Raw genomic sequence first — 144,179 nt, 5'->3', positions numbered from 1 at the left:
ATATCCAAAATACTGCAACAAAACAAAATAAAGAGAAACCTCACTGCAGTTTGCCCCCCCCCCTCTTTTTATTGATTTTATTGGTCTTCTTTATCCAAAGCATTTCCATTAGACAATCATCTCATTAGTCATCCAGCAAACGCAGAGCAGCATTTGTTTGTACTCGTGCTTCCGACCACCTGGCGAATGTAAGTCCAACATTCGGTCTCATTTACCTTTGATTTGAGCTCCGCAAACTCCCGAGGGAAATATCCTGCTATTTAGCTGCTAAATACTTCCTCGTGTTCACCACCTAGTGTCTGTGTTCCTGTGCTGTTTGGCGCTGTTCCACATGGTTGTTTGATGCCTCGTTAAAATAAAAAACGTTGGTTAACTGCAGAATACCTTTACTGACTTTGCGGATTAATCCAAAGACTATTATCAGCTCTGCATTATGGGGAGCTTCATAAAGAGTCTAAGCTCATTGTTAAGTTTTATTACTTGTGTGTCAATGCAACTGAACAACACTGCCATACAGTTACTGGGTTGTGCTGACAACCGACACAAAATGTTAAAAAAAACCCGCTGTGTACCATCTTCTCAGCTGAAGATATTTCGCTCAGGACAGCAAAACAAAACGGTGGAGATCAAAAGATCACAGTCAAAAGAAATCAACTGTTCTGCCATCCACCATGTGACCAAAAACACGATTTAAATATACCACAGTGTTGCTCAGCCAATCACCAGATGTGTGAATTGTTTGACCCCAAGTTGACCAAACTAAAACTAAAAAATGAAGTTAGTCGCTGTCTTTTAATCTCTTGTTGCGAATACAATGCTATGTTTGTATTCTTGCAGATGGAGTTAACACTATTCCACAACCTCCAGTTGGACCTGATGAGGGAAAAAGCTGGAAGCCGGTTGCAAATTCCTACTGTGCAAATAATCACTACTACACTGGATTTATGAGGGTGCCTTGTCCTTTGATTCAATGTTCCCACATATGTGAGGCTTCATTTAGCCTTTTACAGGGGACAGTAGGACGCAGTCACTGACAGATATGCTCAGTGATTCATCAGATGAACACTTGACTGTGGAAACTAAGCGATCCACAGCAGTGGAGTGCAGTCTTCTGATTTTGTGTTTTCCTGACAAAACTAGGCACCTCAATGTTTGGCTTATTGTACAGTATTGAATGAATGAATTAATGAAAATTTATTTGAACACAGAATAAAAGAAGAAAAAAATAAATGACAGTAATCATAAGATGACAACGCAAAGTAAAACAACAACAAAACAAAAAAGGGAAGAAGCCAAAACTTATTAAACCCCACCCCTCTCTCTGATATATGAATATTATTAAGCATCGATTCATTGAAATCTCATGTGATCATAATAACTAAAAGTATGTCAGGTTTTATTGTCATACAAAAGCAGTATGATTTTTATGTTTGAGTCATAAACTAAACGCATCTTTTTTTTCCCAAATGTTGTTGCGCCGCGTGTACCGCTGTAATTTCATTTGAGTTGTCAGCCACTTTCTCTTAAGATCCGCAGATCACTTTACGCTAGCAGCACCAAGATCAACAAGTGGCACACCACTCCTCATTCAGTGGCATTATTCTAATTCCTGAGGTCTGTCGCTGCTCCCAAGAGGGTATTTCCTTAAACCACTTCCCACGAGCGCCTCTTGATACTGACAGGCCTCTCTTGGCTGGGGATCAGACTGTCTCATTAGAATGCCAATTAAATGCTAATTGTGTTACTGTAACACACTAAATGTATAAACATAGATTCAATGTCCGTCTTAATAATGTTTATAGATATTGGGCTTGAAGTCGGGAACTCTAAGAACTCTGTTGTGTTACATGCTTATTAAACATCATTGCGGGCCTATAGGGAATGGAATGTTACCTCATACTGAACAGTGTTATTAGTTCATGAGTGATTAGCCTGGAGCATTACTTGTGAAATTAACGTGCACACTTTGATTCTTGTGTTTTTACTGAGAAATGTTGATTGAGGAAGCAGAGGGTGACCGGCTGTTCTGTGCCGAAAAGGACAACAACTTCATCAGTGCTGCTGATAAATTCTTAACAGCCTTAAGCTTCAATTTATTCTTCACTATGTCAGTGATGACCCCTTCTTGGTTGTCTTGTCAGCACAAGGCAAAAGAGTGAGCCATACTGAATCACCGGCTTTAGAGACCCTGCAGCCAAACTCTTTAATACAACTGAAAACAAGTAATTTGACTTTGCTGCCAAGACTTTTACGGTGGTGTGAAAAAGCGTCGGCCCCCTTCCTGATTTTTTTTTTTTTTTTGTGTGTGTCACACTTAAATGTTTCAGGTCGTCAAACTGATTTAAATATTTAAATACATTACTGTGGTTTATCACACCTGAGTTCAGTTTCTCCAACCACACCCAGGCCTGACTACTGACACACCTGTTGTCAATCAAGAAATCGCTTAAATAGGACCTGCCTGACAAAGTAAAGTAGAGCAAACGATCTTCAAAAGCTAGACATCATACCGAGATCCAAAGAAATTCAGGAACAAATGAGAAAGAAAGTAAATGAGATCTATCAGTCTGGAAAAGGTTATAAAGACATTTATAAAGCTCTGGGACTCCAGTGAACCACCGTGAGAGCCATTATCCACAAATGGAGAAAACATGCAACAGTGGTGAACCTTCCCAGGACGAAAATTCCCCTAAGAGCGTAGCAACGACTCATCCAAGAAGTCACAAAAGACCCCACAACAACATCCAAAGACCTGCAGGCCTCACTTGCCTCAGTTAAGGTCAGTGTTCATGACTCCACCATAAGAAAGAGACTGGGAAGAAATGTCTTGCGTGGCAGCGTTCCAAGATGAAACCCCTGCTGCGCGAAAAGGACATAAAGATTCGTCCGAGTTTTACCAGGAGACATCTTGATGATTAAGACTCTGAGGACTATGAGTCAAAAGTTGAACTTTTTGGAAGGTGTTTGTCCTATTAAAACTGGTGTGAAAGTAACACCGGATTTCAGAAACAGCACATCATAACAACAGTAAAATCCGGTGGTGGTAGTGTGATGGTCTGGAGCTGTTTTGCTGCTTCAGGACCTGGAAGACTTGCTGTGATAAATGGACCCATGAATTCTCCTGTTTACCAAAAAGTTCTGAAGGAGAATGTCCGGCCATCTGTTCGTGACCTCAAGCTGAAGGGAACTTGGGCTCTGCAGCAGGACAATGATCCAAAACACACCAGTTATCAAGAAATCTGACATCTGAATGGATGAAGAAAAACTAAATGAAGACTTTGGAGTGGCCTGGTGACAGTCCTGGCCTGAATCGTATTGAGAAGCTGTGGCTTGACCTTAAAAAGGAGGTTCATGCTTGAAAAAATCCTCCAATGTGGCTGAATTACAACAATTCTGCAAAGATGATTGGACTAAAAGTCCTCCACAGCGCTGTAAAAGACTCTTCAAGATCAAGCACTTGATTGCAGTTGTTGCTGCAAAAGGTGGCCCAACCAGTTATTAGGTTTAGGGGTAAATCACTTTTTCATACAGGGTCATGTAGGTTTGGATTTTATTTCCCTCAGTAATGAAAACCTTCATTTAAAAACTGCATTTCATGTTTACTTGTGTCACCTTTGGCTAATATTTAAATTTGTTTGATGATCTGAAACAAGTGTGAAAAACATGCAAAAAAGGAAAAGTAGAAATCAGAAGGGGGCCAACACTTCTCACCACTGAATTATAATTCACTTTAACCTACGTGAATGTAGTTTACATGGCTATAGTTTGTCTGAGCTAACAGAGGCTAAATCACTAAGAAAGAATAGTGTCTCAGTTCCAATTAAAAATTCCTTTATTTAAATTTGTGTAATAGCAACACAACAAACAGAGAAGCTTCTTTTTTTTCTCACAAATTGCAAAAGTTTGCATATGACAGTATGGATAACTGACTCCCAGTGCATGACAATGAAACCTGAATAAAGCTCAGCAAACCGATTCTGACACCTATTTAATTTGGGTGTTTGGTGTAAAGTATCACGTTACATGTATAAGTGTTACAAAACTTTGACGTTGCAAAAAATGAAACCACATTTGGAGGGAGTGGTTGAAGCTGCAATATGGCCAAAAAAAAAAAGTAATAAGAATTTAGTCAGAGCGCTTGTTTTTTATCCATCATTTCTGTTCTGAAGTGTATTTTTAGTTCAGCGCAGTTCACATCTATTGTGAAGGCTCTTGTGCCTGAAATAGCAAATGATTTTGATGTGTTGGGACCAGTCTGACTGCAGCCACAGCCTCCTTGTAGCGGTGTTAAATGGTTATAAAGTTTCTGGTCACAAAACCTCTATTGTAGCTGACACTTCCTGCTAATTGTTCAACACAAGACAATCTTTGAGCGTCTGAACCGTTTCATGACTTTACTGACATTTTGTAAGTTACCGGCGACAATGAATGACGCAAAGACAATATCGAGTGCCCCTGACAAGGTAAGATCTTTGTTAAGACTCCTTTCCTTCATATTAACAAGGCTGCTTCAACATTTGGTCACATGGAGCAAGTACCTCAGACATCTGTTATTTCTGTTACAATGGCAGCAAAAGCAAGTGACTCGTGTTTACACCACCCATTAGTGTTGAAACGCCATTTACTTCCAGCTAAACGGAAAAGGCTGGGTTTTAAATTAAGCTTTTCCATTACAGCCATTAACCTACAATGAGGATAGCGTCTCTGTGACACAACAGGAGGTCAGACTGAATGAGTCATGCACACTAATTAATTGGACCCACTGGCACTCTGTGTGTGTGTGTGTGAGGGGCATAGGGTGCGTGGATGCGCTAAAAAGCCCATTTAATCCATCAATACTTAAGTGATCACTTAGAACAGGTTTGTGTTAATCATTATCTCTTTAACACCATCAGTTTGATGTGATGCACACACGCGCACTTTCAACCGAGACGTATCGATCATGAGAGTGGGTGCAGGAAAAGCAGCGCGATCATATTTTAGGAGCTGACCCACGTAATGATCCAACCAAGCCCTGGGCTGTGTGTGTGTGTGTGCATGTGATTGCGCATTTGTCATCTTGTTTTCATTAAATTTTTCTTGGTGTACAAACATTGTTGGTGCCTTTTGTTCCACAATGACAAGTTTTGAAGATAACACAATGGACGTAAAGACTTTGTGGTTTACACATGTTCAAAAAATTTACTTTTTCCAGAATCATACCCCATTTTCCATTGAAACATGACTCATTTTATGTCAAACAAAATATCCCGCTCAAAACAGGACAGGTCCACGCAAACTGCAACCAACATTAACTTAACAGCATGACATTGTGGCCGACCAAACATATGACATAAACAATAGTAATTACCTTATTGCATATTCTCTGGAACGACTCTTATTAGTTTCACCTGCGTCTTTTCTGCTTCTGATCAGATCAGTTGTTGTTGGAAAAGCTTCACAGAGATAAGCGATGTGGGAATGTCTGAATACTTGGATGATAGCAAGACAAAATTCAGGTTATTGAGTTAAGTAGCTATTTAGAAAAGAAACCCAACATGTGAAATACAACACGCGGAGATGTTTCACAGAAAGACGAAGAAGAAAAAGCAGTAAAGAAACTATTGGACTTTCAAGCCAGTTGTGACTGTATTGTGAGCACCTTAGCAAGCTGATGTTAGCATTTAACTCAGTTGTACAGCTGCGAGCGTGGCTTTAGACTTGTTGTATTATCAGGCAAATGTTTAGTGTTTCGAGCACCACAAACAAACTTCTGTTCATCTCCACTTTTCTTAAGGTGAACGCATAAAACCCCAGTCTCCAAAGCTTGGTCAATAAAACCGAACAGAACCTTTGTTTTATAGTAATTGGAGAGCAACGGTCTTTATTTATGAAGGAATTTCATTGCCAGCTTTAACCACTTTATTTGGACTTGAACATTAACTCACACCTTTAAAATTGGCTCCTTTCAGACGAGGACCAACATTTGAATTATTACTATTTTTTTAATCTGTTTTCTACATTTTTTCTGCATATGCTCCTTTTTGCTTGAACCCTTGCAGACGACACACACACACAGCTCGTTGCACTGTTCCTGGGCTGTGGCAGGCTGCAGGAAGCTCATGCTGATGTGACAGCGGGGGGATGTCTGATGTTTAAGCTTCCTTCCCGACTCAGTCCGGCTATTTAACACTCATGTGGTTTGATGTGATTTAATTTGGTTTCAGTTTGGATGAGCTCAAACTATTCAGGCTGAGACTGATATGCTCTATTTCAAACTCCTTAAGGTTTTGGAAAGGGGATACAGCGGTAGGTGGTCTTCTTCTCCTGCTGCTTTGCCTCTCCTTGACTTGCACACATCCAGCTGGCAGGTCCAGCCGCATTAGCTTTGGTGACTTTAGTGTGTGTGCAGCGCCTTGCTGTAATTCCATACGTGCAGATGTCTGTGGAATTCCTGTCTCCGTAAGGGCCATATCATTTCCATAAGCTTCACATGTTTTCACAGGCTCTCCACATCGCTCTGAATGACTGTAATTTGGAGTATGTTTGATTTTATGTTCATTTCAGAGCTGTTTATATGCGGTGGATGAAAGCAGAAAATGCTGGTGGGGAATAGAGAGCCTGTAGCATCAAAGAAAAATGTAAACAGTCCAGAGATGAGGGAAGGTCTGCAGGGATATCTGCAGTTGCAGTCTGTTTTTTTTCTCTGCTGACTTATTGTACAAATTAGATCTATTGTAATGTCATTGCGTTGCTGGTTCCTAATTTCATTTTGGATTTTGAATAATCACCTACCATAACATCAGTCCAACTTTGCACCCTTCAGCCCTTCCATGACAGAATTTGTTCTGCCAATGTTTCTTCTTGGTTTAATTTTTTATTTTTATTTTTTGGCATATAAACATTGAAAGCAAACGGCAGCCTATGGGCCAACACAGAAGGGCCAAAAAGTTTCTTGAAAGGCCACCTGAGGCCGGCTCCATGAGCGAGTCGGTCGCCATGGATTCCCACGTTAATATGTCCAACTTAACAACAGAAAGTAACTTTCCATTCATATTTAGAAAAGCACTGACAGTTTTACAGAGCTGTTTCCATGGATGTAGCTTCATATTCCCATTTTATTGAACTGAATATTTCAGATAACTGCGGGCTTTGTGTGCAAAGCGTTCGTCCGTCCATCAACCGCATCATATTTGGATCCTGTCTGATTTTGTCCACAGCAAATGTTTTTGCCTTGGTTTTTAGAAATACACATATTTCACCTGACGCAGATTAAACTAAGGTCATCTCAGGCCAAGAGGGACGACTTATTGTATTTGGTCGTTTAGTGTTGTAACAACATCCAAAATGATTCCGTAAAATATGTGGCCTGAGTTCTCCTCAACGGGAATGTCTGGTTTTGCGTTTCCCACTAACAGTTTGGCCAGAAAGTACAATATTATGAATTATCTCTGGATGATATGCCCCAAGGGTCGGTGGTTGGAGTATGTGGACGTAGTGGAGGTATGGACCTGAAGGAGAACTCTACTGTGCTTATTTAACGTTATCCTTACCACCATGTCATCAATAACGCCAGGTGTGGCTGTCAGGCCCACGACTGAAACGCTCCGTTAATAAATCCCTCCGAGCACAGGTTCCCTTTTCAGAGTAGCAGTGTGAAGTTATTTATTTCAGCTTGGAACAAAGTCCTCATTTCCCTCCCAGTAACTCATGACGTGAGGCTAACAAACAGTGAGCGTCCTCGTCCTGTTCACATGGCTGATCCCCTCAGATCACCCAGCCTACTTAAGAGACACTATATACGTTTTTAGGATTTAATTCGTAGTTGTATAGTGAAGTACCAACTGTAAATGTGGGTTCCAGAGGGTGCAGGAATGTGTAAAGAATTGAGCACAGGCTGATGAAAGCCCCTAATGTATTGCATATGTTTGGCACATATGGAGAAAATCCTGAAAGTTTCTAGTCACCTCTTTTGGCTTCGGCCCTGGGGGCCGGTTTGTTGTGGAATTTAATCATTTCCTCTTGAGTCAGGGAAAAGGTCAGCCTTTTAATGAGGTACCATGTCAAATGACAGTGGTGCCACGACCTGGAATGAACCTGATAGTACAAGTGACTGGATGGTGCAGCGTTGGTATGTGTTACCAGTCAAATGTGTTCGCAGTCCCCCTCTGAACTGGAGCATTTAGATTCATGGGATACTTCCGGCTCAGGTGTAAATGAACCATTAACAGCACAGCACTTCCTGAAATACTGGTACCAAGAACCATACCACGTTCAAAGTCACTTAAATCCACTTTCATCCCCATTCTGATGCTCAGTTTGAACTCAGCAAGTTGTCTTGATCACCTCTACATGCATTGAACTGCAGCCATGTGGTTGGCTGATTAGCTATTTGTTTTAACAAGCAATTGAATAGGTGTACCCAATAAAGTGGGAAGTGAGTGTACATTATTTATTTATTATTATTTTTTAATTTCCTTTAGCGGGACAATAAACACACAATTGATGTTAATTGATGTGATGCAGCACTAGACAGTAACTCCCTGGAGTCTCCTCTGGTTGCCTGGCAACCTCACAATGATGACAGGACCTAAATAAGCAAGACACGGCATGTTAACTGGTGGATTCAGAGCTTTTTGTGGTTGAATGTTGCTACATTTGGCCAGAGCTGCGCTCATTCCAGTCTTTATGCCACCACAAGAAAGCAAACTTGATGAAGCCTAAAATCCCAAATCCGGAGAATTTCATCGCTGAAATGCCTTGTTGAAAAATGAGTGGTTTCAAAAAGAATAATTGTTGGGATTAGACCACGTATTAAATGTGCAATGACTTTAACTTCTTTAATTGCTTCAGCGTTGCTTCTTTGCGTGTTTTTACTTTGTAGTGCAGCTGTATACGAGTCGAAATTTATATGGTGCTAAAAACATTCAGATGTTGTAGCTTTAGGCCTTATGTTGCTCTAAGACCCAAATGATGGAGGAACAATAAACAAAGTGGGGAGCCAGAGAATTAATGAACAATGAAAGTGCAACCTTTTTATTGAAGGAAACCACAGTTAAATATGCACATTTTAAAATGGGCAGCACATGATGTAAGCTATAAGATGAAAGGAAGAGACAGATGCTTCCTCGAGCTGTTACTGTTAGCGAGATCAATTTCTTATTATGGCGTATGACAATGCGATGACAAGTCGCAAATGTGAAAGAAAGCATCTGCTCCTCGGCGAAAAGGCACAAGGAGGCCACATCAAACGCAAAGGCTTAGCTGACCACACAAAACAAAACAATGCGGATCTGTCCTGCGTGACGTGGTTTGGTGGCACGGAACGTGTCACTGGTTCGACTCAAGAGGGACTCATTGAAACGGGAAGCTGAATCCACGCGATCCAATACAATACTTTCCCTGTTTGCAGGAAACAGGACCTGGAAACATTTGGCACCGAACACGAGTTTAAGGCGTAAATTAGTTGCTGATCCGAAGGTCCCGGTGCAGTATTCACACACACACACACACACACACACACACACACACACATATACGCGTACACACATCAGGGTTTGTGTTGAGTCAGGAGAATCAGTTGCAGCACCAGCATCGCCTTTGATCACTCAAATTAGATTTTTTCCTGCTTCTCTGTTCAAAAGCACACAACCCTGGAGAAGAGTGAGAGGTTGGTGAGGTGAAGGACAAACGGGTTCGCTCTCTCTCGGCTTTCATTATCATTTCCTTTACTTTGCGGCTTTGCTAAGTGGGAGTGAGCTGCACGCTTGGTTGCTTGAAGTAGACTCATTGTGACAATACACCTATTTTTATAAAGAGAGCATTTCTGGGAAAAAAAAAAAAAAGACAAGGAAGCATTTTTATTCCGTCTCATATTTTGGAGTTGAGGTTAACCTCACTTACATGTCTCTACCATTAAAAGTTTCTCCACTGTCGTGTTGTTTTAAGATAATCTGCTGCCCGGAGCTCCATAAACCAAGGTGGTCCTCTTCATACCTGGCATTAACAAGCATCTCCACATGCGTCTCAAGTGACCACTTGTGATCAGGTGTCAGGTCTGTGCTGTGTATGCAAACAAACAAACACATACATCATGTGGGAGGCATTCATTAGCGCAGTTCTGTTAGTGCTGCAAACAAACAACAGTGGTTAACACCTTGTGATTTGATCACCCCAGACCCACGTTACTGCCAGACTCAAAGTTAAACACAAAGAAATTATGATTTGATTAAAAGAAAAAGAAAAAAAGTAAAATGTGTGTGTAGTGGGAAAATAAAGACGCAAATGAGACTAATTGGTGTGATGCTCCTCTCACTGCCCTGGACAGTGACTCCCTGGGGTGTCCTCCGGTTGCCATGCAACGTCACAGTCATGACTAGACATGTCATAGTCAGTTCCCAATAGAGCAACTCCTGACCATGTTTCCCCCATAAAATTTTTATGGGTGCAGGAAATTTGGATCAGCTTCCGGATTAATGAAATTGTGTTTTGAGATTCTGTTGTCTCTGTTAAAGTTAAAGATAAACGTTGTACGGAAGAGGTCAAGCAACGGTGAAGGTTTCCTCCGGTACTCGATGTGTGTTTTATTGCAGCCTGCGTTCATGTATTTTACAGCCAGGTCGCTGACGTTATGTGTTTATGAAATCTGTTCCCTTTCAGCTGCTTGTTTTCAACATTTAAAACACATTTAGGTGCCTACAGCTTTAGGACAGCTAATAAATCATTAGCGTCCCCAGTGAGGAAACATTAGGCTCACACTGCACAAGCCCTCGGAGTTTTTATTTTTTTAATATACTGTCATCAGTAGGATATTAACGGGGCGCATATTTCTGCGTGCATGTGCCGCTCGAGAGTCTGTTTTGCGTCACTCTGCGGCGCTGATACTTAATACTTACAGCTTATCTGTAAACACATATACAAACTATACATTACGTCGCACCGTATTTTCCAGCTGTCCTGGCCTTATCTTTGTAAAACACGCACCTCAGTGTGATATACTTTTTAAAAAATGGCAACTCATTCACTCTTTTCATTTTTCCCGTTTGCGTTCTTGTATTTGAGTTTATATCACTGAATTATTTTCATATATAGTATGTTTTTTTAACAGTGCATAGAGGAACGACTACACCGCTCCTCTGTGGGACTGTAATCGTATTGTCGCCATGCTAAAGTTCTCCCAGATGCTAACTGATACAGTGATCGTCACGTTCACCATCTTGGTTGAGTAAGCTAACATGCTAGTATGGTTGACCATAAACAAGTTTAGCTTTGATACGAGGGAAATATGACGGTGTATATCAAAGTGTATTTTGATCCAGAGGAATCTCCTTTGGAGTGAACATTAAAGATTATACCTGAACTTAACATCTTCACATAAATAAACCAATCAGGCATAACATTATGACCACTTTCCTAATATCGTGTAGGTCTCCCTCCAAAACAGTTGTGACTCATCAGAGAATGGACGTGTGCCTCCTGAGGGTGTCCTGTGGCGTCTGGCAAATGAACGTTGTTAGTGGGGGGACTTTGAGTCCTGTGGGTTGTCAGGATGCACCTCTGTGGATCAGGCTTGTTCCAATGCATCCCACTAAGAACTCATGTATTTGGAGGCCAGGTCACCACCTTGTGCCGTTTTTCATGTCTTTATAGTTGTTCCCAAACCATTTTGCCTGACTGTGGCTGTGTCAGGCTGCATCCTGCTGGGGACGGCCGCTGACATCAAAGAGTGTCATTGCTATGGGGCTGGGAGGGGGGTGGGGGGGTGCCTGGTCTGGTCTAGGTGGGTGGTACATGTCAACATCCACACGAATGCCAACTTCAAAGGTTTCCCAGCAGAACATTGCATTGTCACAAGATGGTCAAGGTTATTTACTTTGAATGTAAATTAATTAAATGTGCAGTGCAAATTTGTTACAAACCTTTGCCAATAATGCACATTCTTTAATGTTAGAGAAAAACATTTAAGGATTTGACACGCAATTCTGTTAACTTTTACTGGTTGCTTCTCCCTGTTTCTAGTCTTCTAGTCTGAAATTAGGCTTCCTAGCAGCTGACAAGTGGTATCAGTCTCAGAGAGGACAACTCTTATGACGTTCACACTTTGCATTAGAAGTCATCAGGTGTCTTTAATGACCACTGTTCTTCTCGTGTTTGTAGTAGCCTTGCCTTGTTTTGCGCTCAGAATCACAGTCCCCGACGACTTCAAAGTGATGTTTTAATGGAGCTGTTTGTGGCTCGAACAGGTCAGCAAGCTTATTTGACCTGACTCTAATTGTGGGAATTATGTCAGAGGCTGGGTCTGAACAGCAGCGGGTTTCCTATTGACCACATTGGTTTGTGAGTCTGGTAAACAGGAGGTCTGACAGTCAAAACCTGGAGCTGGACCTAAAGATAGAACAACCCAAGTAGAATCCATAATAACCATACATTTCCAAGAACAGGTGTTTATGTAGCTAGTTCCCTGTTAAATGTTGCCTTCCAATTCAAAGGACAGATGACATCTACATGACATCTGTCATAAGGTGGAGGCCCCTGTGGGTGCACTGTGGAGCATTGTCAATGAACTGTGGGGCCTTTACCGTTTACAGAGATTTCTGGGTTTATTGCAAAAAGTCAAAAAGGTCTGCCTGCTGTCAATATTTCTTCAGTTGTCCGCTTTCTATGTAGCAACCTGCCTTTACACCACGAGGGTAAAGGTTTTCTGAGGTTCTCCTTGGAGCCAACATTAATGAAATGATGTACTTGGAAAATGAATGTTTGCTTTTAAGCGTGACATTGAAAATGGGGTTGAAATACAACCACAACACTGAAGCATCCAAAAACCAATTTGACGCGTATCGAACAAATTTAGCCTTTCCAGATATCGTGAGAATTCAATGCTAAATGGTTTTTAATGACGAAGAAAGGGGCTCTGTTAAAGCTGTTCACATGGAGGTTCTACCCAACGGCCGGTCCCTGTAATGTATTCTACAGAACGCGACAGAATAGCAGCCAAAATGCTGCGCGGTCGGAAAGATGCTTGAATTATGACAATCTGAAAACCTCCCGAACATTTTTCACAGCAGAATGAGCAGGGTAAACTCGGCTCATCTGTTTTATTCATGAAGCGATGCTCCATAATTCAGCATTTATTAGATGATGCTGAAAACATCTATAAAAGCTTGAAATGTTGCTTCTCAGTTGTTTATTGCTAGAGTTTGCGATAATTGCGAGTTAATCATGTCTGCGCCTGAGAATCCGGTGCTTCATACAGGTTGATTTGTGAAACCACTTTTCTGTTACAGTGGAGACTTACGGATGGGTCTCTCGTCGGGCATAAACACAGCACTTACGCAGAACTCACCAGTATCTGCGTCACCTCGGTCTCTCAGTATGCCTGAGCTCTTTTATTATATTACTGCCGTATGCCAGCCTGCAGTCTGCTTTATGTTTGGCACGCTGTGTTCTGGCCCCTATTCGGGCCCCTCACATCAGTTAGACACAGAATCTCTGACTGAGCAATTGGACTGGATGACATTTCTGAGGCCTGTGTTTCTTCCCTGATTCCGATGCCTGCTGCTACTCAGCATCAGAAATGGAAAGGTCATTTTTCTTTTCTTTTTTTTTTTTTTGTTTTTAATAATATTTAAAAACCTGAACAGACCCCTACGCAGCAATTTCACAGAGGAAGCCACTCTGTTTAAACTGGCCAGGATCCAGTTGGGAATCCATAATGCTTTGTGGATGATTCTCAAATAGCACTGTGGAGGGTTGACATTATCATGCAGAATGAGGAGATTTCACTATATTTGCCATCATCTGTTATAAAATATCTGTGTGAATCATTCGGCGTTTGAATTTTCAGATAAGCCCTAGGCTATTTTTTAAAATTGCCACCTGAGAAAACATCTCCAAATATAGTCGGTAGCAGCTGCGAAACTGTGAGGCCAAGATGAACAATACTGACTATGGATAAGAGACACTGGGGAAATTTTTCTTATCCTTGTCATCAGGCCGGAATGAGATGAGTTTTTTTTTTACTTGTAGCAAATCAAACTTAATAACTAAATAACCTACCTTAACTGAATGACAATGATTGTCGTCAATCTTGATCTTGCAGTCAGATGTCAGTTAAATTTCACAACGGGCACCTCCAGGCTGGAAGTGGTTTTAACAACAGGAGTATCTTGCATTGTCACATTAGGCAAACATTAAGACGGCTGCAGGGAGCCTTGTAGCTGTAGTCAAAGATTTCTTTCTTTTTTTTTTTTTTTTAACAAGCTCCACTACATTGTTTTTATAGTTTATTGTATCATAATGAGATGATAAATTATATCTCTGAGCTAAAATACAATTTTCTTTTGAACACAGAAATGGGCTAGATAATAGAGTTATATATTATGAGACATAATATAAACTTAATGTTAACTTTTTCCTATTACTGATTCATCTGTTGAATAAAAAATTAAAATGTGAAAACTGTCCGTCACAATAAACCTTTTTCACGGAACATTTTTCGGGAACTGTGGTTCACATGTAATCGCAAACTCACTATAAACTCTAATGCTTTGTAATTAACCCTCCCATGCTAAATGATGGATTACTTTACACTGTTCACAACAGTGCCAAGACTGGATTCTGTAGTATCGAGTAACCACAGAGACATGTGCAGAGATTAACATCTGGCAGGATGGAAGCCAGGAATATGTCCTGAAATTCTAGGCTTATACAGTATTTACACGTCTTTTATCTGATCCAAACAAAAAGACCATTCATGAGCTTCTGACTCATCAATCATTATGAATTTCTTCCACGGAAAGATATTTTTCCCGCTCAGACTACTTGAAATATTTGAGAACAATATCACACGCTGAGGTCTAAAATCTCAATTTCTTTCCTCCAGAGGCTGTGGTCAGTGTGATTAGCCAGAAGCAACATGGAGAGAGACTAGATCTCTGTCCCGGATTTGACCATAAATAAACACTGAGATACCCTCAAATGATTTTCTGCCTATATGATTTGTCCCGGCTTCACTGAAAAACTAATGGTTTGAGACTGAGAACATAAACAATTTTTGAACTTTCTCTGCAAGGCGGCGAAAAGTCCAGGTCAGACCTGGTTAGCTAAGCAGACTGAGGCAGCATGGCTTCTCTACTGTAAATGCCCCACTAGAGCACCTCAGCTGACAGATTATTTTTTGGTGTAAATTTTCCCATCAAAATGTGTTGATCCAAGGAAAAAAAAAAAAAAAAAAAAAAACACGATGGGCAACTTGACTTCTACTGTTTCTAGCTTCTTCAGCTCCATCTCCCCAGTTCGAATACCGCACCGAGCGTCCTTCCCTGCCTGTCGTTTTTCCCCCTTCTATGCATCCCCATTTCCTGTTTTTCCTACATTGTCACTTTCAATAAAGGCTAAAAAGCCCAAAAATATACTTATAAAAAAAATAGGACCATGTGTGGGTGTTTGTCCATCTGAAACTTGCATGACAACCAGTTACCTACTTGTAACTGGAGAAAACGGTTTTGATCCAGCTTTCCTTCCTTATCGACTGTGTTTAAATAGATGACAGATTCTATCTCGATCCATCTCCTCTGTTCAGAGAGGAGGTTTACAATTTGAAATAGATGGGTTCCTGTACTCCTCTCTTAAGCCATCTGTCTACTCAGGCAAAGAATGTGTGCTCTTCTGTGCTGTAACTTATATTTAATAACCTATATTTATACTGATATTGTGCAATAACTTATGTTCTTTTTGTTTTCATGTACTTGTACATAATTCTTTAAATATTTATTGGACTATGCACTCACCATGTGCAATAAATTTCCCGCTGTGCAATATCCCTCATGTTTAATGTTATTATAGAGCAAGAACTCTGAACACTGGTTCACTTACTATTTATATTTTTTACACTGGTGAAAAAGTAATGAAAAGTAATTTCCCCTTGGGATCAACAAAGTACCTCTGATTCTGATCCTGATCTTTGTTGTCCTCAAAGGAGTGTCCTTCATCGTCCAGATGTAGCTGAGTCTCAGTTTGTAGAGCTAGCTTTCTTGCGGTGAGCCATGCGTTTGTGACTGGGTTGTGTTTTTCCCCAGAATACAAGTCTGTACATTCCTCAATGCGCTGGTTTACGCACAAAAATACATTGCTCTGTTTCTGTCTGGCTGTTTTGTCTTTGGGATGAACGAGTTTCTGCCACGGTGTCTTTCTGGGTTTGAAGTGAAAAGGATGTTTTTTTTTTATTTATTATTTATATCCTTTTATATATATTAATATAAAGGATCACAGTGTTTCTCCACCTGTTGCTCTTTTCTCTCTGTCTCTTCTGGTTTATCTATATATGATTTTAATCAAAGGCCAGTTTGGATATCCACATGTTCTGAGTATTTTTTTTCTTTCTTCTCAATACCCTCTGCCCATATGGGTACAGTCGAGAAAAAAAGCCTAGATATTTTCTTCAATGTTGTTTGATGAAAGGCATTCACATGCTCCTTGGACGGTTGGCTTTGGCAAGGTGGGAAGTTGGTTCTTTGACCTCTGAGGTTTTTATTAGGAAAGTTGAAGCAAGATGGACGCTATACAAATAACATGTGTCGTAAGTGTTTGCTTCAAGTGTTTAAACAACACATTGAAAACATTTTCCAGTAGTGGAGGCGGGCATTTGTGTGAATTTTTTTTTTTTTTTACATTTTTGCAATTATTCTGATTCTGATTCACAGTGAAAATATGGAAAGTCCGCTAGTTTAGCTCAAAACAAGACAGATATAGGTAGTTTCAATGAGCTAAGGTGTTAAAGTCGAGCTACGAGCACTTCCAAAAGTCATTAGTGAAAATGTTTAATAAATGTAGTAGAAGTCAAAGGGTTAAAGCGGTTCACTAATTAGCACGGTTAATAGCTAGCTGCTAACTCTCTGCTTTCAGTCTTTATGCTAATACCAGGTTCCTGACATTTAGGAGGGCATAGCTTCCGTCAGCTGGAATTTGTGAACTCATAATTACACCATGGGAAGTTGTGTACACAAAATGTTTGGCAATCAAGTGGGAAAAGCAGCCGTACGTCGCTACAACACTGCTCATTGGAAACTGTCTGTACCTTAAAGCCGCCAAGGCTAACAGTTTAGCATGCTAACTTGCAGGTAACAGCAATATGGTACTGAAAGTCCAAAGTTATGACAAAAAGATGAAGCGTTGATACTATTAATGTTTCCCCGAGACATACTATAAAAGTATAAAGTAAATCTCAACACGACCAAAACCCACAGTTGATGTATTAATCAATTAAACAGTGTATTAATAAGGAAGTTAACTTCCATAGCCTTCACCATTTCTGAAAATAGTGAATAGTACAAGAACTGGACCAGTAAATCCCATTTGAAGGCAAATGAAGGGAAGGAGTCCCATGTTTTCGACTGTTAATAACGTACAAATCACGACGCCTGCTGCTAAAATCCATATCCAACCTCCATAAACACTAACTAGGCTTCTCATTAAAAACTTTTTTCGTGTAACTTCTTCAATGTGTCACTGAAGTTTTCTAAGTTTTTTTATTATATTTTATTTTAAAAATTCTAAATATATTTCAAGCTTTTCATAACAAAGAAGTTTGATAGCGGTTTTGACAGCGCTGCATTTAAGTCACATGTGTAGTACAGTATATAGGAGCGTTTAGAGTCAACATGAGCTAAGTTAACTAGCTGCTTGCTCAAACTTCATGTTTAACGCTCAGATGTTAAAGTAAATTAAATCTCACATTTAAAACTCAGCAACAAAGAGCATAAGGAAAATGTCTAACTTCCTTCAGGGCGAACTTTCCAGACACTTAAAAGGGCCAGTGTACTCACTGTCACTTTGATGTGTTCCGTAATTTCTCTTCTGGCTTCAGAGCTCTCCGTAAAAATGTCTCCAGGCTCCACACAAAATCTTCCTTTGTTCCTCTGTGCTCTCACATCATCTCTTGATTTGCTTCCACATGTCACCTCTTTATCTGGGTCTGAGCTCTGTGGTCTTTGGCTCTCGTCTTTGTTCTATTCCTGCTAATATTGTGACAGTGCAACCTCTCGTTTATGTTTCATGTTTTACATTATAATGCTCTTTCTCAATTTACAAGGGGAAAAAAAAAGGAATGTCCTTACTCTGTCCCCCCCTCCATCGTGTCCCCTAATCTTCACTCTGCTCTTAAACTTTCAGTATCCCTCGCCTACTGAGGATTTTTTTTTTATTGCTCAGAACATCACCTCATTGTCAGCTCTGCGTCAAGGTCCTCCACTTTGCTTCCAACTATTTAAAAATTTGCTACAGGAATTGATGCTTTGCCAGAAGGAAGGAAATTAAATCCAGTCAGAGATTTTCTCCATTTTTGCTGAGATCTTTGACTGCAGCACAGTTCCTAACTAAAAAAACAATTGCAATTTCCAGATATAGTACTATAATGCACCTAGAAATGTGATCTTTGTGTCATCTTTATCACCTTATATATGGTTCTGCTGCAAGACCTGCGCAGACAAGCAAGCTGTACTGTTCGGTATTAACTGTTCTGACAACACTCTGGACCACAGAGAGACACAGAGAATGAAAAAGATGACATGTATCTACTTCTTGTAGAGTAACTGGATGATGATATATTTAGCTTTGTAAACAGCTGTATAAAAATTTGATAGATGTTTCTACACGTGTGGTATTGGAAGATTTCTTTAGAGCGACTGGGACACGCACAACGGGGAGAAACTTCCTGATGTGGCCCCTGCTAAGCTTGCCTCATGTACGCTCACAAACACACGCATCGAGTAAAGACGAGGAAAACACATCCTGACAGACAGAGACATACATATTTCACTTTTATTAGATTAGGCATCGAGAGCAAGTAGTTTCCTGCCATCTGTGGGGGTGAACAGCGCATTCGCCAATGCATGACAACATCTGTCAATACATCTGTTAACTAATCAAGTTATGAAGTGAGAGACTTTGCTTACAGTCAACTTGAACTTTTAATGGGATTAAATGTGGGGAAAGAATAGGAAACACATGCATCAATAAATCCTGACTTCACTGCAGTTTGTAAAGGTCGTCTACGTTAGTTTCACCCTCTGCATTTATATCACATGGCAGTAGGTTTAAAAGATGAGAGCGAAGTGAAGATGCAGTATGGCGACCTAATGTACCCAGAATAACTGATTCTCCCAGCTTTCTGATCTACATTCACGCTGCCAGACGCTAACTGTTTAAATTTGTTTGGTTGTTTTTGTATTGCGGATGTTAGACTCCAGCGAGCGCTGGTCACGACCCTGAACTGGACAATACTGTATGTGAAAAAGAATAAGACGTCACACGGAACAGGGCTGACATCTGGATTTATCACCCAATGCATCATCAAGCTGTCTATAAAGGCTGTTGAGTCAACTGTGACCACTTCTGAGGCTTTTTTAATAGCCTTCTTTAAGTCTCTTTACTCTTCTCTCACTCGGCCCCCTGTGGCCCCTTTTTGGCCATTTGTTTTAGTTCGCTTTCAAACAAAATCTGTTTTTGATCTGACCCCCTCTAGTTTTTCTTGTATAGATATGTCACCCAATATACTTACAAGGTCTAACACACCACAAGCCATCCACTTACCCCTTTTGCGGCTGTCTTTGAGCCATGTTATTATTCACAGACAGAGTCATGCCAGACCAGAATTGTAACAAATGTTGATAAAGAGGGGTTTTGCTTTGGCTGTTCATCCGTGGGTTGTTTCTCCAATGGGGTTATCAGGTGACTCACTAGCTAAGAAAGGGATTTTTTTTCCCCTACCACATTCTACCGCAGTGTTTGGGCCGTGATACACCAAGCTGCCGGGTTGGCTGTATGCCGGTGTCAGACTGTTGCTATGCCTATTTGGAGGCAAAAGTAAAAATGTAAACAAAAAAATAAAGTTTACGGGGCACACAGACAAGAGCTCCGCTTATTTTTTAATTGCCATCTCGAATACGAGATCAAAAAACTGGATCATCCTGATTCAATAAACTGCGGACCAACTGATCGCCATCATTCAGGAGGGTGCTTGACTTGCCTTCCTGTTCTCGCTAATTTGGAGTAGATCTTCTAGTTTGCCATTTTGAATGATGAATACAGAGATCTTTCTTCTCACAAATTGCCCACTAGCCGTTTGCCGTAGCCTTTGCGCTGCATTGAAGTACAACTTTATGTTGATTTGCAGAACGTAAAATAAAAGGTGTAAAGAGGGGGTCTTCAGCATGTTTCAGGCCAAGGACCCCCCAAACTGATGGAGAGATTAAGTAGGGACCCTAAATATACATTATTATTATAATTTTGCATTCAGTATTAAGCTATCCCTTATCCCTTTACTAAAATATGTTGGATTCATGTTAATGTGTCTTTAAAGAAATTTAATTTTGTGGAGGAAAATTAAAAAATATATAAAAATGTCTAATCAACCAAAGATTTTGCAATCCCCCTGCAGTACCTCTGCAGACCCCCTAGGGGTTGCGGACCCCCTGTTGAAGACGTATGGTCTAAAGTTGATTTATTTTTGCATCCAAAGCTGTGGAAGTGGTATAGCATTCCCCTAGTTGTTACTAATTGTATTGCTTCCAGCATAAACCAATTTTTTAGTGCAGTTTCATGTTGTCTAATTACCCTGCTGGTAATTTACCCCATTCCAATGTTACATAATTGCTGGGAAATTTGATAGAAAAGGAGATCTGTATCTCATTTTCTTCATATTCCATGTGATTTGAGCTTTTTTTTTTTTACAGTGTGAAGGATCTCAGTCGTGTATGAGCAAAAAAGGAGAGATTTGCCTGAAGTATGGGAATGACTTGATAAATATTAAATGTGTCTGCAATCTGCATGACGAGCAGCACAAATAGAAAACATCTCTGAATGGTTTAAATCTGACTTAATGTCGAAAGTCTGCCCCTTCGAATTCCCTAACCACTCACTCGAGCCACACGGAATAAAACAGATGTATGGTACCACCAGTTTATTAGGTCTGCTGCCCTGCAATCAGGGGCTCAAGATCTTCCATCTGTATGCTTCCACTGTGGTGGAATGTCCTTGAGCAAGTCATCAAATCCCCGACTGCTCCATAAAAGGCGTAATTGACCCAGAACTCTCACCTCCCTGCTGGCTCCGCTTGAGCCAACTGTGAGGTCACAAAGGTCTGGCCGCTGAAAGTTGTTTTCCTTCACACTCTGACATTTTGCATTATACGTGTGTGAGTGAGCTTGGCTTCATCTTGTAAATAAGCATTTTTAAATCCCAATTGTTTTTTCTAGAATAGTTTCCACCGTGGGTCCTATACGCTGACTTACGGCCCTGCCTGCAGTGGACAGACTGAAAAATCAAATTATTACGCAGAGCTGTTTATTTCTCTCATGTGGATTGCACCTGTAACAACGCCAGAACAATTGACAGCCTCTTTCAAATGGTTAGAAAGTTTCCAGAAGACAAGCTGCGTTTCCAGATATTTGTCCAAATAACATTAACTATAATAACAAGAAAAACACACATCACCGTTCTTCGGGGTAATGGGATTTGACACGCAGAAACGTTTGAAACCACACGTTCAGCTGGAATGAAACCGTTGCCTCAAACTAACACACAACTAAGACACAACTGGAGAACACGCCTGAGCCTGATTCAGCCAGCGCATGAGCACTTTTCCCTCGTCAGTCCTTGAATATGAGGCGCTTCAAAGTGATCCCTCGAAAATAAAACTTTAAGTCGTGTACAGAACACTTAAGATCGGTCAGTCTGCTCTAATGAGAGGAAAGATTTGTCTCTCTTCTAGTCGTCTTTTATCACCCGGCCCAGCAGCCAACAGAGCAGACTCCGAAGAAAAAAAAAAAGTTCCTGGAAAACAAGACCTAAGACGAAGCCTTACCTCTGCAGGCTATGCAAAGTAATGAGGTTCTTTTAATTGAATTACTTGATTAGATTTAGGATCGTACTGACCGGTTGCAAACCTAGTCAAACAAAGGTCACGGGGATGAGAGAGACGTCAGGGTTACAGTAGTAAAAAAAATGCAGCACTGGTTACAAGACGGTTATTCCATTAAAAACTAACCGGTGCACGTGTAGAAGGACTAAAACCCATGAGCGGAAAACTACAGAATGGCCTCACAGAGTAAAAAAAAAAAAAAAAAAAAGGACAGTCATAAGTATTGGAAGAAAACCCTGTAAAGCTGTATGTCAGACATAAAAAGTTCAAGACACGGTAGGAGGCGCCATAGGAGTTTACAGCATAAGAGACCCCATAGAAAGACTTCAAGGGAAGATGAGGGAAGGCTCAGAAAACATCCAAAGCTGAGGCCACGGCCACTTGAAATGCAGCAGGAAGAAATATTAGACAGACTTATCGGCAAACTGTTCACCTTGATATAAATCCAGAGATATTCTCTTTTATGCATGTTATTGTTTTTTTTGGTTTTTTTTGGTTTGTTTTGTCTCAACCAACAGAGAAATATTATCTGGTGAATGCTGCACTGTGTTCACCAGCTGGTCGCTCGCTGTGTCTGTCGGAGTTCTAAATCAAAAACAGCTGCCTTGTGGTCGAAAGTAATGCCAGCAAAAGCGGAAAGCAGCAATATATTGAGCTTAAAAAGAGACCCAATGGATGCTAAAAAACACTATAGAGAACTGCAGAGATAGGCAATTATTTTCTTTACAAATCTTCACGGCTTTAATATTCCATGCACGCAGATGATCTTTTGAAATATAAAGCTATTGACCTTAGCCGTTGTGAGGAGACAGATTCAGAACGAAGATTCGAGATAGGAAAGCATCCGCAGTGCTTCATTTTATTAGGTACACAAAGATAAAACTAATGCACTCACAGCTGTTATTTACTGGGGGCTGTCCTTAATGATATCGGCGGGGTGGTCATCATAATGGAAAGACGTGGCTACGTGATGCACTGCAGCACCGAGCGCTGTACTGCGCTAAACTGCAACCGCACGAAGACCGCCGAGTCCGATGCAGCAGGATGTACCTCATAAATGCATTTCTCTCTGTGGAGTTGACATTTCACAGAACCAATTCATTATCTCACACAGCTAGATGTCACGTCGTTAAGATATCCAGCTTTTCTGTTGCGTGTCGTTCCTCTGCTGTTGGGCTCCCGCTTTTTTCACGGGGTGCCAAACAATTGTTTGCTTTCCCAACAGTGTGCCCCGGATATATCTTAATCAGTAACAACGTGGCGCATTTCGCCTTGCACTGTAGCGTTTTCATGTGTAAACTGTTTAATGTTCGGAGGCATTAGCGACAGCTGCCACAGTGGGGTTGTGGCTAACACATGATTGTTAAGTTAACTGGTGATTCTAAATTGGCGATACGCCAATCAGCCACAACATTAAAACCAAGTAAATTACATTTTCACCGTCTTGTCATGATTCGATGTTCTTCTGCGAAGCTTATGGACCTGGCGTTTGTGTAGATGTTATTTAAACCTGTAAGAGCCAACTAGATCAGATCAGACACCCCATAGCAGTGACACTTCTTGGTGGCAGCACCCATCCCCAGTTGGATGCAGCCTGACACAGGCGCACACACAAAGACAGTTTGGCCTGGCCTCCAAATTGTGGGACGATCCACAGACCCAACGCATATGATCCAAAGGCCTCCCCAACTAACAACATCACATAGTCAGAAGATTCGTGTCCATTCTCTGATGAGTCACAACTGTTTTGGAGGTACAGAGGGAGGACCTACACAATATTAGGAAGGGTGTTGGTACTGGTGATTGAAAATTCCTTTGCAGCTGTTTTTTTTTTCTTCCCAATTCCTTGTCACTCGGTTTACACGAGGGTTTTTCTGTTGGTCTATTTGAATTATTAGCAAAGGTTTCTGTCCATCTAAACGCATCGACTGTTGTAGCAGGTTATAAGTTCATTGTATAGCCTTGCATCACTTTGAAAGTAACCAAACTGGATCGTCTTCAAAACCCAAACTTTCAGATAATCTGCTTAGTTCCTGGTGCCCCTCTCCCCCCCGAATAAATAGTAATTTCTGATGAAAACATGACCACAGTTCTTGGGAAATATCCAGTCAAATTGAGATAATCAAATTATGGTATTATCATTAGGAAGTTTGTGTACTCCTCTGTTGAATCAAATCAAACTCATGTTTTTTTTTTCTTTTCTTTTTTCTTAAACAGAAATCTAATCTCACCATGTTTACTTCATAGGATGTAAGTCATAATTTCTACTGTAAAGCGGAAGGTTTTGTTGTCTTTCGTCTATGATTATTTTAAGACAGCAGTTTCATTCACATCACTCTGGAGGAAAAAGTCTTCTGTTTCTCTACCTGAAAATGCTTTTATTCAGACCAGCACCTTATGTAATAATAACATGTGCACGGTTTTGCGCAGCAGGGGCACACCTACAGTGACAGCGGCATGCCTTTGCCCTGACTAAGAATATGGTTTTCATTGTGGCGCAAGTGGAGGAAAGAGAACCGTGTGTACAGAGATAATTCTGCTCCCAACTAATTTGCATGATTTGTGTAGCTGTTTTTTGGATTTAATCTCGCAATGCATATGCAGCAAGTGAACACACGAGAGCTGGATATTTTAACATATAAAAGCTGTCAAAGATGTGGAATTCTCTGTTACCGAAGCAGCTGTGGCAGAGGGGTAATTGGGGGTGATTCACTGGTCACATTTTAGCAGAGGCTCTCACAGCTGGTTTGCTACAGACCTCTGGTGAACATGAAGCAGACAATCACAATCAGCGGTTTGCACTGATTGAGCCCTGTGGAAACCACCGTGGCCAAATGGCTCTGTGAAAACCCAGCTAAGTAACTATGCCAGAAGAATCCTATGGAGTGCAGCCTGAAGGACATTTTGCATTCCTGGTCCCTCATGACAGCTTTCTAAATGAAAAGCTCTGCAACTTTAATTCAGTTGTAAAATCCCTTTGATTCTGGATCCAGCACACTAGCCTTGTAAGCAATTGTGAATATGTTCGTGAAGATTCCCAGTCGTCCGAGTCATAGTATACAGTGGAGGAAATAAGTATTTGATCCCCTGCTGAATTTGTAAGTTTGCCCACTTCCATAGAAATGATCAGACTCTGGTTTTTATGGTTGTTTACTGGTTATATACTGGGTATAGACAGAATATCAATCGAAAATGCATAAAAAACACACAATCTAAAAGTTATAAATTGTTATGTATTTTATTAAGGGAAATAAGTATTTGATCCCCAACAATTCACTTAGAATTCAGGCTCCTACAGATTGGCTGGTGCGCATGTGGCACACAGCTGTGCTCAGTCAACTAATTACCAATACTCCTGATCTTAACTCGTCATGTATATAAAGCACACCTGCTCTAAGAATCAGTTTCTTACATTCCAACTTCTACAGCACCATGGGCAAGACCAAAGAGCTGTCAAAAGATGTCAGGGACAAGATTGTAGACCTGCACAAGGCTGGTATAGGTTACAAAACCATCAGCAAAAGGCTTGGTGAGAAGGTGACAACTATTGGTGCCATTATTCGCAAGTGGAAGACCCATAAAAGGACCATCAACTGTCCTCGGTCTGGAGCTCCCCGCAAAATCTCGCCTCATGGAGTGAGGATGATGATGAGAAAGGTGAGGGAGCAGCCTAAAACAACACGGCAGGAGCTTGTTAATGATCTGGAAGCAGTTGGGACCTCCGTCACCAAGAAAACAGTTGGCAACACACTGCGCCGTTGTGGATTGAACTCTTGCAGTGCCCGCAAGGTCCCCCTGCTCAAGAAGGCACATGTACAGGCCCGCCTTAAGTTTGCCAGTGAACATCTAAATGACTCAGAGAAGGCTTGGGAGAAAGTGCTGTGGTCTGACGAAACCAAAGTTGAGCTATTTGGCATTAACTCGACCCGCCGTGTTTGGAGGATGAAAAAAACGTGAGTATGACCCAAAGAACACCATACCCACGGTTAAGCATGGAGGTGGAAACATCATGTTTTGGGGCTGTTTTTCAGCAAAGGGTACAGGGCAACTTCACCGCATTATGGGGCCAATGAATGCAGCCATGTACTGTAACATCTTGGACAAAAACCTTCTTTCCTCAGCAAGAACACTGAAGATGCCTCGTGGGTGGGTTTTCCAACATGACAATGACCCAAAACATACTGCCAGGACAACAAAGGAGTGGCTCAAGAAGAAGCATATTAAGGTCATGGAGTGGCCTAGTCAGTCTCCAGACCTTAACCCGATCGAAAACCTGTGGAGGGAGCTGAAGCTCCGAGTTTCCAAGAGGCAGCCAAGAAACTTGAAGGATTTAGAGACTGTCTGTAAAGATGAATGGGCCAAAATCCCTCCTGCGCTGTGTGCAAACCTGGTGACCAACTACAAGAAACGTCTCATCGCTGTGCTTGCCAACAAAGGTTTCTCTACAAAGTACTGACTTGTGTTGTGCTTGGGGATCAAATACTTATTTCCCTTTAATAAAATACATAACAATTTATAACGTTTAGATTGTGTGTTTTTTATGCATTTTCGACTGATATTCTGTCTATACCCATAACCAGTAAACAACCATAAAAACCAGAGTCTGATCATTTCTATGGAAGTGGGCAAACTTACAAATTCAGCAGGGGATCAAATACTTATTTCCCCCACTGTACGTAAAACCGAGCTAAAACAAAGGCAACTGTTTCACTTGTTTGAGGTTTCTTGAAAACGTTCCAACACTCATTCAAGTGGCTTCGCTCGTCTTCGCCCCTGGGGTGTTTAGGTTTTGATGTTGGAACATCTGCGCAGATTAGTCACTTGTTTAGTGTATTGGTCGATCCGAGTCCTGAGCTGATCTTAAACAAACTAATTTTTTCCTCCCCTGGAGATTCATAAAAGCTTTTCTTGTCTCGTATTCTCCTAAATCACATGTGCGCCGTGCGACTTTATGAAGTGCAATAAATGGGGCTGACTAAAGTTAAAAATAGAGCCCAAACTCCTGTAAAGTTCTGGTCGAGCTGTGGCTGACGTGTAGCGTTGACAGGGTAGCTCATATCTCAACAAGCTCCAACAGACAATGAAAACCTCTGTTTCCTCCCACACAAATGTGCCGGTCATCCAGCGCCATAAACTCTCCTGAATTCCAAGGAAACTTTCCTCTTCTTTTAAACGTCCGTGTTTGTTGTTTGCCGTGAGTGTGGTCGACTATTATGTTTTGTGATTTTTTTTTTTTTGTTGTTGTTGTTGCTGTTGCTGTTGATGGCAAATCCAGTTTGTAGGTTGGTTGGTTGCGTGCGAAACATCCATTGACTTCAATTTTTCAGTTTTCAAAGTAAAGTACAACCATACAACAAACGTGTTTAGTCACATGAATTTGGTTCTTCTTCTTCTTCTTCTTTTGGGATTTTTGGCAGCTTTTACACTACGCAGCAGCCACTAAAATGTCTTTTCAAACTTGGAAAACTGTTTGCCAACTTAGCAGGAGGACATTTAGATGCTATAGGGACGTGGTTTTTATTTGTGGCAGGCCCAAACCAGTTAAATGTAAAAGATCTGATCCGATCATTTTAAAACTGTCTGGATCGACCCTGATACTTGTCTCCCGATACCAAATTAGACATCCTTACTTCTGACCGTTATTGTTAATGAACCAGAAGTAAAACAAGGTTTCTTCCTCTCAAAATAGGGAGTTTTCCACTTATTCTGGAGGTTTCAGGCCGCATTTTGTAATGCGCCTTGAGACGATTTTGCTATTGATGCTATATAAATAAAACTGAACTGAACTAAATTTACTTCTGCAGCTTTCCCTTGTTTAATTATCTCTTTACTATATTTTAAAAGGGCAACAACAAAAATAATCAGGATGATAAACTATCAGAATGCGTTTCCTACACATACATTCAGCGGAGTCTGATCATGTTGCGCCCTGTGATTTAAACTTTGTGTGTTATTTTTATGGACAACCGGGTGTTTCTTCCTGGCGTCAGCAGCTGGGGCGCAGAGATAAAACTCCTTAGAGGTCAGAAACCGGTGATAAAAAGCGTGCAGCCTGTCAGTGGGGAAAGAGAAACCTGAGGAAATGAACGTCTGTGGGAGTGAGGGCCCTCTTGACTGGTGACTGACTCACAGTCAGAGAGAGAGAGAGAGAGAGTGAGGGAGAGGGAGAGAGAAAAGGGGGAGGAGGGTTTGGAGGGGGGCTTTTCGTCACTGGGAGCTGCAGCAGCATCAGCATCACCGGAATGAGTAACAGTGCGCAACTTGGAGAAATGACTACACTGTCCAGAGGAGCGCATGTGTGCGTGCGTTGAGTGTGCGGTTTGCGACGGTCCCTTCAGCGTATTCATGAGGGCGTAAAGGTGCCAAAGAGAGACATAAGAAAACAAAAAGCCAACACGGATCTCTGTGGATGTGGAAGAGAAGGGAGCCATGGATTATACGAGAAAACACATTTATCTCTCCATCGTCATTTGGATAAGTGAGTAGAGCAATTTACTTTTCATTTGTCTACAGCAAAAAAAGAAAAGGAAAAGAAAGAAAGGAAAAAACTTTAAACCTCTTCAGTCGTTTTACTCTCACTTTTCCCTAAACGAACAAATTGGATTTTGATTAATTAGCGACGACCTTTCCGCGCTGTCACTCACAGGATGTTTGCGCCAGGGTTTAGACAGAGCCTGTTGCAGTTTGATTGCCGAGAGCTTGTGAACAACACGCGTCTGCCACGCACGGTCCCTCTCGCCGATCCAGAGGTGCTTCCACTCTGGAGGAGAGCGACACCAGTCGGATGTGTCACAGCGTCTTGAGGGACACTTGAGGGGATTTGTTTGCATTCATTTGCGCTGCAGCGGCGCGACAAGACCTGGCAAGAAAGGAGCTCTCAGAGCAGTTGGACACAGTGAGATGCTGAAAATTGTGTGCTGTTTGTGTTGATTTAAACCAAGCCGATGAATTCATGGCAAGCATGTTGAGGTGAAGCAGGTTTATGCAGATGTTTTTCTGTGAAACTAAAACTAAAAATACTAACAAAACACACGTAAAGGGCAAGTTCTTGTGATAAAGTACGTTTCACTCTTGACTAGAATTTATAATCATGCTTATTTGTGCTTTTTTGCTTGCAAAGCTTAATGTCCTGTGAATGGACTGAGTGTTTCATTTCACGTTCATGCCATGAACATTAGGGCATGGAGCTCATCTGCATCCACTACAGCTGGTTCATTACCATCTCCTCAGCACGAGTTTATCCAGGAGCCACGTCTTGATCACCTTCATGTAGTGATCTCAAATCAAGTTTTCATCTCTTCTGTTTCACACTCATTTGGCACCACAGGCCTCCCTCGTGTTGTGCAGAGTGTTTCAGGCGACCAGGACGAGCCTAAAGAGGGCAGTGTGTAGCTTGCACTTCTGCTCGTCTTCAGCAACGCCACCTTTTTCTTTGTCAAGCAACAGACACATGCGGGAGCCCCTCCCCTCGGCCTTTCACGGGGGCTGAGATCAGCATAAGTGGCTCTTACTGCAGTCAGTCCCAGTGACAGTAGAGTGCCCGGGGAAAGCTTTGCCAAAACTCACAGTATTTTGTCAGATCCCCCTCTCTCTTTCTATCGCTCTCTTTCTCTGAGCCAAAGTCTTATCCAGCATGAAGCCAGTTGTGAAGGACCCATCCCAAAGAAACCTTCTTTCCCAGAAATTACTGTGTTATTTACGTCACCAATTATAATCAGGAAATGTGTTTCACAGCGTTTTTCAGCAACATTAAAATGATGCCTTTTATCAAGCGAATCTTGAATGACAGAATGTGCACACTGAATACGTCTTTCACAATATCCACTTTAGTCCTGCGCCAGAAGACGGCTTCTGGTAGCAAAAGTTGGTTGAGTTTTGATGCATGAGACACAGCAGGTTTCATTTTGTGAGATTTATCTGAAACTACGATCTTTGCCTCACCGCATCTAAAGTGATGATGATGCTGAAACCTGCCTGAGCAATGTTCCGATAATTTGTTAGTGGCACAGGAACACAGCGCATTTTTTGATGGAAACAACAATCTCTCCAACAACGTGTGTCTGACAAAATAGATTAAGTGTTTATAGATGTCGTTTCTGGTAAAGGAGGCAATGAGGAATGTGTGAGTGGCCTTTCTGTGGTGTGCAGACGTTGCATGGTGACGTTCCACAGAATATCAGTGCTGCTGCATGTACAGTCGAAGTTCTTCTTTTGCTATAAAATTGTAATTTCTCTGCATTTTTCTGGACCAGATTTGGAGGAGTTTGAACTGTTAATTGAGTGTAAAATGTCGAGTTGTAGGCGTCATCTCTCGACTCCAGCTCTACGTAATGACGTGAAACGGGCAGTCTTGGCCCGCGTATTCTTCTTGTGTGCTATCTTGCTATCTGTTGGCCAGGATGGAAGCTCACAGGCACTTCAACCCAGAGCCTAAATCACAAGTACATTGATGCCAATGAATTCCAATATTGCAACGTTGGCACAAGAACATAGGGTCCAGGAAGTGAAAGGAGAGAGCGTGACTATTGGAAACATTCCTTTTTCTAAAGAAACATGGTTTAAATGAGCTGCTTGAAAGACGTCTTGTAAACGGTTACATTATTCACTGTCAGTAATTGTTTTGTCTTTTGCACAGCTCACATAGTACTTCAAAAAAGAAAAAAAGTTCCTACATTTGCAAATACTTGCTCCAGCACTTAGTTAAACATATGTTTCCCTTTCTACGGCTCATTTCAGAAAGTTTATCAAAAAAGTGTCAGAGGTCCTGACGCTCCCAGTCTTCCCACTAGCTGTTTCTCTAGTTCTCTGCCTAGTGAAAATGCAACATAAGCTCAGTGCATTAAGTTTAAGGAGGATGACTGTATATTTGAGCAGTACACTAGAAACAGTTGAGGGATTACTGTGCTTGTTTAACTGAACCCCTCTACCGTCCTCTAATAGATCTGTAAAATGCCCAGTTCCATTTTTCAAAATGACGTGAGGGGGAGCACAGCCAAAATACAACTCCTCCATTAGCCTTTAAGAAACTCTCCGTCAAACTGACTCATGCCATCATTTGTACCAATTACAGTACGCCTTTGCTAATTTCCCAACAGTGAGCACTGGAAAAGAAGACTTAGGTCATTGTGAAAAAATTCTAAATATGCCAGAAACAAAAAAATAAAAAATTATGGTGCAGAGCGACTGTGTGAATCAACATACTTAGATTTCAGTTTCACCTCAATTTTGATGAGATGTTAGCTTTGGCTCTCTGATACTCAGACTAATTTGTGATTACTTCAGTGGATGAATGTCCATGCTGATACCAGTGGGGTAATGAGGTAATGACAGCGGAAATGTGACTGCAGTGAAAGTGTGAGCTTCAGGGGTAAATGTCACCCTGGATAATAACCGCTGAGTCTGATTTTGTTTTGATTGCTGATTGAACAGCAGTGCCTCTCAAGCAGTATTAGTCTGGTATGTGTGTGTGTGTGCTTGCATGTGTGCAGCTTTAAGATAGGCTTCTGTGTTTGCACCATGTGTCTCTGTGAAAAGAAGACGTGCCTGATCTGCACTTAATCAACAAGGTTTGAATCTAATTACTGCAGGAAATGCACCCTATAGATCATACAGAGTTGACAAGGTTGACACCAGCTTGACCTGAGAGAAGCTGGATTATAGACATAAGTCATCCAAGTCTGTTAGGAATTATGTGTTCACTCATCCAAATATCTCAGGAGTCGGATGTCATGGTGATTTGTAGTGTGAATATGATGACGCTCATAAGTCTTTCAGAATTAGTCTGGCAGGTTTCAAGATAGTTCACATGTTTTGGGATTAGGTCTGTGTTTTTCCCCCCACTTTGAGCTCATATGTTTTCTGCTATCCATCTACCAAATAGTGTGTCCTCCCACGTCTAGGCAGATGATGTTCTAATTTTGCTCAGGTGTAGTTATAGTGTAACAAAGGCTTAGTCAAAGTTATATTTGGGCACCAGATAGGAGAGTGAATTATTTAAACATATTCTTAATTAATAAAGTTAGCCACTTGAACTGAGTACCTTTGCTACAAAAGGCATAAATAAAAAGAAATTGGTTGTAGGGTGTAGTTATTTTCTTTGAAATAAGTAATTAATTAACTTCCTTTTAAATGTATAATTTCTAGAAAACTAGATGCTCCCTTAGTTACCTAGCTTTGTTAGGCTCACTTTTCACTCTGTTCTCCTTCATGCTGCTTTTGGCTGATTGGTGATTTTTTTCCTCAGTTGTGTCCATTTTATCTCCTCCCTTCCCCCTTCACTGCCTAAGCCCCTGACAAAGCCATGCTAGGTGAGAACTCTTCTTCTGAGAAATCCATTATTTTCTGTTGTACTATTCGCTCAAGATTCTCAGCACTAGGGCAGAAAGGTTACATGCATGCATAGTACTTGCTTGGTGACCTATATCCTCCAAAACCACTTGGTAGTTTTGGGGTCCAAGTTGCTGAACTATATGAATCTTTCCACTTTTTGACAAGCTATGCTGTAAATTTGATGGACAACATCATGGGTAGGTGCTTTAATGGGGTAAATCTTCCCTTTCAGAACTTTGTCCATTGGGTTGTTCAGGTTCCTTCCTTTGCAGTTCTGTAGGCGTTACACCAAGTGTTTCTTGTAGAGCAGAATTCCCATTTACCATGATTGTTATTCACATAAAAAGTTGTCATACATTTTAAGGTACAATTCACTTGCTCTGTCATATAAATCTGTGGGTGACATGCAGTGGTGTGTTTAGGAGTCACTGTCCGTTGCTGACAGAGTTCACTGAAAACTGAAGAACCAAACTGAGGACCCCGTAATCAAGTAAACCCCATCCAGTAAAAACTTCCTTGTTTACAATTCAAGATACTCTTTGTGCTTTAGTTTAGTAAAGGAAAATCTTCGACCCAACCGGTCAAGTAATTAACCACCACCAAGAGGTATTTGTGTCTTTCTGGACTTCTTGGTATGGCACCCATTGGATCAATGCCCAGCATTTCATTAGAGGCTGTGACAATGGTGTGTTGAATCTTTCCGGCTGTTTTTTGTTATTATCTGCTTTTAAACTCTGACAAACTAAACAAGTTGTTTTTTGTTTTTTTTTGTTCCTTATTCCAGGCCAATATGCTACTTCATAAAGTCTTTTATAGGTTTTGAAGATATCACTGGGGTTTTCATGATAGTTCTTGAATATCTCTTGAACCAGACTTTGTGGAATGTAGAGTCTATAGTGTTCACTAGTTTTGTTTCCTTCAGTTGGTTCCTTCATGATTTGCTGCACACTTTTGTCCTTCTGTTGTTCTTCCCAAATCCTTTCAAGAGATGTTGGAATATTCTCATTGTTTTTGAGTATAGGCAGCATCTTAATTGAGAAGAAATACATGAAAGGGCATCACAAGCACAGTTTAAGTTTTAGTTTTCATTTCCTGTATTCCACAATGAGATCAAAGCATGGCAACCTTTTGGAAGGTGGCCACTGCATTCCTAAGACCAAAAGGCATGACATTAAATTGATACAATCCAGAATGGGTAATAAAGGTAGTTTTGGCTTTACTGTCAGGATCCATGGGTACTTGCCAGTACCCACTGTTTCAGTCAATGTTCGAGGAAATGGTGGCTCCAGACAGGGATTCCAGGATTTCGTTGATGTTTGGGAGAGGATAAGTATCTGTTTCAGTGACAGCATTGACTTGGCAGAAGTCTACACAAATCTTTCTTTACTGGGAGAACTACAGGAGATGCCCATGCATAATGGGAAGGCTCAACAACTCCAGAAGCAATCACCTCTCTTAATTGTTCTTCCACAATATCTTGCTTACCAGGGTGATTCAGTGAGCTTGTTGCTTTATTGGTACACAGTAAGTAGTATAGATGGTGTGCCGTAACAGCCATATTGATGTAATCTTTGAGTTCTAGTCACACAGGCTCTAAAGACAGAAAGAGAGGTGGGATGGAGCCTATCAGTAAAAGTCTTTAAACTGGGTAGAGTGGATAGTTTTCCTTGAAGATCTACTGAAAGAACAGCCCAACCCATAGGAATAGCTGCCTCACCATAACCCAAGTACAAGGGTCCTTCTACCCATGATTGAAGGTCAGTCTTTGAGCCTTTTAGTTTGACCCAGAGATACTAATGAATGAGAGGGAAACTTGTTCTTGTATCAGCTACTGCGTTTCACCCTTCATGTACCTGTAGAAATTGGTGCATAGTGCTGTTGACTGTTGGCAATAGCGGTGATATTAAGGGACTTGCATTAATTTTCTAAATTTGGTTCTCTTAAACTTTTCTTCACTTGTTGGAACTTCTGTTGGATAGGTTTTTTAGCTCTCACAACCAAAACAGAACCATTTTTTTCGCTTGTTTGTTTTGGATTCCCGTGAGTGGGTTTAGGCATCTGTTCCCGGAAAGGATTATTGGAATTTCCAGGTGAATTGTAGTATGGGCAACCAGGAGGATGTTCTCCTTGACATCTCCAACACAAAGATTTTATCTGGTTGGATAGAGTTTAAGTTCGTTGGAAATTTCTAACACCCATTCTCTGACTGAGTTGCTGGTCATGGTCTTGGCCAAATTGATGACCAAGATGCACTAAATTGCCAACATTATCATCTTGGCCTCTAATCTCACTAGCAAGGGAAAGTTTGATGTTTTTTTGGATAATTTTAACAATGCTAGCTCCTGTGAGAAAAGGTTTCTAGGGTTTACAGAGAGCTGAGTAGGAGGAGGCAAAGTCTTTGATGGTTTCGTTCTCTTCTTACCTTCTGGTTCTGACATGTTCAACTAACCCATCCTCATAATCTGGAAGGAAAGCAGTTAAGAAGACAGTTTAGACTGACTCTAAGCAGTTACTTTTGATTGACCAGTCAGTCACGAGCAGTACCGTGAAGGACAGTTCTGAAGATGGCCAGGATCAGTATCAGATAAAGGATGTAAGGCAAGAAAGGCATGGCATTTAGACAAATATTTGAGGGGGTCAGGATGATCACCACGTGCTCCATATGAAAGAAAAGTCAACTTGATATGATCAGCTTTTATTACAGGAAGGGTTGCAACTGTAGCAGGTGATGGTTTGTCTGTACCGGCACTAGCGCTACTAGAACCTGAAACCAATGGGGTAATTTTGGATTCTACCATAATTGATTATTCGTTTTTTCCCAGACAAGAGGTTTTGTTCAAAGTTCTGTAAACGTTCTTTACTCTCTACCTCCACTTTGCCAATGTCCGTGGTTAATTTAGTTATCTCAGCAATATTTCCTTCAATTGATTTTGACAACGTTTTGATACTTTTTTGGGTATCTGCGTGAAAACACTTTAGCCCTTGCTGAATTTCCCTCTTCAAGTTGTTCAACCATAAAGCGATCACCATCTTAACCACTTCCATTACCATACTCTCTTTGTTGGCTGTTATTCCTGTAATCATCCGAAGATAATTTGCACTTATTTGAGCATCAAGAGGTTTAAGCTGTTCATTTGAGGAATGGTGATTTGTTTTCAAACTCTTTGCCAGCTATTGAATAGCAAGACTTTGTTGTTCCATTACTTTATGCACTTTGAGTCTTTGCTGCTATTTGGTTCAAGTCCGGGGCAGGAGTAGGGATTGTTCCTGGAAAGTCACACTGAGATTGTGATATTGAATATGGAGAAGAAACAGAGGGGATTTAAATTACATTAGGTAAAATATGCACATCCTCTGTTTCCCAAGCAAGGGATTGATTGATAGTATATGAGGGATCTACAGGAGGAAAAGATATGGGATGGCCAGAGAAATCAGGAGTCCCTACATGGGGCTGACTTGGAGACAGGAAGTCTGTAAATGTGCACCAAAAACACTTCTTGCAGCACTAAGATTTGAACATCAGGAGCTTCTATATCAAGAGAAACTGATGAGGTTTTTGGGGAAGGTTTTTGCCCAGCTGTAGTGTGAGGTGTGGGTTGATCTCTGAATGAATGTGAATGTGTAATAATGTGAAGATGATTCATCAAAACACTTTAAACGCAACTGTAGTTGAAAGAAGTACACACACATTTAAACATATTGCAGAGCATATGCATAGAAGGTTCAAAAAGTGAACGTCATGGTGATGCCCACATTGGACGCCATTTCTGTGGTTTCTGTATTGATGTATCCACAGCAGGCAACAAGGGAGAGATGTAGATCAAAGCAAGTCCCTTAGGGCATTTCTCTGCTGGATGGGTAACACACAGATGAGCAGCCAGCTGTGCACCGTTCAAGGGTGACCATGGATGTTTTTTTTTTGTTGTTTTCTTTTTTGACATCAAAAACAGCTGCAAAAAAAGCCGACTGATAAAAATAGGCAAAAGGCACAGAGATGAAACATGACATCAAGCTGACCTTTGGCAGGAAATCCACAACAAGTGAGATGTTACACTTGGTGAATGTTGAGGGTTGCGCTTTGTCAAATTCACTCCTGGAGGAGGGAAACAAAAACTCATTCTGGGGGAGGCAAGAAGGAATCTAACAAAGGCAGCATTAACAGACTTAGCTGTGACTTGAGGCACGGATTTGGATAAACGGCTGGGGTGCATGACAGGATGAAACCCTCTGGTACAGGACAAGGGGAGACGCAGCCTATATATACACATGAGGGTAAGAAAATAGTTACTTTTCAAAATAAAACAGGAACAGGCATCAGGAAACAGGAAAAAAACAAGAATGAGACAAAACCTCACCACCGCGTGACAATCTAAGTAGATTTTCAAAAACATAAAAAGTTTTTATTGATAACATATTTAGAACATTTCGCTCAAGTGTTCCAGTTGTCACACTTTAAATATTTGACAGTTACATCACCATCAAAAATTGCTTTTCCTTGTGTTGGTAAGTAACTACACAGATGATAAAAGGAAACTTGTGTTTATTCTTGCTGCTCATACCGCACAAGAGAAATGAGATAGTAATAGCCCTTTGGGTGTACAGTACCATGCATATAATAATGAGTCCCAGACTAGGGAGGATCATGATTATCTGGATAAATAGACAGAACCAAGCCCCAAAATGGAGCCATGCATGATGAAACTATAGTCGGATGACTCCCAGTGGAGTAGAAACAATAAGTCTGCAGTGCAATATGACAGCTCATCAAAGTCAGGTTTCATCAGGTGGGATTAAACAGTGTGATGGTTTTTCAGAAAAGAGCCCAAAGCACGTGCTTTCTTTGATTTATTCAGTGGCAAACTGCAACAGAGGGATGAAGTCAGCGAGATGATAGTGGAGAATTATGTGCCAAAGGAAAATACAATGGCAGAAGGAGTCACTATGCAAAAATGAACCCAAACGAATGCTCTTTGTCATTAAACAGTGTAATTTGTGAGTAATCACATATTGATAGATACTTTCTTTTGGCTAGAACTGAGTCTCCTGCATTATTAATGCTTTTGTTATGTTGGTTTTCCAATATCTGGGCAGCCGTTTGTCATTTTGTCTTTATTCACTTACATGAAACAGCAGTGAAACCATCACATTTTATAGGCGTCACTTGAAGTGATGACTGACTTGATCTTGTTGAATGAAAATACTGTCATGCTGTGGCGTGCTGACTCCCAGCCCAAGTACAGAAGGAGATTTAACAAGAGTAATTATGTGTCAGGTTAGCTTTTGAAGTAGGTGATAGAGTAGAAAGTGGAGCCCCAGACTGCATTTATTTTTTCTGTCAAGGGAACAAATAACCCGACTGACGCTTTGGCTCTTCTGGTGTTCATGTACTGTAGGAGCCCCAGACAACGACAGACAAATAACCTTCTGTTGCCAGGAATCATTTTGCTATATTTGGCTCTGTTAAATTCCCCCTGCATCGCAGGAAGCATTGCTTTAGCGCACTGTCAAAAAGAATCAGCCTTAAATCACTGAGCAGCAGATATTCATTCATGTTCACTAAGGCGGAGTGGTGAGTCATACAGGAGACGGCGTTGGCTCTGGTTGGTCACAGGGATGTCTTGGCCCAATTCATGCCTCAATGCTGAGCCGAATGTGGCTTTTCAGAGACACTGCCATTTGATCTCAGTGAAGGAAGGTCACCTCACTGGCTCGTTCACACTGGGTGGGAGTTTTACTTTGTGGTTTGAGATGAGAAGGACAGCTTCCGTCCCTTTACACTCTGCCTTCTCAGGATGTTAGATGTCAGGGTGACCGGTACAGACACTGTCTGCTGGTAGAATGAATGTCTGCTCTGGATCTGGATGTTGTTTCCGTAACACGTGAAGCAAACAACGAAGAACTTGTTTGCAATGATTGTAGCTAATAGACAGAGAGTGTGTTCCTTCTGCACCTGCATGAAATGGAATAACTGTACGAACATGCTGGTGGCAGTAAAATGTATTTGTTATTTAAAAAGGGAAACCGGAAGAATGGCAATGAAAGCATCCAGGCTGTTTCTTCTTCTTTAGTTTCCCAGCTCAGTGAGAATTTAGCTAACATAATGCTAAATGCTCCAATGTGTTCCACAGTGAGGAGTTCAGCTTGTATAAAGTTGACTTTTTTGCAATGGAAGTCAAGTCAAAGTCAACTTTTTTTGCTTGTACAAACACAGTTGAAGGTAATGCTGTGCAACCATGACATATATATTCCTGACTTGAACACATACACTGAGAGCAGACAGCTCAGGTGTTACATGCAGTGCCCTGCAGATGTGTATGGTACGTATAAAACAGGCCACAACTCAGCACCATTGATAGCGTTTAGTAGTATTCCACAGCGTCTTGTAAGATGGGATAGTGTAGGCAGTTGTTGACTTATAGCCACCTCTCTGTTACCGCAGTGCGTTTGGTGAAGTCGTTAATTGAGGAGAGGGATTTGAAGTGGATACCTTCTCGGATGAGTGTGCATTGTAGTAGTATGTTCTATTTCAGGACTGACATCAAAGTAGAACGGGCTTCATCTTTCGTGAAGTAACTCCACACATTTGATGAACCGCTGCTGGTTTGCTACAACGACCCACTGGGCTCCTCACCTGCCGTCTTGAAACGACCGTGTTGTTACTGTCATGTGACCAGTGGCTAAAGCGTCACGACACGGGAGGAAAAGTCGCTAAACCGACTCGTGGACTAGGCTGTGCGACCCCGACCAGTTAGCTGATGGGAACTGTGAGAGTCGATCAAAACGTTCAAAAGATGTGGAAATTTTTCGGACCCCCCTCGAAAACGAGATGTTTCATCTCAAAGGGCTACCCATGAATAAATTTGTGTTAATATTAAATGAAAGCTCTCTGATGAAATATGCTGAAATGCTTCTCGGATTTAATTATTTGAACTCACCTCACGTTACATGTACTAATTCGTTCATATATACAGTGGGAGAAATAAGTATTTGATCCCCTGCTGAATTTGTAAGTTTGCCCACTTCCATAGAAATGATCAGACTCTGGTTTTTATGGTTGTTTACTGGTTATGGGTATAGACAGAATATCAGTCGAAAATGCATAAAAAACACACAATCTAAAAGTTATAAATGTTATGTATTTTATTAAGGGAAATAAGTATTTGATCCCCAAGCACAACACAAGTCAGTACTTTGTAGAGAAACCTTTGTTGGCAAGCACAGCGATGAGACGTTTCTTGTAGTTGGTCACCAGGTTTGCACACAGCGCAGGAGGAATTTTGGCCCATTCATCTTTACAGACAGTCTCTAAATCCTTCAAGTTTCTTGGCTGCCTCTTGGAAACTCGGAGCTTCAGCTCCCTCCACAGGTTTTCGATCGGGTTAAGGTCTGGAGACTGACTAGGCCACTCCATGACCTTAATATGCTTCTTCTTGAGCCACTCCTTTGTTGTCCTGGCAGTATGTTTTGGGTCATTGTCATGTTGGAAAACCCACCCACGAGGCATCTTCAGTGTTCTTGCTGGGAAAGAAGGTTTTTGTCCAAGATGTTACAGTACATGGCTGCATTCATTGGCCCCATAATGCGGTGAAGTTGCCCTGTACCCTTTGCTGAAAAACAGCCCCAAAACATGATGTTTCCACCTCCATGCTTAACCGTGGGTATGGTGTTCTTTGGGTCATACTCACGTTTTTTCATCCTCCAAACACGGCGGGTCGAGTTAATGCCAAATAGCTCAACTTTGGTTTCGTCAGACCACAGCACTTTCTCCCAAGCCTTCTCTGAGTCATTTAGATGTTCACTGGCAAACTTAAGGCGGGCCTGTACATGTGTACTGCAAGAGTTGAATCCATAACGGCGCAGTGTGTTGCCAACTGTTTTCTTGGTGACGGAGGTCCCAACTGCTTCCAGATCATTAACAAGCTCCTGCCGTGTTGTTTTAGGCTGCTCCCTCACCTTTCTCATCATCATCCTCACTCCATGAGGCGAGATTTTGCGGGGAGCTCCAGACCGAGGACAGTTGATGGTCCTTTTATGGGTCTTCCACTTGCGAATAATGGCACCAATAGTTGTCACCTTCTCACCAAGCCTTTTGCTGATGGTTTTGTAACCTATACCAGCCTTGTGCAGGTCTACAATCTTGTCCCTGACATCTTTTGACAGCTCTTTGGTCTTGCCCATGGTGCTGTAGAAGTTGGAATGTAAGAAACTGATTCTTAGAGCAGGTGTGCTTTATATACATGACGAGTTAAGATCAGGAGTATTGGTAATTAGTTGACTGAGCACAGCTGTGTGCCACATGCGCACCAGCCAATCTGTAGGAGCCTGAATTCTAAGTGAATTGTTGGGGATCAAATACTTATTTCCCTTAATAAAATACATAACAATTTATAACTTTTAGATTGTGTGTTTTTTATGCATTTTTGACTGATATTCTGTCTATACCCATAACCAGTAAACAACCATAAAAAACAGAGTCTGATCATTTCTATGGAAGTGGGCAAACTTACAAATTCAGCAGGGGATCAAATACTTATTTCCCCCACTGTATATATATATGTTCATATATGAGCTGGCCTCTTTGTGCAGGGATGTGCAAAATATGAACACAGCATGAAGTAGAAGAAGAGGCAAGGCTAAAAATCCAGAAACATCTGTTATAATGTTATTTTGTAGACTTTACATGTATGTAAAGTTTTAGTGACAGTTTTCTTTCTTTCTTTTCTCCTATATTGATAAGAATGCATCACACATATATGAAAAATGTCTTGTAGAACCACATCACAGTAACATAGTGCTTTTCTGCATTAGTCACTCCGGGTTTTTAGTCAGTACACTTCTCATCAAAATGCAAAATTGTCCCAAGTCACCTTGTAGAACATCGGAAAACAATAATGCTGCATTTAACATGAATAAATAAACAAAATCCCTGTTTTTGTTAAAAAGCGAGCGGCTGAGAAGAAACAGCGCACTTGTTGGAGATACCATCTAAGTGATGCCGTGCTGCGGCCAATTAAATCATAAATTGAATTATGGGACTTAATTTTTAAATACCAAAAGCCTGAGTCACTGCGCATGAATGGGTCTTCAGATGTGTACATGTACGTATGAGTACGTCCAAGCGTCTCAGCAGAGGTGTGTCTGTTTTTGACGTGGACAGTTCTTTGGAAGTCTGATATAATGGAGTTCCTTCACTGGGGAGTATTGAACCTCTTGGCCTCCATTTGCACCAGACTGAAAAGCTCAATGGACACAGATGCCTTTTGTATTGTCACTGTGTCACTGTCTGTCAGCCTGGCTTGAAATTAACTTTATGGCGTGTGACTTGAAGGACTGATGTGTCGTACAGTTATCAGTCAGTAGAAGAAAATTTCTTTTGAGGTAACTAATAATGAGGTAACTAATAATGTTCCCAATAACCCATGAAGTTTTGTTTTAATGCATACAACTGTCATGCTGTCACACATGTTTTTCTTAATGTCTCCCTGTTGTTACATTAAAAAAAAAAAGGCATTATATCTTTACAAACAGAACAAGCAAAGGTTTGTCCAGTATGGAGATGTATTTTTATTTTCAAGCCAGGAATAGAGTAGTAACACGATTTTCTCCTGCATTCCTTTGAGGAGATGCTCCGTTTGTCACCAGTTCACTTTCATAACCTCTCCTCGTATTTGTGATCTGAATTAGATCAAGTGAACAGTGGGATTTTCCCATGTGATTGTTTTTGTTCTAAGCTGTAGCTCTGCTGTGAGGTTGTAAAGTTAGGCCTGTTAGGTCCTGGCTTACCAGCGCAAATTCAAGCAAATCTCCAAAGGATCCAGCAATTTAGAATTGCTGGATCCCAAATAAACCTCCAAACAGGTTTTCTTTTTTGCCACCTGTTCAAACATCAAACTATACTTTCTTTATTCTTCTAAAACAAAAGTTGTTCGAAGGGCGTTAGGATTTTAATGTCTGACCACTGGGGATGTATTCTAGATAGATTTGGGTGGAATTTTTATAGCTGGGGTTGTGTAACCAGCAAAAAATTGTGTTGACCGAGCAAAAAAATTAAGCCAGACTTTATAGCAGAAAAAAAAACTGTTTACGGCCTCATCTCTTCAAAACTCATACTGGTGGCGCCACAGAGGCTTCATTAATCATTATGTGAGTGAATAATATTGGCATATCTTCACTTTTTGTGCAAAGGTGTTGCTTATTAAAGCGTGAGATAACTCTCCTCCAGCCTAGCAGTCGTGTGGTCCACCATGAATGCAATAAGAGCAAACCAAAGGAGTAAAGCTGCAGCTTGGATGGTTAAATTGAGCTGAAATTCTATATTATATACAGACCTTACATACATTATGGAATAGTTTAAGGACCGTAGGTGGTCTTGAGGCTCAACAGATAAATAAATGTGAACACAACATTGAGCAAAGGCTGTTATGAATGCTGTCAGTAATCATTCCCACGCTGGCTAAAGGTTTATTGTTTTTGCCCACGTTTAACCTCCATCACAATTAAAGACGACGTGAGGGCCTTGAGAGCGTGCCGGGTTACCCCCCACACGTTGAATACCTTTGCTTTTTAATAGCCTTGCAGTTTCAGATTTATGGTTCAAAGTTGTGCTGGAATTTACAAATAGTTTCCAAATAATGGATTGGGTTTTGTTAAGCGATAGCAGTGTTTGCTTCTTTTGGACCGGCCCAGGAGCAGAGACACGGGTACAAAAGGGTACTGCGTTGTATGACGGCAAGATAAGTGACGGAGCGTGAAACGCGGCAAAAATGTGTTAAAAGCTTAAATAGATGAGGTTTCTTGTAAGAGGCCACACAGCTGAACTGAAATGATTACAATGACTAATGTTACACTGTGAAGATATGAGTGGTTACGGGTGATTATTCATCAAACAGAGTAAACAAGCTATTCCCTTCTGGGGCACGTCTGGTTAGATTGAAATGCTTTGAGCTGCTCATTTTCCGGTTTTCTCATTATTTTATAATTATTTTTTTATGGGTATATTTAATCACATCTTAACAGTTTCACAACTTTCTCTGTTTTTTTTATGCCCCCGATTCATTAAGTGAACCACTAGAGATTTCTAATATAAAACACATACTCGCTGTATTTACACGCTAATAATTAGATACCTCCAAGTAAAAAGACGTCATGGAACCACCTTAAAATGAACAGACTGGCTGGAAGGAGTTTTCATATGCAACGAGAGGGTCAGTGCAAACCTTTGACAATCTATTCAGTAGGAGAATATTAGGAAATAAATGCTTGATCCACTTTCTCGATGGAATAAATTAATTCTATAATGTACGTTTCCGGCAAACCACTCCTGATGAAGGTTAACATTAAGAATAGAGAGTCTGATGTATCAAGACAAATGGTCTTGTTTTGAGTAAACTGAAAATTATTACAGTAAGCTGATGCTTTATTTTCCCCGAAAAAACTAATTGGTTAATGTGGTTTGAAGCAAAACACTACTTTTAAAGAATACTGAATGATGCAGCTGTATTCTCCTAAGGCCTGCTACGATCTGCTACTTATTTCTGCTTCTAAAAAGTGTCAGACGGTGCTCACTTTCAATCGTTCTGCTAATTAGGGATCGCACTAGCATTAAAACCAGAAATCGCACCAGCTGGTAATTTTATCCAGCTGGGCTTTGTGTGTGTGGAGTACGGCGAAGGAATGGCTCGAAGTGGCTGACGTTCTGGGGGATGGATGGAGATGGCATGCCTGCTGCTCTCCGATAATGTTCGGTTAATGGCATGAAGCTTTTAGTTTACCGTCTAGTGAGAGGTCGGTGAAATATTAGACAGCAGTAACCTAGTTTAGCCTCAGGGAAATTCCAACATTAAGAGTTAACAATGAGATTTACAGTTAGAATAGTAATAAGATAGAGATTCAATGGTTAATTAGAATATATACCAGCAATTGCTGGTTTGGAAATGGTGACAAATCACAGTTCTGCGATGATACCTCGTATGATTGTCTCCTCCAGTCCTCCTCACCCATGTCAGTCCTTTAAGGTGGTTGTAAGAACAACAGCTGCTCTTACGCTCATAGAAAGCTTAGCTCCTGTTCCTCTTCTCCATCATCTTCAGTGTGCGTATCTTATCTTTCCGTGTGGAAGATTTCGCTGTTTTTTGTTCTTCTGTGCTGACCCACATACAAAACAGAACAATTACTGTGGTTTTATAATGTGACATGCCAACATTGCATGGTCATTCACGCTATATTTGTTACAAATTGTGTGGACTGACCCGTTTTGAAAAGCACTTAACCTGCGTGAGCTTTGTTTCTCAGCCCGGAATCACGCTTCCGCCGCTGTTACGGAATAAATGTTCACAGGCACAAATTTTAAATTGACTTCTCAATGAAATACAAAATGTACCTCTCAGATCTGAGTTCAGCTGTGTCATTTCTGAAGTTCAATTGTCTTGACTCTATCACATGGAGAGCTCTCCTTGTAGGGACGAGAATAGCGCTGTTCGAAATTTTTTAATTCCTTTTTTCCAAAAGATCTTTTGAAAATCGCATGCCTTTATTTCAAGACCCGTGTTGACTGCTGCGTTGCACTGCAAAACATGTACATAGAGCTCTGAATGAGTTCTTTTACCCGCATGTCCTGTCCATTTCAGCTGCAACTCTCCAAAAGAAGGGCCAACAATAACAAAAATCTTTTCAGAGGAGCAGAGATAATGGAGCGCTCCCTCTCTCTTCCTCTACCTTTGCCACAGATGATTAGTAAGCACGGCATTCTCTTGAATTCCTGTGAGGTTTGATCCCATTTCCTGTCTTTCCCCTGCAGCTACCACTCAGTTATTGATTATGAAACATCTGCTATAATACACAAAGTTTCCAGAGTACTGGAAAGTAGTTTTTTTTTTTCAACCTTGTTGTTCGCGGTTTCATATTTTTGAGTCTGTTTTTACATTGTGCTCCAGTTTGGGACTGATTCACTGCATGCGAAAGTGTAGCATCAACCCATCTGCAATACACACTCCTTTCACCTCAAGGTAAATGGCAACAATCTCGCCCGTCGTACGGCAGTAATCTAGCCGTAATTTTGAACCGAGGCTTAGATCCTTTCACTGTCTTCCAAGAAAACACTGCCCTCGCTTTGTGTAACCAGTAAAGTGAGGAGCCTCTCGAGGCAATTTCCAGACATGCCACTGACTTAATGTCTCTGAAATCTGTGCCTCGCATGAATGACACAATATTAAAACCCACCTCATACATTTGCGCTTAGATCACACTGCGAGGCGAATGTTTTTGTGGTGGGAGTTTTGGTTTACATCAGTGCGCCGCTTTGCTCGTTATTTTCCCCCCTCAAACACCCTCACAAATCAAGACTTCTGAGGCACGCTTCATTGTGCTCATAACTGCACACTTGTAAGCCATTACAGTGGCTGGAAATACGCTTAAGAGCAGTGCCAGCGTCAAGAATGGTAGACTCTTTGCAATATAAGTCGGTGAGCGCTCTGTTATGTGAACGTGTTTGTATGTATATTTCAGAAAAAAGTACATTTTAATGGATGTGATTCATGGTCCATGAGTCCTCCTCGAAGCTGTTCACTCTTTAGATAGTAGATTTGTCTATAGTCGGTTCAGATGTCCCCAGAGGTCTAAGGGATTAGACCTGATTTAAGAATGAGAGATTTGAGGAGTTTTATTAAACAGGCAGTGAAAGATGAACGCTCAGCTCAAAGAACGCAGTTTGAACTTTCCACCGTTTCAGCATCCCTGCTCCATCTTGATATTTGTGAAATAGTATAAAAATGAAGCAAAATTCCGGTTGAACTTTGCTTAATTTCCTCGATGCCGCTTTGCTTGAGCACACGAAGCGGACGAGATCTTTTAATTTGCTGCAACTGCTGCGAACGCAACCCACATCCAGCACACACGGCCTTATTCGTCGTGAATGTCAGTGCATTGTCTTCATCGAATATTGCTCAGAGACCTTCTCATGCTGCACTTTTAGGGTTATTTGACCTGACAAGCAGCCAGTGTTCACAGCTTCACCAAGCAGGCGCAGGAGTCTTTGTTATCACACATTTGTCAAACCGAATCCTCCGCGGGGACGGTGAAAGGTTAGGCGGGGTGAGACGGAGAGGAAATTTCGGAGGAGATTGGAGACGGTCGGATCAATGAGCGGTGAACTGGCCTCCGGTGGTTCGCTACCTTTTGTGTTTGAGAGCAGCGTCGTGTGTGAAGACTCTCCTGAGCGGCAGCATCCACTAATAAGCCCCAGTCTTGAACTGAACTAAACTGCAACCAGTAACAGCTTTCAGCCTCTGCAGCGCTGCCTAACTTCACCAGGCCTTTGTCCTTAGAGAACTAACCACAGACGGCCCTTTTTTTTCTTTTTTTTTCTTTTTGTCCTCAAAGGAACTGACAGCATACTGTTCAAAAGCCTGTGGTTTGCTAACTGTGCAGCCGGCATCCTGGATTGCCATCAAAGAAAGCAGCTGCTCTGTCGGCTGTTGATGAGGCCGATAATTGACCCTTTTTTTCATTATTTCCTCTTTTCTATTCATAAAAGGGAATATTTTAGTGTTCTTTTCTGATTTGGTTCCTTAAACCCAAACTGGACAAGGAAAAAAGGGAAGAAACTGGATGGAAAGAAAGGAAGTTCTAAGGGGATTACCCATAATATATATATGTATGTACATAGTGTATCTATATATACACACACACATATATTTGTGTGTGTGAAGCCTGTTAAGGTTTTTTTTTTTTTTTTGGCTGAATTCCCCTTCTTTTTTTCCTCGTACAGTTTCAGTTTTCCTGTTTCCGTATTCATGAATCTATCCATAGCAGCTTCTCTTCCATAATTACCAATGAATAGCTCAGCCGCCGCTCAGCTACACGACCCCTGACCCTCCTCGTCATTAGCACTGCTAACTGCTTTTAATAAACATTCTTTGAAATAATTCAATTTGTCCTGCATGGCTTGTTTGGCTTTGCCTTACAGGCATCAGAAAACAGTAATGTTACTGTTCTGGGGTTTAAGTTGCAGTGACCCGCTGAGAAATCATCATCCCTCTCATTGTCTCTCGGTCATGCCGGTTAGTACACTCAATGTCTTGTCACGTGGAAAGTGTCCCCCTCGCCACTCCTTCAGCGTTTAGTTGACAGCCGTAAGCAGAGACTTTCTCTAAAATAAAACCTTGTCTGTCAGTTGCTTGTGATGAAGCATCGGACTGTATCTATATATATCCATGTGTTTATCCAGGGACAGGGAAGTGGTTTTCTAAGTGGCTACACACTAAAGCTGGTCTATGTAATAAATTATAATGAATTATAATATGTCCTTGGGGGCATTTTGATTCAAAAAGCCACCAGGTAAGATGAAGGCTTTTAAGGGATGGCGTCAAACGGTTAATTGCGTTCGTATTTTCTTCAACTGTCGCTAATGCACCGAGAAGCTGGTCACACAATTTTTATTTTTTATTTTTTTGAAGATTGTTAAAAATGAAGCCTAATGAATCAAGCTCTGCGTATTCAAAGCATATAAGGGAGTTGTGTTATAAGCTATTATCATTGCAATTTCATCCTTTTCAGGGAAGTAGGTCCCTAAACTCTACTTGGGTTTGGTTCAACTAAAATAGGGACGGGGAGCTGCAGTCATCAGCTTGTCTCATTTGTAAAGATGCAAAAATAAGCAGCTCTTAACTTCCTTGACGGTGCAAACGTTAATGATGTTAACATTTCACACTTGAATAGTATTATTTCGGAATAGGAATTGACTTATTGACTGACGTCCCATCTCATTTTCTTTGGGGTGTTGCATTGATTTCCATCAAAATAATTCAGCAGTTACTCGCTCCAACTCCAAAAGGAGCCGCCCAGTTCAAACGTCGTCCAGTGTTTAAGACTGATTTTGGAGCATTTTGTGTAAATGGGACATTCCTTCACCGCCGTGAATCTTCTCATGCTGATCAGGTTTTGAATTTTAACACATGAGCTTTATAGGACTGGACTGTTTTCCTTTCCCCATTTCCATTCAAATGTACTGTTTATTATAGCTCGTTGGTATTCATTTTCACGCATTTATACATAATGTTTGTCCGCATTTCTGCCTTTTTGGACCCAAATCAGATTATCAGACCGCGCTGCAGTGAACGTCCTCCGTAGACAAACAGTCATTCTTATCCACCATTACATGCTGAAGATGTGTCATTATCTCCCACCACTTTCAAGCGCATTATTATTTCTAGCCGCCAAAACACGAAGGGACAGATGAATCTTACCATCGAGTGTCATTGTCGGAGTATGCTCAGCTCTGCAATTACGGTTCAGCGGGGCGATTGAGGAAATGCTTGAAACACTGTGAAACGAGCTGCAGTTATCTCATAGTAACGATCCTGCTTGTCTGTTTGTCTCCCTCCTCAGTGAACTGTACCTGCCGTGCTGTTTCCACTAGATTTATGGAGGACAGCGTACCCAAGCTGTTGAGCTCTCCTGGCCTAGAAGACGACAGCCCAAGTAAGATGCAGAAAATTTGTATTTTCCATGACTTTTGCATTTGTTTAAAGGTTAAAAAAAGACACTTAATTGCCACTCCTGGACAGAAGAAATGAAAAGCCGCCACGGCTCTGTTACATTAAGAAAGTGAGAGGACAAATTAGCACACAAGCACTATGCTGACACCACACAAAAAAGCCACAACAACATTTTGGCAGTGGAGGGGCAGCATTTTTTACATCACTTGATCAAAGACAGAGTATTTTTAGCAGGTTTGAAGACATTAAAGTGCGTTTCAATTAAATAAGAATTTAATAACACACTTCATATTTCTGGGCTCCATCCCCAGAGGGATTCCTATGGCTGTTTGCCATATTAGCTGTAGTAGCAGTTTCCTCTCTAGCCATCACATGATTCCTCAAACGCCTCCCTCCTTCCCCATCCTGTTTGTCAACCTGCCAACACAGACAGACACACAATCACTCAAAATTTACAAAGGGTCCTCCTGTTTGGCAGTTAAACAGATTTTGGATTTAAATTAAATTTAGTGGAAATTGCGGGCCGTGAGCCAAAGGGCTGATTAGTCTGTGGTGCAGATTATGATCCAAGTTTATGTCTAGACATTGTGAAACCACTATTTAACGTTGAGACGGAATACTTTTTGAAATACTATGCGCGTTTACATGAACTTGTGCACTTAATTGAACTAAAAGCACTTGTCATGTATAAGGGTTATGCAGCCATGTCATTCAGGCATTAGTTTTTGTTTAGTTTTGTTGTTCACAGATGCTCTTTATTCTCTGACAAGTTTTTGCACAGGAAGAGATCTTACAGCTGACAGATTTGGTGAAGTTTTGTCTTTGTCAGTACATTTCCTCCTTCATGTGGCTAAAAGACAAACAGCAACATTGTTCAAGCATTATCACAACTTGTGTTTTCACAAATAAAATTTTTTTTTTGCGTTGCAGCTACCTCCTGTGATTTTGAGTCGCTGTGCACGTGGACTTTATCAGATAACACCACCCAAAATGCGTGGACAGTGGTGTCACCACAGCAGTCAGAAAGCACAAAGGCAGGGGCGCTGCCTGCGACCGACCACTCAGCAGGGAGCTCTGATGGTAAGGGTGCACAGATTTGTAGAAGAAACACTAAAGGAGTGGGAAAAAAAATACAATTTATTCTTTGATGAAAAGTATTGGGTCGTATCTTTTAACGTCTATTTGCAAGAGAGTCCTCTCACTTGACATTTACTTCCTTGGCTTTTTTTTTTTTATCCTAGAGCGCAGTTAAATCACCTGTCAAATGGTTTATGGGAGCAATGATATGATGCCATATAACTGTCACACATAAAATGTCTACTACCTTCTGTTATTTCAGGGCACTTCCTTCTCCTAAGCCCCTCACCTGCTGCTGAGGCATCTGGGAGATGTGAGTACCACTTAACCAGTCCGGTCTTGCTAGGCAGCAACAGGCAGTGCATGTTGCAGCTGGCTCTGTATGAGGCCGGTCCGGCGACGGGAAACCTGATGCTCCTGGTCCAGCCAGTTCTGTCGACTTCGGCCGTTCACTCAGAGGTTCTCAACAGCCGGAGAGGAGACGACCGCAGGTCACCGAACACACTCACCACAGCCTCACCGTGCTTCTGTGATATATGTTGCCGTGTTTGTATTCATACAGCACAACATGTTCATTCGAGTAGTGTCAAAGATCCAAACCCTGGATTCTGGCTGATTAAAGAGCTTGTCAAGTTGAGGTCTAGCTTGTAAAAGAGACCTTAGATTCAATGAAAGGTCACACAGGCCTTCGGACAGAGCAAGGGCAAAGAAACTAATACATTTTACTTCTGTAGTAAGTTAAATAAGGAAATAAATAAATAAATCGTACCTGCCATGTGGGACAAACGGTGGGATTGTGCCCCCGAGGGGACTGTGATCCCCTGAGTATTGTTTGGGAAAAGCGGACAGGTATTTCCTATTGATCCAGTGCTGAAGCACAGCCATCTTTAGAACAGCTAAAAGCATTCTTGTCTCTAGATGCAGTCTGGAAATGCATTTATGTGTAATTGGTTGGGACAGAAGGGGGATGGATGGGCATATGCAATAAGTTTTTACATTGCAGTGCCCGCGGAGTAATGACCTGTGCAATTCCATTATGAGGCACACACGCAGACAGAGGTTTCATTTATTAACTTCACTGCTCTTCCCACACAAACCCGTGGATGTAACTTCCAGACGCGCTCTTCATTTAAAGCACAGATACCGTCCAACTTAGCTCATCTTTTAATGTATTGCTCTGCACGTGGTGTGTTACCTGTACAGGCTTTGGTTTGTTTAGCGAACCGTCTGAGCTGCTATATTATATATACTATATTAAACTAAGTAAAAAATAAATATCATTGTATCATGTATATTTTAAACTTTGTCAATGATGTATGCATCTATCAGTCATAATTAGCTCTGTTAATAAAAGCAGGAAGTTGTGAATGCTTACAGATCACTTTAAGAGCCATTTCTCTCTGATTGGTTAATGCAGGGCTGAGTGGGAGGTTCTTGAGGCTGCAATTGGTCAGGTGGACGAGGCCTTTCAGGTGACCCTGGTCTACACATCCTGTGTGGGAGAAAATGGAGCCACTGTGGCCCTGGACTCCCTGAAGTTCATAGACTGTGAATCAGGTGAGTTTGAGATCTCTGATTAGAGGTTTCCATTTAAACCAGATGCTGTAGTCGTAGCGGGTTGTGGGCTTTGTTTGAAATTGAAACCTGCTGTTTATTCTCAAGTTTCCACATCAGCTTAAAAAAAAAAAAAAAAAAGAGGACTGAGCAGGTTCCTCTCTGCACGTCTGTGCCATCAAGGTTTCCACTCCAAATTAGCCGCTGTTTATTGAGACTGCACTGTGGTTATTTGTCTGCTCAGTGTCTGTGTAGTTTTTCACTGGGGCGTAGCTTAATTAAACTTTTGCTTTAAGTGACTAATGAACCCGTGCAAAGTTAATGTCAGCATACAAAACATTTGCTTGGTTGTTTTCAGCCAAATCTACGGCTGTCAAAATTAATGTGTTAACGTGGATTAATCCATCATCATAATTGAGCTGATTAAAAATTTTAACGCAGTTATCCCATCTGCAGCAGAGAATGACTCTGAACATCTGTGACAAGCAGCAGAACCAACCAATAAAGATGGAAGACGCTAAACAGCACGTAAACAGGTCCTCTCAATAGGAAATTTGAGTACAAAAAAAGCTGTCGACCAACATAAAATATTGTGCACATTCTTCTAGAAGGATTTTTCTTTTAACTGAAACACTTCCAGCTTAAAATACCACATTAATGCGATGCATACATTAGTCAGGGATTCTGCTTGCGACAAACCAGACAAACCAAGACAAAGTCAAGCCAGACAGTGCCTGCTTGCAAATATCCCACCACTCCTGCAACCACTGTTCTGTGTGAGAGACGATTCTCAGTTGCAGGCAACATTGTAAATAAGTAGCGGTCTCCTCTCAGACAATGTCAACAAGTTAGTTTGTCTTAGTAGCTGCTGAAAGAGGAAGAACAGGGACACATTAATGTGGATAAATGTTTGTCATAAAAAAAAGAGACAGGAAGTTCCTTCTTTCGTGAGTCTGTTTGCTCATGCAAAATGAAAGCGATTAATATCGATTAAAAATTAATGATATTTAATCATGATTAATCGGAATTAATCCACAGCAACCCTGTGATAAATCTCATTAGAAAATTTAACCGTTGTCCTTGACAGCACTAGTTAAAATGTTTTATAGCTTGTTTTCCTTTTCTCTCTAAAGTGTAGATGAGTGATTCCAGCCTAGGGTTCAGGACCATCAGGTTTGAATTAGTTTTTGGTTCTCCTTGTGGACATAAGATAATCCTGAAATGATTCAAATCATTCTGAGAATTTGTGACAAGAAAATCCACTTTTTACTGAGGGATCGCAAAGAATTTGGGGAGAAACTGACTTTATACGACTGACTATATACAGTATTGTAACCATACAATTGTCATGTGGATGCAGAGCATCAGCTGGATTCCCCGTGTGAGGAGTCATTCCACTGTGCGCACTCAGGAGGCTGCATCGACCAGAGCCAAGTGTGTAATGTCCATGCGGACTGCGCTTACGGAGAGGACGAGGGCTTAACCTGTGGTGAGGTTTTGTTCATTCTCGATATAATAACAAGACGGAGAATACGTTTTGTGAATGATTTTACCTCGGCCCCATCTGCAGCGTTGGGCTGGTTTTGAGCGAGGCTGTGGAACAAGAATATGTGTGAGAGCTTAAGTTTTAGTGTGACTGTGGGTGGAGAGTTATTTGTAGTTGGCACACACACTACATTGCAGCAGTCTTAAAGTAGAAAGCTGGGCTACTGGCAGGCTGTAACTCATTTGCATGAACTGTGCAATAAATTTAAATCCATGATAAACTGTTAATCTTTTGACCAGGGTACTGGATTATTCCATGCCGCAGGCCTCTACAGAGTATATTTGAAGTGCAAAGAAAAACTCTGTTGATATGTAAACTGTGCCTGACTATAGCTGCTTCTATTTTTATTTTTTCCATTCATTAGATTGAATTTGTTTGTATTGCTCAGAATCAATAAAAATTACCCCATTCACCTTAAACGTAAGAAAACATGTTGCAGGAAATGTGTGTTTTCAAACAGTCAATCAGTAGCTTTCATTTCCTCCCACTCCACTGTCTGAAATAAAACAGACCTTCTCCTTCTCTTTGAAAACATAAATCATTGTGGCAAAGAAAAACACTTCATCACACTGAGAATCAAAAGGCCTCGCTTCACTTAGCGCAGAAATCAACATAGTGGGGGCTATTCAGAGTCCTTGAGTGGTGGATCCCTGGGGGCAAGAGCTAGGTCACAGTGGCGGCTTCATTTTTTCAATGGACCCACGAGTAAAATCTATCTCGAGTGAGTGCTCGTAAAAAAAAAAAAAAAAAAAAAAAAAAAGCTCTCTTTGTGGCGTTAAAGGCAACACCCCAACATTTTATAAATGGTCTTTTGTCATCTTGCCCATAAGATTGTCCAGTGGAGATATGGTGGACATCATTAGTATATCTTATTTTAGCACAAAGATTGTAAACTAAAAGAAATCAGCGTGGATCTGTAAATATTGTTCTCAATGTCTTTTAATGATTAGTGATAAGAGGGAAGTTCATTTCAGAAAACAAGCTTATTCATGTTTCTGAAGCCAGTCAGAGGTCAAGTCAGGGAGGCTAAGCTAGTTTAGCATCAAAACAGCTAGCAGCAGAAATCAGTCAATAAGTCTTTTGAACCATACAATCATGTATGAAGATATTTGTGTTTTTTTTGTAATTGGAAAAGATACATAAGGCCGGCTAGCTGTTTCAATTTCAAACTTCTTGTTCTTGAATGTACATGTGAGTGTATTGTACAAAAACTAATTCATTCACCTGTATGTACATTGAAAATGTAGTTTTTGTCACAACAAAGCACAGTTGGAGTGTTATCATATGGTGTGTGTAACTGAACGACAAAGGCACACAGACAAACCCACACAATTTTACATCAATAAAATCTCCCCAAATATATTGCTTCTTGAGAATTTAATTTTTGCTTTGAGAAATCAGGTGTAGAAGAGACTTTTCAACAGCTGTAGCCTCTGTCTTGGTGAAATATGACCGCAGTTTGCTTTCTTCCCAGATACTCTTCCCTTTGGCTCGTACTGTCTGTTTGAAGGGGATTCATGTGGTTGGTCCGTGTCCAGTCAGCACTCGGGCTGGAGGAGGGTGGCTGGAGATGAGCTTCTGAAGAACGAAGGCATGCATGGTGTCACTCTACAGCACACGCCAGGTTGGCACATGTTTTAGTTTCCATCATGTGTGTGAATTTTATTGCCGTTAGTCTGGTGGAAAGATCCTTATATCTTTCTAAAATGAATTCCACTCCCATCTTGAGCCTTCAAACTCGTCAAATTTCTTTCGCCTCGGACACGATTTTCATTTATTTTTCTCCATGTCCCCTGCTAACAATAGGCATTGATCCAGATTATTACCATATGACGTTGCCGTGCACCACATGACCATGAAGTGTTCATATGGATCATTTAAGTCCAGCTGCACAACAGACGTCAGCATTTGTGCTGACAGATCTCAAAATGACGTTCTACTGAGTTGTTTGTAATTTTACAGACTGCTGGTTCATGTAAATAAATTAAATAAATAAAAAAAAATTGCATTAGTAGGTTAAAAATACAAACTAACAGACTGTAAATAACCTGGCCTGACAAATGTTCTTCCGTCACATTTTGTTGTGCGTCCCCAGGGCACTTCTTGTATCTGCAGGTAAGGGAGAGTAATTCCGTTCAGCGGGCTTCTGTTTTGAGCCCTTCTTTCCCACGTCCAGTCTCCACTGCCGCTTGCCAGGTCAGTTGCTTAAACTCAATAACTGGTGTAGAGTATTTGTCTAGGCGTTATTGTTTCTCTTTCCTGGTGGGACGATTCTTTAAACATCATCATGCCTCTCTGTTTGCGTAGATGCACTTCTCTCTGTACCTGCATGGGGACTTTAATGGCTCATTGCTGGTGGCTATAGAAGAAAATGCGACCAACTCTGCACCGCTGGTCTGGGAGAGAAATGGTCAGTGGACGGACGACTGGGAATCTGTTGCCCTGCAGCTGACCAGCCTTCATCATGGGTATGCAGTTGGAAATCAGTGTTGCAATAATATCCATAACTTTGGGGCGCTACATTGAAAGGAACAGGCATAAGTTCTAATCACAGTTAACTTTGCTGTCCTCATTTTCACGTCAGATATCTGTAATATTCCCATGTCTCGTCTCTCATGAGTGCACACTTTGTATTGTTGATGAAAAGAAGGAAAATTGCTGCTTTCATGTGAAGATGATTCATATTTACTGACTACAATAAATATGATTTACTGCGAGGAGTTTAATCAAGTTGTTTGTATTGAACTTGTGCTACTTCCACATAAAGACAAAAGCTGTACTACTCTGATAGAGATTTCCTTTGCTGCAGGTTCCACGTCAAAGTGACGGCTGTGTGGGAACGAGGCTCCAGCGCTGATGTGGCTCTCGACGACATCGCCATTGGCGCCGCCTGCTTCAACACGGGTATCCAATCATCCATCGCGCAGTGCAGTTCGCCAGAAATGCTGCCACTTTTGGTTTAACCTATCTGGGGCAACGATTATGCAAAGCCAATTAAGTAAAATCTAACCATCTGTCTTGTTTTACCACATATCTTGTATTCACTTTCAAAATGATCCGTGCACTTTATGGAATTGAGTTTTATTGCTGAATGAAATGGAAAGCAGAGAAGCAGAAGTACAGAGGAGTCTTCAGTCATAATTTGCAGCGACATGCGGGTGACCAGCATTGAATGATTTTCTGAAAACGCAGTATTGCAGAATGAGTGCGTTCCAACATTCCTGTACGCGTGCTGTTGCACTTAGCGTTTTAATCCTTACAGTTATATGCGCGGACCTTTCAACGAGACTCTTTTGCTGCTGGAGTTAATGGCCAGATGTGAAAGGCCTGTTTCTGTTTGTGTGTGATTCAAGGGAAGAAAGATTTGAAATCCCCAGGGAGACACAGTGGTATGTGTGCTAACCAAATACCAGGATGAAACTGGACTTGTGGGGTTTCTTGAAGATGTCTCGCCGTTCATCCGCGTAGCTTCTTCAGTTCTAAAAGACTGCTGGGTAGCTGGTGGAACATCTGTGTTATCAACCCAGAACTTGCATGACTAGGGTCTGTTAGCAACCAGCTGCTTAACTTCGATTGAATTAATCTGTTTTGATCCTGTCACCCTTCCCCTAGTCATGCGCTTTCCAGGTGGACAACACGCGCACAGATGTTCCTTTTTAAACCCCAACTCCCTGCCAGTCTTTTAAAACTTAAGAAGCTACTTGGATAAAGGCCGGAATGACTTCAAGAAACCCAACAAGTACAGTTGCCCTTGTTCCAGCTTGTTTTTTTCAGTTTTTTTTTTTTTTGTTTTTTTGACCTGGGGAGAGTAAGAACCTTCACAGAAAGTGGCATATGTCTGTTGTTCAGCTCCAGCTGGGAAACCCTGGAATAAACAATTTCTGATACTCAGGGTTAGATCAGGATTCCTGACTAATTTTAGCAGGCCATAACTTAGAGTAATGTTTCTCCCGTCACATGTATGGCCTCATTTGGAACGTGTTGTGCTGTAAAGGCTTGTGATGTCGAGACCGCAAATGCTCTTCTCGGTTAATCAGATTTAAAGATACCAGATTCTGTTTTAAGGAACCGTTTGACAAATGATGGTGCATCAACTTTTCCACCAGTAAATGAGACAAACATGGCACGGTGTGTGTGCCACATAGTGGAAGAAGGAGTCAACATATTTATGAGGTCTTCCTGCTGAGGGATTCGACTCAGACTCATCTCTTGATCCTCTGTAATGCCCTTCCTTGAATTGTTCTAATTTCCTTGTGTTGCTTTCTTTCTGAATATGATTTGTAATCGAGTGGATAGCATATGGGTGACTAATGACTATGACTCATTTTCTCTTTGTTTTTTCCTGTTATTTACCCTTGTTCCCTGCCTCTCCTCAGATCTCAACTCCCTCCTGTCCACGGTCGACTTTGAGGATTACCAAATCACCCTTCCAGAGCCATCTGCATCAGGTACAGTGCAGCTCCAGCAGTGACCTTAGATACCTTGGGAATTGCTGAAGAATCATTTCCAGCCCTCATGTCATTTTAAATCCACTCTGCATGCAGACTTTTCATACCAGCCTTGATACCCAATGGTTTATCTGCCATATCATGATCTGACGAGAAGCCTTTAATCCATTTTGCATTCATTCACTCACCAGGCGTCTGGGTGCGATCCTGTACTTTCACAGCTTGTGTTTTTGTCTCAGAGTTTGAAAATGAAGGAGCTCGCTCAACAGTTCTAAAATCTCTTCACCGCTCTCATCTGTATTTTTCATTTCTTTGTTCCCCCCCCCCCCTTTTTTTTTTTTTTTTTTTTTGCAGATGTTTCTCTGGTGACATGGTGGTTTAACTCATGCGGTGCCAGCGGACCCCACGGCCCGACCCAAGCCCAGTGTGACAGCACCTACAGGAACAAAAATGTCAGTGTCATTGTGGGGAAGGAGGGGCCTCTGAAAGGAGTCCAAATGTGGAAGGTGCCTGCTACTAACAGATACTTGTAAGTGACAGAGGAGGTGTTTTTGATGCTCATTTAGCAGTTGGTTGGGCCCAGTTCATTTCTGTGTTTCATTACTATGAACTTGTGCACAAGCTCCTCACACACTGCTGTAAATACTTAATATACAGCAGCTGAAAATATTGTCCAACAAACCTGCCATTAAATCCAGTTTATGTTAAGTTTACTAAAACCTACAGTGATCTTGTGGTTTGGAAAACCATGCAACCCTTTTAATTTTATATTTATAGGTTATTTGTAAAGATTTATACACCAGCAGGAGATTTAGAGCCAGAGGCAATGAAAATGAACCGAGCTCACAAAGTATGTTGGCCTTTCATAATATTTACTGGCAATAACAGGAAATAGTGTCAGTGTTGTTCTGTAAAACTTCCATCTTTCCATTATTCTAGATGTATTCGAGCTTAGTCGCCAAGGAGATTTCATCTACATCCATTTTTTTGTGGCCGTTTACAGGCGTTTGGTGCCCTGGGTCTGAATTGTTCTGACCTTGCCCAATTTGAGATTGCAAAGATTTTCAAGTGTCTGTTTGCAGAACCAGTCAGGAGACCTCATTATCGCAGTCCTGACATGAGATGAGGCAACGCTGAAGTGGCAGGATTAATCAAAGGAATGACTAGATGTTAAATCAATCAAGCTAAATTACACATAATTGTATGTAGCTGTATTTACATAGAGCTTTTATAAGAAGAAATCATTTGAGAGACTGCTAGTGTATGCGTGTATTGTAGTCTGCCTGTCTAGTGTGGCTTATAGTATCATATAGTATTGAGTCTGAGTTAAAAAGCAATCTCTCTGATTCACGGAGTGTAATCTCTTTGTGCTTCGATCGTCTCCCTCAGGATCTCTGCTTACGGTGCCGCGGGAGGAAAAGGAGCCAAAAACCACAACAAACGCAACCACGGCGTATTCGTATCGGCCATATTTCCTCTGGAGAAAGGAGAAATACTTTACATCTTGGTGGGCCACCAGGGAGAGGATGCGTGCCCGGGGGTGAGTATGGAGAGCGAGAGGACAGGCTCTGAGGATTCGTTGTTTCTGCGGGAGCTCTTCCACCGGAGAGAGCGGTGGTGACGAGAGGGTGACCTACAGAGACAGTTTTTCTTGCCTGCTGGATTCATGTTCCTGTGAAGTCATTTATTTCTCCTCTTTGGCTTGATTCTCCTTCTTCTTCTTCTTCCCTATGGTGTAGAGAAATCCCCACACCCAGAAGATTTGCCTCGGAGAGTCATCCGTGATTGAGAGCAACCTCAGGGTGGAGGGTGGTGCAGAGTGGGCCGGGGGAGGAGGCGGAGGAGGGGGAGCGACTTACATCTTTAAGGTGACGGAAGACACTTTGTGTTGTTTGAAGTCATGTCAGTGTGCCATGTGCAAATCAAGTGCATGTGTTAGCATATTGAAATGATTCAGGGAAGGCAATTTGGCACAAAAAAAAAATATTATGACTGCTTTCATCTATAGTGACATAAGGATTTCCTGGCTCGTACTGCTTCAATGCTTAGGCTGACGATATGTCAAAACTGTAATCCCTCTCCATTCGCACTAAAAGGCTGACATGCAAATGAATGCATGTGCACAACTCAGTGCTCACAGTCGAAACTGAGTGAGATTTACTCTGGCGTGTTCTCGTCAGATGGAGGGTGGCGAGCTGGTTCCTTTGCTGATTGCAGCTGGTGGAGGAGGGAATGCCTACCTGGAGGACCCGGAGTCCAGCCTGAACCAGATCCCACTGGAGCAGTATGAAAACAGCACCACAGCTCCCAGTACCAACGGTCAAACTGGCGCGGCAGGTACAACTCAAGATAAAATGAGCTTCCACACAACACAAACACAAATGGTTTCAGTTTTTGTGTGCAGAGGATTCAAGATGTCGGACCTTTTACCCTTGAATAACACTGGGAAAAGGAATTATTAGTTTTGATGTTTATATTATTAAAATATTTGCTTTACCTCCAAAATCAGTGTTCATGGCAGTTACTGGTCTCATTCCTTTATTAGATGGTTAGCATTGTGGTAAATGTGAGCCACTGTGGACGATATGCAGCGTCACGTAGGTTTGGCTCAACTTGATCATGGGCAGTTGTTTGGCTTCTTAAATTCCTGTGTTTTCACATTTTACGACATCCAAAAGATGCCAAACCCTTACTGGGCAATAAGTAAACTCCAGCTCAGACCTTTAATGGGCTACAGTGGAAAGTTCTGCATGTTTCTAATTGAACTGTGACCTGATATACCAACGCATTTTTCCAGCTCTGTTTATACCACGATTGTGAGTTGATGAATGCAACAACATTTTTACATATATATATATAGTCTGCTCTGATTGGTTCGTCCCAATCATCTGTGCCGCGCATACATTAGTGCTCTTGGTGAAGGAGAGACGCCAGGAGAGAGGAATTTAAAATATATATATTTTTTGTGTGTACGCCCACAAGTGCAGGATGAGTCGTGAATACTTTCAGTAGTAAAAGTAGTCTCTTAAGTATTCAACTTCCTTGATATTTCTAGGTCAGATACTGACCTAGGTGACATATAATGCAAGATATGTTATATAAAAAGATACGATTTTATTTCATGGGCATCATGTGAAAGATCTTTTATTGCTTAAAATTAAGTATTTTTGGCGTTATTATTAGTCATCCGGATGTCTAGTTACAGACTCTCGTCAATGCTTTTTTTTTCTTATTATTATTTTCTAAAGAGAAGCCTCAGATTAGTCTCTCTTTAAATGAACCCACAGCATTGTGCGATTTTAAAAACATGCTTTTCATTCCTCTAAAAGGTACAGTGGAGTTGAACCCGGGACATGGGAGCATGTTAGTTAAAAGACACGAGGAGGAGAGGAGCACTGGTTGACAGGGGTGCATGCTGTCCCACAGCTCGGCATGTTTAGCCTGTGGATAAAATGGTGTATCTGGATCATATTTTTAGTTTCCAGACAGGTCCTGACCTTTGAAGCAGGACATATATGGCAGAGAGGTCTCTCTATGCTCCTGAAACTGCCAGCTGGAACATTCTCAGTAAATCCCCCCCCCTTCCCCGACCAACAGAAACTCAACACAGGCCATCTATCTGCTCATCTTATTGAACCCTCTGTGGGACTGTTTAGATAGAGATCTCGGAGTATGTAGCTCTGAGTTCTGAGTAGCGGATGTCTGTCTGTTTTACCTTATTTGTGTGTGAACGGTGAGTTTGCTAGTGTGTGTGTTTTCCTGCCAGGGTTAGAAGTGGTCATCACGTTTAAACCGCACCTGATTTAAATACACATTATATTAAGATTCAGCTAAATATTCTCAGGCTTAGGAACTCCTGCTTCACATATGCTATTCATTTACCTGCTTTAGTCTGCCCTTCACCTTAGATTACACGCTGTGATCATGTGATTGAGCTTGTTGACTCTTTATAGTTCTGTATTTATCATCATCGTTTCTCTCCGTCCTCACTGGTGCACTGTGATAAATCCAGAAATGAAATCCAACCTTTTTACACAAATACAAAACTACAGTATAACGTCACTGCGGCTTCTCTGGGACGTGAGTGTCTAAAGTGAATGTGGAAAAATCCTTTGTTTAACTTTCGTGGAGGACTGAATTGCCGAAGCTTTGCGGTTCACTCTGTGGTGTCCACCCACCAGCTTCTTACGGACAAACAAAAAAAAAAAAAAAATACTGGTGGACAAATCAAATATGCGCTGGCATTCCCCTCCTGCTTTCATTGTGATGTGTGTCTGTTTGCTGAAAACCCCGGCTGGATGTACTCTCCCCTTATCAATCATCTGAGCGTCTGTGAAAGTCTTGCCCTTTTTGAGGCTTGTCGATAGGCCCAAACACACTGAGCGCCGTCTGATTTCCTCTCGCTGATTGCTGATTCGACGAGTGCCAGTGGACTGACAGAGCAAACACTACAGGACCGCAGATCCTCAGTAAGAGCCCGACCCTACTCGGTGTGACCCAGTCACTGTTAATACTGGTGCCCAGAAGGAAAAGAATGTCAATGTAAGTTGAAAGGAAAACTCTTCACGTCAAGATGAGTTCAGTAGTTGCGAAGTGCCTTATACGCCTGTGAAAATAGCTTAGGTGTCTCCAGAGACCTTTGTCAAGTCTGTGGAAAATGCTCAAATGACCTTACTCAAGCATTTTGTATGAGGCTTGGCAGCTACAGCTTTATGACAGAAAGACGGTATTTGGAATTTAATCCACACTAGGAGCTAAAATGTGGGATGCTTTGTCCCTGGATTGATTGATTTTGACCATTTCTCCCTATTCTCTAAATTCTCTAACTGCTCTGTTCCTGTCAAACAATGTTTTCAATTTTCCTAAATACTTCTCAGTAATACTGGTAACAGCGAATCATTTTGAGCTCTTGTTTGTTTTTCCAAAGGCGGAGGTGGCGGCTGGAGAGACAGTCCAAGTCCTCACCTGAGGGCCGGCAAGTCTCTGGTGGAAGGTGCAGAGGGTGGGTTTTCATGTCCCCTGGCCCTGTCTAAGCTCAACTGGTCGACCTTCGGTGGATTTGGAGGCGGTGGTGGAGCTTGCACAGCTGGAGGCGGCGGAGGAGGATACAAAGGTGTCTCATCTTCTACTACCGCTTAATCCTCACTGGGGTCGCGGGGGTTTCTGGAGCCTGTCCCAGCTGTCAACGGGCGAGAGGCGGGGTACACCCCGGACTGGTCGCCAATCTATCGCAGGGCTAACACAGAGACAAACAACCATTCACACTAACAGTCACACCTCTTTGGAGGTGGAAAGGAACCGGACTACCTGGAGAAAACCCACGCAGACACAAGGAGAGCATGCAAACTCCACAAACAAAAAGGCCCAAGCTGGACTCGAACCCAATACTGACAATATTCTCTCTTTCTATATCACATTTTTTAAAAATATTCATTATTATAGTGCCATCTCTGTCTATTTAAGCCTGGTTCAGACTGTCGTTGTCACATTCGTGTCTAATTTTGCAAAGAATCTCAAAGACAGATTTGTTACTTTCTTCTTTTTGTCACCAAAGTAAAAATCCGCTCGAGAATCGAACCGGAGGTTAGAAACTGCTGCGTCACTGCTGCAGCGCCACACTGACGAGCGCGAGCTGTTACGATCATAATAATCAGAAGCGTCTTCATATTTTTGTCATTTCGTTCATTTCTTCGACAGGAGGTGACGCCGCGCCGATGGATGAGATCACAGCTGACGGTCAGAATGGAATTTCATTCATCCATCCGATGGGAGAGATTTTCCTGCAGCCTCTGGCCGGTGAGACGACATCTGACTCTCTGTCCGCATAATAATTAACGGCACGTCTATGCACTCAGAAAGAGCGCAAAAACAAGCCTGTGATGAAGGCCGTGAGGTGCTGCTGAAAACATTTTTTGAAACTTAATAAGCAAACATTGAGCTTTTCAAGTGAAGCCAAAGTTGTGAAGATACAAACTGACGCCTGACCCTTCCCGATTAGTGACAAATCAAAGCGGGGTGGCCAGCAACCGGTTAAATTGTCAACAAATTGTATGTGTTTGATAAATTTTATCCAGAGCTTCAGAGATTAGAATTTTATGGGACGTAATAAAGTCGAGTAGACACGTGTTAAACAGAGTAAATGAAATTGAAGGCTTTCTAGGGCCAGTGAAGACTGTTAGATGCAAGCTTTGGGGGAAAAAAAATATTAATGCGAGCCTTGAGTTAGGATTTTCCGGTCAAACTAGAATAAAGGAGAATAGAGTAGAATAAAAAAAGAGTGTAGCACAAACCTCATGAATGGTGAAATGAAATGCAGTTGAAAGCTTTGGTTTCTGGTTTCCAGACCTCCAGCAATTGATCCAGTGGCTGCCTCAGGGTTTATCTGTGCGTGTGTTGCGGAGACACATCACTTAATCGGGACATGTCTTCCTCATGACGAGAAACTGCAAGTCAGACAGTACATTTAACGCGCAAAGAAATGTTTTAAATTCAGGGTTAGTCGTGATTACGGGAAATGAATGTCTTCTGAAATCATGCATACACAACTGTGCGTGCGTCCGGGGCCTGCGCCTGCAGCTGTTTGTGCAGAACTATCGGAACATTTAGGCTTACGAGCGTGTGCAGGAATATACAGAGTGTTTTGGTTCTTTTTGTTGTTGTTTTTATGTTTTGTCATCTGATTCTCATTATTTAGCAGGCGGAACAGGAAGGCGGTCGGTTAATTCACAGCCTCATGCAGCCTGTTGCCTTCGGCGCCACCAGACAGACTGTCATTCTCATGTGAAAGACGTTGTTGTTTCTGCTGCCGTGTGTGCTGCCAGTCATCACTTTCAAACACAATGGCTGGATTCGCAGCGTGAAACCCTTTCAAAGCGTGATCCGAAATGAAGAGATACAGTATTATGATAATAATGACGTTTTTTTTCTGTAATGTGGTTAAATGATCTTTCATCTGCGACTGAATATTAACATGACACACATGGCACAAGCGTACCTTTCCTTTCCATTGAAGAAGAAACAATGGAGCTCTGTTTAGGTCCAAATTTTGTAACTTAATTTAATAATGGAATTAATACTTGAAGCGCTTTCCTGTTTATGTATTGAACCATTAATGGTCACGGTGCTGTATTATGAAACCCTTTTATTGCAAGCACATTATGTGTGTTTTACACAAATACACACATAAGTAATGAACCAGATTCACATGTGCGCGGCATTCGATGAGGTAGGACATTCAAGGACAGGACTGGTGAAGTTGAAGTATCAGGGGGTCCAAAATCAACAGTGTATCTGTCAGTCACACGGCCATTTGTTCCTGCTGAAAACATAAATCAATAGAAGTGGCCGGGGTTTATACTTCTGGGCTGTAACTAAAGGCTAAATCATTTCAAACAGATGTGGACTCTACTTTAAAAAAAAAAAAAAAAAGAACAATATGGCCATTTGTTGCATTTGGTGGGTTGTATTTTCAGCTTGGTTCGGGTGCATATGGTAATTTTTAGCATCAGTGTTCATCAAATTCAACATGTTGCAACTGCGCTGCCCTCTGACATGTTTTAAAGGTCCCATGTTATGTAAAATTCCCTTTATAAAGGTTTTCTAACAGTAACATGTGGCCCAGAAGTGAAAAAGTTCTGTCGCTTCCCTCACTTGCTTGCCCCACTTTTTAGCGAATGTGGGCTCAAACAGGCATATCTGAGATTTGCCTCAGCTAGTGGATACTGCCTTTGACTCGCTCCTTGGACAGATGAGCCCGTCATCTAAAATTACAGAGTGGGCGCCATTTTTTCCTCCTCGCTAACCATTCAGAAACATCCAGCCACAGAGTCTGAACTTCTTCAAGAGCCTCTCCTTCTGGGTCAGATTCTGGTTCTAACTGGTAACGGCTGAATGACATTGTCTCTAACAGGGTCCGTGTATGTTTTGGTCATTGAATTTTCCATTCAGAAAAGGATATTAGAAAACAAAAAATGAATGGTTATTTGATTTCCATTTTAATATTCCAAAATTAAAATTCATGAAAGAAGAAGGAAATTAAAGTTATTTTTCTTTATAATGATCAAGAATGGATACACATTCTTCGAACGATTTTAATTTTATTTTTTCAAAACAGAAAAGTTAAAGCCATCCTTTTTTTTTTTTTAAGTTTTGTTTATTCGTTCTCGATCCTGATTAAGAAAAATGCCTTGAATTTCAAAATGAAAATCAAATAACCGCTCATTTGTTCAATTCAATGACCATAATCATAAATCCACTCTTAACATAAGCGCATGATAACGCCAGCGATTGTCGCATCCTCTCCCCCAGAGGGACGTGGACGGACACAGCTCATTAGCATTTAAAGGTACAGGCACAGAAGCAGCCTGTTCTCAGCTGAGTTCACTAGAGCAACTTTTTGACTGGATGAAATTCACAACCAAGGGTGAATCTGTGGCAATACACTTTGAAAATGATGATGTTGGACCTCAGACACCCATATGAAATTGTTGAAAAAATGTATAATGTGGGACCTTTAATGTGTATGGGGCAGAGGAATACGCTTTATTTGCAGAGACAGTTATACTAGCTGAGACAAAGACGCATATAGTATAAGTATAGCTTTTTACACAATGACCTCTCGCTCTGACTAATAGCTTTGGCTTCTGTTAATTTATGTTGTTCCTTCCAGCCATGGAGAGTCACGGTGAGTGTGACATCAAGGTGCAGCTGAACTGCAGCCACTGTCAGACACAGAGCTGCAAGCGAGAAGAAGACACCCATCTTATCCTCTGTCTCTGCCACGACGACGAAGTCCTGGCCAGTGATAACGTTACATGTATCGGTACTGTAGGTATGTATTCACACATGGCAGCCTTTTTCTTTTCGTTCAACTGTCGAAACTCTTTCCAAACTAAACAGTTTTCTAAAGTCTGTTAATTGACCTTCTCTGCTCTTTCCCAGCAGCTCATCAGGGCCTGGCTCCACAGGGCCAGATGTCGACAACACTGATCCTGGCCGTCGTCGTCTCGACCGTCGCGAGCGGCATCGCGCTGGTCTGCGCCGGCGTCATCCTCAGTAAGAGAATCCTCCAGTTCTGTGCCCAGTCCGTGCCCTCCACCTTCCACCGGCTGTGAGCGCAGCCGGACGCGCGCGTGCTTCCAGATGTTACTAACAACAGGAGCAGGAGCAATTTTGATCAGTTTTGGTTTAAATAACCCTCGCTGGCTGTGCACTGGCCGATTAAAGGAGCGGATTCTAATTTATACTGTAGGATGAGGAAAACGTGAACACTTTCCTTACGTGAACTTGTTTCAGGTGATGCTCTCGTTTCTTTGGCTGTGTGCACACGCAGGGCGGATAACGAGTGTGAAGCAAGATTATATTGTAAATGTTTTAATGGAGGTGACTGTTAAGTGCCTTTTTGTTTATATGCTGTATTTAGTGCCTGCAGCAGAACGATTGCTCTCATGGAAGCATAAATTGGTCGAGATGTACTGTAAGCATCTCACTGCATGACTTTAATTTGAAAAAAATATATATATATATATATATATAACTGACTATAAGAAGCAGAAAGTTTTGACATTTGAAGTTTCTCACAGTTCCGTGTGTACTGACAAGTGAGATTATATCGCAGTAAATGTCAGCCGTAATGACTGAGAGGTTGGGGGGAAAAAAAGGAAACAATCATGATTTCACAGACCTGATGATTACAAAAACATGAGAAAATGAAGAACTGTGACAAAAGATTAGCCTTTCACAATCGCACGTTTGGCTGAATCCACGGGCATTGACTCTCTGAGTGTTAGAACACAGGAGAAACAAGTCTGCTGTGATCCAGCTAAACACTGTTTACGCAAAGAACTGTGATATAGTGTATCTGTGTATGTGAAGAGAGAGGCTGCCTGTGTCTGAATGAAGTTCATGTGTTGGCTGCAGGTTTAATCTGAGACTGTTGGGTAGCAGGACACGCCGTGGCACGCTTTTCTTCTTGAGCAAGTAAACGCTTTAAAATAGGAACAATTAGGGAATTAATATTTAACCATTACGCATAGCTTTAATTTTAGTATTCTGTGGTAATAACGTTCAAACGGAGTGGAATGCCGAGGAACAAGAGCTACAACCATCTGACATTGAATGAATTTGTATTTAACGTGGTGTGAAAAGCTGCTATGCCAGATGTTAAACTTTTGTATTAATCTTGTTTTATTAACTGCAGACACTTTATATAAATACCACTGGTATGCAGTTTTAACACGTGCAGTCATTTGCAGTAATATAGGACTGTGAGGGATTATACAGCTTTAATGCGGATAATGAAACTTTTTTGCGCCTTCGCCACAATTCGGAACAACTGTGCTGTAAGTTGAGAAGGGAATCCTGACGTTTGCGGCTGACACACTAATCCTCTAACAAGTGCTTTGTAAGGTGTTAAGGTGCAAATATAGTCTCTCTCTCTCTCTGCTGTCCTTTTTACAACCTCCTTAAAAGTGCAGAATTTAAAGTGAAGTTCAGCTGTAGAGGAAGCTCGCTCTCTTTTCCACAGTAAGCTGTGGTGGAGCTAAACTTTATGCCAGGGCCTCTGGAGGAATCTGCGGAGCACCAACTTCCGGTGAAACACGAGTTCAGCTCTCTGGTCTTGGAACAGTCTGACAGGAACAGCGGGCATGACAGCAATGGAAGTGAAATATGAAAATGATAGCAGGCTTCCTGCGAGATAAGTGACGGGAAGTAATTCTGACAGATTGAAGAGCAACATTTTACCTATTGGCGGCGATGCCTGGGCAAGGCAGTGTCAGTTTTCCAGCCAGGTTTCGAGAAAAATCTCTTCATTTATGAACATTAGAGGAACATTCCTTGTCATCGTTGGATTTAAATGTAACCGTGCAGACTAGATAATCAGAACTTTAGCATTGACGTCCTCCAGAGGAACTCCGTGCTTGTGCCTTATGATATCTCATAATGTCATCAAATCCAGATTTTCTGCTCATTTTCTCAGTTTATATGTAATAAATACGCCTATAGGCCCATGTCGGCAAAATCCGCTCTATTGATATAACACTTGATATTAATCCACACCAAATCGCAGACCCTTGCAAACTAGGTTATTGATATTGGCTGTGGTTGCTAATGCCGTATTAAATTCACACTTGGAAAAAAAAAACCTGATCGGATTATTTTCTACAGTAGAGGGACGTGCGTGATGACATAACCTAATAAATCAGTTCTTCCTGTAGATGCAAAACTGGATTATAGTGCTGTCTGGGAAATTTGGTGAAATATTGATGTGTCATATCAAAGTGGAATGGCCAGGGTATCTAGGAATGTGGAAAAATAGTAAACAGGATGTCAAACTGCAATTACCAGTACTCGCCAAACTAAGTGGACATACGAGGGACAGACTCTTTTTATTGGGTGTGACTTCTTCACTAACTGCATTGTGTGTAAATGTGTACACTCGCATTTAAATAAATTAATCACTAAACAAAGGTTGGCTACATTTGTGCAACTGTGTTTGCTTTCCCTTTGGAAGCTGTGAAGGTGACTGCCTTAATTAAAAAGGCAGCAACACACGCACGCACGCACATACACATTCTCCAGGCTAATGGTGTCTCTTCACCTGAGCTCTCCCCCATGCAGGGAGGTAGTCTGTTCCCTGGGCACCCCATCTCCTCCTTCCCCTCCTCCTCTTGCTCCTCCTATTCCTCAACGCTCCCCCCCTCAACCCAACCCCTCCCCCACCCCCACCCAACCCGCCCCGAATCCCTAGCGTCTGCACCGGGCGATGGCTCGACGGCACCTCTTACCTGCACGCAACGCCCCCCCTCCCTGGCAGACTACCAACCTGCATCGGGGACGTGGGCTGCCTCCATGGCGGGTGAGTCCAAACTCACTGGCACAGACAGTCTAGGAGCAGTAATCAGGGAGAGGCCGCCCCGCATGCAACCGCCGAAAAAAAAAACATCGCTGCACCGGCTTTCACGCACTCCCCAAGTTTCTGACCAAACTTTGGGGGAAAAAAATATTATGATTCCATATGTGGCTCCATGTGGGTTGAAAGAGAAGCAAGCAAACGAGGCTGAAGCCTGCTCCTCGTCTCTGCTCGAGGCTAGCAGCTTGAGGCTGCATTAGTTGCTTCTGATCATCTATTAAATCATGAGTACAAAACTGAAAAATAAAAAACTGAACCACTTTTCATCTCTTTTTTACAACTGCTCCTTGTGAGTCCACCAACGGTGCAAGAGTGCTATGCATGTGTTCCCCCTGTCCCGAGATGTTGTTCGATCCCTCCTTGCGTTACTGCTCCTACACTCGGGAAGTCGATTCTGCCTCTTACATGCAAGTGTAGGGTCCTGGTCACATTCAGGGTTTTTTTTTGTTTGTTTGTTTTTAATAAATGATCTTTAGACACCGGAGTGAAATAATCCCTTTTCTGCCTCCGTCTCGTCTTTGTTTGCAGTGTGGTACCGCAGAAAGAACGACCTGCACGCGGTGAGGGGGCGCCTGCAGAGTCCGGAGTACAAGCTGAGCAAGATCCGCTCCTCCACCATCATGACGGACTACAACCCAAACTACTGCTTCGCCGGCAAGGCCGCCTCTCTCAGCGAGCTGAAGGAAGTGCCACGCAAGAACATTACGCTTCTCAGGTACGCTGTGGCCTCCCGGGGATGTGAGGTCGAAATGCCTGTTTGAGGTTGCTCCGACTTTTTGTGCTGACTTAAAGAACACGCTGTCCATGTGCCTCTTTTTCTGCTTTGATTGTGGTATTTTTCTGCTTTGTTTTTTTTCCCAGGGCTCTTGGCCATGGTGCATTTGGTGAAGTGTATGAAGGGCAAATTCTGGGGATGAGTGGTGACGGCAGTCCTATGCAAGTGGCTATTAAGGTCAGCTCACACTCTGCGAGGCACATGAGGGCAAGTTGTACTGAAATGCTGGAGGATGGTTCCTCACCAAGACTGAGTGAATTGTCACGAGATGATCAATGTTATTTAATTCTCCCGTTAGTGGTTTTAATGTTGTGGCTGATCCTCTGAACAACTTCCGACAGTGCATCTATTTGAACAATGCTTATTTTGCACAAATGTAGTCCTCTCCAAAACCACACGGCTGCACAAAACGACTCACTTCACTTAACAGCCACACATTGTAAAAAGAAAAAAGAAGAAAAGGAAACGCTAAACAAACTCCAGATGGATTTGTCTGCATTTCAGATGACCAGCGATTTGGTCCATTGACACATTTCCTCCTCACAACAGCAAACACTTCTCAGGCTGATTCTTTCTGCTCTACAGACTCTTCCAGAAATCTGCTCCGAACAAGACGAAATGGATTTCCTGATGGAGGCTCTGATTATGAGGTGCCCCAGACAGCGACACTTCCTATGTGCATTACCCGCACACATACACACACGCACCATGTTGGCCGCTATATAATTTAGTTCACACACTGAGTCACTTAACGGATCCATCTTGCATCACACATGATGCGTGGCAGCCGGCGCACAAGATGAAACATCTGACTTAGGGCTGGAGCCAGATGTGGAATGATTAGATAATGAGATGACTCATTAGAAATCTAAATACAATTTAGTGCACATGTTGTCCTCTGGTATAATCACAGTAGCTGATTCTTTTGGCTAATTATGTCCCAATAATGAATCAAGTCTGCGGGGCTTTTGATCTTTGGAAAATAAACTATAATTCAGTTAATTTAATCCGAATTTGTGAATTCAGTCATGTTAATTTGTTTGTACTAGAAATTAGTTTTCAACCCCAATCCATTGGGAAATTTGGTCTTGTTAGAGAAATGTTTAGAGAAAGACATGGGTTAATGTGGATCAAAGAACCATTCTGATTTACATAAAAGCCCTGTGTTACCACTTGATTCACTCAGACGATCTAACGGATCACTCACTGAGGCACAGTATAGGGCTCTGTGTAGTATGGAAACTGCTTAATGACAAAAATATATTCCACTCAAAGACTTGTTAGCACGTCACAAGTGCTCTGGCTTCCTCTTACAGTGTTAAAGTTAAACCTGTGGTGGACTGGCAACCTGTCCAGGTTGTGTCCGGTCTCTGGCCCAAATCCAGCATCAAATCCAGGATATTTAGTCAGAGTTAAAAGGTCTTCATGTTAGGTTTTTATTTATTTTAACTATGAAAATTGCCCTGACAACTGAAAAGCAGACATAGTCTTTTTTTTTTCTTTTTTTTTTACACAATTTTGACATTTGTTTACACAAATGATTATGTCTGACAATCCAGAGCACTAACAAATCATCATTTGAAGACTTTCCAGATTCATTTCATTATTGTCATTTTATCATTAAAAACTTTTGAAGGTTTATCCATTTCATTGTTTATTTAACGGAATGTTTTTATTCTAATTTTCTCTACATTTAAAATGTACGGAAGAGTATTAGGGCCACCCATGAGAAAAAAATTAGAGGAGGTAGATTTTTTTTGAATTCATCATGCACTTTGAGAAAAAATATAGAAATAAAAGTCAAAATTTGGAGAAAAAAGTCAAAATGCAAGTCCTGCACCAACTGTTGCCTTGTCCGCTGAGGGAGGGACGTAAACTCTGGCTCAGGAGGCTCAGGAGCGTGTCCCCATCACCGCATAGAGTCCCAAAGCCGGGCGCAGACACACTGTGGTCCGGGACGTGGCACGCAGCCAGGTCTCCACAAAACACAAACACTGCTCATGGCACACTCCCTGTGGGTCCCGACAAGCGAACGCAGTTTATCCCTCCTGCCAAAAACCTCCCATTCGCCATGAGTACAGCGGGCTTGTGTAAACTGTGTGTGCTTGTAGCGACTTCCCAGATCGCAGTGCGTCTGTGCCCAGCTTCTGGACTCCATGGGTGGTTAGGGACACGCTCCTGAGCCTTGGAGATCTGTGGAGTTTCAGCGATACCGTACGCATTTGGTGCTTTATTTTCTCATGGGTGGCCCTTATACTGTTTTGCAAAAAAAAGAAGCAACATTGAGTTCGTATTAAACAGAGTTTCACAATAGTTCATGTATTCCACAGAGTCACCAGCACCGTTCGGTTCAATTGTTCGTGACTTCAGTCTGTCCCCTCCAATTAGTGCACTGTATAAATGAGGCAAAGATCAGTCATGCGAGCATGTGCTTGCTCTCCCATGACATAGTGGTTGAGGTTACATCTGCTTTTAGTGACTGTAGAATCAGCTTTGATGATTATTGCGATACAAAACTGAATCGAGGGCCAATGTCTGCACTGTTTACCCCACGCAGCAAATTCAGCCATGAAAACATTGTGCGGTGCATCGGAGTCAGTCTGAACATCCTGCCGCGCTTCATCCTGCTGGAGCTGATGACCGGAGGAGACATGAAGAGCTTTCTGAGACAGAACAGACCACGAGCTGTACGTGTGCGCTGCAAATTTGTGTGTGTGTCTGAGGTCTGCTTTTGCTTTGTTTCCTTTTTTTTTTTTTTTTTGGTTGTTGTTTTAAAAAATGAGCTGTGCTGTTTCCAGGGTCAGACCTCTACGCTTACCATGTGGGAGCTGCTGCGGATGGCCAGAGACATCGCCTGCGGCTGTCGCTACCTGGAGGAGAACCATTTCATACACAGGTTTGGATGCACGTCCCGTTATTACCGCTGAGATCTCAATTTAAATACGGATAGAGAACAGGGGTTAGGAGAGAGGGCTGCATGTAAAAAGGGTTCATCTGACACTGTGCATCACCGGGAGGATATTTTTTCCTGCTGTGTAGGCCATTTATTCTACAACAAAAACAACTCGTATGACATCACTAGGACTCCGTTTTTTTTTTTCATTTTTAATATTGGACGTTTTATGAAAATATGAAGTTTTTTCCTTTTAATGTTCATTGGGCGAACACATTTGCATAATTAGTCTTAACAGCTCTTGTTTTTTTTACTTTAAACTACAGTGGTGAACTTTTTCGCGTGTCTAGAAGTCTTTACATCAACATCCTGAAAAAAAAAACATTAAATTCTCAGGCTAGAACGGCAACAAAACAGCTCATAACTAAGCTTCGCTGACTGTAAAGTGAAGGAATTTTGCGGGTTTTATTGTCAAGAGTCAACGCGAAGCCACATTTTTTTTTAACGGATCTTGTTTTGCAGAGACATCGCTGCTAGAAACTGCCTGCTCACGTGCCCCGGACCCGACAGAGTGGCTAAGATCGGGGACTTTGGCATGGCGCGGGACATTTACAGGTTTGTGGTCCACGCGGAAGAGCACGCATGACAATAGCTGACAAAAATGTTTCTTGCTCTGACAACGCTGTCTCCGCTTCCCAGAGCCAGCTATTACAGGAAAGGTGGTCGTGCCATGCTGCCGGTCAAATGGATGCCACCGGAGGCCTTCATGGAGGGAATCTTCACCTGCAAGACCGATACATGGTAAGAGTGACACACATTCATAGGTGTTGCTCAATATGTGTGTTCGTGCTTATTGTCTCCAACATATTTTCTGGACAATAAACAACTAATGCCAGATGTTGCGTCTCCAATTTGCAAACCGACTTGGACTGAAAAATATTTTTCAAGTGCAGCAGTGTTACAAAATGCCAAGTGGTTGTCTCTGAAGTATCCCAGCACAAAATTGCAGCTAATTTAAAAAGCCTTTCTGCGGTCAACGCGACGCAGTCTGAAAAGATTTTCACAAACTAATCTCACTCCTAGACATTCGGAGGGCTCGGCATGTAAGGAGCGGTATGTGAAGCTGACATCTTTGTAAGACAGAGCCTCATCTGTACTCAAGATGCTGCCAAAGAACGTGCAGTATGAAGATAACTGGCAGACAGTTGCCGTAATGAGAGAGCGGCCCCGAACAACCACTGGCAAAATAAGTCGAATGCTTTGCATGAGTCAGACAGTTTTAAAATGTCACTTTTATTGACTTTCGAGAAATGTTTGTTTACACTCCTCAAATCGTGTTGGCGGAAAACGTGCTCGGAATCAACTAGAGCTCGACCACAGAGAAAAGTCTGAGAAAACACAGCGATCCTTCATGGTTACAGACGTCTGAAGAGGAGTCATTTTCCATCAGGGTAGTCACTCAGCTGCCGGTGGCAGCTGTGGGAAAATGGGTGAAGAGTTACTTCAAGATAAGTCTGTTCACTGTAACAGAGAAGTGAAACAACAAGTATAGAACGATCTGTAATAAAAATCTGCACAAATCCAGAAATGTTCTGCACTTCGCTAAAAGACTTCAATTCCTGATCGGTGCTAGATAGTCGACATTAACACTACAGGCAATAAAACTTTTATGTCGTCAAGAGCAGCAAAACAACCCGAAACGTCTCTGTCGGAAGATCATTAGTGCAAGACAAGTACACCGTGTGAAAACAACACAATCCATTCAGTTGTTGATCTGTGTCTCCCCCTGCAGGTCATTTGGGGTGCTGCTCTGGGAGATCCTCTCTCTGGGCTACATGCCGTATCCTTGTAAGACCAACCAGGAGGTGCTGGAGTTTGTCACCAGCGGAGGCAGGATGGACCCTCCCAAAGGCTGCCCGGGGCCAGTGTGAGTGCTGCTCATACAAAGAGGATGAGCCCAAACCGGGCGGGCAAAACTGATGTAGTTATAGCTTTTATGGGTTTAAATGACGGCCTAATTATACATATTAATGCAAAAGTTTTTTTTTTCTTTATGTACAAGTATTCTCCTGTGGGGGTTTTTATAAGACTTTTTTTTCCCACGAAAACCTTCACAGATAATTATACAGTATTTTCTCTTCTGCTTTTGATGTGGTGTTGAGCGGACTGACTGAAGGCGTTCCACGCTTCTTTTCTCTCTTAAAAGAGATGCAAGGATAGGATCAGATTTTCCAGTAGCCTTGTATTTATAGTTTGTGTCTGTTGCTATGCAGCTATCGGATCATGACCCAGTGTTGGCAGCACTGTCCTGAGCACCGGCCCAACTTCTCAACGATTCTGGAGAGAATTAACTACTGTACTCAGGTATACTTTATTAGCAGAACTCAAACATTATAATACTTTTTTATTGCTCTTACGACTTCCTTAATCGTCCCTCATTATTTTCCTACTTTGTTAAATTATGTTCCTGTTCCTCACTTGATCAGGATCCAGATGTGATCAACACGCCCCTACCCGTGGAGTATAGCCCCAACACAGAGGACTATGGAGGGACAGTAATCCGTCCCACCGATCCCACCTCCGCTGGCCTCGCTCCACTCCTGGTTACACATCCTGTTTCCCAGGATTCTCCCTCCCAGCTTGGTCTGTCCTCCATGGGTCTGGGCGCCGCTCCTCTTCCCCCGCAGCCCACCAAACCCCGCCTGCTCCTGCAGAGGACCCAGCCCGTCCACCATGAAGTGACATCGTGCCGCGAGGTGCTGGAGCCGTCCTGGGCAGAGCCCGTTCCCGCACCCGGTTTGACGGCAGGAGGTAACTGGCTCCACCCCGAGCTCCCTCATCACCGACCGTGCTCCAGAAACAGCTCCTCCTCCGGGAGCCAGAGGCTGAAGAACAAGACCAAGAACCTATGGAACCCGACGTACGGCTCCTGGGTCCTGGACAACTTCAGGGGGAAGAAAACCCTGGCTCACACTCAGTCCATGCCGCTCTCGGGCTCCACTTCCAACTCGCAGAGCTGCAGCCCAACGCCGGAGAACAAAGAGGCTGGGTGTGACAGCACCAGCAGCAGCTACCTCAGCCCTTCCACTTCATCAACTCCATCTCCGTCCTGCCAGGCTCAAGCCGCCCCGAGCGTGTCCTCCCATAAGACCCCAGCAAGTGGCAGCTCAAAGGCTGGAATGGATCTGGCCAAGCTCCAGAGTTTCCCTTGTGGCAATGTCAACTACGCCTATGATGAGCAGAGCTACGAGGCGGAGAGCCTGCCCTTGGTTATGCCCAAAGCTCCAGAAGCCGTAACAAACACCAGCTCCCCCCTCAGTGTCTCCTCAGGGAGTAGCCTGGGACTGGCATTAGGCCTCCATACCTCCTCGTCTTGTATGCCCAAACTGCTCCTGAAGCGCCACGCGAGCTACGGACACGAGGACGTGAGAAGACACACCAAAGCTGAGAAACCCACGCGCGACAGAGACTCTGGCTTTTCTCTGTCTGAAGACCTCAGTGTCACCCCTATCTAAGACACCTGCAGACCCTTATCTCACAAACTGGGAGATTTCTTTAACCAAAAGTGTGAGGGCTCCTCTATGTTCACACAGCCACTAAATTTAATTATTGCAGCTCCTGGTATGCTGGAAAACACACTCACACTCACACACCCACACATACACACACACTCCTCTGCACTGTGATATAGACAGCCAACGCTGGACTCAGAGTCCTAGTAGCCGAACACTGACACTGCTAAAAATACTGGGCGACCTGTGGCCCTGCTCTTTTCTCAGTACCCTCACTATCGGTGATGGCTGTCACAAATAACTGCTGTAGTTGGACTCCTTCTTTTTTTTTCTTTTTTTTTTTACCTACTTTTGTTGTCGTTTTTGCTGTATGTTTAAATGAAAGCTTTGGCAGTAGTATATTTGTAAAAACGCAGTGCTCAGTATGACCGTAAAAGGCCAAAAATATTGATATATTGGGAAGAGAATCACCTGGAAGTTAACGTAATTGCAGCTTTTTGATGTTGATGCAGGTGTTTCATTTATACTTATATCCACACTTAAGGACTTAACTTGTAGTTCTCTGTGGTAATCTAATGTGATCCCGTTTTGCTTTCACCCCACGTAATGTGAAAACCTCCCACACTACTGCAATAACTGGCTGCTGGCAGTAGCTCCACGATATCAATCTCAGCAAGAATCCAAAAACAGATATTTGCCGATAACGATGAGCCGTCCCGTTAAGATGCTGACTTTACTGGATAAAAGGAGGTTGTGATGATAACATTTTTTCCAAACTGCATCAACTTTTTTTTATTATTATTATTATTATTTCTCTTCCTCCATGTATCAATATTCACTTGGCCGGTCTTAATAATGTCTCAACGTATATAGAGTTTGAAGATAATCTTTGCCGCTTGGAAGATATTTGCTATTTTTGTAATCACTTCCTTACACTGGACTAACTCATTGCATTCGTTGCTGTTTTGGTGAGATTTTGTATTCGTTTATGTTACTCATGAATCTGCACTTGTAGTCGATCACTGCCATTAGACACTGCTGCACCGCGTCCACCGGATGCAATGCTCGCAGTACCTGTGTTTACTCAGCAGGGGGAGGTGTTCAGCTTTGGAACGCCAAACAAGCTGCTGCAGGTATCTCAGTCAAATATTTAAAATCTATTTATGTTTTTTTTTTTTTGGTTACTCTTATTTAATCAGTTTAGTAGTGGTAGCTAATGTCGATAGTATATTTTTTAATATCTTGAATGATTACCTTTATCTGAGTGCTTTAAGCTTACTGTATGTTCAGGCTTGCTAATATTAGTGTCTTTATCTTAGTTGCTCGAATTATATCTTTGAGAAAAGGTGACTTACCAAAAGGCTCACATAGTTTTCTAAAGATCTGTCCCACTTAGAAATATTGTGGAATATTTTTTACAGAGGAGAAACGTATTCTCGGTGTATATTCCTTAAGTCTTGTTGCGGTTTATTTCACACTCACTTAAAATTGTTTTGTAGCTGAGGATTCCTCCCACAGAAGTGCAAAGACATTCTATGCAATATACTGTCTTTCACTCGTTCATCTAACCTAACTGTGCCCGAAATAAATCCACATATAGTGATCTCGTTTGTCTGGTTGGTTGGTTGTGTGACACAAAGGGACGAAACGGAACATTTTACCCCCGTTTTAATTACATCTTCATTCTTTTCATATGTTATAATGATCCACACCGTAAAATGTGCTACAATAACAAACAGTGCAGCGTCAAGTCTTGTTACAGCACAAGAAAATGTAATAATTACAAATTTGATTAAAAGAATAAACTCTTTTACAGAGACATACGTTGATATACAATATAAGACATAAGTTTTTTTGCAGAACAGTGATTCACACATTACAGTCAAATCAGTTTGCAGCGATATATAACGGGTAATGTGTTGTGATGTCGTGTAGTTCCATGGATGCGAGGTCGGTGACACAGTCAGAGTTTACTGAACAGAATTCCCCTTTGAATGTTACACTCAAAGCTGATGTGCGTATGGTGTAAAGACCTTTACTTACTCAACACCTCCATGATTTCATTTGGATTTCGTGAGAGTTTTCTTGGCGTGGTACGCCCTGTCCCCGCAACTGAAATGCTGAATCCCTACACTTTCACTTCTGTTCATTTAGCAGGAAGTTGGATTAGTGTCAGTGCATTTGCTCAATCATTCAGTAACTAGTGACCAGTTCTCTGCTTCTCTCTGGTCCACTGTGTCTTTTCTGTCAGTGTCAGTACTAAATATGGTCACTTGGATTGTGAAAGCCAGAGCCTGGGAGCATTGTTGCTTCACATTTTCTGATGTAGCATGTTTGTGCTCAGAAACAGATCACCCAAAGCAAATCAACAAATATAAAACCACCCAAATGGTCTTAAAATAGTTCCTCATACCCATTTATAAGTCAAAGATCACAGGCCATAATTATCTACTGTTTTCTTTGGTAACGGAGCAGCAGGTTTCTTCGCCTGTCTCTTCGTTGGCTACACACTCCAGTGTGTGGATTAGGTTATCGAGCCCCCACAGGTAACCATCCTCCCGGTTGCCCTCCTCCCAGGGCACGTCATGGTTTAACATCTGGCCCTCTGGTAATGCTGTTGTCTTGCCAAAGTCAATAATCCAGACTTGTGCATTGCCCGTGTGGTCGTGGATGAAGAGGAGAGAGCTGCCAATGACCTGAGGAGAACAAGGAGAAAGAAATATTAGCTTCTGGCTTTCATCGTTCCCCACCGCTTCAGCAAAACAGAGTCGAGTTTCAGGCGTAACTCCAGGTGCAAAACTTTACTTAGGCGCTTTGTTTGTTTTCATTTAGTTTGGCATTCATCTGTACAGTAGATCAGTCATCACCTCGTGTCGCTTGAAGAACTCTGAAGTCTTCAGGGCTTGCCGGATCTCTGTCAGCCTGGTCAAGTACGATTTCTGTGTTCCAAGACAAAAAAAATGAATGAAGGGCTCAGTGTAAATTTATTCTACATTTAAACATATGTATATATATATATATATATATATATATATATATATATATATATATACACACATCAAAGTGTATATTGTTAGCCAATGACAAAATTGCCACAGTGATAGGTCTTCAACAGGGGGTTGCATAACAATCTTTAGTTGATTAGACATTTTTTATATATATTTTTTTTATTTCCTCCAACAAATTTATAATAATTTAAATTTCTTTAAATACACATTAACATGAATCCAACATATTTCAGTAAACGGATAAGGGATAGCTTAATATTGAATGCAAAATTATAATAATAAAGTATATTTATAAATAGGCTGAGTTTAACATAGAACATATACTAAGTAGGGAGTCCCTACTTAATCTCTCCATCACTTTGGGGCCCTTAGCTTGAAAAATGTTGAACATTGACCCCTGGTTTAAGTCATATTTGAACTTTTTGGTAAAACAAGACAAAAAAAAAAGAAAAAAAAAGCACATTGGTGCTGATCTTGTAACAGTAAGTCAAAAAAATAACTGTAAAACCCAAAGTCAAATTTACTTTGCTCCTGAGAGCTTGAGCTTCCTAGTGTCGTCTTGTGACAGTTCAAACACTGTTTTCTTTTGGCTGTTTGACTTCTTTAGGCTGTTTTCTTTTGCGATTAAAACTCGCCCCAACCTTTTTCAAACTTAAGGGCCGACTGAACACGGATGTGAGAGCTTACTCAGCTGGTGTGCTGCACGTTATGCCTGTGACATTGCTTTGCACAGTAAAATGTTTGCGTGTCCTTTCAAGAATGTCGTGAACGTGTGTGTGTGTGTGCAGAAGCAAACCGACAGCCACGTACCGTGATGTTGACGTCCCCTCCGACAAAGTCCTTGAACACGTTGATGACATCCTGCTTCGATCTGGTTTTCTTGAAGTCAGTCCGACATGTACCGTCACACTTCTATGGAACAGGAGGAGGTATTACACAATGAAATTACTACAATTTTATTTACTACAGATGTGAGCAGGCATTTATTTTCTCACAGTATATACTTTATCATGTAGCTTGAGAGGTCACAGCTGTGATATAAGTGCATAAACATCCCGTTGAGGATCAACACTATCATTCATTCGCACATTTGTTTCTTTTGTCATCTGCCAAATTCAAGTTCATTAGTCACCCTTCGTTGCTCTGTTTTGGTCTCCACCAACTCCTCTGGGAAACATTAGCCGCTTTCACTGTTTCGTTAACCAGCTATTCACAAGTCCTGTTTTTCTTCTGCGCCTTATCAAAGTTTTTTGGTGGAGGTCCAAAACGAGTGGTGAGAGTAAATCACAGCAGTAAATTCACAGGCAACCAAAACTCTGAGCTAAAAGAAGCTAAACTGCTTTACAGAGCTGTGGAGAACTGTGTAACTGTGTTACAGAAATACTGCACGTGCTCCTGCAACGTATTTTGCCATGCATGTAATTAAGAGCAGGAATTTTTAGGAACTTGTGCAACTGTAAGATTTCAGTGACATTTTCCAGCAATGAGCCAGTTTTCCTTAGCTCCACGCTACGTATGTACATATTACTAGCATTCATATAGCACATGACTACCTTGGTCCCTTCTATCCTGAAGCCCAGGTTGTGCGTGGAGCTCATGGTCTCCCTCCACTGCATGTAGCGGGGCTTGGTGACACCCCTTTGGGAATGCTCCTGGGGAGTGGGCCCTTCGCTGTCCACCTCCACCATTTTTTTGTACAGGTCCTCCCTCGGCTTGGGTCGCTCCCTTGCTCGCACAAGCTCCTCCTCCAAGTACGTCCTTTACCAGCAGGGGGAACAATTAATTTACAGGTGCACAAAATGTCCCATTTTCTTTCTCTGCACGTGCACAGTAATGCTTTCAGATGATGGAAACATGTTCGTCCTTTATGTAAAACCCATGTTTCACAGGGTTCCGTCATGCAGAAGAGATGAGCGCGCAATGTGGAGAACAACTCTTGACTGAATCTGTTGGTGAGCAACGCACTGATCGTTGTTCATACATACAGATAGTTATGTGCAAACAGATGTGAATTTCAGTTTCAGTTTGGGAGTCACACTTCCTCTGTGCTGCAAAGGGAAGCTGCGAGGAGACTCCAGTGTGCAGCGTTTAACTGTGTGAAAGTCTGACTGTGTGTTTGTGCATGTTAGCGGTTTTGCAACTTTGTGGTTGAGTGTTTTTGACAAAGGGGAGTCTCCAGGGACACCCTGAGTGAGCTAGTGTGTGTGTGCGATTAGACTCTGTAATACAGCGTAGGCGCACACAGAAACTGAGTAGACAAAGTCAACACTTTGTTCATGTGTTTCTGCACGTTTGGTCGGTGTGCGTGCATGTGCGCGTTGCTCAATGAACCGGAATTAAAGCGTGCAGGGCGGAGTGTCGGTACATGAGCGCGCTCGTGTGAGTGCAGAAATATATTTAGAAATCGTCATCTATACTATACATTCATGTGTGCATTCATGCATACGCGCCTGTGTTTGCATGTGTGTATGCTAGTGCACATTATACAGTAAGGCACCCCCCCCACACACACACACCCGCTGTGGCAGGAAGCCAAGCATACAGCCTGCAGTTACAACAGGTGTTCCCTTGTAGAGCAAACGTGAGGTAGGCTGCCACTGCCACTTGTACATAAACATCATGCACAAAAATAATTTGGAATGCACAGGAAATAATTTGACATTTTAAACTGGTAATTGCCAAAATGACCTGAAAACCTGGTCTGTTTATGTTATTTACAAGCAGATAAGTAAAGAGGTTCCTCCCTTACCTCACGCCCATCTTGCAGTCCATTACATTAGGAAGGTCAAATTTTGACAGCAGGTCAGTCATATGGAGGAAAGACTCCCCATCTTTTTCCACAACGCCATGGTAACCGGGCACGAACGGGAGCAGCGCGTCGTCCCTCAGCTTCTCAAAACACTGCATCTCATTCTCTGAGAACTTCTTCAGAATGGTGCCCTCATCTGCTGCTTTGAAGTTGCCTGCGATGAGATGAGGACTAAAGTCAGGCCCTGAATGTGTAATATTGTCAAATATTGCACAAGGATATGGGACTAAGCGGCGGTCTGTGAAAGCAGGGAGTGTCTCTTTAAGCTGGAAATGAATCTCAGTTCCGGTGAAATTAAGTTAGGTCGACATAAATGCTTAACTTCGATCATCCGTGACAGCAAGCGTCTTCCTTGCTTACGTGTTTTTAATCCCCGTCAGTGCTTTGATTGTGCCTGACATGTGATCCTACCTCTTTCTTAATGCATGAACGTGCCACACAAACAGAACGTGATTTATGAACGGGTCACACCTTTATGCCCGGCGAGCTGAACCCAGTTTAGTTTTCTCCTCTGGGTAGCACTGAAGGACCAGTAGACGATTGTCTTTATCTTGCACCACGGTTTGCTCTGGGGAAGACATAGAGGTAAAACTGAAATACAGTGTAATCATTTACAACAAGGTAAGTGCAAGCAATTTGTCAGGAAGACGTGCTGTAAACTGGCCTCCGTCCTCTCTATACTATCTGAGTAGAAATCTGATCGCAGAGGCATTTCTGCCCAGTAAATCTAATGCCAGGCTTTTAGTTTCCCACTGCTTGAAGCCTCCAATCTAGGCCAGTTAAATGCCATTTCTGTGGAAACTCATATCTGCATTCAGCATCTCTACTCAGTATCTTGAGGGTGGTGCTGTGATGATGATGTGCTCTGAATCACAGAGAGAGAGGGAGAAAAACTCTATTGTTAAAGAAGAAGAAATAGAGGTTTACACCTACATTTTGATTACGATAAAAAGGACTGACAAAAAAATCTTTTGACGCAAAACAAATCTTGTTTCAGCTCCTACTCGCTAGTTAGCGGAGAGGTTTACAAGTCCCTAAATTTTAACCGAGGAGTGAGTTATCTTCTCTTGGCAGTGAGGTGTAGTTTTGTTTTTGTACCACAGCCCTCGCTCTCTCCTCCTCTCTCCATCTCTCACCACACACACACACACACACACACACACACACAGAAAAAAAACCCTGCAACAGCTTGTTATAATAAAGTAATCCCTGGGTGATCAAAAGGAAAGATACTATTTCTTCTTGGGTCCCACATTTAGGCTGTGGTGGGGTCATTTTATTGTGCTCTGATTGAAACAGGAAACGAAACAGTGACTCTCTCGTTAGTGGAACGTGTCTCACAGCTCACCATCCTCGCTAATAGCAGAACTCTAGAGCTGGGGCTTTCTTAAATGTCAGATGATATGCTTCATTCGCTGTAGCGCCACTTGTTTACTATTAATAATGCTTTGAGGAGGCGTTAAACCTGCACAAACGATAACATTTATTTTAGTTTTCACAGTAACTGGTTCATTTTGAGGCAGATAATGTTGTGACGTTTCAGGTCGATGAGTTGAGTGAATTCACTTTGAAGCACGTATAACATAGCGCTATCCACAGATCTGAACTCTGGTCTCAGCTCTTGGGCAAATATTTATTTTAAACACGTAGCCTGGCTTTGAAACTTCGTGTTATTCAGTCCACGCTGCACTGGCCTTGATGACAACGGTTTTCATAGATAACACTTAGAATATTACTGGTTTTCACTCTTCTGTAAAAACTTAGTACAGCACAAATAGTTGTACTGATTGCCGTATGCTCAAAAAAAAAAAAAGCCACTGCCTTAATACTGGCGGGGGAAGATGTGCGACTGAGGGGGGCCCAAAGATAGGTGAAAATAAATAAATAAAATTAAACCATCGTCATGAAATATATATATATATTTTAATAGAATGGGGGTGGGGGTTCGGGGGAGGGAGGCGAATGGGGGTGGGGGGGCTTTCATGGGGCCCCAAAATTCCTGATGGCACCCCTGCATATAGCTACGACTGAATGCCATTATGAGTCCTGCAATCACCTCTCTGCTCAGGACCTCTGAGAGCTTCTTGTATCTCTTTTTATGGGATTATTGATACTGAAGCATGCATATGCAAGTACCTAGATTTTGCCTCCGATATATACGGAGACACAAGTTAAATCAGAACGTTTGCAAAACGATTACCGGCCACAAAACTTTTCAACCAACTCCCTCTGTTTTGTGACACACTGAATAATCTTTCTTCTCTGGGCTTTGAATTTCTAGCAGTTCACAGATATCTAAGTCAGATCACAGCTGGGACAACTGGGAAACACTGGCTTAAAGCTTAAGAATATGCTGTATTTATTTGCTTGTCATCTTTTAATGTAAAAATTTTGACAGTAACTAGTAATGGTAGATGTAAATGTAGGGAAGTTAAAGGCAAAATGTGTCTCCTTGCAATGAGGTTTCGTGAAATATATACATGTATATATATATATAAAAATTTAAACTAATTCCTCTCATGAACATTACTGTAAATTAAATTTCTGTATGTGATATCTTATATCAATTGAGATAATAGATAAAGTTTATTGGAGGTAAGCTAATCCTAAAACAAGGATTTACTGTTTGTTTTCTGGGCCTGCATGTTTGTTTTCTGCCGTACATGATACACCTTCACTTCTAACACCGGGCCCTCTTGTTCGTGTGATATCTTGACTCAGATCGTGCTGATTCTGAACAGAGTAGTCGGTGGCAGCACTTCAAAAAAAAAATTTAAAAAAAAAAACAACACAGACATCTTTGCGTGACTCAGCCAGGGTTTGTTGGCCGATCATTCCCCAGTGAAGCCGGTGTAACTGAATGCAAACCGTTCGCTGCAAATTAGTCCTGATGGGATGCGAGAGCCTGTTTTTCCACATGCCCATCTAATCAGAATCTGCATTTACAAACATCTTTACTACGCTACTAGCAGCTCGTCCCTATTCGACAGGGAGATCTAGCAAAAGCTAAGCACTGGTACACAAGGGTTTTCGACTTCCTGAAGTTGTTCTTTGTTAAATGTCAAAGGCTAAGGCTAAAATTGGATGCTGACCACAAAAACATTATTACACAATGCCATGATGGCTGTGCTGTACGCTGTGTGTGTGTGTGTGCTCGTGTGTGGGTGTTTCTGTGTGGGCTGAAGTGGTAGGAGCATAACAGTGGCTGTTTTGAGAGGTGACATGACCAACATATTTCCATTTCACATTAGCATCTCCTAATCAACCAATAACGAACAAACAAAATAAAGAAAGAAGAAGTAGGGAATCCTTCATGCAGAGCCTCAGCGGTCTAGGCATTCAGCAGCACTTTCTTTCACACACTGGAACACACAGGCTCAACACAGCAATGTGTGTTCAGTCTGTTTAAAAGACAGTGACAGCTCCAGGCACTGCATGGCCTATGGAGAAGTGGTAGGACCATAAAAAAAAAAAAACACATGCACACCGAAAGCCTATGTGGTGATAGTCTAGACAAAAAGCAGATTATGCTGTTAAGCAGAGTGTAGAAAGCTGTAGAAAGGTGACTCACTGCGATCACATTCAACTTCCCTACAAGAGACAATAATCAAGCTCTACAGCAGCGTGTACTGACACAGACACACACAACAAACACTTGTCTTGTTTGAATATAAATTAAGAATATCGAATAACGAAGTGTGTGGTTTAACGCATGTTCATTATCACAGAGCGTCAAGTGAAGCCTCAAGCTGTATCGGCCAAGAATGTCAAAGGCAAACACATTTCCACCCTCATCGTATATTGAACTAAAGGCCAGTCCTTCAACATTAATCTGTGTACCGAAGGCGGGAAGCACACGGTTAAGGTCGGGACTTACTGTTCCAAAACATCACATTCAGCGCCTGGCCCATGCTTCATTCAAAGAGCAGGAGATTTGTTTGGTGCAGGAGTTATCAGTGGTGAAAAAATTACTGACACAAAATGTTTTTTTCTTTTTTTTCTGCAGCAAAAAATGTTGCTAAGGAACGCGTTCTTCTCATCACACTGAGGCCTTGAAGATATGAACAAGATGATACTCTGACAGCGCCAGTTCAGCTCTTACCAGACAGCAAAGATTATCTAGCGTTCAGAAACTCCTTCATGTTGTTTTCAGTTCACATGGTGCATGGTATCATTTTAGGGGATGGGAAAGGCTTCCATGACCCATCACACATTAGGACGCATTCCAAATGGGATGGTCACATTTCCTGAAAATTGTCACGAGCTCTCTGCCAAGACTCTCCAAGTAGGTATTTTTCTGGCACTGTTAGCATCAACAGCAAAAGAGAGAGAGAAAAGAGAAAAGTACCTCTCTGACAAGTACGTGAAATAACCCAGGGCTCAATTCACAGAGCTCCACATCCAGAATAACTTCTGAAATGGGAGTCATTTTCCATGAGAAATCCCTTCCGCTGGGCTTGCTTACACAAAGTGTTTGTTGCACTTGGAAATAAGCTAAACAATCTTGTGAAAGTGCCGTTATCGCTCTGTGATCACCACTTCTCTGCAGACCCCAGTGGTCTTCTGTTAGGAAGCAGTTTGCAGTGCATGTGCTCCGTCTTTACTGCAGTTGTGTGAAAGCAGGTTTACAAATAAAAACAAGACAAATGTCTGGAGCCCGTTTAGTGTGCAGGAAGCCACATATTGGCAGGTTGTTTTCCTGTTGTTGATCCAGTCATGCATTTTGTAACAAATAATATACAGTGAGGCAACAGAGACAATTCTACACATCCTGTACCTGACAGAAATATCATAACATACTGTGAGAAGCTGCCACTGACCCGTGAAAGATGCCTCTAATAGGAAGCGCTTTAAATGTCCTTTATAGTCATAACTGGATCATTATGTCTTCACGGTTTACTCACTTCTGCAGTGTCCGTCAGAGGCTCCAAAGTGATGATGCCTTTGCTCTTGCTCTCGTTGTCGCTGAGTAAGTCATCCTCGGACTCCACAGCTGAGGACCCCGTGGACGAGATGGAGGAGTTGGACAGTTTCCTGCGCAGGGTAACGTCCACCGCATCATCCCAGTCCTCCTGCTGCATCTCCCGGGAGCAGCCGCCTCCCTCTGGGGTGATGGTGACCTGCGGCACCCGGGGCGCATCCATCACAGTCGGCGCTCCGGACGACGGGGCGATCTGAGCGGCATTCTGAAGGAGCTCATCGCAAATCTGAGAGGACCTCCCAGCTGCTCTTCGCTCCAAACGAGAGCCGTCGCTTATTCTGGGAAGACCGAAGTCCTTGGAGGTTTTTCTCCTGCACTCTTTTGGCATTGGAGAGCTAAATCCGTCCTGAGGGCGCACGATGAGACGCCGCTTCACGTTAACCTTGAAATCTGGTCATTTCACTTTCAGAAAGTTGAAGCGCAGCTCCGGCTGGCTTTCGGTATCCCGTCGGTCATCTGCAGCACTTCCTTGTTGTTTGTTTTTCGTGCTTAAACGCACAAACAGCCTCCGCCTGCCTCCGTGCTCCGTGCGTACCGTCGGTTAGGGGAACCCCTCTCTGGCGGCGTGGCTCGCGCTTCTACGCGGTTTACACACGCGCGCGCGCCTGTGCACTCACTCACACAACCGTAGGACGAGTTATCTTCCGCATTGGCTCGGTCGCTTCCTGGCTGAATAAAAAAAAACCATAAAAGCAGCTGATACGTTATGTTTTTTCGCAGGTTTTCTTCAACCGGAGCCCAAACTAGACGAAACCTTTAAATCAAGATGGACTTTACGCGTCAGCTACACCAGCGGAAAAAGATAACGTTTGTAACCTAGTTTCTGCAGAGAAATATTTCTGCTTGAACACACACAAACCTATCCAAAAAGCGGTTGAACAGGCAACTGGACTTGTGCAGTTTTGTTTTTGCAAAGCTCAGCCAAGTAGCTTCTTCAGTTCTGAAGTGCACTCAAAATTCCACTTGCCTTTTTTTTTTTTTTTTTTTTTTTTGATATAGGGCAACATTTATTTCACTTTTAAATAGAACTTATGTCTGATCTATAACCACAAAGTAAAATCTTTAGACACAATTTCATTGAATTGGCTGGAAGAAAGTGCATTAATGTGTGTGTGTCCTAGTGTAAATGTTGGTCTTAAGGTGACGTTGGTCCCTTAAAGTACAGGTCCCCCAAAAATACCCCTGACAGGACGCATGTCCTCGGATTACGACAGTTTTGCCATTTGTGACAAGTAATTTTTTTCATTAAACTAAATGCATTTATTCTCCTGCTGGTCACATCAAACTTTCTTCACGTGAATGAATGCTGAATGTGTGCTGAGACAGTAAGATATAATTTCCCTTATAAAGCAAAGTTTTTGTGGTGCAGTAACTTGGCCATGCTGAAATGAATTGTGAAGTTAACATCTTAGTCGTAACTTGTCCGGAAGCCAACCAGACACGCTGCAATTCGACCTTTTGTGAGGAATGTTTAGTAACGTCCGATCAAGATCACAACGGCACGCTTCCTGTCAGGGATGCTGACATCACTACTGAACCACTGACCTCTGACCTACAGATGTAGAACGTGTGCTGGCGTTATAATCCGTGACGAAATTGCAGCTGTATCACATGCTATTTAACCAGCTTATCCGTCTTTGAGCTCGTCAGTATCCGTAAATCGCCACCGTGGCCTGCGCATAGAAAAACACAAAGTCGACCAGGAAAACCAGCAGTTCAGATCAGACTGGCCTGCTCAGTTTTGTTTTATTTCACCTGACCACGCCAAGGCTAAGCCGACTTAACCTCATATTTCAAAAGTGACAAACTGCAAATCTCTCTCCATCTGTCTCTGTTTGTCTTCCTGCCTCTGTCTTTGCAGCCACTTGGTTTCTCTAGTGGCCAGTGTGGTAGAAGAGATGCTGCTGATAACCGCCTCTGTGGAAGACTTGTCTCGTAGGACATTTTGCTGATGGGTACACTGTTTAACAATCAGCATGCTGTTGGCAGTATGCAAAGAAGTGTCAGACCTTTGTAGAAAAGCTGGCACAGATATCTCTGCTACATGTTTCTCCTTTACTACTGTGTGCCCCTTAATGCAACACTGGAACACAGTCTACAAATTGGTATTTATATTTAAGGCTATGGTGTTGAACATACTTTGTTTCAGGACTGCATTTATGTCCCGGTTTAATGCTAAATACAGGCTTTGTGAACCAAGGGACTAAATTATTATTATTACTACTATAGATAACATAATATTCAGGAGTAAAATGAATTGGGGGACCCTGACCTACATTGACACTTATGTACTGAAGCAGGTATCTAAGTGGAAGTGTGTCCCTGGGCCAGGACTGACTTGGTGAAATCCTGGATCAATAAACATTGAACACTATTTGGGGTAATTACACTAAACCCTACAGGTATGTCTTTCAGAGAAGAAGTCACTACAAGCCGCAAACTGCGAGAAGGTGGATAAGAAAGCGTCGTCTTCGGCATGCAGAGAACTCAGTGTGCCACTTCAGAGGAAAATGGCAACGGTTTTCATGATGGTAGGTAAACCGTCTCCATTCAAAGCCAAATTGGAACTGTGGGGACAAGCTTGAAAATAAAGGTGGGCTGAAAAGTATTCTGACAAGACTACACGTGTTACAGCACATTATATTCAGAAAGGAGGCAAATCCTGCATCCCATAAATTTTCGGTCCTTCAGCTGGACTGAAGGTGTGGTTGGCAGCAAGTCTTTTCAAGTCTTGAGACTCATTGTTGAAGCATTTATAAAGATTGGACGCAAAACTTGGCGTGTGATATACATTGTCAAAGAGGGATGACCAGTGAGAAGAGAAGAGAAGAGAAGAGAAGAGAAGAGAAGAGAAGAGAAGAGAAGAGAAGAGAAGAGAAGAGAAGAGAAGAGAAGAGAAGAGAAGAGAAGAGGGTGGCAGGCACGGCTGACCGCTATCATGACGGCAGCCTATCTGCAGCAGTAAAACTACACTACTCACCATGGACATCAGACATTCTGTGCACAGCAACGTTGCAGCATATAATGACTTTACTTAGCTTTAATTGCAAAAACATTTCAAAGTGAACTGCAACAACCAGATGAGCCAAAACTGATCTGTTGCCAAAACATACAAAACCTCACTAACCCCTTTACCGACAAAGAGCAGAGACGGTAAGAAAAGTTTTGTTTTTGCATGTGACGGAAACCCGAGGCAGCTGTCAAACATTGCCACGTTTGTAATTAAACTACTGCATATTGACTTGGCTGTGAACCATGGTGTTTATTGGGTGTGGTTTGAAAGTTAAAATAAAAAACATAAAACATATATACATATAGTGGTTATGCCTTTTATATGGCATCAGGCAAATGCAAATATTTGGAGACAAAACAGAAATTGAAAGTCTTCTTGCCACGAATCTTTGGAACTAGAGCGATGGTGGCTAACTATTGAGGTAGCATACGTAGAAAGGAAATACTTCATAAAACATTCATGCACCAGCAAGCCCATGCATGTCCAGTATGTGTGCGAGTTTGTGCATAGTACATTATGTGACACAAACAAGAGGACACTGCTTATCAAAAAGCTGCTCTACAGCACGACTAGTGGTCAAAAACTCCATGAATGAATGGTAGCAAATGAATAGACACAAGCTGTGGGAATGATAGTATTTACAGATCAATTATTACTACTGTGACTGGAATTCATACAAAGATATTCATTCAGATTGTTGAACTGTCCCACATCAGAAGTTTTTTTTTTTTTTTTTTAGTACGTTCTCATTTCTTCACAAGTGAAATGTTGAAGTGGTTTAAAGTGATGTCAGACCGTCTCTTCTCATTTTCCCTTTCTAAACTGTTTGTCGTAATCAGAAGTCAGAAGATTTTTCTGTATATGGTTTCTTTTTAAACATTTATCTTACATTGTGCTAAATACTTACTAGACACTTTGAGTTTCCATCATCTGATTTTCTTCCGTCAGCGTGATACGAGGCCTCGGAGAAACCTGCAGACTTGTGCGTTTCCACAGAGAGGGCCGAGTGCCAAGTGTTCTGCCTCTGTCTGGAGAGCGTCAGCCCTGACCTGGCTGCATTAATGGGAGCCCCGCTGGGCCACGTTTACAGGCTCTTGTGACTCGAAGGCTGCCTTTTCCTCATCAGAGCCCTGGGAGAGAGTTAAGGTTTTGGTGGTCTGGGGATTCTTTCTGAATGAAGCCAGGTATGTTGTAGTCTGATGAAGAACGGCTTGATTCTCATCAGACCGAAGGATTACAGGTTATGGCTGCACATGAGGTTGGGTAGTCATAAAGACATTAATCGGTAAAAATAAAAATTGCAGAACACACTAATTAAGTGTACAGTTTACGGAACAATCCATTATTCATTAAGACAAATCTACCATTAAAAAAGTCAAAGTAAGTCTGTCTTCACTCCACGGTAGACAGTGAACATCCTGAGTACAACCTCAACTGGTAAAATGTTAGTAATAAATCTCATGGTCTGCTCTCTTGTGTATGAAGTCTTACTTCATTTCTGTAACTTTTTATGCTTAATGTGGAAACTTCTTCAGTTTCTGTTCTTTTCTTCTGCTTTTCATTTCTCCAATTAAACAGTCTCCCTCTTGCAAATACAGATACCACTGGATTACACTTATGTGAAGACAGTCAGTCCTGGCCAGGGACACACTTCCACTTAGATACCTGCTTTAGTACATAAGTGTCAATGTAGGTCAGGGTCCCCCAATGTAAAAATACATTCATCAAATCCCTGTGACTAAGTTCCTGTGACTTTTACTTCTTGCTCCTTCTCTGTAAATGTGTTGGAGGTGGGCTGATGTTAGTACTTATTTAACTATGCTTCTCTAGACAGATAAAATACGGATACACAGAGTTATGCAAGCAATTTGTGGATACCTGGGCAGTCCGAGGTTGATGGAAATTGAATTTATGATAAACTGGGTAAGGAATCTATGCTGATCTGATGGTTCTATTGGGAAAACCTCAAATGTTTAGTTGCTTCAATAAAAAAAAAAAAAAATTAGAGTGTCTGTGGAAGAAACAGTGGAGGGAATCTTTCCATCTGTTAAAGTTTAAATGTGTAGGTTTTAATGTCATCTAGTGGTGAGGTTGCAGACTGCAGCCAATTGAATCGCTCTCTCTCCTCCTCCCTTTCCAATTATGCAGGAGATGCTAATGGTGATAACTGGCAAAAAAGCACCGAGTCATGTTCAACAAAAGCCACAAGATGAAGCTACAAACCGATGTCTGACTGGCATCTGTGTTTCTTCAGCGAGTTCCCCTTCTGTTCTGTCTCCCAAAGATTTAGTGCTTCTTTCTCTTTATACACAGCAACACTTCTGTTCTCTCTGAAAAGAGGAACTTGTTGCCGGCTAGTTGTCAGTGCTGTTTAACCCCGCACTTTATATTTAGTGCACTGTAAACAAAATGAAAGCAGCTCTTATGGGAACATAGCATAAGCACCACGTCCTCTCTATCACCAGTGTTTAATGTGTCCCTTCTGGGATACTGTAGAAACATGGCAGCACACGATGTGTGTGACATGAAGAGTTCATTATAGGCTGACAAAAATAAATGAATGAGTTGATTATATGAAATTATTATACACTAATGAAAACACAATTATCGAATAACATTATGCCTTTCCTACAGTTTATCAATGTTCTCTTTCTTTCGCGGAACCAGTGAGTAGGATTATGAGTAGGAGGAGAAACATTTTCAGACTTTTTTACTGGGAATTGTCCTCCATCTTTCTCTTTCAGATCTACTTTTTGCAACAGCCTGCCACATAATCATTTGTATCATTAGTAGAAGAACAAGAAAGAGGAGAAGAAGAAGAAAAGTCTGTGGTCCTGAGAAGGTAGTGGCAGAATTCACCCGTCTCAGTATAGGACACACTGGACTAAACAGCATACTTCACCATATGGGAAAACATGCAACTGGAACATGCACACACTGTAATAATATAGAATCTGTTGATTGCAAGGCCTACGAGGAAGAGAGAACAAACTACAGAGCAGCAGAGCAGAAAGGAAGGTTAAGTTACTGTAGAAAATCTCCTGGGTGAAAAGGGGAAGATAATACACAACCATCTGATTAGGTAACTGAAGGGAACACGTGTTAATGGATAGGATATTTTTTTTTCTCTCTCCTTTGGTTTTGTTCTACTATTTTACTGATCAGCACTCCTGTCCGCTAGGTGGCAGTATTGCACAGTAAGTTCGTTGCCAGTCGTCAATCAAACCAGGAGAAAAAGAAGAATAAGTCTGTTGTCCTGGGAAGTAGAGGCAGAGTGAGACCTCTTACTTTCTCTTCGCTAAAGGGCAGCCAGCCCGAGGTCTTATTTTTCATTTTTATTTATTTCTGACGTTATACCAAACCAGACTTCACCATGTTTGCAGTTAGAAACGCTCTCCGCCTCGGCTCCAGGCTTTGCATCCCTGCCGTGGGGAGGAGAGGATGTGCCGGAGCTGCCATCCCGGTGGACGACGTGGTGAACGGACTCACCGAGGACCAGGTCCAGGTGAGCTAACCGAGGCTAGCTCATGCTTCAAAACAAAGTTCACCACCAGCTGTGCAGATAAGCAGCTCGGGGTGTCACCACAGACAAAGTGTGCAGCATGTTTCATTAAGTTAAACGAGACGTTTACGTAATGACGTGATGACATAACATTAGCCAACAGTTGAAAGACCTTGATATTAGCCAACAGAGCTAGCTAACCATGGGTATTTCTTATCAACAGCTGCATATTTTCAGTCTAAATTAATTTTCTTTACATTTAATCCCACTACTAAAGCAAAAGACTTGTGTATATTTTACACAAGCCCGATGTTAACAACCTTAACTGTTTACCCAGATACATAAACCGTAAGCTACATAGTCAGAGTCGTTTTGCAGTTCAAAGTTAAAAGCTAATCCAGGCATGTTTTTATATCGGTTTTGTGAAGTTGAAAAGGGACAACAGGTCAGTGGTATTTTGGAACAAAAAAAGCGAAGGAGACTAGGGCAGGGGGTGGGGTTCATACAAAGCTTTTGATTGGATGGGAGAAGCTGTCCTCTAATGCTGGGCCTTTTTATAAAGTTAGGCACTCTCATGACAAACATTAGGCACACTTGTCACAATGTCCAGTCTATGTTGAAGCAAAGTAAGAAAGGTGAGTGTGGTAACCTAGCCTTCTGACTAGGACTGTGATATAAAATAATAATAAGATGCACAGTACAATTCAATATTACTACCAACCACAACATCATAAGGAAAACAACTGAATCAACAGCTCTCTGTTATTTCAAACAAATATTAAATGCTACAGTCTTTGTCAAGCTACTATTTAGCTCATGTGTTAAATATAGATATTAAATATTTAATTGCACCTGTTTTCTCTGGTGTACCTAATGAACTGTCTAGCAGTGAGTCCAAAAGGCGTTTGAAAAAGGGCAACTGGACTTGTGTCTAGTGAGTGTATACACCGATCAGCCATAACAGTATGAACACTGACAAGTAAAAACAAGGAAAAACTAACAAGTGGACAGATTTGAATGACTTTGACAAGAGTTTAATTACAATGGCTTTTCAGATTATCACCAAAATGGCAGTTTTAATATGCTGCATTTACCTAAGCATTCTCTTTTATTAATTTTCCTGTACAGTTGTGAGCTTGTATGCAGGTATAAGTACGGGTGTCCACAGGAAAATGTAGTTTTGTGTGTTCACATGTATGTAATTGTGTATGTGTGAGTATATGCATGCGTATGTATATGTGTATGGGTATACATACATACCTTTTCTTTCTTTTATTTGTTGTGTTTTAATACTGTTTCATTGTTTTCTTCTATGCTTATGGTCGGACCGCAAGAATAATGTCTTTAGTAAAGCTGCAGCTAATGGGGATCTTAATGAAACAAACAAATAAACAAACACAGTACCCTGGAAGCTGTTTTCCCTGAAGTCAGTGGCCTCTTTTTGCAGGATGTCACTCCCTGATTCAAAGCAAAAATCGTTCAGAAATGGTTTAAGGAACTCAACAATGAGTTCAAGGTGTGGACTCGACCTAAGATTCCCCAGATCTCCGTCCAGTTTAGCGTCTGTGGAATGTGGGAGGCAAACATGTCTGATCTGTGAATGTCTTAGTGGCAGATACTACGGTGCACCTTCAGGGTGCAGGTCAGGGTTGTTTTTGCTGCAAAAGGGCTACCTACATATTAGGCAGGTGGTCATAATGTAATGGCTGACTGGTGTATACCTCAGTTAAGATTTAAGCATGTCCACCTGTAACTGATGCTGCGCACTTGTCTCTACTTGCGCACACGAAAAAGCTCCTTAGGGTCTCAGTTCACCAGGAAATCAAATGAAGGAAGACACTAGATGACACTCTAGTATGTTGTCTATTATTTTAAGGCTTTTAATAACGTTGCATCTTATTAATTGTAAAATAAAGTCTTGTTTTCTTCCTTTTTTTCACAGCTAAGGCAGAGTGTTCGTAAATTCCTTGGAGAAAAACTTGGGCCTTATGCTGATGAGATCGACAAGAACAATGAGTTCCCAGGAATGCGGGTGAGTTCAAAGATTTCGTTAAAGGTGTAACCTGCTCTTTCCTTGTTGAGTGACATGATTTAAAAAAAGTTAAATGAACATTTCATCATCATCACACGCAGTTGTGTTTTTTCCAGATGTAAACTGGAGCAGCATTTCTATTGTGCTAACTTTTTGCATCATGTCTTCATCAGGACTTTTGGAAAGAAATGGGAGAGATGGGACTCCTGGGCATCACTGCTCCAGGTATAAAAGAAGGACACGTTTCTCAGTATTAAATGTTCCAACAAGGAACTTCCTCCTTGCTTTGTGTTTTTTTTTTGTGTGCATTAATACTTAAACCAACACTTTATGTATTCCTTTCAGTGGAATGTGGAGGGACTGGATTGGGATACCTCGATCATGTCATCGTGATGGAGGAAATGTCACGAGTGTCCGCGGCCGTCGCTCTCAGTTACGGCGCACACTCTAACCTTTGTGTCAACCAGCTGGTACGCCACGCCAATGAGAAACAGAAGGAGAAGTACATGCCAAAGGTCAGAACCAGACACTTCTCTGTCCCACACTGTTTGGAAACGCTTAAAGCAAAGACCAAAGAAGATTGATTGATTGTTCGACTAATCCTGGTGTTTCCTCTTTTCAGTTAATGACAGGAGAGCATGTCGGAGCACTGGCCATGAGTGAACCCAATGCTGGCTCTGATGTTGTGTCCATGAAACTCAAAGCCAAAAAGAAAGGTATGTCCTGTTAGTTCGTGTTGAATTGTGTTCAGTTGTACATACGGCACATGTCCAGGCAACCCTGGAGCAGACATTTACAAAAGAACATGAATTCTCTATTGCTTATTATTTCATGAACTTTTGGGGGCAGGTGGAAGTTTTCAGGAACTCTTGCAGATGACTTGACTTTCTGACACCAATTTGAGAATGTTTAAGGGCTGCGTGATATATTGCATTAATTCAGTTCATTTGGGTTTTATTTCTCACTCTGTTTTCGCCCCAACGCTGGCCAGTCCTCTACAGTTAGTTTACATGCACATGAAAAAAACGAATTATTGCCTTAATTGGACTATAACAGGTGAACTTAAGTGCATGTAAACAAAATTACTCCAATTAAAATCGGAGTTCTCATTATCCGATTTAGACACCCAAATAATGCGATTGGAATTCGGTTTTCTCCAGCATGAATACAGCGATTCGCATTTTTCCATCGGTAATATGTGAGCGCATACTCCACAACCGCTGCGCTGGCGTGTGACCACAGAACAAAAACATCCAAGAAAGCCGGTCGCTTTTCTTGTGCTGCATGTAAACTGGGACAAGGACTTTAGTTAGAAAGTCGAATTTTGAGCATAGCTCGATTAAGCTCTGCATGTAAACGCACTGAGTGTTATAGGTTCTCACAATTTCCTCTGAGTCACCTGCATGTGTGAGTTTAGCCAGTCTACAAGTTTGAGTAATGGCAGATTACTACTCAAGCAAAGCAGAATATTTCTCCCCTTCTTCTTAAAGGTGTTTAAGTACTGGAGGACCTAGACACAGTAACCTATGCACGTAGCCAACGCCAGTGCAGGCCATTTATACTCAGTCTCACTCTGTAAAAACGCAAATGGTGTCTTTTTAGCCGGTCGAGTTCATGTTTGTTTCTACTTCCTATGAATCATACAAATGTCTGTTACTCAAAACCTTCTCGGTTAACCTTACTAATTCCGTATTGATACAAAACAATGAAATAAAAAATTGTGGAGATGGAGGCGCAGCCGGAAACACGCTTCTACCAAGCTGACCGACCGCAGCTCTGCATCGTATATTTCTGGGGAAATGCATGTCGGCTACGATGCTACATGTAGGTGTCTGTGTTTACATCGTAACCTCTGTGTCAGCGCAGAAGTATAACACGTCTGTCAGAGTTTAGAGACTTTTTTTTTTTTTTTTTTTTTTATTGTGCAGTCTCTGCTTAAGTGTTTAATTGAAAATGATATTATATCATATTTTAAATGCCAAGACACCAATGATGCTTGTTTTCCAGTTTAATATCAACCTACTATACTATGACGTGTGAAAGGTTTTTAAATGAGGTTATCAGTTCATATGTGATTACGTGTTTGTTTGTGGTAGATGTGTTTTAAAGATCAGATATCATTTGAGTGACAGTCAGTAGCAGGGTATGTAACCATGATGTAAGCATTGATGCCACATGTGGTCTTGTGTTAAATCATCATGCCATGTTATGTGTTCATTGTGGGCAGAACAGACTAAACACCTCATCTCATGTGTTAAGACACTACCAACGTTATTTTTTTTGCTGCAGACTGGTGGCTGGGTATACTACAGGTACTTTTGGTGGTTGTAGCACATGAGCTCCATTTGGACTTTGTCTGTCCTCTGCACTTGTTTTCTGATACCCCTTTTCCATCAAACAGCTTGCAGGGCTTGTTCAGAGCCAGTGCCTGACTTAGCACCGTTTTTTTAATTTAATTTTTTTTCCCATCGCCTAAGCACTGGCCAAACTGGTTTGAAACTGGTTCGAAACAGGTTCCAGGCAAGCACTAACTTAGCTGGGCTAAACGGGTCAGAGCGAAAGAACCGGCGGGGTTACAGACCAAAACAGGAACAGTAAAACAACCAGCAGTTTGCATAGAAAAGAAAAAGAATTATATGCCCTAAAAACAAGCAGCAGTGGGCTAAGGAGGAAACCCAGTGCTTTCTGCCTCTCACACAAAACAAGTGTTTGGAAAAAATACAAAGGGAGATGGCTGCTGCCGGCTACGACTGGACACTGGATCAGCTTCTGAAAGAAGAACTTGCATCTTTCTGATGAGGTCACTGACTCTAGCACCAGCACCCATAGCACCAGGTTCATTTTGGTGGAAAAGAGCCATGAACGGCTCTGTCTCATCAACAGGTTTTTACTTCAAATGATGACTCTGTGACGAGATTACAGATTTCCTTCTGATGACACTTCATGTTTGTGCATCAACACTGCTCAGTGGAACAGAGTCAGATGAACCTTATTTCAGCTCCTTTTGTATCTTATAGGGTTTTGATTTGCCTTTCTTCTACGTGGACCACTTGGTTTATATATTTATAAGAGAATTACTGAAACGTCCCCTGTTTAATAGACATCAAATGGTGTCATTTTAGGTCCTCAGTCAGTTGTTTTGAGGAGTCATAAAATTGATCCAACACTGAAATTATTCATTGTTTGTAGCTGCTTGCCTGCCACAACCATTTTAGAATCACCAACGAACCCATGTAAACACAGGGAGAACATGCAAACCACACAGAAAGGCCCCAGTCGGCCTCCACTGATTTTTGTGCGTGCGAATATCTTTTTTTTTTTTTTTTTTTTTTTTTTTTTTTTTTTACAATCATCATATGGTAAATCATCCCCAAACGTTTGCATGCCACTGTATGGGAATGTCTTCTGAATCTATTACCTAACAGTAAATATTGCTACATATTCTCTAGTAACACTGTCACTGATAAGAAATAATCAATTCTCAAGGTTCTGTATTGACTCAGGGTTTGACAACGCTTATCACACTGAATACAACAAGTAACTCTGAGTCAGCACTGTGTTCTGCATGGTCAGAATGAGCAGCGTTTTGAGTAATGTGATGTTTTCAGGCAATATTGAAACAAAGCCAGCAGTTTGTGTGTGGTTCAGGGCCACATAGCAATGTGTTGCGTTGTGTATTTCAGTTAACACCATTTCACGTCTTACTGCACCAGGTCACTGGCAAACTATGTGTCCTGATAAGAGAAGTATTTAAGCTGTCCAGGGAGAGAGAAGAAAGGTTCTTACCTCTATCTCATTCAGATATTTGCTGCAGCTGTTTTTGCTGGTAGTTTGTTTTTGGTGTAGTTTCTACAGTGGAAGCATCATATTTGATATTACAGCATTTTTCTTCTACACGTAGACATTTCCCATGTTCATACAAATGGAAATCTAGCCATTTTATTCCTTCACAGATACACTGTCACTAAGTGGGCAGAGAGTGTGTGTGTGGGCGGGTGCCACAGGTTTGTGGTGTGATCTCTTGGTACCTCATTTCATGCTTTATAAATACAGACTTTGCACCTATTGTTGATTGTAGTAAGTGTAACGATGGAACGGTGGTGGGTGTTTTGATCTGTGCGGGTTTAAACTGAGAGACCAGACGTTTCCTGGATGAGCGAATTTTCTGTGACGCCTTGCATTTTTTATAAGATGGTAACTAATCGGTAGCCACAATGACACCTTCTCTCGTTTGACCTCAAGGTTGTATTTATAGAGATGTGCTCATGCAACACTCTGGTGTAGGGTATACTTATTTGTGTCCCTACAACTCTGCTGATAAACATCCTTTACGTTTTAATTCATGTCCTGTTTGCACTGTTTTGCAGGCGACTACTACATACTGAATGGCAACAAGTTCTGGATTACAAACGGCCCAGATGCGGACGTCCTTATCGTGTATGCCAAGACAGATCCTGAGGCGCATCAAAAAGGGATCACAGCTTTCATAGTTGAAAAGGTAAATCCTGCAACATGAAGGCGTATTCTCCTCCGCCTTGTGCTTTACTTTGTGGCTGAGTGGATGACATGGGTTTCAATACTTAACTGTGTTCTGTGGATCACAGTTAATAAATATGGGGGAGGAACGAGCAGTTTGAGCGTTCGTTTTTGCGCTTCCTCTAGGGAATGCCAGGATTCTCCACCGCGCAGAAGCTCGACAAACTCGGCATGAGAGGATCCAACACCTGCGAGCTGATCTTTGAAGACTGCAAAATCCCAGGTACGTGTTAAAGTGTGCGCTTTAGCTAGTATCTGTGCGTGTGCACCGTGCGATTCTTAATTGGTTTTTCTTTCCCGTTTGTTGTAGAGGCGAACATTCTGGGTCCTCTGAACAAAGGTGTGTATGTGATGATGAGTGGCTTAGATCTGGAGAGACTGGTGCTGGCAGCCGGACCCATCGGGTGAGTTTTGCTCTGCTTTTATATGTAATTAAACAGTTTCCACGTGGAGAGAAATAATAAATAAAATGTGCGCTGTGTACTAGTGTCTTTATCCCACGATTTATAGGATGAGATTTTCTCAGCTCGACACACACGTCTAAACCTGCTCCCTTACCAAACCCACTGAGCACAGGTTCCACCCACAATGTTTTACTAGCGCACTTCCTGCTATAACATGCTAGCGGGGTTAGCCCCGACATCTGGGCAGACATTGTGTGATATTTTATTTAACACACATTTTAATCGGCCCCCCTCTTAACTGGGAACACTCTCACTGTACCAGCTATTTGATCTGCGTAACAGCAAGCCCTGTAGTGCCAATTTAATAACAGATGATAGTGATATAGATAGAAAAAAGTGGTTCTGCATGCAAGTGGATAGTCTTCGCACCAGAGCAACAAACGAGACATTCTCAACAAATGTGTTCATTGCTGGGAAAATTTTTCCTTTAAAATGATTTTCTTCTTCAACAGGGGGTTCACAGTGATACTGCATAATTTAATTTTGCACAAAATGTCTTTAAATACACATCAACATGAATCCAACATATTTTAGTGAAGGGCGAACCTGTGTATTATTTTATGGGGCACAATCTGTTCCCATCAAAGTGGTTCCAAAACAACTTTACGTTAAATAATATTTATGGGCTATAGCTATGACTTTGCAACTGTAATGCTAAAATCAAACTGCTGCCTTTGCATGTTCATTTAATAATGAGCATGTTACACTTAAGAGGTCTTATAAACTCTGAGATTAAACATCTCACAATCTTTTCATGTTCAGTTTTTAATTTGCAATATCAAAAACATGTTAAACCTTGATTCTACAACCAATGCAGAGCCATAAAGTTTGTTTGCCATCTCCTTAATAAGATCTAACATATTGAGGCTGACTCTTGTGTTAGTGGTAGATAACACTGTTTGTCATGCGTGTAGCTACTGTCACTTGAATCCAGACTCCATGTGCTCTAATACTAATTTCCCCTAGAAACTGCTCATTAATTTGATGTTTGCTTATTAAAGTTGAACCTCAACACTCAGCCACGGCCACAAGGCCTTGTGACACATTTATGTGAGTGTTAATGAAACATTTATTATTTAAGTGGGAAACTGCTTCGTTTCAAGGGCTTGTAAAGGTTTATTGAATTAAATGTTCTAATATTAGCAGCAGAAAAGCAGGTTCAAAGAGAATGAACGTGTTCCCCACTCTTTAACATGTGCATTTTTTTTTTCTTTTCAGAATCATGCAGGCGGTTTTGGACAATGCCGTTCCCTACCTACACGTCAGAGAAGCCTTCGGGCAGAAGATCGGACACTTCCAGGTTTGTCTGTCATGTGTGATTTCACTTGAAGTTTGAGAAGAATTTGTAATAAGTTATTCTTCAGTTGTAAAGTGACAGTAACAGTGTAACAGTGTAACAGTGACATTTTAAAGTGTACCTCAAGTTAAACTGACCTTATATTTCCTATTTGACAGCTGATGCAAGGGAAGATGGCCGACATGTACACGAGACTGAGCTCCTGTCGGCAGTATTTGTACAACGTTGCCCGAGCTTGTGACAAAGGACACTTCAGTGCGAAGGTGAGATCACTCATATTCTCCTGCGGCTAATATCACCATTATTAATGAAAAACATGTATGAATATGTGGCGGCATGTTTGATAAAATACCACAAATCTATTATCAAATCAATAAGTGTTACAGATTCTAATTCAGTGGTTAGGATTGGGATGTGTTTCACTCCATACTGTGTTAGAAAGAAAATGACTTAACTGTACAGTCTATAAAATATGTTTTATTCTTTTGTCATTTCCATAAGTCAGCCTCCTATTTCCCCTGTTCTTTGTATTTTTACACCTGCACACACTGACTGATGGTTTGTGTTGGTGTTGCAGGATTGTGCTGGAGTGATCCTCTATTGTGCTGAGAATGCCACTCAGGTTGCTTTGGATGGCATTCAGTGTTTGGGTAAGTGCCAAGAATCAGACTGTGATCTTAAACTGAAGGCCTGAATTCAGTCTGGGTGTTTACAGTGTAACTAGTTACCAGTGTTACAACCATCTCTGTAGCCATTAGTCTGTTTCTGGGTGAACTCTTTCTTTGGTACGAATCACTGGCCAAGTTTACACTGTACTGTGTTAATGGTTATTATTCTTTATTGAGCTTCAAACAGATTCTAAACAAAATGATCTGATATGACTTATATTTATCGAATCTACACAAACCCGACAGCAATCAGAAGGTGACTTTTTTTGAGTGCAGCGTTGAATCTACCAGAAATGAATAAACAGGGACAATTATGGTTTTGTTTATTTTGACATATTTATTCATATTTAAAACATATTTAATGTTGTTGTGAGACATTACTGTAATGTCAATAGCATTCCGACCTGCTACCGTAATAATTGTAGTCTGTGCGCAACATTTTTTAAAATTGGGGACACTTTTTTTCCCCCTCTTGTTCTGCCGCTTCATTTTTCGGACCTTTCCATCTTCACCACCCCCGCAATGTGTGTTTAAAAAGCGCTACATTAAAAATGATCCGGACTGAAACAATGTCTTGCGGTGCAGCGTTCCAAACGCTGTGTAATCAAATGCACCGCTATTCCAGTATATTAAAAATTCATATCATAATAAAAATAAAAATACCAGTATTCGGTATGAACCGGTACACCATCCAGCACTAATAGTAGTGTCATCTGATAGGTGCTCAAAATGTCAGCCTAAACAAAAAAAGCTAATATAGTGTATATCAGGCAGGTAAACACTAAACAAGAGTCTAATACTAAGCTGCTAATTGTCTTTTTAAGATTTTGCTGCAATAGTGGTGAAAGGGTGAAGATTTATGTCAGTGGACCAGATGCAGCATAAACTGAGGCTGCAGTTGTCACTGTGGTGTCACATGTCCATTGCTATGTGTCACTCTTTCACCTCATGATGGCCTGTTTCTCTTCACTGGCACTGTGAAAAAATAACTTTTACTTGAGAACCAGTGAGCAGCCAGTGTTATCATGTAGGCCTAGATTTTACATGTTACAGATCTTTTCCCTTATAGTGCATATGGTGGATATGCTTAAAATTTTACACAATTTGAAATATTACCATGAAATATTTATGTTTCAGCAGGTGTGGCTGCATTAGACAGACACAAATTATATATTTTTTTGTTTATTGTTTAGAAGAAAAACGATCAAAACTAAATTGTTGACTAGTTTCAGTCTGTCAGTTCTCAACATTGTCTGTATCAAAGTCACCTAACACTTCCTGCATTAGGTTCCTTGTGTTGAACTTTCAAATGTAGTGGTTTTATATAGACATGAAGCACAGCAACAAAACTTTAGTCTTGTAATAAAAAACACGACCTTCATTAGTGGATCACTGGTACTAAAATCCAAAAAATACTCAAAATGTCTTCTGTATTTTTATGGAACCAATCAATTGTAAGTTTTAATTGCTTTTTTTTTTAAGGATCTGTTTAAATATTTTGTCTGTGACTGTACTAAAAGAAATTCCACTTGAAGACCTTAACGCAATATTTCACAAATGCATGGTATGCAGGAAGAATCATCCCAACAGAGACCGTGGCCGGTTGGATTATGCGACGGTTTAAGTGCGATTTGTTAATAAAATGATCCTTCGGTTGTAAAACACACATTGGTTGAGTTATCAAACTACAGTGGCAGAACAAAAGACATGAAGAGTTTATTTGCTCAGGTGCTGAAGTTATTTGAAGCCTTTTAAGCCGCAATAGGAAGCGGCCACGGACATCTGATATCTTGAAATGACTTTTATTCATAAAAGCTGGGAGCGTCGTCATCTTTTATCAGCCGACTCTATTACACATTAAAACGCTGGGAGAAAGAGCTCTTATAATCTTTTACTGCGCTGTTACAGTACGTTAATCCGTGTCTCACTTGTCAACAGGTGGCAATGGCTACATCAACGACTACCCAATGGGGAGATATTTACGGGACGCTAAGCTCTATGAAATCGGCGCCGGCACGAGCGAAGTCCGCAGGCTCATCATCGGCAGAGCCTTCAACGCCATGTTCAAATAGATAATAGAGAAGAGGAGCGGTCAAGACTCACTGAGTGGTTTGTCGTGGATGAACACAGTTACTCACACCCAGGGCCTTACTGTACGAGGTGTTGCTGCCGTTAGGAAGAGGTTTTCATGTGTTTCAGAATTCACTGTGTTAAACTGGAATTTGAATTCACATAATAATGTACAGGAAATCTATGAGTGACAACAGGCAAGGCACGTTAAAGTTGGTTTACTGCATTAAGTGGCCTTGATTTAATGTTGTAGTCTTGTTAACAGTTAATTGATAACCAATAAAATGCCAATAATGCATTAAATAATAAACGATGAACCTAGTAAATATGTCGATTTCATAAACACTCCAAACTTCTGCTGCTATCAACCCGTTGTTCTCTAAGTTGGTTTATAGTTCAAGAGCTAATAGAAACAAGTCTGATCACTTTACTCTTGTCATTATCTATAAATGTGTGTTTTTTTCCTGTAATGGTGATTTATTTTTATTTTTTTTTTGTAAATATCATAGCCGCACTTCAAATCCTCACAAACTCTCTTCTTCTGAAGTGAAACCATCAACGAAGAGAAACAGCAGAGGTGTGTGAGTGTTCTGTTGTTAGTATTAGAATAAATAGTGGTTTGTTCTTGGGAACAAACGTCACGTTTCTAAACTGTTCTAAATCAGTCCTTGTCAGTGTGTAGTTGTACAGTATGAAAATGGTTTTGTTTGCAATGAATAAAAATGAAAACATTCTCTACGTCCGTGCATTTTTATGCCCTGGGCGAAGGATAAAAGTGCCTAACAGTCATACATCATCTACATGCATTTTGTAGTGATTAAGTGATTAAATGAGGATTAAGGCTAAAAATAAGAAATTTAAAGCTACTTTAATTTGTGATTTATAGGTGGGCAGTTATAATTCAATGCTGCGTTCAATGGCAGCAGGGAACTTGGATTTTGTCATCTGTAGAAAAAAACTATTTAAGACCAGAAGACAGACTTTCTGCTTAGTACTTGATGTTGAGACCACATATTTATTATTACACCACTCACTGCATCGTGGGATATGTAGGATCCCCCCCGTCAGAACTATATTGTAGATTTCAAATCTGAATTCTTTCGTTTTGACTAATGCTTTAAGGTGTGTGTCCTGTCCTATGGTGTAAACATATAAAACTACAACTAATGCTGTTAAGCAAAATTATTGTGTCAAATTTAGAATTGTGTAGATTCTATAAATACAAACCTCAAGTTGATGTGTACAAAATCATTAAGCCTTTTAGGAACTGAAACCACTCATTAGGCACCGGTCTAAATGTGTTTCTGTGCACCAACAGTATCACCGCCCCTCATCTTAGAATATGTGTTTTATTATTATATAATATTGTGTGTTTTACAACTGAAGACAAAAATACATCCTGTTATTTTAATACACCAGATGTTAACACTCCTAAGTGTCTTAAGTAACTGAGATAAATATGCAGCATTTCTGAAGAAATATTAGAATTATTTTCTTATGTGAAAGAAGCTGTCGTGTAAAAAAGGTGGAATCAAATGCAATTATTAATTCATAAAAAGTAAATGTGCTACTCTGAAAGTAGACGCCTGTCGTTTCTAATTTGACCCTTTGTCCATAGTGTGCACGGCTACTTTTACATTGCCGCGTGTTTAACTGTAACAAAGCAATTTCCCCACAAGGATCAGTAAACACAGTGGATTAAAACGTGTCACATTAGCCTCTGAAATATAACTGAAAAATGTAAAGTGGCTCAAACTAAAGACATCAAAATGTCAGAATGATTTATTTATTCATTCATCTCTCAAACTTGAACCAGTTTTGGTCCTGCAGTTCTCTGATCCCTCTCTCTTCGCTGAAACTTCTCTGTCCGTGCACCACGAGATTGTTGTCACCGAGCCATCCGCTGTCATTTGATCTCTGTCATTGCTGTGACTGATGTGCGGAAGATTGTCTGGTTGGACTTTGATACCGGTCGGCGCAGCGCGCTCGGCCCTCTCTGCGATGAAAGCGCTGCTGAAGGATTAAGCCTGTCCGCAGTTTGTTGTTTCATTTCTGTACCCTCCAGCGGAGATGAGAGAGGGGCAGCGCGGATCTGACGACGCGTTTGTTCTGGCGCACAGGAGCTTCAGATGTATCCTGTAATTTGGAAAAGAAAACCAGAGGAATCGGTCGACTAAATACGTGTTTCTACAGATCCTCTATATCCTGTGAACAGAAAGCCAGAGGGGAGACAGAAGTCAGACAATGATTGAACTGTACCAGTGCATTTGAATAATACAGTTGTGTTTCAGGGAGGATTTTCCCCTGACAGGAAATAAATCAAGTTCAAACATTATTATCTCTGGGTTTACTGGAGTGCAATGAGATTATAGTATGTTAGTAAGAAATCCAACAGGAGCATATCCTCTTTAAAATCCAACCTTAAAAACTCATCATTTTAGTACCAGCCCACTCACCTATCTGAGTATTTCTTAATATGCCTGAGTATAAACATTAACTTTAAGAAGTAGAAGCCTTTAATCACCACTAATGGGGTCAGAGAGACCTTATAAAAGCATCATAAACTTCCTCAAGAGCTGTGCGGCGCTTCAGTAATTTTCTTCCGGACCTTTAAACTTCATGTTATGTTCTTCCTCAGTCAGAGGAATCTTGCTAAGTTGTTACGGTCACACACACCGACACCACTGCAGATTCAATCTTCAGCGTAGTGTCCTGTGATGCCGAGTGATCTCCGTGACAACTCCACCGCAACACGCGGCTGAAAGCTTCAGCCGAACCTCTGAGCGTTTAATCGCCTGGAAAGCCCGGCGAGTGTCAATGTTTGGGTTAAGCAGCTGTGAGCAGGTGAGGTGAGGCGAGTTCAGGAAGTGTGACGCAGGCCGACACGTTTGATGGTTCAAAAATGCAATGTCCTAAAGATAGAGCTAGAAACTGGTCATTAGTTTTGTCAGTCCACCGCTTTTTAAATATGCGCCTCCTCTCTTGCTGGAGACGGGCCTTTGTGTGTTTACGCTCCTACATTCCCAGGGAAATAAATCACACTGTTAAAGTCCCCAAGAAACAGCTGGCAGAGTGCTGGATCAAGCATAACATTATGACCACCCCCATAATATTGCGAAGGTTTCCTTTGTGCTTCCAACAACAGTTGTAACTCACCAGAGAACGGACAGCGAGTGTTAGTTAGTGGGGGGCCTTTGGGTCATATGGGCTGAGGGGAGGGGGCTCTGTGGATCAGGCCTGTCCCAGTGCACCCTGCAGATACCTGACCAGTTTGGATTTAGTGAATTTGGAGGCCAGGTCAACACTTTGTGCTTTTTTTCATGTTTTTGAGTTGTTCCTAAACCGTTTTTGCGTGTGTGTGTCAGGCTGCATCCTGCTGAGGATGGCTGCTTCCTTCATTGCTATGGAGTGGGGTGGGGTGGGGTGGGGGGTGTCTGGTCTGGTCTAGGTGGGTGGTATGCACTGCCAGTCAAAAGTTTGGACACACTATCTCATTGAATTGAATGGGACTAATGTGTCTAATGCCAGGTCCAAAGGTCTCCCAGCAGAACATTACATACATTGAGTTTGACTGATGATTGATTTGATTTCAGGGGGGCTTAGTTTCCCCGAGCCGAAAGAGCAGCTGCAAGATGGAGGATGGTAGTTTAGTCCAGAGCCAAACACGCAGCAGTGAGTTTGTTTTACATGTTTGTGTTGTAAAGTTATTCTTTTTTTTTTTTAACTGTCCAGGTTTACCATCACATCCCACAGTAATAAAACAAACAAATAAAGCTACTTCCTGACTGATTAACTAATCAGTTCACGCCTAAAAGTCTAAAGTGGGCGACTGTAATGGAAAACACTGCTACTGGAATTCCAAGTTGCGAGCCCATGTGAAGTTGCAAACCTCCACTTGACAATAAGGCATTCAGTTTGCACCTCTCCATTGAAGGGAGGAGTCCTTCCTGCTTAATAGAGAGCCGTGCAGCTGAAAAGACAAAAGCGTACAGCGCTGACAGGGCGAACACAGCGGCTTCCTTCACAAACAAGTCTGGAGTCGATGGAAGCGAAACATTAATAAATGTCCGTTGGGCAGTCCATATCCCACGTCCATGAACGCACAGCTGAAATAAAAGTTGTGCTACTCTAACAGAAGATATTTTAAGAGGTTCTTTTTTCATTATAGTGGCTTGTAGGATACAGTTATGCTATAAAGTAGCTTCATCTTTCAATCTGTTAATGAAAACCCCATTACTAATTAACATTTGCAAACACAAAGTGAGAAGCGTGTGTGCGTTCACTAATTTATGACTGCATTGTCACCAAATTTAAAAGATGAGCTGTTATTCTAAGGGATTCAACTTGATCAGTAGGAGACTTTGATTAGCGTTGATCAAATATTTAGTTTCAGCTTTAGACTCAGTTTAAAGATTGTGTTACTAGGAGGTGTCGCTGTGATGATGTGCTTTCGGAGAAGGTGTAGGTTTTCAGGAGAAGGGCGCTGGCAGACGCCCGGCCTGTGTTATAACTTATCAGCCTTTGAGATTAGTGTGGCTTTCAGTCATTTAACTTCTGTTTACGTTGCAGTGGACTTAGCCCATACACAGAGAGAGAGACATTAATTAACTCCAGTACTGTTTTAAGTTTCCCTTATTAAATGCTTTTATTGTTTGTTTGCTTGTATTTTTAGTTTTTATTTCAGTTTTGAGAGCTTAATTTAGCTAAAGGGAAATCTAGTCCAAATGTGTGTCTTTAATGTCATACAAAAACTACAATTCATTCAATATCAAGATTCATTTAGATTTTAAACCGAATCCCAAAACCTCATGCAAAGTGACACAAACTCCTCTTCATGAGGGCTCGGGGAGGCACCGTGCAGTCACATGTCAGGGGCTGGTCGTGATCCAGAGGTGACAACCAGCAGCAGCAGCAGCAGCAGCGGATCCCCTCATTCATTCCGTCTTTGAGCAGCAGAGCCCCGCTCCCCCCTGTCACCACCGCCGGGGTTAATTCAAGTGTCAAAAGAACAGAGCTTAAAGACATTAACTAGGTGAAAGCCATCTGTCAGCCGCGGCGGGGCTGCTGGGGACGGGGACATGTGGACGGTACGTCCGTGGCCCTTTAAGAAACTCCATGTTTTCGCTACATGATGCGTCAACACAAAAAGCGGATGATGCTGTTATGTAAAAACACGCCGAAGTGAGCCGTAGTTTGCAGGAGCACGGATGGCCGCGGTGCACGTCTCTCCTTCGTCTAATTCGCCGTCGTAGTTTGAAGCGGACCGAGGGGGGCGATTTTTACGCGTAGCGCGCGGAGCGGCGCAGTTTGGAGCGGAGAGAGAAAGAGAGGCTTCAGCCCGATCAACTCAACATGAGTCGCCCTCCACACTGTTTTCCTCCTTCACTTGCGGGAAGCGTACACCTGACGCATCTCTCTCTCGCCCTGTGCAACTGATCATCTTTTTCCTCCTTTTTTTTTCTTTTCTTTTTGGACAAAAACCACCCCCTCACTTCACCTTATTTTCCACTCTACGAAGCGGTAAGACACACACACACAACAAAAAGCTTTTAACTCTTGTCGCCTCCCGGGCAAAACTGAAAGTGTCAGGCAGGACGGGAGCGAGCGATGAGGCAGCTCGGTTTGGAATAACGTGCCAGCCACAGACGGATAAACGGGGCTTTCTTTCCACGGCAGAGCTCAAATATAACTTTTGGAGACCCCCGTCGTGTGTGCAGTTACTCGGGCAGGTGGTGGAGTCGTGTTTTGTTTGTGTTTTTTTTTCTTCTTCTTCTTCTCGCCTGGATGGTGGGCAGAGCCTGCAGCTCGACTCGGTCTCCAGCTCGTGATCGGAGAAAATGTCACACAGTTCAGCTTCTGTTGGGAGTTTGAGGCTCGAGTTTGTGTTTTGTTGTTTTAGACTGCTGCTTGATGGAGACCGAAGGGAAAACAAGAGTTGCACAACAAACGGTAGCGACGAAACGCGGAGGCTCGCCGAGATCCTGCTGGACGTTTACGGTTTAAAATTAAAAGCTGAGTCACGAGAAAACCAACCTGGGATGGGGTTTTCATTTGTTTTAAAAGAAAAAATGTAAAAGTTGTGTGAATATTTATTCTGTTTGCGCAAGTGACCTGAGCACCTTTGCCTTTTTGGACAGTTTTATTGCAGTTTTGAGATACTTGAGGTAATACTTGAGTAGTTTTACTGTGTGTTTTGTATTTTGTGGTACTGGCAGTCCTACTAAGGATCAGGAAACTTCTTCTACTTCTGTTGGTTTGACAAAAGCAAACAATTGGAAGGCTTCAACTTGGCCTTTTTGTGTTGTCTTTCTGACATTTTAATGCTTAGCCATCCTGTTTGACCCGTCTTTCGAATGTTTTTCTATCTCATAGTTTTATGTAAATGTGGTTTACTGCCCATGAATTCTGAAATGAAGTGTACAATGGTATAATAGTCAAACAGACCAGGTCAGTTTTGACCTGGTAGAACAAAAGTTGTATGGTTGCTGGGAAGAAAGTGGATGAATTAAGAAGATAAAAAACATAATGTGAGAAAAAGTGATCCTCTCCTGCTATATATATAAGAAAAGGGTCAACTGGAAAGTACAAGCATTGACATGACACACAAGTCGCCTGGTGTGTTCCTCGGTATAATGGTGTTTGTAAAGCCTCTTGTGAACAGAGGAGCCTGACAATAGAGCTCCAGTTTTGGAGGTCGTGGTAGATTTGTGTCCAGTCGGTTCTCCACAGCGTTGCCTCGACCAGCCTGTCATAGCGGTGCGCTGACCACACGTGAGCTATAAAGCTGGATATCAATCGTGCATGTAATCCCATTATTTCTGAAGAACTGTCCTGTTGCGGCCACGCAGGGAAGAGGAGGAGGAGGAGGAGCGCGCCGGCAGCCCCGGACGTCTCAAAGGAGACAAATGCTCCCAGCTCAGATACGAGACTCGTGGCCCGAAGGAATCGGCTGCAAGAACAGGATTAAACTTAACGGAATATGTTTTAAAGTTAAAAAAACACAAACATGCTTGTTGTTATCATCTCGCTAATCAGATAACAAAATACTTCGCTAGATCTGAAACTGAAAACAGCTTTCCACCCACAGATACAGCGGAAAAGTACAGTGACGCGTCCCATTTTTCCAAAACATCATCAGAGCGTCGTCCCCCGCAGAGCCGTGTTAAATATTATCTAACAGTCTCGTTGAAGCTTCGTGTTTGTCTTTTAGACCAAATAGCTTTTGTAGACAATTGTTTGTTGATGCATTACTTCCTCCATTTTCAGTAGCTCCAGCTGTAAGGCAGCCCTTGTAATGACTTTGCATGGCCGTGTGGAAGCTGGTTCCCAGAAACGCTTTGGACATCTTGTGTATTTTAAATACAGAGAATCTTAGAAATCCACTCCGACTCTGCATTAGTAGAAGTAGGGTGGTGTAAAGTTGCGCTTGCCGAACAGATTTTAACGTAGCAATCCGGGGTGATTGCAACCTCGCCATGATCTTTGTTCTTGCGAATACAGTGCTGCATGATCCAGGTGAGAGAAGAGTTCGTGCATGATAGTTGTGTATCATTTCATTTTACATTCATGCCCTCCTCTCACTCCTGAAAACCAGACTCTTTTATTAAAGGTTGTGAAATTAGATGTAGACATAGTGAAGACATTTCAAGATTAGGTTCTTCAGACCCTAATCGCCTCACATCGAAAAGTTTCACATGAACACACCGCAAGACTGCAGCCAGCGTGTATAGATGTAAAGATGATGCAAAATGAAAGATGTGTTTCCTTTCATCTCCTCCATTTCTCTTGTCCACTGGTTCTTTAAGATGTTTAAACTCGTACCTCTGCAGATTCAGTGAATGAATTAATCTTATTTCTCTGCAACCAGTTAACACACAGTCACTCTTGATGCACAAATTGATCAAACTTAGCTGAAATCTGGAAATATGGCTAAAAACAACAACAAAAAAAACATTACAACAAAAAGGTTACCTTTATTCAGACTTCACCGTGATGATTCCTGTTGGTCGCAATACGCAACATAGCCCAGAGCCATTGTGAGCGTTGGGTCACGAAGAAGAGAACAGATTAAAAAAAAAATGCTGAGACACGTTTTGCTGTCATCTCTGGTCGCGCTGCGTCTGTCCTCTGCTGTCAAAGTTTTAACGTGCGCGGGTCTCGTGGAGCTCGAGCGCTCTCACACTCTCACAGTGGCAGATTGGCAGAGTTGAAGTTTTACTTTGGGTTAATAGGTGTTTTTCCTGTCAACTACACAATTCCCTCCCAAAGGTCTGAGACTTTCCCTCCGTGGCCGCGCTCTGGTAACATTTTAGCTCTAAACCTGAATGAGCCGGTAATTGCTGCTCTTATTTCCAACCCATCAAGGCCTTAACCACTGAAAGCTGGAGTGGCAGTATATTACTTGTTAATAAGGGTGACTGACTCTTCATATCCCCGTGCCAAATTTTCTGTATATTTAATCTTTTTAGTAAGAATATTGTTAACAATTGAAAGTTCTTTAAAATGTACTATTAAATCATCAGAATTATGATTTTTTTTTATTGCAGTTATTCTTTGGAAAATATATAGTTAATGACCTAAGATGATTGATTATTGGCTCACTTTTGGTTTTTCCATACACATACACAGTAGCTCTTAATGTAATCAGGTTCACCTATTCCTAATAATCTGTTAATAGTGTTTGATTTGTTGAATAAAACCATCGTCAAAGCCAATGGAAAGAACCCATGAGTATCTGTAAGGGCGATCGCACAATTTACAAGTTTGTGCGTTAGTGTTTTAGGTCCCTAACGAGTTTTGTTCAGTTCTTTATCCTGCTCACATGCGTGAATATTTCTCTGGTCTGATTGAGCCCCGCGTCTCAGGATTAGCAAAGCTGTGCAGCCTCTAGTCCTCTAAAAGCCATTAGCCAGCCCCTCTCGCTCCCTCTCCCTTCCTCCCTTCTTTCCCTGACTCACCCTAGCACAGTGCTGAGACACAGCTGTGAAAATTACAGGTCTGCTTCATGGAAACATAGAAGAAGAGGAGGCAGGGCTGGCGTGGAAGGAAGGAGAAGGGGAGCAGACACCCATAGACTGGCGTCAGCTGTCCGCTGGTCCACAGCTGCAGTGGATGTGGAGCTTTCAGAGCCGGGGTTCTCTCTCACTTCTCACACACACTGGGATTGTTTACTCGGGGCGGGAGTGTGTGTCTGTGTGTGTGTGTCTGTGTGTTTTTTTTTTTTTTTTTTTTTTTGGGAGGGGGACGGGCGACATTAAACCCTGCTTGGCTGCGGCCAAACAGAACAGAAGCTCTCACTGTGACTGACAAACGTCAGGCTACTTCAGTGAAAAGCACATGGCACTGAGCGTCCTTCAGTTTGGCAGATGCTAAAAGCATGACTGAGGGGCTGGCAGGTGGGCAGGCGGGCGAGGGGGTGGTGGGGTGTGGGGAGAGCGCCCCTCCCTCCCTCCCTCCCTCCCCGCTCGTTCCTCAGCTGGGCTGGAAATCCAGCGACAGGCCTCCTCTATCAGAGAGTCATTGTTCATGATGATGATGACAATCTCTCACTGTCTCCATTCACCGTACTATCTCAATCCATCACTCTCTTGTCTTTTACCCCCCCAACCCTCCACCCTCCCCCCTCAATTTTTCTTCCCTCTTGTTTTTTTTCGCCTGCTCTCTCAAAAAGTCTGTGTCAAGCGTTTGTATCACTGAGGAGCTGTCAAGCGAAAAAAGAAAAACAAATGAATGTGGAACAAAAAAAAAACGCTCTTCTGGTCTCTACTGAGTTTGACTTTCTTCCCGCTCGATGAGACGTGAGGTGTGAGAGTCTCCCTCTCCCGCTTCCTTCTCCTCTCTGGTGCTCCGCTTCGATCTCTCTCAATTCAGTCGTCATCACTATCTCTCTCTGTGTGTCTTTTTCTCCTCTTTGCTCGTCAGGCTGTCTGGCGTCTTGCCCCGTGTGTCTTTGAAGGGGAACAGTAGGAGCGGATAATTATGCTTCCTGTCCTGTTTCTGCTCTGTGGTGCCGAACCCTCATCTTTACATCTGTAGGCTACACGCTGGACTACACCTCGCTACCTGCTCTGATGCTGTTCAGCTTGATCTCCTTTTCTGCTGTGTAAGAAAAAATTTTGGGATCGCGTGCGCAATTGAGCTGATTTCCTATAATTATGGTCTACAACTTTGCCCTGTTAGTGACTGTTGCCCGTCTCCTCATTGTGGGTCTAATTTATGCTGTACAGTCTTATCTTTTCACCGTGCAACCTACGTAAACACTATCTCGCATGCGTCACGTTTTTTCTATACCAGCCAAGCACGACATAAATACATTTCCCTCTTTCTTTCACACGCACTCTTTAGAAAACCCTCATTAAACCCGAGGTCCAGTCAAACAGGTTGCTGAGGTGGTTACAAGGGCTGAGGCCTCCTGAATGACTTCATCGGATTACGTGCGCACTGTGTGATTCATCCTGCTGAAAACATATTTATCTTTAATGGCGCAAAGATGGCCGAACGCTCCCGCTGTCTGAAATAGATTTGTCCTCCCGCTCATACGCACCTCTTTCAACAGATGTGGTTAAACGACCCATTTGGACACGTGGGGGTTCGGTCGTTTTCTTTATTTGACCAGTCCACGTGTACTTCTGTATTTCTTCACAGATGCTTTTTCCTTCCTTGTAGCCATTGTTTAAAAAAAATTTAAAAATTAAATCCAGTAGTCAGTGTCCTTCTGGTCAGGAGAAAGAGATTAATATACACCATAAGAGAGAATTGTAGGAGCCGCAATCAGAAAAAAACTTCTCTCTCCTACGAGTTTCAACAAATAACTTGTAACGTTAACCTGGCCGTGCGCTCCGTCTTGTGACCACATCCGGAGCCGTGTCCCGCGGCCTTCTCCACAACATCTTATTATGTTCGACGCCGACGAGCAACTGTCTTTTTAATCTGCAGCTCTGGAAAGATAACCGCTTTGCATGGGGGTATTAAATTCCAGGCAATCTGTGGCTGCTGCACATCATTTTGAAACCGTGCTTATCTGGCCTCTCGGTCTAGGTTTTGGTAACAACCACCGCTTTCCGTTGTGCACGAACGCGACACGGATGGCAATGGACTGACCTTAATTTAAAATGTTGATTATCCGGGCATGCTGGGCAATAGGGATGCATACCTCTCAGTAAATAATAATCATGAAGTATTCAGTCACGTTGTAGTATAAACTGTATTTTCTATTTGAAAGTTGGTTCGAGTGGGTCTGATGCAGCTGATGAAAATAATAATGATGATAATATGGTGGTTATCTACAATTTACAGGTGGTGTGCAATTTATAATCTACATTTAATGTGTGCTAGAGTTGCTTATTCATTTTAATGCTACTCACTGATGTAAGCAAAAGTCTACGGAAAATACGTGTACATATAAATGTTTATATCTTATTAAGTTATTGTACTTTTTCTTGGACCAGCAAATGGAACAGATTGTTCGAAGGAAGGAGGAAGTGTGGAAAGCACCTGGGTGCTAATAGTGTGGTTTAATTTTGTTTAGGAGTGGCATTAAAAAAAAACAAAAAAAAAATTTGAAGTGCTGCCAAAATGACTGGTGACCCCTACAGACATGGTGGCCAATCAGAGCCCTGTCTAAAGCTGTTATCGGTTCCCTTAGGCTAGCTGCTACGGTGGTAATGTTGGATTATGTAGCCGTGACCTCCCATTCTGAAGTCTGCGATTATCAACAGTGGAGGAGGGACTGTGTCAGCCGTGTAAAAAGTCCTGTTAGACTGGGTAGCACCGGCCCTGTTTTGACCGCCTCTGCCATTGCACAAAATTGCCTCATGTAAACAAATGAGATAGCGTTGCACGCTCTGACATCATCAGACAAACAATACAAACAGAATATCTTTCCAGTGGACGGAGTTTCTGAAAGGTGCATAATCCGCGACTTTAGTTTGCTTTTGTGCTTGGACAAAAGGCCATAAACCATTTAAAAAGAAAAAAAAAAAAATGTCTCAGTATGTGTGAGCACGGCCTTCGGTGCATCAGCTACCGCAGTCACATCTTCTGGAATCTCTTGAACTCTGCTCACCAGCTCAAAGATTGTTGGCAGATTGAAAAACTGACCACCGCTCTGACATCAGCCCGCTTTTAGCTAGCCAAGGGTTATGTATGACACACCCGAGAAAAGCGTGGCCCAGGCTGCTGCCTTCGTCGTGTCCGTGCAGGAGCTTCAGGCTGTGAGTGAATGCATCATTGGCATGTCGTCACGTTTTAAGCTGATAAAATGAACGTATTAAAAACCCTTCTTTATTACCCATCCAGCACTAAGGAGTTTGTTTTCTGGCCGCTCAACCAGTTTCAGTCCAAAGTTCACCGTCTTTTCGCTCTGTTTTTTTTAGTCTCTGCCGAGTCCTGAGGGCAATATCTGAATCTTGAATTTTCTAAATGCTTCACCATGTTCACCATCTGGTCTCCAACAATGTCGTGTCTGCCGTAAAGTGTGTGTTCGCTGCTGATTTACTTAACCCTGGAGGGGAGCTGCAGGTTTCTCTGTAGGTTCATCACTCCGGTAGAAAATGTCGCTTCACGTCTAACGTGCGCAACAAGATGAGTTTTCAGCCAAAGTGCCAAAAAGTTATGTTTACGAGGGTGACCTGAGACATTTGTGCAGTTGGTGGCTAAAGCCCAAAAAGTAGTGTAACTGTAGCACTGAACAAACTCTGTGATGTCACACAACAGCCTCCTGCCGCCACATTATAGTGATGTGAGAGATTGATTGGGTAAACCCTTTTTTCTGTATATGGAAAAGTTAGAGAACATACATTGTTCTTTTTCTTATAATGACGTCAAGTGACACACAAATTCCCTTGGCAGAGGGTTTTTTAAGATAGAGATTGACCTTTGTGTCACCAGATGAACACCTACAACAATGTCACACGGTATTTCCTATGAGCTGGCGCTTTATGTTGTGTTCCTGACCTTTTTCCTCACAGAGACTGTATCTCCAAACTACAAATCCACATTTGGCCGTGTATCTCTGTCCGATAAGATCTCGCCCCAGAAACCCTAGGAGATATTTACTGATGTGGATGAATGTTTTCCTTGTGAAGGCAGAGAGTTGGCTTTGGAGAGAGCGCAACAACACTGTGATGCTTTATTGATCTCTTTCTCCGCTCGCGTGTTTGCTCGGGTTATGGAAGTTGGCAAAATATATCTAATGGCTTACAAACTCTTCTGATTACAGTTGTCTTGTTTTATTGAACATAACTACACATACTCATTTGATATTTAATAAGGACATTTACGTAAGACATGTTCTCAGATAATGCTAGAAAAAAAATCCATGCCATGCCTAGGATATTGTAATGTAGCTGTAATCAGTGTACTCATCATTAAAAATGTCATTTTTGTGGTCTGGGTTCACTCTCACCGCTCTGTTGCAATATTGCGTCTGCAGTCTTGCGTCTGTCTTCAGCTAGAAAGCTCTGAAAAAAAAGTGCATGCTACTTAAAACAAAGCCTGAACGGGAGCAAATGAGTTGTCTTGACGACGTTTCACCTGTCACACCAGCTGGTTCTTTTGTCTTAATTGACTGGTGAAGAGTTTAGGTTCGTGCTTCAGAACATTTCCGGTAGGGCTGCTCAGTCATGCGAACGATACTGAATTTAAGAAGAGACTGAGTGTGTTTGCTGAGGTGCAAAGTACGCATTTAGTTTTCTGATGAATGTAGAGGCGCCCCAAGCCAAATATTTCTCCCTCAGTGAAGACCAAAAACGGAGCTAAGTACAAATGAAGAACAAGGCTGCTGGGTGTATAATTAGCATTTTGCTAACAAGCTAGCCATATCAAATGGAAATCTGATGTCCATGTTGTGTTTGCTGCTTCAAACAGCTGTTTCCCTCATTCAAAAAAAAAACAAAAACAACAAACTACACTATTTTCTGCTGGAAGAGGGATACATAACTTGCTGAGTGGGTGGATGTACATAAAGGTAGACGCACAATGCATTTTGTTGGCCTCCTTTGCCATACGAGTGCTCAAAAGAGGGGTAAAAAAAAAAAGAAAGAAATGCCTTTGATCTCTTTAAGTCTGCATTAACACCAGCGCTGAGTGAATGACTGACTGAGTGAGTAAGTGAGTGCATCCTGCATGTAGGAAGCATTTAGTGCTCGGGGTTGGCGCCGTGCACCTCTCTGCAGTGTGTTGCAGTGTGTTTATTGCAGTGCGGGTCAGCTCTCAGCAGTCTATACTCCCTCCGCTTCCACTGGTGCTCACGCCTCATTAACTCCACACACTCAGCTTCTTTACAGCTGTTAATTACACACTGTAAAGCTGATATTGACGAGGACAATCAGCATTTATCCCAATTAAGCGCGATTCTGACCACATGCTAACTTGATAGCGCTTGTGGCTTTCTAAACGGTTTCTTGTTAAAATTAAAAAAAAAAAGAAAAGATGGTGAGATTGAAGATTTCCTGTAACTTGAATGCCCGCTGAGTGAGTCCAGGAGGTGGGGGAGCATCGTTGAGAACGTGTGTCGTGACTGGTCCGTGTTTAGTCGAGAAGTGATGGAGGTAATAAATGACGAGTGTCGACGGATCACTCATAATTAGATTGAATGTATTGTTGAGAGCAGAGGATACAGTAAACGAGCCTAATTAAGAGGGATGCGTGCTTCTATTTTCTGCTGTCACTAATACATGGAATACATTACTGGGATGATCCTCCAGGGATTAATGTTATGGATGTATTACTCATTAGTGAGTTGACAGTGATCTTAATGACAATTATGTTGCTGTTGTGTTGTAAATCGACTCGTAGTGTGCTACAGACAATTCATGATAAGGATAATATTTTATTGTTTGTGTCTGGGTCTCAACTTTCTAGTTATTTTCATTACTCATCACAATACTGTTATTTTCTTAATAGATCATATTTGCAATTTGTGCTTAGAAATACCACAGGATCTGATTGCCGGTTTTATTCATACACACAATGTCTTAAAGTGAGTGTAACCTACACTTTTTCTTGCATGTGACATTTGTTGTCAGGAATGTGCATTATTCATCAGCATTGATTGGTTACTTTTTCCAATGGATTGTTATTCTTTTTGAGGATTACGTACAGGATGTCATTTGTCATTTAGATTTTCCACTTGAGGTTTAAATCACAGGCACAATATACAACAGTTTTTGTGGTGTTTTATTCACAGTGAGGTTACAAAGAGTCTGTGCTTTTTTTATGTATTTTTCTAGAATATTTAATTATGGCCTTGTTTAAAAAAAAAAAGAAGCTATACTTGATAGAGCTTTGCTGTTACTGTATATTCCTGTGATACCCATGCTTTTTCATGCTATGATTTGAAGTGACACTATATATTTTTTTATTATTTATCATAGTTTACTCAATATTCTCCCATAGAAATTAAAGTATGCCTAGTAAGTAGGATATACACTCACTTGTAAGTAGTTCATTTCGTGTTCTAGTGAAAACAAATTCTAATACAGTCCTCAATAAATCTTAGCTTCATGAAGGTTATAATCTTCAACTTGTGTTTAAAGGTGGCGATTCAACATTTATCTAGTCAAGGATGTCATTTGTGGTGCTTTTGAACTCGATTCAATTAAACTTAAAAGTGTTTCTTTTATTCAGCCCAACCCCTTGACTAAAACGGAGTTGTCAAAACAATAAAAGCATTTGTCGGCACAATACAACCGCATCTTCCAAAATTAAGTTAAACAGTTAAACACAGCCGTTCTCTCAGATATTCTAAACAAATGCTGAATAACATAACCTTTGTGACTGTAGGATTTAGTGCGGGACACTTATATTAGAATGAATTCATTTACACTAACATAGCTAATGAACTGGAAAGAGAGTGTCTCTTTTGTAATTAAAGCAAAGTGGTACAATTCTCTGTGGGATGGATTCAAAGTGTATTGATCTTAATAGTCTTTATGTTTCTGGTAGCTACACTGTATAGCGACTTGGTAGAAAATAGTAATAATCTTTGATAATTAAACTGTGTTTTACAGCCTTTATTTCTAGAATATTTCCAAATTTAATTGTTAAATGTTTCGGTGTAAGTCCAGTGTGTGTCTAATACTCCACCAGGACCTATTTTTTCTACTCCTCTCTACTTCAGTTGTGCTTTAATGTTACTTTAGAGCCAATCAGGAGCAACTTTCTTAGTAATATTCCTTAGAAGACAACTTGCATTACGAGGTTTGGTGATTTTCAGTGTTGTTTTTTCTCACTTGAGACCGCAGGCTTAGTTTTAAAAATATATATCATAAACACAAGATGCTGCCTAAAGTGTCTATTTGTTGCAGGTATGCACATGGGATTATAAAATCCACTTGAAGTGGGAAAATGTCTCCGGTTTAGTCCCTGCGGGAACACACACAGTAAGCGTGATTTCGCGTTACACAGGGATGTCCCGGTGCAACGGCGAATGTGAATGCAGGCAGCGCATGAATATTATCTCCAGCATGCCACTTCGGAAGTAGGTCACCGCTCACCGATTTGTTCACCATGTCTCCAGCTACTGTGGGCTGTTTGGTCCGCGGATCGCTCCCGATGTCCACAGCCCCGCCGAGCAGAAACTGACCGTCAGATCCAGGACGCACGGGGTGGGAGATTCTTTTCTTGGTATTTTCTTGTTGTTGTTGTTGTTGTTTTTGGGGGAGCGATCTTTATTTCCGACGGGACGCACAAGGTAATGGTGAATCGCGGCTGTGTGTGTGATTCAGTTGGAGATGATAGTGTCGGCAGAGGCAGCCTCGCTCCCAACAACTCGGCTCGTAACACGAGCTCCTAATGATATTGATATTAAGTAGCAGCTCCGAAAGCGCGATTGATCGAGGATGTTCGGATGTTTTACACTCGTTTCCCCGCGGAGGAGCTTTTTCTTTTTTTTTAATTTTTTTTTTATTTCCTTCTTACTTCTGATATCGCAGCTTGCGCTCCTGCTATGGCATGCTGTCAGATTAACACCAGCACAAGATCCAGTAGGCGAGTCTTGCTTTTTGCACAGCCTCGTTACAATACATAACGCTGCCCCTAATTGCATTTGCAGCTTAATATAATCCCGATCCATGATGGTGGGTGTGTTTGGAACTGCTGGTGGCTCAACCTGCGTGTGGGAGAGGTTGCTTGGTGGAGGATGGTTGGTGTTTGGTGGTGGTGTAGGACTGGTGAACTGCTGATTTGCTCCAGGAAAGTGGAGTTGGTGATATGCACTATCTGAAGCGCAGCACACCAGCTTAGAGCTCCTGCTTCGGGGCTTTCTTCCCCCTGGTGATGACAGCTCTACACCATGTCCTTCTTCTCAATGAGTCTGTGTGACAGCCAGGCAGGCAGCTCAGCCTCCTCCTCCTCCTCCTTCTTCTCCTCCTCTTCTCCTTCCTCTTCCTCCTCCTGCTCTGTCTGACTTTTGATGCACACACGAAGTCAGTTAATATGCCCTCAGTGGGAATGAGAGATTTAAATCCAAAATGATCCGAAAGTGGGGTTTAGGTGTCAGTTATGCTCCATTTGCTCCATATTAAATGTGAATGTCTTCCCATTTGATCTCCCGGCACGTTAAAGAATTTGCCGTTTCTCACTGAATATAAAAAGGCTACGCGCTCTTGTTAATACCGCCCCGTTTTTGGAACGTGAGAATTTAACTTTTGCACCTTTTTAATTTGAAAATTCCAAGCCGTGCGGCGCCGCTGAAAACCATAGTGACACGTTTCTGGGAAGAAAAAAAAAAAAAAGATGTGTGCATTTACAAGAACTCTGCTAATTACTTACTCTGTTCTTGTGTAAATATTTGACTCGAGTGCATTTGTTTGGTTGCTGGTTCCTGTGCAATTTACGCTCCTGCAGATTAAACTGCCCTAAAGTAAATAGTAGGAGGGGGCACTAGGCCCCTACAGCTGAACCGGGTATTACAGGTTTTCGGAAACTTAAACGTGGAAATTCAGCTATGCGGTTAAATATGTGCTCATCATACATTGTGGGAACAACTTTTTTTTGTTTCATTTGATTGGCATGTTGGAGTTAAAGGCTTTTGCAGATATCTCTTTTTATCGCTGCATGATTCGGAAATTGCTCATAATTACTCTCAATTGCTGGGGAAAAAAAAAATTGCCGGCTATGAATGATATATCCACAAACCCTAACGTTGACGGGGAATGCACTGGAGAGTTTGGAGTTTTGCTGGTGAGGTAGAGATTTCTGAAATTCCACACAATGGTTACTGGAAAACACCGTTTGTGGTTTGAACTTGTGACTAACTTAAAGATATCGCCAGACGTTCCTCAGATGTAAATGTTAGACATGATCTCATTAAATATGTGCTAATTTGCATAGGTCACCAGTTGGCAAAAGTTTAATAAAACACCCTAAATGTGTAATTTCCTTTCACTGGTCTGAAAGGAGGTGTTATGTAATCAAAATAGCCTTAAATCTTTAAATTGAAAAACAGTGTTGTCATTCATAACATTATGACCACCTTTCTAATATTGTGTAGGTCTCCCTTGTGCCTCCACAGGAGTTCTGACTCATCATTAAATGGACATGGGCCTTCTGAGGGTGTCCAACATGATGTTGTTAGTGGGAGCCTTTGGCTCTTGTGGGTTGAAGGGAAAGATCTCTATGGATCAGGTCCGGTTCAGTGAATCCCACAGATACTTGATGAGTTTAGGATCTAGTGAATTTGGAGGCCAGGTTAACACCTTGTGCTGTTTTTCACGTTTTTTGAGTTGTTCTGAAAGTGTTTAGTGTGTCAGGCTGCATCCTGCTGGGGATGGCTGCTGCCATCAATGAGTGATGCCTGGTCTTGTCCATGTGTAAGTAATATTCACACAAATGCCAGGCCTAAAGGTTTCCCAGCAAAACATTGCATCATCACATGATGTTTAATGTTATTCAATTGTCCTGTCAGTGGTTTTAATGTTGTCTGTACTTCACATGTAGTGAACACACATGAAATGCGATTGAATATACTAAAATACTAAAATGTCTTCAATTAATTAGAGTCTATATTGTTTTTAACTTAAAACTCCTTAAAATAAGATGTGCTGTCTGCTGTGTAAGTGATAACCAGTTTAAAAGAAAGCGAACTCTGCCTCTGATTGTTTCTCTTAGACACTTGTAAGTGGTTTGAAAAAAAAAGTTAAATCTCTTTATGAATGTAGTGTTTGTCACGAAAAAAAATAACAGGAACCATGTGTCTTACATGACACCAACATCTGCATCTGTATAACACACCTCTTGAAACGCGTGTCACCTGTCACATCTGCGCCGTTTAAGCTTGTCGTTTGTCAGTTCACCGACTGAAATGACATGTGTTTGGGCTCGAGCTGAGGCCGGTGGTAGGTGGTGCTTCATCGTGAAGTGACATGCGAAAACAAAAAAAAAAATGCGTAATGATAACACATGATTTGACATGGCCTATTACTCATACTCCATCTCATGGGGCTTACATTAGTCATCATCATTAAAAAACGTCACTCAGAGATACGTTCCCAGCTGCCCAGGTAATCATGTAGTGATCCCTCAGATTCATCTCCCAGATCTTTTTAATGAAATGAAGCTATGGAGATTTGTACAATTTCTTTGATACACTTACACCGGAGGGTATGTCTCAGCAAAAAAAAAAAAAAAAAGGAAAAAAATAAATACATACGTAAAAGCAATGAGGAGCAGGTATTTAATGATTAAAACATTTAGTGAGAGTAAAAACATCTGCTCTTCGTCAAGATGGAACCGTGTATTGGGTCGTCCAAAGAGATGCAAGAACCACAAAGAAACCGCGTGCGTGGGAATGTGCAGCAGCTATTGCATTATTGGCATCAGTGCAGCTTGTTTTGACTTGACTTTCTTCACAGCATGAATAAAAACATTGCTGTCAGTGCGGTCTGTTCAGAGGAGACGGTGATGCTCTTCAATGAGCTCCTGTCCTTCAACCTGTGCGCGCTTGTCTCGTTCAAATGATGCAACTTGATTTGATATCCACGTACGGAAACTCAACGTCAGGCTCCTTCTGTCCGCTTGTTATGTGGAAATTAAATTTCTCCCTCATGGATTGCATTTCACGGTTCACGGGCTCATTCTGCAGTGAGGGCTGTGGGGCCCCAGCGACGAGGCGGTTGGTTTGAGAACGTCCAGCCAGAGCTTTGTCCACTCCGCCGCCACTTACGAGAGTCACAAGACGCCTTCAGGTTTAAATGCGTAAATTCTAGCGCGGACTTGACTATACACATTGTCTGCGAAACGGAAAAAGACCTCCTGACTCTGTCTTTCCCTGGTAATTAAAGAACTTTCATTATTATACAATGGGAAGATGTCACAGCGGAAAAAAAATAGCAATTTGTTGCACACTTGGTGATAAGACGGAGTTTTGTAAATACAAGAGTGCGTAAGCAAGCTGTTAAATTAATCTGTTATTATTATGCAGAGCAAAACCAGATTCTGAGTCATAAACCCGACATCACTCTGACTTTGTCACATGGCTGAAAATGGTGAAAGATTTAAGTCAAAGGAAATAAATTGCACAGTGGCTAATAAAATATATGAAATAAATTAGGTTTTGCATCCAAAATGTATTCTGAGCCAGAAAGACGGCAACACAGATACACACTCTCCTTGACTGCCCCTGCACAGTCACCGCCTAGTTGCAATTGTAAGTGGCTCACTTGAAAAACAGGACAACAAAAATTAGATTACAGCATGATGTGCTGCTCTTTGATTCATAGAAAGCGGACAACAGCGCCGAGGTATCTTGCAGAGAGTCGTCGTATTAGCAGAGTGTTGGTGCCTGTGCAAACGTAGCCACTGTTTCCCATGCAGCCTGCTTGCAGTGCTCACAAGCCCCTGTTTGATATCAGAGAAAATCCCAGCTGCCTCTGTCATATTTACTCCAACTTAACTCGCCATTAAATGAATTTATATTTTAAACACGTTAAAACCTCCTAATTGATCATACGTGTCGGGCATTAATGGAGGCCAAACCTAAGAAATAATCATTTCTGAAAACACTGCGTGATTGAGAAAGCTCTTAAGAGTCACTTAATATAAAAATGGCCCGTGTTTACTTAGTTCCTCGAGGTCAAGTAGTGTAATTGTATTTCAGAGCTGCAGCGGGGAGGATGATCCATCTCTTTCTGCTGCACGCACGAGTGTCATTGCATAAAGGTCACTGGCAGTTGAATCATTGGGAACTCTAAAGGCCTCTCCCAAGTGCGGTGGTTTTTTTTTTTTTGTGTGTTGAGACAGCAGGAATGCGTGTGAATTACAGAGGATCACAGAGCTTGTTACTCCGAAGTTGCTGGAGATGGTTTGATGTACTCAGTAGCAGCCTGTTGACATGGAAACTGAAGAGGCTGTTGTTGTGTGACAAGTTGTGTGTTTTCTGCAACTGGTTCTTTGTGAAACAAGGATCAGTTCATGAGTCATTTGATTGTTGTACGGCTCGTTTCTGTGATGGAGATTTTTTTTTCCTTACGTTACAATGATTTTAAGCGTTTTACAGTTCCTGTGACCGTGTAGGCCTGTGGCCCAAAATTAAGTCAGTTTGGCATTGTGAATTAAATATCCAAATCCCTTCTAAACCATCAAGCATATCAAATATTTAATACATCTTCTAAAAGCCTGACCTGTTTCTGCTCTTTGTTTCTGGGTTTCGGCAGTCAGTGTGTGATTGTTTGAGTAATTAATCTGCATCCAGGGGTGGAAAATTATCATTACTGTTACAAAGGATAAGAAGGAGTTCTTTTTTTTAACGAAACCAGCATGCAGCAGCTTCAGTACATTTAATCGACATGTTACGACGGAGGTCTTGTAATGGGAGCAGATTCTAAACTGAAACAGATTTTTAACTGACCTTAATACAATATGGTCTTCAGGTTCTCAGTTTCACCTCCATCCTGTGTGTGACGTTTATTTGCATGTTAAAGAGGAGGTTTGTTGTAATGCTTGTATTCTCTGGGGAACTGGAAATTGACGGCAAACTAAGTAAACCCAGTTGTTAAATAATGCATCAGGAGATCCTGTCTGTTGCATTAAGTCACTTTCCGATGCTGTAACGGTGACGTATATGTGTAGGTTTAGCTGTAGCGTTAATGTCAGATCTTTGTCTCCTCAGAGAGTGCACGGACCCGGGTGATGACCCCTGAGGATGCTCACTAAAAGCCCTGTCTGAGCTGAAACCCACTACTGCAGGACCCTGTGGATGAAGAGGCTTTGGTGGATCTGCCCGGGGACACTGAGACCATGGTGAAAGCTCAGCGGAGCCACCCAGTAAAATGCGGGAAGCCCCAGAAGGAGGAGAGAAGCAAGGAAAAGGGGGATGGTTTGAAGAAAAGGAAAGGCGGAAAGAATGAGTTGAGAGGAAAGAAAAAGAGAGTCAAGAAAGACCTGCATCGACACAGGAGGAAGACACTGGGAATGGGCGACGGAGATGCGCTGGACTGTTGCGTCCTACTCACCCGCCTGGAAGAGAAAGGAGTTGTGGGTAAAGACAAGAATGCAGTGAAGGCTGGGAAGCAAAACAGGGTTAAAGTGAAAAAGAAGCTGTGCTCTGTTGAAAAAATGACCAAATCTGGACTCAAGAAAACTTCCACAGCCACTCAGCGAGCACTGGAACCAAAAACCAACCGATCTGACGCCTTCCTCGTGCTGCCCACATCCGTCTTTGAGCCCCGCAGGAGGAGGATGGCCTCTCTTAACGCTGAGGCTGTCAACAGCTTGCTGCTCTACAAAGAGGATTCCCTCACGGCAAACGTCACAAAGAAATGGCAGCCTTCCTGTGAAGATCCAGCTAAGGATCTCACTAAACCTGAGCACAGAGGTCATAAAACCAAAAAGGCCCCTGCGGGAGGGAAAGCGGTCCAAAAAGAAGGCCGGAAAAAACAGAAGCGGTCGGCAGCTCAGGCTGAGAGCATTGACTGGTTGAGTTTGTTTGCACCAACCCCTCGGCGTCAGGCGGGCCTCACTGCTGCAACCCTGCTCAAACTCACCAGCGCTCCGTATGGAACGAAAAGGCAAAGGAAGACAGAGTCCCAGCGTGAGAGTGGAGGAGAAGCAGCAGCGGCTGTGACTCAGGAGGGCACTAGCGATAAGGCTTTGTGTAAAGGATCGCCTCAGACCAAGAGAAGAGCGCAACCTAAACATGAGGAGCAACTAAAGCACAGAAAACCGGGCACAGAAGATCCTGTCCATTCCCAGCTGAGCTCCACTGCCCAGGGCTGCTGCAGTCTGTGCAAGTCGGGAGAGTTGGATCCAGAGTGGAAAGGTGCCACAGCGGGGCAGGAGTGTCCCAAACATTCCCTCCATTGTGACTCCTCTCTGGGATTCTCCTTAAAATCAATCAAAGAGGAGCCAGTGGAGACGGAGGTGTCCTCCTGCTACTGCTGCTCCCAAGAGAGATGTGTGGAGTACTGTCACAGACTGGCCCTCTTCCTAGAGGACAAGACCTTCAAGGAACCGGAGGATGTCTCACTGTCCGAGGTGTTCCACCACCACCACCATCACCATCACCACCATCACCACCACCATGTTCAGTCGCCCCATTCTGTAGCCCACCCGGCAGCCATAACCATCAGCCCGCACACATACACCTGCTTCCCGAGCTACTACGTCCACTTCAGCCACCCAGACAACTCCACCACTCCCATAGCGCCCCTCACGTTATGCCCAAGGAGTGGCAAGAGGCCCAAGCTTCTGCCCAGCACAGGTCCACAACCCTCAGGGATTAGCCATCCAGTGTACTGTTGCACCTCAGTGGAAGCGTGCTACGGAGAGCCCTGCAGGATAAATGGCTACTCTGCTTACACCAGTGTGATTCCAGCCATCGCCAGAGGGGGGTGCTCCTTCTGCCCCACGGACTGCACCAAATGTAACCACAGCATGAAAAGGGGTGAGTGGATGTCACATTTTTTTGTAGGTGTTCCCAACACTGAGTTAGAGTTGTTTTGGAAGATATGTGTCCTTTATGGCTTCCTTTACCATTATCACTCATTTAACAGTCGTAAGTGGTTTAAAGTTAAACAGATGTTCGTTTGGAGCACCTCTGTGACCTTGTGGTCTTATATTCTGATTCTGGTATTGATTAGAATAATCTCTCTAATGTTTCGATTCAGATCATTTCTGGTCTGTTCTTTCCTGTCCATTCTGATGAGGCGTAACATTATGACCACCTTCCTAATAGTCTGTAGGTCTCCCTACAGTTGTGACTCATCAGAGAATGTGCATGAGTCTTCTGAGGGTGTCCTGTGGTCTCTGGCAAACAGTTGTTGCTATTGGGCGGGGCGGGGGGTGGGGGACTTTGGGTCATATGGGTTGAGGAGAGGGGCCTCTGTGGATCAGGTTTGTTTGAGTCCATCCTGCAGATACTTGATCAGTTTGGAATATTGTGTATTTATTAAATGTTTTTTTTTTAGTTGTTTCTATGTGCCTGTGTCAGGCTGCGTCCTGCTGGGGGTGGCTGCTGCCATCAAGGAGTATCATTGCTATGGGGGGGGAACATCGACATGAATGAATGCCAGGTCCAAACCTTTTCCAGCAAAACATTGAATGATCACAAGATGGTTAATGTTATTTTCTTCATGTGGTGTAGTTGTTTGTACGTTAGCCTAACTGACTGTATAACAGATGGACATATGCATGGGGTCTGGAAATTGAAGCCAATACACGAGTAACTTGACTCGGAGTGCAGCACCACTGATAGCCACTAGGTGCTGGCTCTAATAGACCCCCATTCATGACCATATTAAGTCTATAATGTTAATTTTACTATATAGCTGAATTCACTTCTTTTAACCAGTGTGCTGTAGTTTCAAAATAACCCTGTAGCCGAGTAGTCGTGAGGCCTCAGTAAGGGGTATGTTTGGGTGGGGGTGTGCCTGGCTCGATTTGGCATGTTTGGACTGGAGTGATCCACCCATCGCTGCTCTCCAGCTCCTTCCTCTTGTCCAGAAAACCATTTTTCAAAACAGTAGTCCGCAAACCACTGGGTGATGTCTCCGTGGCTCCATCCACCTTTCACATAGACTCTGTGATTAGCTCTGGAAAAAATGCTTCCGTTTCACATTTTTTTAATTTTATTCTACATTTCCTTTAATGTGCATTATGCTGTTCCTTCCCCTGCCTGGTGAATATCCACATGTATCAAACTCTCCAACTGCTTTCAAGTTTCCAAATCCAAACTGAGATGACCATGACGACGTGGTTATTTAATCACGAGAGTTATAAGACAGAAATCTCCACCCAGAGCCACAGAAGGTATTAAAACATCTGCTTTCCCTCAACCTCATATATAATCTGTAGCCCCTTTAAGTACGATTTTTTTTCTAGTATTAGATGTCCATGAGCACAGTGTAGCAGAGAGATTATTTTGTATGCAGAGCCCCACTAATCCAGCTGCCAAGGCAGAACAATGTGCTGAGAATAGCTATTATATCAAGGCAGTTAAATTCTCCCTTTTTGGAATGTCACTTGAGTGGGACGTTACAAAAAAAAATATCAGATAAAGGGCAAGACCTCCTTTGTCTCGGCTTGAATGCGAGCCGCCGGACAGTGAATACGAGGCCTGTGCAGCTGAAACCTAATGAGCTCAAGTGTCACCAGTTAGTTACTGTGTTCGAGGCGGCGATGTGAACCAGAACAGGAAAACTCTTTGTGAAGTCTGCAGCATGACAAACAAACTGTGTGTGTATGTGCGTACGCGGAGGTCTGTGTATGCGTGTGTGGGCGTATGGTTAAAAACACCTGAACACAGCCTCAAAATAACAACACTAATTTCACACGAGCGCACACAGACCCACACACACAGTCACTTTCTGTGGCCCTCAGCAGCCTTATAACCAGGCCACGCTCTGAGGGCTGACGTCCCCATCTACCAGTGAACCACCTGGAAAGTTTCACATTTGTGCAAAGGAGTCGCTTTTTCACACAAGTCATTCGGAACAGAACAGGTGTAAATAATGAAAATGAAGGATGTCTGAATTTAATTTGGCTGCTTATCCTGGATGTGTTGGTTTGCTGTCGTACTGCCGTGGGTTACTAGGACACCTAAGTAGCGCAGAGCTATTGTTAATGTCATTAGCAATACCTGTGGTTTTTCCTATTATGACAACTCTGCAGAGAAAAAGGCCCACGTTCCACCCACACAGGTGTTGCCACTTTTCTCCCTGAGCAGATTCCTTCTCATTAGTGTTTGGGTCGCGTACGTATCCCGTTTGATTGACGTCCTACTCCCTCACCTGCTCATTTAGTGGCACCTCTGGAGGTGTGCGCATTTCAGGTTGCCTCCTGTGTAGAGTTTGCATGTTCTCCCAGCGCCTGCGTGGGTTCTCTCCGTCTACTCCGACTTCCTCCCGCCATCCAAAGACGTGCTCGTTAGGTTAAGTGGTGATTCTAAATTGGCCGTAGGTGTGGGTGCGAATCGTTTTCTGCGTAGGCTGGCGACCTGTCCGGGGTTGTACCCCGCCTCCCTCCCAGTGACAGCTGGGATAGACTCCAGCCTCCTCCTCCCACCCCCCCGCTCCACCTCTAGAGGACAAGCGGTTATAGAAGATGAGAATGAGAACGTTCGCTTCGGCGCCATCATTTAAAATGATGTCATTGTGTTAGACGTGTTGCGCAGCTGCATCATCTGTCCGCCGTCTTCTCTCCCTCTATCAGAGGGAGAATAATGGTGTTTACGGCGACTTATCTGTTGTTTTTAATTCAATCCTCAGTCGGACATAATATCCCAGCTGTGTGTCAGGTTGCTTTTACGTCTCCTGGCGCTAAGCTCCTCTCTTCTACAGATGCGTTTTAGGAATTGAGACATCCCTCAAGATGTTCCGCTGACATAGATTTCCAGGCAACAGTCAAGGGGAAAGAGGAAAGAGTACTAAAGGTGTCATTTTAGGTCTTCTCAGAACAGAGAGAGGCTGGAAAGAAATTCAAGGAAGGAGGAAGTGTATTTAGCAAAGTGTTGTTTTTTTCCAGCATTGTTTTGTTGTTTTGGAGGTAAAAACCCATGACGCAGAGCTTCTCGGTCATCAAGTGTATGCTGTGTGTTTCCCTGCAACTTGTTCTCTCTTCCATATGCGAAATGATGGAGTCTTAGAATGTGACTACTAGACACAACGCAGACAGACACGTTCGTTATTACTGAAAGGACAGAAAAGACACGAGGGGAGGGATAAACATTTAAAATAATCTCTGGCCCAGACGTCAGTATGACGTCCTCAGGCTGAATAATAACAGCAGTGACTGTGTGGCTGTAATGGAATGGAAAACAAAAGACATGTGGGTTAACAAGAAAATAATGAAGCTGCAAAAAATGTGTTTTTTTTTTGTTTTTTTTTATCTGCTGCTGGTGCCCTAATTCCTGTTTGTACCAGTGTTTTGTTTACCAGACGATCGGCTGCTCTGTTTCCATCAGATCAGTAAAGATTGTTGCTAATCGCTATAAAATATTGATAACGGGACATATCTGCATTAACTAGCTGAAAGCTCCTGAAGGAGTGTCTTCCCTCTGCATTTCATGAGTTCAAACATCCTCAGCGATGGTGGAGGGAGAACACTCTCCGACCCAGGGATGCAGCCGAGGAACTAGAAAATGAATGAGTAGAGAGAGCGGAATTAGTCAGATTAAAACAGAAATAAAATACTATTATTCATTTTTATTTTACGTTGGGGGTTTTTTCCCCCCCTGCTCTATGTGCCTGTAGCCCAGCCCCTCCCTCAGTCAAAAAGACACGCAGACCTGCTGTTTATAGACTTAGACAGACTTTAATGATCCATGAGGGAAATTACTTGGTCACAGTAGCTTAGTTGCACAAAGAAGTAACACTCTTAAAAAGAAAGATAAAATAAGATTAGATTTAAAATAAAATAGCAAATGAGTATTATCTAGCAAAATAAAATAAACAGAATTAGTTGGCAAAACGGTGTCCAAGGTGATCCAGTTGTTTGGCCAGTTGCTTAGCAACAGTGACAGTGGATCGTGTGGCATGCTGTTGCCTTGTCTGCTGAGGGAGGGATGTAAACTCCAACACCCAGGGGCGTGTCTCCATCCACCCGTAGAGTCCCGAAGTTGGGCGCAGACGTACTCTGGTCCATATCCACCCAGCTCTCCTTAAAACAGCACTTCTCCTGCCACACTCCCTCTGGGTCTCTTCAAGCGCACAGTCCATCAATTTTGCTGCCAAAGACCTCCCGTTCTTCCATGAGCAGACGGCACCGCCGTCTCCAGCCCGGTATCCCCAAGCGCTTCTTCTGAAGTTCAGCAGGAATCTCAGGCCTCGCTCCGGGCTGCTCAGGGGAGAATGCATGCTTATGAGTCATATGGGTTGAGGGGAGGGGCCTCCGTGGATCAGGTTTGTTCCAGTGCATCCCACAGATACTTTATCAGTTTGAGATCTAGTGAACTTGGAGGCCAGGTCGGCACCTTGTGCTTGTTCATAAACCATCTTTGTGTGTGTGGGTCAGGCTGCATCCTGCTGGAGTGTCGTGGGATGTGTGGGTCTAGGTGGGGCGGTACATGTCTAAATAAGATCCACATGAATGAATGCCAGGTCCAAATGTTTCCCAGCAGAACATTGAACTGTGACAAGATGGTCAATGTTATTTACTTGGTTTTAATGTTATGGCTGATCGGTATATGACCCAAACATAACAAAATCAGAAAAGAATACATGAACAAATACACTGCCACACTTCTAGTGAGTTATTAGTAATGATTTCATATTATTCTGTCGGTTATTCGGTCTAAAAACTCTTCATAAAATCCTACATTTAGAACCTATATAGCAATAAACATTATTTTTGGGACACTTTACAGTTAACCATTTGGATGCATGGCAGATTTTAAAGGTTTAATTATAGGCTGTGTACTAAAAATCTTAATCTCCAAAACTGGCAAATAAAGTTGGGATAAAAAGCACAATTTGTGTTTCTAAAATATAATGGAATAGAGGTATGAACTTGACGAAACCTAACAAGACCTCATGTTACTGAGGAGCGGGGTGAATAAAAGTGCTGATGAAGTTTGGATCCAGAGAGCTGAGAAATAAATTGGGCATTAATTCACATTAATGCCATCACTGCAGCTGTATCGAGGGAGTGCGCACAACATGTTCTTGTTATCTCTCGCACAGTGAGAGTGCTGGTGTTTTTTTCAGTCTCAGTTTCAGGTGTGTGTGTGTGTGTGTGTGTGTGTGTGTGTGTGTGTGACTGCTCCGTTAAAGGCTATAATTGACCTTAATTGAGGCTCTGTTTGTTTTTCCTGCTGCTTCAGCGGAACTAATAACTACTCGGTGTCTTGTCATGTCTCTATTATGTAACCTTGTTAAAGGTTGTTGATCACTGTGGCTGCTCCATTTCAGTCTGTCACTTTACTTCGTTAGGTACCTTCAAAACTTTCTTTGTCCTTTTTATAACTTCTGCTGAGAGTCCTCCCCCCTCCTGAAAATGTTGATAGTTTTTTTGGGCTTGTAGTAGAAATCGACCGATACATCAGTGGGTGCTTTCACCAATACATACACACACACACATATACACACACACATATATATATATTATTTTTTAATGTTTTTTCTCCCAACAAGATTTATAGACAGGCGCATCCACAGGCAGCCCTGTGCTGCTTGGGACGCTGAAGACCGTACAGCCCATACTTTGACTCTGACCCTAAAATCCTTTGAGTACAACAAATGTTTTTGGTTAGACTTTTGATGGAGACTTTTGTTACCATTGTGTCATTTTTATCATATATATACATATATATGGAGGGAAAATGTCCAGTATTGCTTCTAAATATCGTCTCAGAAAAATCGTCAGCACGGGTATCTGCCCTAAAAAAATATATATCTGTCGATCTCTAGCTTCTAGTTCCTCCTGAACAATAGGAACTTTTAGTGATGTACGTTAATCAGTCAGTCACATGGATATGTGCAAACAACGGAAACAAAACCAAGAGAACTGAATTCCATGCTTTGTATTTTTATTGCTTTAAAAAAATAACAAGGTACACGGTAATGTAGCTAGGGGTAGTTACCTCCAGGGAGTTCCCAGAATGGTTTGTTCCAACAGTACAATCTCACCTTTTGTGTTCTTTTTCAGACGACTACCCATCAACCCTCAACGACCACCACAGTCCCTCCTCCATCCCTGTTTGTCCCAGCCCCAGAATCGTCACTGGCTGCCCCGTTCCCAACGTGCCTCCGGCCGGCCAATCGGTGCCCCACACCCAGACTCCGCTGTCCGACCCCAGCCAACCACAGCCTCTGCTGCAGGTGGCGAAGGAGTGTCCACAGAGTGCCAAGCCGCCCAGCGGGTCAAGGTCTGGCGCACGTGGCACCGGCATCAGCTCGGCTGTCTGCCCTCTCAGCAGGGACAAGAAACAGAAGCTCGGCATTGCCAGCATCGGAGCGCAAACCGTTGCCAAGCAGCCGAAAAATGTCCGCCAAAAATCCACCAACGGCTGGAGGCCAGTTGGCCTGCCCTTTGAGAAGGAGGTTTTCTCTGTGGTACGTAGAGAAAGGCATGCTGGTGCTTTTAGTCGTGATGGTGCCACTTGTAATTAAATGTGCTGTAATTTAACTCGGCTGTCCTGAGAGAATGTAGGATCATTTATAACACCTGCTGCATTGTCACGTCAGGGCGTATTCGCCAATTTTTCCAGACTCCTAACGACGAAGGCTCAGAAGTCATTCAATACAAATCACATCCTGCAGCTTTTTACTCCACAGCCTCTCAAAGCTTATCAGTTTCTCTCTGCTAGACGAGTCAGTATTTCCTGCCGCCTGTGTTTCACAGGGAGAGGAAGCTCCGGTGCTGAGGAAGTGTTTTGAGGGAGTCCATAGGGACGGGGAGCTGATTCGGGTCAGGGACACTGTTCTGCTGAAGTCTGGACCTAGAAAAAAGTCTCTGCCTTACGTGGCCAAGGTCTCAGCTTTGTGGGAAGAGCCAGATACGGGTAGGACACTTAACTGTACACTGTGTTTACTTCCAACCACAAGAGATGCTGAACTGATGCGGTAATAACTGGCTTGAGAACTGAAGTGTTGTTTTCTTCTACAGGAGAGTTGATGATGAGTTTGTTTTGGTACTACCGTCCAGAACACACGCAGGGCCGCCAAAACCACAGCACACATTGTGAGGTAAGGAGTTGGCATGTGTCTTTCTAGTCCTTTCTACTTATATCTTATCACCTTCAGACGCACTCGTATACCCGGACATGTAAAGTATAGCTCTGGTCAGCTGTGTACCCTGCGTGTGCAGACATTAAAACCCCATCAATGATCCACACATCTACATGGGCACTGTAGTTTTTTCTATCTTAATTATGTTTTCTCACTAATTCACTAAATGGGTCTCAATTTACTCCTGCAACAAGTTCCCAAATTATTGTGCTATTTACTTTTCAAAAAAAAAAAAAAAATGCTGATGTTGGAAATTAGATGACCTTTATTTAAAGATATGTATTTATGAGCAGTTTTGAAGGTTTCCACCGGGGACCACATTAACTTTAATACAGGCAGGCTTATCTTTGGATTTGGTGGCACTAAGAAAATACTCGAGCGCAGCCTCCCTTTTAAGTGTCCCAGGGTTAAGCCCTCGGGGCTGAAACGTGTCCAAATATGAAGAGATAATTCAGCTCGTAGCTGCTGTATCAAAGGGATGACGGCACATAAAAACATTCACATGTTGAGGAACCGCTTCAGTTGTGTTTGCTTCCTGTTGTCTGTAACCTCCCAGAGGAACGAGTTCAATTCCATGTCTAGAAACAATAAACCACACGAAGTCTGTCATTTCTCGGCTGAACTAACAAACAACAAGCACATCAGAGCAGCAGTGTGAGAGCAGCAACGGGGTCTCTGCTCGGAGGAGGAAGTGAAACATCATTCGCATCTGTCTCTGTCTTTATATGTGGATGTGGGGTTGAGTTAGACTTTTTTTTTTCTTTACAGTGTAGTTGAGAGAGTATTTGAAGCTGTGCTGCTACAGGTTATAGCTGTGGTTGAGTGATATTTTCCGTTTGGCCCTAACCTGAGACTGTTTTTTTTTTTCCTTTCCCAGAATGAGATCTTTGCATCTCGTCACCAGGATGTAAACAGTGTGGCCTGTATTGAAGACAAATGCTATGTCCTAACATTGGCACAGTATTGTCGGTAAGCAAGAAAGCATTTTTCTGTCGAGTTTCTTTCTTTGAAGTACAGGTCTTTTGCTTTAAACATACGGCCGTTAAAAGACTACTTGTGAGGAAATTCTGCAGTGCTGCTTCTTGGTGATATTTTTTTTTTTTCCTTTCAAGTCCCCTACTGGATTAACCGAAAAAAAAAAAAAATGCATAATGTTTACCATAAAACGCATGCATTATTCCTGTCTTCTCAGCTTAAAGCCACAGAGAAACAATGTTACAGTTTTTTCTGAGTGATGGAGTTTGACGTCCTGTGTTTGTTTTCCGTCCAGATTTTGTGCCTTGGTAAAACGCCGTAGGGAGGGCGTAAGCGACAGCGCCGCCTCCCTTGTGGTGCCACCTATTGTTGGCAACGCCATGCCCACCCACCACTGTGTGCCCGATGACGTCGACCCAGAGCTGGTGTTTTTCTGTCGACACGTCTACGACTTTCGCTACGGACGCCTCCTCAAAAACCTGCAGTAGTATCTGACAGGCCGTGACACATTATTATGCTACAGGATGTGAGATATGTTATCCTGGATTCATCATCCACCAATATTGATTAGCTTCCCGCCGCCTCTGTGAGAGAGGACCTGGAGTCTAGGGTGAAGGATTGAGAGCTTATTTTGATTTGAAATCTGTCGTTCACACTCACATGCCATACATTTATCGAGTAAAGGTAACAGTAAACGGTCTTTATCATACGTGGCTCTCTGCCGTTGTCGCAGCTATGTGAAGAACCTGGAACGTACTCTGCTGTAGAAAATGCTACTGTAGCTCTTAGAAATGTGACATTTGATAGTTTGGCAGAGAAGCCAACATATGTACTTCTACAATCCACCTTGCAGATATCAGATACACTGATAGGACAATGAAAATGTGAGGCATGTTGTGCCACACCGATCCTTGTGTAGAGATGAGAAGCAAAGAAATTTGTTAGTGGCCGAGGAGGGTTTTTTTGTTTTGTTTTGTTTTTTTTGTCCATCTTCAGAGCACGACATGCCACGACAAGTTTTACTGAAAACCCCTTAAACACAAATCTGTGTTCGGGCACTGTTAGATGCAGTTAGACATTTTGGGAAACGTGCTTGGTTGTTTATTTGCAGAGCATTGAATGATAAGATTAAAAAAAAAAAAGTCTGTACAGTTAGTGTGACGCTACCGCCAGCTAATCAGCATAGCTTAGCATAAGAGGTCATATCCAGGCTTTGTGCTAAACTAAGCTAAGTTAACTGTTGACACATCCTATGTTTTTCCTAATCCCTATAAATAGATATCTGCATATGAATGCACTGAACCTGTAGGCAATGGACAGGATTTTGATTTATGTTTATTAATCATATTGGCGGTTGAGCGGGTTGAACCGTTGACGAAAAAGCAAACTCCCTACATTTGTCAATCAAATACATTCAACTTAACTCGGTTAAAATCTTCCCTTCGTAAACATCGTCTCTCAACTCCCAAGTCTGTTCTAAGGTCTGTCTAAGGTTGCCGTAAGGACTGTGAACAAACGACCGGTGCATGGAGCACAAAGTCTTGGCCCAGATATCTGCTGTTTTCCAGACGTTAGCTCGCTTCACAAAAAGCCCTGAAGCACTCGCCGTTGCTTCCAGATGCTTAGTCTTCAGACATTAGTCAATGAGTTCCCATTTTGTATACTTACAGAAGTGGTATCAATGTTCCTCTCTTGGAAAGCAACAAGCACATTTCCCAAATATTCAACTTTTCCTTTCATCCATATAATCCATGTAGTCGTGATTGGTCTGGAGGTTTCTGTGGTAGACCCCAAGCATAGAGTAGCTGTGAGGACAGTTCTTGATAACAAGGTGTGATTAAATCCAGTGAACTTTATTACTTCTGATCAAGTATAGTCATGGCAAACAATGAGGGAGAACTTATTGGCTTCATCTCTCATGACTTTTCTATATTCAGTGATGATTATCACACTGTAGGACAGACCTGCACTCTACAAAGAAAGCACAGTTTAGTCATTTTGGTTCCGCAGTGTCAATATGTCCAATGAGCCTAGCATTGAGGGGAGTTTTGTTATGCCAATTTTGAGGAATATTTTATTTTGTCAAAGCTGTTTGCCAGAGGTATGATTTGACTCCGGTCTCAGCTAACTGTACATTTGCATTTAAATATCTGGATGAGTATCTGTTTATGGCAGATGGCATCAGTTAGTCACCTATATTCTTGTTTCTTCACTGATGAGCTGGTGAGTAATGTATTCAGTGTAGCATTTAGATCTGTGATGATGATTCGTTCCTACGTTTGAGAAAAGATATGTATTTATTTCTGTACTGAGAAAATCTAATTTATTTTCAAATGCTAATTTTAAAGAATAGAGATTTAGATGAGTGGCTTTCATTCCTGATTAGGAAGATTCCTTCTCAGCCGCACTGTCTAAGATGAAAAGTGTGAGTCATTTGCGGTAGTATTTCTGTGTTTGAGTTTGCTTACCCAATACAAGCCTATTAACTGTCGTGTTGAGACGCTGAATTAAGCAGATTGGAGGACACGCGTGGAGTATTTGGAAGGATCTTAGATACATTTTGAAGGACGTGTGCTTGAAGATGTGACCAGTAATGCTTAACCTGAAGGACCAAAATGTACCTTGGCCTCACCCAGCTTCCCGTCATTCTCCTTTCTTCTCCTCAGACGATAAAGCTTTGCCTCGTCACCTTTAAATGCCGAATGCTTCGATGTTTACCGTACCTTACCATTAGCCTGTGCCCTTGATCTTGCTGCCTTATAGAACATTCCCAGCCTTTCATTTAGAAACGCGTACTGATCCCAGTCTGGGGCTGTGAATCTTGTAAGCGAGCTGACCTTGATTCCTAAACGCTTGAGATGCATTTCAGTGTGATCTTAATATGACCTGAACACTTTGAGTTTGACAGGTTTGAGTTATATAAGAGATTTGTAGAATCAAGACACACAACAAGCGAAGACTGTTGAAAGGATAGATTGATGTTTTGTGTAATGCAGTGCTTTGCATCTTTGCAGAGCGTTACATGAGAGGGTTCATACCGATCTGACATCAGTATGCTAAATGTAACAGCTAGTTAGCTTAGCTTAGCTCAGCATAAAATTTGAAGCAGCATGAAATAGGAAAGGGGAATGAAATCCACCTCTAATAATCACAAAAAAAATACTTATATTTTGTTGTTTAATCTATAAAAATCTATGTTAGCTTGAAGATGAGCTAAGCATATAGCGTCACACTTGACACACATATATTGAATATCCTCTCATGTAATTGTCCAGAAAGAAATGTTTATGCTGTCTTCAAATGGAGATCATGACACGGGAAGTCGTGTTCAAGTAACGTCAGCCATAGTTCTTGAGAACACTGATGCTTCGCCGATGTTAACCCGTGTAAGCCACCAAGCCTAACAGTTTAGCATTTTAGCCAAACAAAGTTCTAATATCAACATTTTTTCTGCAAATCTCCATACAAATGAATTACACAATATTGACTTGCTAGCCAACTCCGTCATTTTTAACAACAGCAAAAAAGTTCCAATTTGTGAACTGTGACCCCCAAACTTTCGTTCATGTGGCCTTTTGTCATTAACACGGGAGACCCCATTTGAAGGCAGCAGCATTCCCAAAATGTCAATCACATCCTTTTAGTTTATAGTTTTATCCTGGAATAACAGAAACTGTGGTTATCTTAATTTATGTCCGTTGCAATGAATATGACTTGCAACAAGTTTTCACAAAATGTCAAGGGAAACTTTTGTGAACCACTTAATCATAATCCAGCTCTCTGCTGTCAGTCTGAATGTTCATTATGTTCCAGACAATATACAGATAAAGACTCGGCTCCTTAGTTATCTTAGCGTAACACGACAGTACGAGTCTAGGATTTGGGGGAGAAATTCTGACTGATGAAACCTACTTAGAATAACAGAACAACATATAGTGTAGGTGTTTAAATACCACTGAAATGTCATGAGCTGACCACAGCCACTGTTTTACATGAAGACGGAAACTACATACTATTTACACCCACAGGGGAGCGGTATTTGATAGTCAAAAGATAGATTTTGGGTGTAGTGTCACTTAAAAAAAGCCCACATCCGTCTACTTCTGCTCAACTCCCCTCAGTAAAGTCAATTAATTTTGTGTGTTCATTCAGAAAATATAGTTTGATTAATGAATATTTGACTTCTACAAGCTAAAAAGGAAAGAACATGCCCTGCCATTTCAATCTGCATGTTTCTGTAAGACAAACATCTTGATCTAAAAGGTGGCAACGTGTATTAACTGACTGAAATATTTTCTTAAATAATCACAGTTGGCATATATGTAGTAAATTCAACATGCTGTAGCAAAACTATAAAAAGAAGATTTGGTTTGATTTGCAGTTTAAAGTCCCCCCTCTGGAGAAGCGCACACAGTACATATCATGGCCTTAGGAATCACTCAGAAAACTAATTATGTTTAATCAAGGTGTGTGATACTTATGTCTTAATTGGTCCTCCGTGCCTGTTCCCCATTAACCCATTTATATTCCAAGAGTTCTCCGCGCTGAGAAGTAGCTCCTGTCGTTTTTTTCCGTACCTTCCAAATGCCTTTCATTTTTGTCAGATAAGGTCTGATCTTTAATCACCACAAAGAAATGTTTGCACCAAAAAGAGAGACGGAGAGGGAAGGAGGGTGTTGAAAAATGAATTTAGTTTCATTCCCAGGTGTCCAAAAACCTGAACTTTGGTTCTTCTTTTGTGAGTTTATGTTCATATTCTTTGCATGGCTTTTTTGGAAATATTAATCACAGCACAGATTATTTGTATGGTTTCAAATGAACCTCTGTAATATAAGAAAAGTATTTAATTGTAATAAATAATATATGAGTTTGAAAACGATTGTGAGATTATTATTTTGCAGTGCAGTTTTTACACTTAGATGTAGATAGATGCAGTAACAATGTAGTAACAGTTGTTGCCCACACGGGGGCTCACTCGGACAATGCATTTTTATCTTTATTATATCTTATATCAAATACAGTGACCACAGAGATCAGAGCACTGTAAATGCTTTCAAAGATTAATCTTGATATTAATGTGTAACAGTGAGGACAAAACAACAATCCAGTCCTCATGCACCTTTCATCTGATCATTCAGCTATATTTTTACTGTCTTATTTGTTTCTCTCCTCAGCACTTATTGCGTTTGGATTTAAACCGTAAAACACCAACTAAAGTAACGTCTTCCCTACATAAATCACTGTTTGCTTTACCTTTATTGCCAAAATCCTTTTGCTTTTTGTTCAACTTTTCTTAATTCGTTCCCTTCTCTCCACCTGAACGGGATACAGTCCCATTCATCTGTAGATTATGATGGGAAAGACATGAGTGGGAGCATCTCAAAAGCAGACACGGGGAGACATATATCATTTAACTTCAATAATCAGCTGCCTTATGAATATTTATGATGCTTCTGGCACTACTCAATCAGCTTCTGAGGACCTGAATGCCATGAGCAGGTAAATCATTTGCATCTGTAACAGTGAGCATGTGTGTGATAAGAGTCAGGAAGCTCAGCTGCCTCTATTCATGGCTTATTTAGTGTGATTGCATGTCTGTGTGCATCGTCATCACACAGGCTTCAGTCTACAAGTCTGGTGTGCAGTATTAATGATGCCGTGACAGTACCACTGTCAGTACAGGAACCAGGGAGTACAAACTGCATACCAAGGAATACTTCTGCAGCTGCACGGAAGGAAGATCATGTCAGCAGTGGATATACACCGACCGGGCATAACGTTATGACCACTGACAGGTGAAGTGAATAACATTGATTATCTCTTCAACATGTCATGTCATGATGACCCCCGTCCATTGCAGAAAGCACCAACAATGAGCACTTGAGAATCAAAACTGAATGACGGAGCAATGGAAGAAAGTAGCATGGTCTGATGAATGACATTTTCTTATTTTCTTTTACATCACGTGGATGGCCAGCTGCAGGTGCCTTGCTTACCAGAGAAGCACATGAAATCAGGAGGCACTATAGGAAGAAGGCAAGCCAGCAGAGGCAGTGTGATGCCTTTGGTGATGTTCTTCTGGGAAATGTTTAGGTCCTGTCATTCATGTGGATGACCTATCACCTACCTAAGCATTATTGTAGACCACGTAGATCCTTTCATGGAAACATTACAGGATAATGTGCCCTGCCTTAAAGCAAAAATGTTTGATTCGCAGCTCTGGGGAAGAAACGGTCTCAGTGCGTTTACATGCACGTGAAGAAAACGAATTACTGCCTTAATCAGACTATAACAGGAGAACAGGAGTTCTCAGTATCCCATTGAGACACCCAGATAATGCGATTGGAAACGATGTTTTCAATCGGATAATGCGTGTGCGCATGCTCCACAACCACTGCGTTGTCGTGTGACCCCGGAACAAAAACGTCCAAGAAAGCCGGTCGCAGAAGAAGAAGAAGAGAAACGGAGCCGTCTGAGGGATAGCGCGGATCTTACCTGCACCAGAAGTAGCACGAACGTTACGTACGAGATCAAAAAATGTAGTATTATCCATCTGGTTGTTGTTTAAAATGCTGGCCTGCCGCATGAACGACTCTTGTTTATTATATCACGTAATAGGTCAATCAGAAATCGGGCCGTATTAACATGGTATTAACCCGCTGAAAAGACACGTATCGCCACCTAGTGTGCAAGAGGAGAACAGTTATCCGATTTTCTTGCACTGCATGTAAACTGGGACAAGGACTGTAGTGAGAAAGTCGAATTTTGAGCATAGCTCGATTAAGCTCTGCATGTTCTTTTATTTCGGAACCTTTACCATGAAGGGAGACATACAGGCAGTTCATGGACTGAGTGGGTGGGATCTGCACACAGTCACACCAAGACAGACGATGAGTTCTATTTTGGTCCTGTAGAAGTCTGTGAACAATGGATGGAAAAGCTTCATTCAGCTTCCTGAGGAAGAAGAGTCACCGTTGGGCCTTCTGTGTTCACAGACCAGGTCAGGTCAGAGGCGATGTGGATGATGATGTGATGATCTATAGAGGCATCACCTTGCAACTTACTGGATTTAAAGGGATATGCCACCTTTATGTGAAATTGTCCTAATCCAGCAGCGCAGCTGTTAGCTTTAGCATGGGGGCTGTAATGTAGAGTTGCCAATTAGCCAGTCGTTTGCAAAAGTGATAATCACAATCATTTTAACATTTCATTCTTGTGACGCAGCCCCTGA

At 42.0% G+C, this 144,179-nt stretch overlaps 4 protein-coding genes across 6 annotated transcripts; 3 read left to right on the top strand and 1 right to left on the bottom strand.

Annotated features, from left to right (window-relative positions):
- Positions 1 to 28,117: 28,117 nt before the first annotated feature.
- ltk (leukocyte receptor tyrosine kinase) lies at positions 28,118 to 78,036 on the top strand. 2 transcript variants are annotated; one of them, XM_047610725.1, is made up of 29 exons: positions 28,118 to 28,373; positions 48,608 to 48,700; positions 49,648 to 49,797; positions 50,057 to 50,285; positions 51,212 to 51,351; positions 52,709 to 52,837; positions 54,369 to 54,518; positions 54,990 to 55,090; positions 55,202 to 55,362; positions 55,704 to 55,798; positions 57,271 to 57,342; positions 57,697 to 57,871; positions 58,732 to 58,882; positions 59,082 to 59,210; positions 59,523 to 59,679; positions 62,270 to 62,455; positions 63,040 to 63,138; positions 66,011 to 66,172; positions 66,286 to 66,396; positions 69,782 to 69,968; positions 70,115 to 70,205; positions 70,614 to 70,678; positions 72,586 to 72,715; positions 72,827 to 72,924; positions 73,444 to 73,536; positions 73,621 to 73,722; positions 74,714 to 74,848; positions 75,195 to 75,285; positions 75,408 to 78,036. In XM_047610725.1, exons 1-29 carry the CDS (start codon positions 28,325 to 28,327, stop codon positions 76,434 to 76,436), a joined length of 4,560 nt encoding a protein of 1,519 aa, XP_047466681.1. In that variant the 5' UTR covers positions 28,118 to 28,324; the 3' UTR covers positions 76,437 to 78,036. The 2 variants fall into 2 exon arrangements, with proteins under 2 accessions (XP_047466681.1, XP_047466680.1); XM_047610724.1 differs by having other exon boundaries at positions 66,283 to 66,396.
- A 47-nt stretch (positions 78,037 to 78,083) lies between these two features.
- Positions 78,084 to 87,879, bottom strand: itpka (inositol-trisphosphate 3-kinase A). Its single transcript, XM_047610726.1, has 7 exons — positions 87,155 to 87,879; positions 82,722 to 82,818; positions 82,191 to 82,404; positions 80,995 to 81,199; positions 80,252 to 80,353; positions 79,301 to 79,372; positions 78,084 to 79,129 (listed from the first exon to the last, which is right to left on the bottom strand). The coding sequence occupies exons 1-7, from the start codon at positions 87,557 to 87,559 to the stop codon at positions 78,878 to 78,880; spliced, it is 1,347 nt and encodes a 448-aa protein (XP_047466682.1). The 5' UTR covers positions 87,560 to 87,879; the 3' UTR covers positions 78,084 to 78,877.
- Positions 87,880 to 93,463: 5,584 nt separating this feature from the next.
- ivd (isovaleryl-CoA dehydrogenase) lies at positions 93,464 to 105,547 on the top strand. The gene is made up of 12 exons (XM_047611702.1): positions 93,464 to 93,749; positions 95,689 to 95,778; positions 95,952 to 96,003; positions 96,124 to 96,293; positions 96,401 to 96,494; positions 100,146 to 100,276; positions 100,441 to 100,537; positions 100,625 to 100,718; positions 101,997 to 102,078; positions 102,234 to 102,338; positions 102,653 to 102,725; positions 104,682 to 105,547. Exons 1-12 carry the CDS (start codon positions 93,618 to 93,620, stop codon positions 104,813 to 104,815), a joined length of 1,254 nt encoding a protein of 417 aa, XP_047467658.1. The 5' UTR covers positions 93,464 to 93,617; the 3' UTR covers positions 104,816 to 105,547.
- Positions 105,548 to 109,787: 4,240 nt separating this feature from the next.
- Positions 109,788 to 141,824, top strand: bahd1 (bromo adjacent homology domain containing 1). Of its 2 annotated transcripts, none has more exons than XM_047610986.1 (7): positions 109,788 to 110,333; positions 126,922 to 128,694; positions 134,892 to 135,298; positions 135,588 to 135,747; positions 135,852 to 135,931; positions 136,851 to 136,942; positions 137,244 to 141,824. In XM_047610986.1, exons 2-7 carry the CDS (start codon positions 127,050 to 127,052, stop codon positions 137,434 to 137,436), a joined length of 2,577 nt encoding a protein of 858 aa, XP_047466942.1. In that variant the 5' UTR covers positions 109,788 to 110,333; positions 126,922 to 127,049; the 3' UTR covers positions 137,437 to 141,824. The 2 variants fall into 2 exon arrangements, with proteins under 2 accessions (XP_047466942.1, XP_047466943.1); XM_047610987.1 differs by lacking the exon at positions 109,788 to 110,333 and adding an exon at positions 120,908 to 121,420.
- The last annotated feature ends 2,355 nt before the right edge of the window (positions 141,825 to 144,179 follow it).

This window comes from Mugil cephalus, chromosome 17, assembly GCF_022458985.1.
Source record: "Mugil cephalus isolate CIBA_MC_2020 chromosome 17, CIBA_Mcephalus_1.1, whole genome shotgun sequence".
Taxonomy (NCBI): domain Eukaryota; kingdom Metazoa; phylum Chordata; class Actinopteri; order Mugiliformes; family Mugilidae; genus Mugil; species Mugil cephalus.
Note: the sequence above shows the minus strand (reverse complement) of the source record. Positions and strands in the feature narration are given on the sequence as shown.

Coding starts and splice junctions, on each gene's coding strand:
- bahd1 (XM_047610986.1), top strand. CDS start 127,050: ATGGTGAAAGCTCAGCGGAGCCACCCAGTAAAATGCGGGAAGCCCCAG. Junction 135,748..135,851: donor GTGGGAAGAGCCAGATACGG/GTAGGACACTTA, acceptor TTTCTTCTACAG/GAGAGTTGATGATGAGTTTG. Junction 135,932..136,850: donor ACCACAGCACACATTGTGAG/GTAAGGAGTTGG, acceptor TTCCTTTCCCAG/AATGAGATCTTTGCATCTCG.
- ltk (XM_047610724.1), top strand. CDS start 28,325: ATGGATTATACGAGAAAACACATTTATCTCTCCATCGTCATTTGGATA. Junction 55,799..57,270: donor CGCCGCCTGCTTCAACACGG/GTATCCAATCAT, acceptor GCCTCTCCTCAG/ATCTCAACTCCCTCCTGTCC. Junction 70,679..72,585: donor ATGGAGGCTCTGATTATGAG/GTGCCCCAGACA, acceptor TACCCCACGCAG/CAAATTCAGCCATGAAAACA.
- itpka (XM_047610726.1), bottom strand. CDS start 87,559: ATGCCAAAAGAGTGCAGGAGAAAAACCTCCAAGGACTTCGGTCTTCCC. Junction 82,405..82,721: donor TCAGCTCGCCGGGCATAAAG/GTGTGACCCGTT, acceptor ATCTCATCGCAG/GCAACTTCAAAGCAGCAGAT. Junction 79,373..80,251: donor GAGGGGACGTCAACATCACG/GTACGTGGCTGT, acceptor CTTGGAACACAG/AAATCGTACTTGACCAGGCT.
- ivd (XM_047611702.1), top strand. CDS start 93,618: ATGTTTGCAGTTAGAAACGCTCTCCGCCTCGGCTCCAGGCTTTGCATC. Junction 96,495..100,145: donor ACTCAAAGCCAAAAAGAAAG/GTATGTCCTGTT, acceptor ACTGTTTTGCAG/GCGACTACTACATACTGAAT. Junction 100,538..100,624: donor TGAAGACTGCAAAATCCCAG/GTACGTGTTAAA, acceptor CGTTTGTTGTAG/AGGCGAACATTCTGGGTCCT.